At 41.1% G+C, this 144,179-nt stretch overlaps 2 protein-coding genes across 6 annotated transcripts; one reads left to right on the forward strand and one right to left on the reverse strand.

Annotated features, from left to right (window-relative positions):
- Positions 1–45,439: 45,439 nt before the first annotated feature.
- Positions 45,440–108,352, forward strand: PTER (phosphotriesterase related). Of its 5 annotated transcripts, none has more exons than XM_037060765.1 (6): positions 45,440–45,562; positions 46,219–46,409; positions 84,585–85,055; positions 87,066–87,331; positions 100,603–100,743; positions 107,032–108,352. In XM_037060765.1, the coding sequence occupies exons 2-6, from the start codon at positions 46,278–46,280 to the stop codon at positions 107,240–107,242; spliced, it is 1,221 nt and encodes a 406-aa protein (XP_036916660.1). In that variant the 5' UTR covers positions 45,440–45,562; positions 46,219–46,277; the 3' UTR covers positions 107,243–108,352. The 5 variants fall into 5 exon arrangements, with proteins under 5 accessions (XP_036916660.1, XP_036916664.1, XP_036916661.1 ...); XM_037060769.1 differs by lacking the exon at positions 46,219–46,409 and adding an exon at positions 70,139–70,292; XM_037060768.1 differs by lacking the exons at positions 45,440–45,562; positions 46,219–46,409 and adding exons at positions 68,506–68,606; positions 70,139–70,292.
- A 325-nt stretch (positions 108,353–108,677) lies between these two features.
- C1QL3 (complement C1q like 3) lies at positions 108,678–117,633 on the reverse strand. The gene is made up of 2 exons (XM_037060770.1): positions 116,352–117,633; positions 108,678–110,681 (listed from the first exon to the last, which is right to left on the reverse strand). The coding sequence occupies exons 1-2, from the start codon at positions 116,937–116,939 to the stop codon at positions 110,502–110,504; spliced, it is 768 nt and encodes a 255-aa protein (XP_036916665.1). The 5' UTR covers positions 116,940–117,633; the 3' UTR covers positions 108,678–110,501.
- Between the last annotated feature and the right edge of the window lie 26,546 nt (positions 117,634–144,179).

Below are 144,179 nucleotides of genomic sequence, written 5' to 3' on the forward strand. Positions count from 1 at the left end.
GAGTGTGAGATTTCCTAAAGTCTGCCAAGGATTTCCCCCAGATGGCTATCTTCACAGATTGTGGGTCACACATCTTGGGGTTTCACTGATTCAGCACCTTGATTGACCAGACATTGACATTTGCCACCATCCAGCTCTGACAAAGACAGAGAAATAGCTGAGTGTCATCAGTGAGCTGATGAGTCCATTGCCAATAACATCGCAGTTCTTGAGTGGTGTCATAGCACATTTAACAGGAGAGACAGCTGGAGACAAATCCCCAAAGCACTCACTGAGATAGAGGCCACTAGACCAGAATTTCCATCGCTAAATGTTATAATGTCCAATTATCTCTGGCAATTTCTCCATGGCTGCTATTGCCATGATACCTAAGCGATTAAGCAATTCTATTGGCATGAAGTCCTATCATTCTCCTTGCATTCAAAGAGATGACAGAATTGATTGTCTGAGGTCACATGTAAGGTCAACACTCAACAATCACTCCACAAATATTCAATCGTATTTGGGGTGAGGTCAGATGAGGAGTAAATTGAAAAGTACTCGTCTCTGTTAGTCAAAGGCGTTGCTCAGGCTTTGAAACACACCGCTAATGTTACCCTTCTCCCTGGAGGCACAGAATGAGAAATATACCTCCAGACAATTAAACAATAATAGCCAGTGAATCTACAGTCATCCAAAATTTAAAATTAATTTAAACCGATTATTTTGAGGCCCCATTTGTACCGGTGCTTGTTATATTGTAGTGTTGGTCATTTGAAGTAGCTAATCAAGACTCTATTTTTCTTCCTGAATTCTTCCTGCTCATTTGATACTTACTACTGTTGATATAAATAATGTTTGAACAGTAGTACATGCCTGGTCTGGTTTATGGATATTTATATTTCTAAGAATTTATAGTATGATAAGAGCAGAGAGTAGCCCTATAAAATGATAATTTAAAATATGACAATATATCATTTATAGTATCAAAATGATAATATAAAAATATGACTGGTTATGAACCAATTATTCATTCTCATTAAGTGAATTTTAGTTAAGTACCCATGAATTAGTTAATGACTGTCTGAAAGGTTTAGAATTAAGAAGAGTGCATTTAAAAGTCCCTATCTGTCCTGGTAGGTGTGGCTCCATGGATTGAGTGCCTGCCTGCAAACCAAGAGGTTGCTGGTTCGGTTCCCAGTTAGGGCACATGCCTGTGTCGTGGGCCAGGTCCTCAGTTGGGGGCACATGAGAGGCAACTGATCAAGATATCTCTCGCATGTTTCTCGCCCTCTCTTTCTCACTCCCTTTCCCTCTCTCTAAAAGTAAATAAATAAAATCTTTATTTTTATAAAAAGCCCAATCTTCCTATTACTGTAGCACTAGTCATTTCTGTTATGTCTTATTTAGAATAAAATCCCTTGCTTATTGGTCATTTAGAGGACTTCGAGGTTCCTGAAACACAACACAACTCAGAATGACATAAATAATAAAGACATTTATTACAATGATTCAGGTACAGATGTAGGCCTTTTGCAGAGCTGGTTAACTGAACAGCTTAATGATTTTGCCAAAGACCCAGCTTTTCTTTCCTGAGGTGACCAACACATCCTGGTTTGCCCAGGACTTTCCTGCTTTTAGTGCTTAAAGTTCAAAGACCTGGAAACACCCTTGGTCCCAGACAAACTGCAATGGTTAGTCACCCTAATGCTACTTCCATCCTCAGAGTGTTAGCTTTAGTCCTCAGGATGTGCTCTTGTTGTTAAATATGATTACGTTACCTCTGATTCGAATGCATTCGAAGAGACAGAAAGTGTTTTTTTTTTCTTTTTGTGCCACTATACAAGAGCCAATAAACTATTCTAGAACCTGTCCCACAGATTTCTCCAGTGTCCCATTGGTCAGAACAGAATGACATCCCCTTTACATAACCCATCATTGGCAAGGGAAAGGGGACTGACATGACAGGCTTAACCCCATGAAGAGACAGCCCCTGCGGCTGGTCAGTCATCTCCCCTAAGCACAGTAGTGAGGACAGGTAAGATACAGGGTGCTGATGGATTTGGATGGTGTCTGTGTTATAGATACATTTGGATTCCTCTGGGCTTTATTTTATAGCTGATGCTTATGTCTTCTCCCCTGTTGATTCCTTGAGGTGAAGGGATCTCTTCCCAATCTGCATTTGAGGATGTGTGGGGTGGGGAGGAATGAGAGCAGCCCAGGTGATTCTGAGACTCCTTCTCTCCTCTCTGCCTTTGATCAGAAGCGACAGCAACACAAGCCAGACTTCCATGACTTGGACAAGGGGTGCACGTATACCTAAATCTTCCACTTTCTGGGAAATTCAGACTCCAGCTTTGCAGACCTGAGATTCTTTATAAATCAAGTCTTGTTTGCTTCCTTACATTGCATCCCTCATATTTCCTTAGTCAGCAACATCATTACCTCTGTCTACATTGAAGAGTAAAAATACCACCATTTAACACAGTCTCAGAGGTGGAAAAACCAAGTGAAGTGGGTGTGTGTGGAGCAGAGGTCTTCCACATGGTCTGGTGCTTATTGATAAGTGACCTTAATATCTGTATTAGAGAGTAGTAGCAATAAAAGGCTCACAAGAAGAACCACCAATTTATGTATAAAATATCTTCCAGGTGGAGGAAAAGTTCTGCCTTGTCTTCCAGAGCCAGCAAGACTAAAAAAAAAAAGGAATTTATTTTCTATTTTTTCCCAGATTTGCAATAGCCAAAATGTTGCATTGAAGCTTCCATGCCCTTGAGCTGTAGTGTTGAAAAGACAGACTGAAGTAGCATCTCAGTTAAAGGTTAAAAAAATTTTATACCAAAGGTGTCAAACATTAAAGTGAGCCATTTTTCTACCTGAATTGGTAGATATCATTGTGAAACTTAAAAAATGGGTGAAGTAACACCTTCGATATTTTCAATGAACTGTAATCCAGTGACCCTATTAGTTGCTTTTTTCAGAATGTCTGTGTTGAAGATTTTTACAGGCATTTACCCTGCTATTCACAGAGGACCTATATACCACATCTGCCAAACCACATTGATAGCTGTGAATGTCCTTTGCAATTGCAAATATTTGCAAAATATTCTTAAAGTAGGTGGGGACAGAGTTCGCAGACAGTTTAGAATAATTAAAGAAGCTCCATGTGCAAATGTCAAAATAGAAAAATATTTAGCAGAAAATGAGGCCGAGTGACAATGCAAGTGGCCAGATCTTCCTATTATCACTTGCTGTACATCTCACAAGACAGCTGACTCCTCGCTCTGTATGGGTTCCAGCATCCAGTGATTTATTGGGTAATTCAGCATTTGCCAGTATGTCTTGTGCTAATTAAATGCATCGCACTCTATTCAGAAATGTCACAATTGATTTGTCTTCTGCAAGCACTGACTTTATTTCAATCTTCTGAAAAAGATTTTATGAGCCCCAGATAACTTATCCTGGCACATTCATCTCCCGGGTAGTGGCTGTGTGTGAGGGCAGTAAGAGAGGAAGCCCTCAGTGAACATTTGCTATAACTACCTTTACGAACATCTTATTTATCTGTCCTGTGCCATATATCTGAGAAATAGCATAGGTGTAACAAAATTACAAACTGCCCCATTAACATATAAAAGCATTTAAACGTGATAGAAGCTAATGTAAAATGATATTGACAGATCTTATTGGATGATGTTAGAGCAATCGAAAATACATGTAATTTGAGAGTGTTATTTATGATGAGGTATTTACTTATCTTCAAATTGATTTTGACTGAATTTTAGCTATTAACTAACTTGCATACAAGAAAACATTGTACAATGTCATTTCAGACACAGAGAAGAATAGAAAATGCAGCCACGTGGAGTTTTTAGGAAATGTTAGCACATCTTGAACTTGTGTGGGATAACAAAGGTCACAGATGGATTACTAGCCATTATTTAATTCCCAGTAGGTTTTCCCACCACATTTCACCCTCTAAACCCAGCTACAGCTTCCACGTTCAATGTCTTCATTAAGGATGAGCCACAAGAAAGTATCTAGCTTAGTCTAAGGAAAATCAAAATTCAGCCCAAACAGCCACCGCTTATGAATTGGTAATCAGAGCCACAGCAAGAGAAAGCAGACCATATAAGTCCTATTGAAAAGAACGATCACTGCTCCTACGTGACTGGGAAAAGATTACTTAAATGGGAGCCATTGTGCAGCTTCAGCAGGGGAATTTTAGAGGGCATTTTTTTTCTGGAAATTAGTAACTCACTAGCCTGTATTATTTTACTTTTCTCCTTGTTTATATTAACATTTGTGTTTGGGTGCAAAGACACATGACTGAATAGTAATAATAACTTGCAGAAGCCATTGGTTCTTTTGGTAAAGACACACATTTCCATTGGAACTAAATGTAAGGCTAATCATAAGGGCAGAGTTCTTTAAAAAGTTCAAGTAGGTGTTCTATTGAAATGGCTATTGCCTGTTAGCCTCTATTTCAGGGAAAGTCATGTCTATGTAAGACTAATTAATTTATTCAGAGGTCCTTAGAATCAGCCACTTCACCCTGCTTCTAAAACAGTGCAATCAAATGTTTTTTTAAAGTCATTCCATAGGATTTGGTGTGTGGATAGCTAAAGTAAATCTGAAAATGATTATAGAAATTCTTTAGTACAAAGTACATAAAGACTATGTAAGGTAACAATTTACCATCTAATTTCTTATGCCTTTAAACTTCAAGATAAATGATTTTTTTCATTGAATAGAAGAGGAAACTGAGATGCAGATTCATTAAGCGACCTCACTGACAAGTACGCAAATTGCTGGGAAATGGCAGAGTTGAAACTCCAAAACAGACCTCCATTTCCAAATCCCTTCTCCTTCTGTTAGAGCACAGTTGACACTGTGGTAGGGCACCAGATAAACAAAACCAAAACATTATCAGGAAGGATGGATTAACTCAGTTTTAAAATCATTTGGTTTAATAACATGTCTTCTTTTCTCGTTTAACACACTTTCTATATTAGAACAGTCTTATATTTATAGAATTATTATGAAGATAGTACAAGAGTTCTCATATACCTGGCACTCAAGTTTAGCTGCCTGTTATCAACATCTTCCATTAGTATGGTACATTTGTCACAACTAGTGAGCCAATATTAATACACTATTATTAACTAAACTATATACTTTATGCAGATTTTCTCATTTTTTCCCACAATGCCCTTGTTCTGTTCTAAGACCCCATTCAGGACACATCTAGTTGTCAGGCCTCTGTAGACCCCATTTGGTTGTGACCGCTTCTCAGACCCTGCTTGCTTCTGATGACCTTGCAAGTTCTGGTGAGGACTATTCAGGTATTTTACAGAATTTTCCTCAATTGGGATTTGTGTGATATTTGTTTCATGATTAGACATATTCAAATTAGATATTTGAAAAGAATTTCTTAAGGAGTTTTAAAATAAAATAATTTATTGAAAAGACATGGGCAGATTATTAAAGAAAAAGAAAAAGAAAAAGAAAACTTAAGAGAAAGTGCTGTGCCCTGAGAGCACAGGGACAAGAAGGGAGTGGTTTCCCGGCTGTAGAAGAGAATCCCAGGAACAGGTTTGCCTTAATAAGATTTTAAGAGGAAAGTCTCCAGCTAGAGACAAACTGCAGGAAGTGGTGAGGGTAAGGGGAATAAAGACCCACACTCACCCTCTTCCTTCCCTCTCGTCTTCTGCTCGGGTTCCCCTTTGCTGACACAACTGGAAGCCAGGAGGCGAGGATGTTCAGTAATATTGTTTGTATAGATCAGCCTCTTGGGTACAAAGCAGACTGGAGAAGACTGAAGCATGGATGAGGACAGGCAAGTGGAACGTCTATAGCATGACTCCCAACTCTCCCAAATACTTCTACTGCCCTCCAATTTTTATTTGGTAGATCAACAGCGGACCAAGAAATTTAAATTTTCAAAAGCTATACAGGTGATTTTGATGACCAGTAAGTGCTTGGATCACTGCACAAAACTACCTCTCTGCACTGATATCATCGACATGTAGAATGTATGCTATGGACATCCAGACACAAATTTCATTAGGTTCCATCCCTAATTATACTTATTTCTTAATACTTATTTGTAGGTTCCATTTATCTAAGGATGTGAAAAGTCAAGAATATTTACAACCCATGTTTCATAAGAGTCTGAGGGAGCCGATATACAGGCAAAAGGTGCTTCAGGGATTATTAGAAAATTAAAATATTACAGCTGGGATACCTGGAAAGGTGGAATTAGGCTCCTTCCTCTGTGAGAGTTAAGGAGTTTAGCTCTGTATCCTGGAAACTTCCCACAGAACAGCCCTAAAGTTCACAAGAAACATGAGAGATCAGCAATGTCAAGCTCCTCAACTGTTCAAGAGATAAAATGATAAGAGTCATCAGATAGTCAGGGGCAGGGACATCTTCCCAATAAAGACAGTGACCATTGGATTTAAAGGATTAGTTTTGCTCAGGATCATCCTTTATCTTTTTTCTTTGCTGGGGAATGAGGGAGGATCTAGGAATAACTAGGAGGCCTCAACTCACTCCGCAGAGTTGTTCCGAGGAGGCTCCCTTCCTTCCTAGCACTTTCGAGGCAATGAGGACCCTGGCTGGTGTAACTCAGTGGATTGAGCTAGGGCCTGGGAACCAAGGAATGAGGAAAGCAGAAGAGGAGAGAAGGGCAACTTTCTTTCAGGTACTAGGCAGAAAAGTTGAAGACATTTCCCTAAGGGCAAGTCACATGACCTGCTTTAGGACTCTCCAGATTAATTTCATTGACCACAGAGTAGTAAAATGAGAAGAATTCAGCAAACCTCAGTCAGCACAGACGCAGCCACATTCTCACAGACGTGTTTTTTTCTGTAGTACCAAAAGCCCTGTTTTCACTTTGAAAGTACTCAAAAGGGGAAAAAAATAGAACTGAAATTATAACATGAATTTTGCAAAGAATGCACTCTGAATGTATTTTTATCTTGAATTCATGTAGTAACATTATGATGCATATCTCATATGAGAAGACAGTTACTAACGCATCTGTATCCTCAATGATTCCTTTTTTCATTTAAATGCCACTGTAGGTAAGTGCCTCACGTCTTTGTGGTCTTTGTGGAGGAATAGTACATAAATACGCTCGTTCCCAAAATGACACAAAATGTAAGCACAGTTTTAGATAAAATGACATGTTTTAAATGTCTCCTACAAGATGACACCAATGCCCCTTTTTCTTGTTTAGAATAGTGGGTATTATTAATTCCACCCTCTGATTCCTTTTTGTTCTCTAGATCAGTATTGGACAGTCTGTGAGCAAGTGTTTCCAGATAAAGTGGCAGCTACAGAAATTTCTAAGATCGAGGAATCTGGAAGTGAGACCACAATTAACTGACAGAGGTGAATGGGTAAACTTCTATGAGGTCAGTATAGAGAAAGCAACGTCTGTTGTGTGGCCACGAAGGACTTTTCTCTAGTCATCTACTCAAATTCAGGAGGGAAATGAAAGCAATTGTTTCCTGTGGATGCACCACTCTGCCCTTAACCTTTGAGGTGTTAGGGCTTAAGATGACAAATGAGACATGAAGTGTTATATTTGTCTAATTATTTACACGTTAACAGTCAGGCTCTGAAATAGGTGCTTCCACCTTAACAAATATACCTTCACAATAACAAAGTGGAAAGATGTATGTAAACTTATGGCTTCTGTAACACTAAAAATCAGTAAAACAGCAACTGACCAAATTTAATTATCTTTGTATATGTTGATATTTTGATAATAAAGACACATAACTCAAAATAGAAGTAATTCCAAAAAGTTAGTTTCCTTATTTTGCTTTCTACAAAGTCCATAATTACGTTGTTATAGTGTAGATATGTATGTAATTTTTGTTCAAATATCAGTAATCACCTAAAGTTTTATTTACTGTAGAGATTTTAATTGACAACATTTAAATATATTTTATCCAAAATATAAATTAATGTAAATGTAAATAATTTAAAACCATTTCATGTGTTTTTAAAGATAGTTTCTTTTATAGTATTAACTAACATAAAGAGAAAATACCAATTACATTTAATGTATAGCCAAAGTTTTAAGATTTTTATTTATTTATCCTTAGAGAGGAAGAGAAGGAGAGAAATATCAATGTATGGTTGCCTCTCGTGAGTCCCCTGCTGGGAACTGGCCTGCAACCCAGGCATGTGTCCTGACTGGGAATTGAACCGCGATTGCGTGGTTCACAGGCCTGCACTCAATCCGCTGAGCTACACCAGCCAGGGCCCAAAGTTTTAATTTCATCAACTTAAGTTTTTAAGCAAAATTATTTAAATATTTTGACAACTCAATTAAATCTCATTAAATATATTTAAAAATAAAACTATTCATAATCCAGGGTTCAATGATCATCTAATTGCCATTGTAAGGAATTGATATTATGTTTCACATACCTAGACCTACCTGTATGTAAATTTAAGGGTGGGAGGAAATATTTAGTATTTTTCTCCTGCCAGCACCTGTAACTACTGCACATACTACAAATCTTTGTGAATAACTTCAAAACCATGGATGGCAAAAGGACAGAAAGTTGAAAACTGGACTGTAGTTACTACTGAAAATTACACTTGTCATTCAAGAATGTATTGTATTCATGGCACCTTACAGGAGAGATTTGGTAAGTTAATTAGCCTTTCCCTCAATTAAGAGCTTCCACCATTCAAAGCTCACCTCATGCCCCAACTTTTTCTCCAACCCAGCACTCCAAAGCCCACTTCAAAGTCCACTCCAAAGTGGAAAACCCACAAACCTCCAAGGCAAAATCAGGGAATGTAGATAAATTTTCCCTGGGGTGTGAGTCACCATGGCAGATGTTTAGGTGTTTTATGGATTTAGCCTTGTAGAGACTGAGCACCAGCCTTTATCTGTGGTGGGTATCTGTAATTATATAGGGCACCCTAAAGTTCAGGGATGCAATTTAGACTGAAGGACTCCACCCCTCTACCCACCCGCTGCCACCACCACCACAAAAGTTGAAACTCGTGTGTTTCACGAAATTCACAACTTCTTTTTGTATGAGTAGGTCAGAGATTGGAGAAACAGGGAAACTGGCTGAAAGGTAACACAGCAGGAATGGTGGGACCTGTGACAAACTAAAAGGATCTTGCCTTCCTGAAGGTTTTAAAACTGAAAAATGATTTGTAATCACTTTAGAATCTATCTTGATTGTTCTTACCATACAGACAAATAACTATGCTCAGTGACGGATGCGTAATGAACTTGATTGTGGTGTCCATTTATTAAATCAACATATTGCACACATTATTAAATCAACATATTGTTAAAAAATCACATTGCACAACCTAAGTATACATAATTTTATTTGTTAATCATGTCTTAGTACGGCCAGAAAAAAAATTTCTTGGCTAAATTGCACTGTTGGCAGCAGGTTTGAGACCACTGCAAGATCCATCCAATGAGACTATTACAAAATTATACAAACTAATTTGCTCCACAATAACAAATCTAAATGTTACAGATGTAATGCTCACAGGTGCTGCTCAACTCCCAGTCTCAACTGAAAAACACAATTCAATGAAACTGCAAAGCTTGCATATGAGTATAGTGTTTTCTTGTTGAATTCAACAGGTCTCTTGTAAAAAAGAAAAAAATGCTAAAAAATACACATGCACACTTCTGTATCAATTTCTGCTTATTCTGAACTGCTTATATACATGGGGAAGGGGGGCAATGTCTACCCTGATTTACTCTAAAATTTCTTCATTTGAGGCTAATCCAGGTTGAGTTTAGGTTAAATTTCACATAGAGTCAATGAAGACGATTCTTCCTGTATAACTCAGGACTGAGCTGTATCTCTGACTCTTTCTTAAGTTGTATCCTTGACTCCTAATGAGCTTTCTAAACAAATCAGAAAGCTTTTATCTAAACATAAATAAAGCATAGAGTGAATAATAACTCTTAAAAATGAAGTACTAGTAATGTTATATTCCAAGCATACTGCTAAACACTCTATTCATTTATTTCTCAGAAGCACCCTATAAAGCTATAAAGTATTATTATCACCTTCACTGCACAAGTGAGAAGGACAGGACAGAGGGTTAACGTACCTGCCCAAGGTCACACAGCTAATGCAGTTTCACCGAGACTCAAAAACACGTCTGCTAGATTTCAGAGATCATTCTCATGTTTTTCTTTTTGCCTGGAAGTCTACCTGATGCTTCCAATTTTCTATTGAAATAGCTCCCCTCCCTTCGTCTCTATTTCAACTCTGTCCATTCAAGTTATTCTTTTTGTACATTTTAATTCAAGTATAAATATTTAAGCCTATATATTAAAACCAGTATGGCCTCATCTCTGATAGATTGGTTAAAAAGAAGGGTGATAAACTCTTTTCCGCATCCTAACATTTTAAGTATATTTCAATAGAAATTATCAAGGAATTTAAACAGAGATATAAACATATTTCTCTACAGAGAAGAGCTCATAATAATAGTCTATATCTCCTAAGAAGATCAAGGAATGACTTGGAAGATTAATGGAATTAACTTTAAAAAGTGATGAAATTTTCATAAGGTGGAGATTCTCATAAGGTCTAAAACAAACTTAAATGTGATTTAATGAATTTTTAGAAGTGAAACCTGAGGACAATCTGAAACTATGCTTAGTCTGAAGAGTCTTTTGACAAAGAAAAATAAAGGTACATTCAAAAAAAAAAACTTACTGAGGAACACAAAGGTCCAGGACTACAAAAAACTATTTTTTACTACATTGCTGACCCATTTTTGCCCTGCCCCTGATTTTCTTGACTCATCCAAAGTCTTAACCCAGACCAAATGGTTGACCTTCGCTTGAAAAGTAAATAATGATCTACAGAAATTTGTGATTCAGAAATGAGTCAGTGGTGACCACAGTCCACGAGCACTGTCCCATATGGATGGACACCTGCTTCATGATTAACCTCTGCTATGGGCTCAGTTGACTTGGAAACTGAGCAATTGATTAATGAGTGTAGAATGTTTTTTTTCTTTTCTCCCTCTGCTACTTATAGTGTCTGCACCAAGAGACAATGCTATGGCAACCAGAACATAAAGAAGTGATGGAAGGATGTTGCAGGGTGATGACAAAAGAATTTTTCAGGAAGTATTGAAACTATAAAAATTAAATATGAAACATAAGTCTTAGGAAAAAATCAGAAAAGGAAAGGAAAAAATCAAGAAAGCTGAATCTTTAGAAGAAAGAATAAAACTCTACAGACATTAGTCTTGGCTGCTGTGGCTCAGTAGATTAAGCACTGACCTGAAAATGGAAGGGCCACAGAATGGATTCCCAATCAGGGCATGTGCCTGAGTTGTGAACCAGGTCCTCGGTTGGAGGGATGTGATAGACAACCAATAGATGTTTTTCTTGCCCGTTAATGTTCCTCTCCCTTTCTCCCTCCCTTCCCACTCTCTAGAAATAAACAAAATCTTCTTAAAAACTTTACAGACATTAAATAAAACTTTCTGTCATTAAATAAAATGACAGAAATGTGTAGAAAGAAAGAGTAGTAGTAGCAGTGTCCACTATTTAGAGTGTTAAGGCCATCAGATAAAAATAGATAATTTTTCTATCACATTTGAGCAGGTGTAATTTGCTTACCAAATGTCATAAATCATCACCAACATCTTCCAGAAGCATCTAGTAAATGTCAGTTGTACATGACGGGGAACGTCCTGTTCACCCTTTTTCCTTTGTTTCTTTTGCAAAAAAAATTGTATATTCTAAGTTTTACCAAGTACATCACTTTGGTACATATAAGTGCACAATAGTTTGCTAGTTGTTTTGTTAGGCTGGCAAATGTTATCATGTACAGGAATATAGTATAAGGAAAAATGATCAGATATGGTCCGGAATATGTCACTGAGGTGCAATTCAAGTGAATGCACCATGGAAAGTAGCCACTGAGTTCAACATGCTCACTAGAAAGGAAATGGTGAGTTCTATCTTCATCTCTGTGATGAGGGGAGGAGGAAATTGAAGAGCATTTCTGGTGATGGATGAGAGAGAAACAGCTCAGTGTCCTGGGGAGAAGAGGACTCTAGGCAGGGCCTCAACTGCCAATTTAAGTAGTTGTGGATGCCTGACACTCTTACATGTGTCAGAGATAAGGGGAAGCCATGGCTGAAGTACAGGAAGACATCAGGGAAGATGGAGGTAAGATGACTATAAAAGTCCACTTGCAGGGTGGGGCTTTGGCTGTATGGGTTAGAATATTCCAGAATGTGGTACTCTTCTTTCCTGACAATCTTATTGTTGGGGGGGAGGTCATGAAACGCTAAATGCGGGGAGAAAGCATGTAAACATAGGAGCCAGCAGAGTTGGAATTGTGTATTACTAGACCACTTCACATTGAAGTTGGAAATCTCAACAGAAAAAAGTAGCAACTAGGGCAAGTGCAATCCTGTGGCCACCATGTGCACCTGATTTAAAGCAAAAACTTTAATATCAGTCTTACTCTCTCCTCCAATTGGGGTCCTGCTCTGGAACAGTCTGGGAGGACCAGATTCTTGACTCGTGCAGGAAAGAATTCAAGAATGAGGTCAGGTGAAAAGTAAAGGTAAGTATTGAAGCTGAAGATAGTGAGGGAAAGGAAGGGCCCTTGAAGACAGGATTAGAGGTAAGCCTGGGATGAGCCACCACTGTCAACTGCTCCCCTGGCTGCAAGTCTTGTTGGGACCCCTACAGGTTAGGACAAAGGAAGCAAATGTACGTGTCTGAGAAAGGGGCACTGGTGTGCTCAAAGAAAAGTGCACACTGATGTTCTTTGTCCTGATAGTTTTTATCTATTTTCTATAGGTGGGATTTTTAGGGGATGTCTCAGGGGAGGATCTTAAAAGAATATTCATTAGATTTCCCAGAAAGGAGTGGAGGTTTCTCAGAAGATCTTTGTCAGCCATCTTGTGACTCTTCATGGATCTTCCATTCAATCATGGTACAAGGGTGTGTTGTTTAGTATGCATTAAAATGAGTGTATAGCAGAGCTTGGGTTCATTCTCTGGTGAGTTTCACCTCCATGTTGGATTAGTCTGATTCTAACTTGTTTTTGTTATCTACTTCCCTGACTTTGGTGACTTAAATCATCTGCTCTTAGGCAACTGTGGTTAGGGGGCATAGGATCTTGTGAATTATTAGCTAGCTGTTGGTTGCTCAGCCATTCTGGCCATTTGTGCACTCATCTGTTTCAGTATCCTCATTCCCCTTGCCAGGGAATTTTTCCCAGTTCCTTACTAACCTTCCTCTGTATGACCATTCAAGTCAAGTCACTGTTGGCTTTTCCTTCAGAGCCTACAGATAGAGCATAGAACAGCATGCACCAGTGGTAGAGAAAATAATCAATTCATCAAACCTAAGAACCCACCTAAACTCTCATTAACAGCTTAAGTATTCACCCTGAAATCAGTGTTTGAAGACAGTAGTGGGAGCTCACAGAGGGTTGTGGAGCTCAAACCCACAGTGAGCCTTCTGGTATCAGAACAGGGTTGATTTGGTAACGTCTGCAAAGATGGGGGTGAGGTTCCTAAGTTTCATAATGTTGTTCATGAATACTGAGTTCTCTATGGCAGAAGCTCAGCCAGAGCTGAGCAGGGAGGCAATGTGATCTCCAGCCGGGCTGATGTCTAGTAATTGGTCCCAAAGAAGCAACAATTACTTTTCAGGTGTCCTGTCAATGAAGACCTAAATACACACTGTACTGGAAAAATGCCCCAACTATTTGTTATCTGCAGATCCATTACTTGCAAGTAGCCTACAGCTTTTGGCCCTAAAACACTGAGATTTACCTCATTCTTGTTAAATATCTTAAAAGAGAGGAAAAGGACAATGGAGCAGAATATGACTAATCCATCAGTCAGGTCGCTTCCGTGACTATTTCCAAAGACCCTTTGTCCCCTCTCAGTCAGCATTAACTATACAATCCAATTAAACCTAGGGTTGGTCATCTACAGGGATTCCTTTCATACAAAAATGCAATTCTCTCCAAGGTTCTCGGCATTACCTAATGGCCTGCATAGAATCAGTTTGATGGTCTCTGGCTGGTTCCTGGGGGACAAATTGATCACCATGGCAATAATCAGAGCCTCTCACCCTATAGAGGGGCAAGGTAAAATTCACAGCACCGTAGAGGAAGCTTATCTGATTATCTCCAAAGGGCTGCCTCCTTGGAGCAGGCTGCTGTTGCCATTAAGCTGTACACACACACACACACACACACACACACACACACACACAGAGCCCCTGTGCCAGAGCATGGAAAGAGGCATATGGTTGGACACTGAGAGGGGAAAACATGCCAACTTCTGACTTGGGCCAGCTGCCTCTGCTCAGGTGGTCTGGGTCCGTGCTCCACAAACAAGACCTGCTCGGCCCCAGGAAATGGTACTAATGATGATCCTTGTAGAAATACAACTGGCCTGAAATCACTAAACCACTTTGTTAGCAATACAGTAGGATGGAAAGCCAAAAAATGTGATCCTCCAAAATTGTTAGAAAGTGATGTGAGCCTAACTAGAAATGCTACTATAATTATAATTGTTAGATTTTGTTAGATTTTACAATACTTGATGCAGATTATAACTACTAAAGGATGAACTATATCCATGTCAATATTTTTCTGCTATATTTCCCCAAAATAGATTTGTAACTTTTGTTTGAGACATCCTAAAAGAGAATAACTAAAATATGGATGAGGGAGAAATACAAAAGAAAATATACAACCATTTTGCATAACCTCTATGTTATAACTTACATGCCCAGTGGGCCAAACAAGACCAAAAATTCTACTTTCCTATTTTCGTGTGAAGTCGGCCTGTTTATGCTGCACAAAGTTGGGATCAAGTTTTTCCAGGAGGAAGTTAATGTTTCCATTTTCACATTACCTATTGTTTTTCTTTATTACTCCGTGCCTTCAAAGGCCTTCAAACTGCGCATTCACAGCCATTTATTCCCTTTAGTGTTGAGAATGATGTAGGGAGAGTCCTCTACAGATTCCAGGGAGAGGAATATTTCCTGAGGCCTCATGGGAAATTCCCACTGCCGTGAGGTCGGAGGCTGACATGCAGTCCCATGTGACAGCAGCCTGACTGCTTTCTGGGAGACTGCAGCATGCAGTGAGTTCTGGGTAGAGACATGATGCCTCACAGGACTTTAATGAGCTTGCTGAAAACCACGCTGACCCCAAACATGGAATGACTTCACAATTAGAAGCTGGATTGTCTGTTCTCTTACTATTCTGTCACTTTTTTTTGCACTGGGTGTTAATAGGTCCTTCCAACTCTTTTAAGCTAACCCCTTAAATAGACTGCAATTAATTTCAACAGTGCTATACCATATATGATAAATCATAGCTCATATCTGTGAAAATAAAACTCTAGTTTTTTTTTTCAGAAAGCCACTGTTTCATGTGAATTTGTGTTCAAATAAATGTGGATTCAACATGCTGTTTTGCAGAAATTCTCTTTATTTTAAACTTCTGCCACATAAAATTAATAGCGGCCTCTTCTTTGATGTGATGCTAATATAGATTTGTCCTATTTACTTAACCTCTGAGTCTCAGTTTCCTCCATCGTTGAAGAAACTGAGATGTGTGCCTCTAGCCCATGGTGTGCTGTGAGGCCTGTGTGCTGGGTATCTCTTCGGTCACAACAGTCTTTCTGTCAAGACTTCCTGTTAAATGCTCTTAAATAATACAATTCTATTTTAATTCCATTTCCTATGTCATAAAAATAAAATGCACACAAAAGTAGTTTTTAAATTCTTGGGCCCACAATTTACTGAATCTCTGGGAAACTGGTTAGAAGGACAGAGGCAGAAAGCAAACTTCTACGAACCACATCAGCAACATCTCTCTTCCCAGTCAACTAAGTGTCCTTTCCCACTTCAATTTCTTCATTCCTCCTTGTCCTCAATTCAAGGCATACAGGGCCACCAAAGCCAAGAGCAGCCGGGAGCCACAGGCACATTTTATTTGAAGAGGCCCACTGTGACTCAGGGAAGTGCAACCACCGGAGTGGGCAGATCTGGGTTCAAACCCCACTTCTAGCACACGTGGCTGTGTGACACCAAGCGAGGTGTCCGAGCTTGCTAAGTCTCAGTTTTCTCAGCTGTGCCCTGGGTCACAGGCATCTATGTCTTAGCATTATTGAAGACTCAAGTGCATTCTCAGTGGAGCTAATGAAGCTTAATTAACTCCAGCACTGCTCACTTTCCTGGGTCTCTTCAAAGCCCTGCATTTGTACTATGTATTCCCTTTCTGAAACAGAGCTTCCCAATTTGAATAAAATCCAGGCCCCACAAATTGTGGATCTACTATTGTATGACAACTAAACAAGATAATACATATAAGATAACTGGCCCATAGCAATTGTCAAATAAACGGTATTATTGTCACCAGACTTACAGGCTTTATCTTGGGCCTGGCATTAAGTAAATGCAGAGAAGTCTACCATTTAATGGCATTACATATAAATTATACAAAGTTTTTACTATTCTAAAACATGCCACACCGAACCCTACTGAGATGCCTGACCCAATCTCTAGTAACCCATCTGGTTTCAACCTTGATATCCAATGTGTAACTATATTTGGGTATATCAAGAAGTGAATTGCAAGATGGGTCAACATAAATGTTGAGGAAGAAAGGTAAAAGTCAACAGCGATGATGCCATTTGCAAGGGTCCCAGGAGGAGACCTCATCACGGAGGGAGTGGGGAGCTAATGAACAAGAGCCATGACTGATGCTCCCCATGGATTCAGTGGACACTATTTGTCCACATGTATTCTGTCATCCATCAACATTAAACCACCTAAAGCACTTCGAGGAAAACACAAACTTTTCCCACACCCTACCTAGTCTACCACAGTAGGACCTCTGGAGGTGGGGTCCAGGGTACCTGACAAGCTACCCACTCAGGTGATTCTGAATTCCAGTTTGTTGAAGAACCCTTGCTTACAGATTGAACCTGAAATAAGCAACTGATTCCATACTGGGTGGGGCAAAAGTAGTTCTGTGGTTGTTAGTATGGAAACTAGCACAATAATTAATAAATAATAATATAAGAATAAACTCTGTTTCATGCACTCAAAGCTGTAAACCTACTTTTGTCTCACCCTGTACATGCTCCTGCCTGGCTCAGAAGACAACCAATTTTCTACGGACACTATAACTCTTCTCTTCCACAGTAAGAGGCAAGTGTCTGATTTGTGCATTTTCTGTCCTGACAGGTCTACTACCACTGTAGATGAAGAGCATGCCATTCAGACATGCATCACAATTCCAGCAAGATTAAGCACTTCTTTACATACTGTGGATAAATTGGTTTAATGGTAGCTGAAATGTGTAGCTACCGCACAGAAGGATACAATTCTTCTGAAGAAAGTGGATTACCAACCATGAAAACCTGAAACAAGCTTTCTAGGGCAAGCTCAACATGTTTGCTCTCTGGTTCTGACACATTCAACCTTGTGGTCAATAATTTAGACAAAGATCTAGGAAGCATGCTACAATTATGCAGATGATGTAAACTATGGGAGAAATAAATGTCCAAAAAGGGTAAAAATCAAGCTACTAAGGAATTCCAACAGGCTGGGATGAGAAACAAAACCAAGTAAGTTCTTGGCAATGATGGAAACCCGGGCTGTTTCAGGCATGTATCATGGATGCAAGTTTGGTGTGAGGAAATGGTAAGATACTGTTAATACTGTTACTGTTACTCTAACACTAGTATTTTTTTTTTCAGTTCTTGGAAGGGAATAGTTCTACTCTATTCTGTGATGGTCAAACTATATTTTCTGGAACAGGTTTATTTCTGAGCTTGACATTTTAAGAGGAGACTCCTCAAATTACCACGTAGCCAAAAGAGGATTCCTAACAGATGAGAAGGCCAGAAACTAATATCTATTCCCTGTGATTCCCTAAGACTTGTCCTTCTTCAAAGAATGAATTGTCTGTAGGTATACTGGTGCTAAAAAAACCCATGAGTATGTAATAGTTGTAAGTTAACTGTGACATATTAAGTTAACTATAAAAAACACAAAACAATAAAAGAGCTAAATCTTAAAAAAATGCAATGGAAAAATCCACAGTGGATGTGAGCTCACCATTGTGAAGGTAATCAAGAATGTACTAAATGATGGCCCAGCCAGAACTGTTACAAAATGAATTCTCTCTATTAATGTTATCTGGAGAGGGGAGTGGATAAATCTGCTGTGCTTTGAACTCCATAGAAATGTTTCCATGATATGTTTTATTTTAGTTAGCTCTAGGTTTTGGTGGCAACTTGAAGAGGGACCATGAGCAGAAAGCAACTAGGAGGGGGGAAAAAAAACCCAAAGGGGAATATAGACATTCAGGAAGTATGTATGGAGCACTTAGTTAGTACCAGGTCCTATTCGAGGCACTGGGGTTACAGCAAGAAAACAAATCCAGTCCCCTCTTCTGTTCCAGTAAGAGACAATGTCTCAGGTGGCTTGTCAAGTTCCTCCTGCTATGACAATGCAGAATAAAGTAAAGAAAATATGGGAAGTAAAAGGGAAGCATAACTGTGCCAAGGAGGACTTCTTCAAATGAATATTTTTCAATCTAAATAAGTCTCTAATTGCATATTAATGAAATCTATCCCATAGTAAGTTCTCACTGGCTTCTCCAAAGCACTGCAGTCTATTCCTTTCAAGAGGACACATTTTCTGGCCACATCCACTTTTTGAACACTCTTAAATGACTATCTGACTCTATCAATATTGACTTACTTACAGGAGGTCAGCACCTACCAGATGTTACATCCATCACTGCAAAAAAGTTCCCTTTGACATATTGATTATTTCATTTTTCTTGTCTTTTGCCCTGAACCTCCTTTCTAACTAATGTATTCTTGGTTCTATCACTGTGGACCTGTTTGATGTTCCCAAGACCATACTGTCCACCCAAATCACATATTCAGCTGCCCATCTCTCCCAGCTGCTGTTTCCTATCTCTGACTAAATAATTTTCTTGAACCCTGGCTCTGTTTACTTTGCTTTAGGAGAACTTCAAACATCTGCAAGATCCCGATTTTAGTATTATTTCAATTTCCTTTTGTATCTTTTACGGTGGACTGTTCATTGTCCACAGGCACCTCTAGCAGGGAATGGCTCTAGCTCTAAGAGTCTGACATAATCAGATAAGCTGCCCATTTTCTCTCTGCTTTTCTTTCTTGTTTGTGTGCAGTTCTGTTCACCTCCAGAAATCAAGTCACTGGGCTCTGAAGGTCAACTGTGAGGGTGTCTGAGTTAATAACCCCAGCAAGCAAGCCACTGTACATTGATCGCTAGTCTCCTAGCACACTCATATTTCTCCCCCTGGAATTAGACGCTCAGCTATCTGCCAGGGGACCTCTTCCCAGACAGGCCCTGATTTGAGCTCTCTAACGGCTTCTCCCCAAGCTGTTACAGAAGACTAACAACCCACATAGCTCACGCTATGTGCACCACTCGGTCACACTCTTGTCGACCAATCAAACCAATATCTCAATCACAGAAGATTAATGTCCCTTTGCTTCTATCCTTGAGAGGGAAAAATAGCTAATGTGATTCTCTCTTTCATAAAGGCTTCTATGCAGTAAGTGTCTGGGATTAAATTATATAATCACGTCATCTATCTGTTTGAAAGCCTGTCACTCTTCTGCTGCGTTTGCCAACTTGTCCCTTTCGCAGAGGGGCTCAATGCTGTGGGAAGTGGAATGAGGGCATGATGGCCCAGGGTAATATAATTCGAAATACCATCAAGGCCATAAAATGGAACATAGGTGATAAATAATTTATATTTATCAGAATGACTGACTCTTATTGCAAGTTCAGCAACATGATATCCTCCCATGCAGCACAGACACGGATTGGGAAAGAGATCTGAATTTCAGTAGTTCGCTAGGTTTGGATTAAATTCTTGTTTGAAGCCCTATGAAGCTGGTGTGAACCTCGTGACACTCTTTTCACTGGTCCCGAGAAAAGAGAGTGCTAGGATTCTAATAAGGGTGTAAGCAAGCGGAAAGAGAAATCCTATATTCAACAAGGTAATTTGGAAAAGATAAAACAATGGCAACAAGAAACAGGGCGAAAATGCTATCATTGCTTCCATTCTCTTCACCATCCCAACTCCACCAGCATAAAGCAGAGAAATCCCTTCATCCTTTTATTAATTCGTGTCTTCATTCATTCATTTACTGTTTTGAATGCTGACAGTGGGTAAGATGCTGCGTTAGGAATTGTGGAAGATGCAACAATGAAGGATAGATAGGATTCTCACCCTCAAGTACTTTATCCTCAATTACAACACCCTGGACTAAACTCAGGGGAGCATAACTCCAGCTTCATAGAGGAAAAGTAAGCATATGTCTGAGCTTAACACAAATAAATTATCTTTTTATTTTTAATCCTTCTCTTTCGATAGTGTCTGCCTAAATCAGAGCTGGTCCCACTGGAATGTGTTCTCCTGGAATCAGGTTCATGATTTGAAATGCAAAAATCCAAGTCTGTTTTTCATTTAAGTAGTATAATCACAGCAAAGTCGTTTCTCCAGTGATCAATTAAACTTTAACACATCATTTATCACAGATGCAAAATAACCAAGGGTCAGACAGGCATATCTCTCCGAAAACAAACTTGTCTCCACATATATGGCCAAAACCCCAGATTGTCTTTTTTTGCCTGTCAATTCTCATATATGAGCACAGTGTAAAAAATAGTTATTTTTAGTACAGGCATACCTAAAGATATTGCTGGTTTGGTTCCAGACTGCTGCAATAAAGTGAGTTATAATTGTTTTGCTGGTGCCTCCTCCTTCAGGCCTTCAATTTGTAAAATGTACAACATTTGTGAAGTGCAATAAAGCAAAGCTAAGGAGGCATGCCTGTAAATGCCTGCTAATGTACTTTCTTGAAAACACCAACGCCTTTTTGCTTTTTCTGCCTAAAGTGTGGTGATCTGCTTTGAGCTGTGTACGCACTTTCCTGCCTCCTGGCTGTCTTTTCATTTCTGGTGGGCTCCCAAAGTTTCGGGTCCAAAAGAGTTGATTCAATAAAGTAACACTACCATCAGAATACATTTTTTTGCAGCATTTCTCCCCATACCTGCTGCTGCAAGGTGCACCTGACAGGCAACCAAGATGGGAAGGCACAGCCTCTGGCAATCGAATTTCAGTGACAGCCAGCAGACATGCTGGGTTGGTGCCCTTCTTTCAGGCAGGACACTGAGGACTTTGGGGCAGAAAGTAGCACTTTACCACCACAGTGACTTACAAATGTATCCCTTGCTCCTCTATATCCACCCTACCTCACTCTCTCTCTCTGCAGCCCGGCTGGAACAAAGTCCTGATGTTGAAGTAACAAGCACATTAGCAAATTTCTCAGTTTCCCAAACACACCAAGCTCTTCAGCATCTCCGAGTCTGTTCTTGCACTGCCTGGAGCAGTGCCTCCTCCCCCAACCTTTCCCTGACTCCAGATATTGACTCGTCCTTCAAAAAGCACTTCAGGAACCACGATCCTCTCCACACCCCACTCCACCGCAGAAGAATGAACTCGCAGAAGAATGAACTCGCCCGCAGCTCGTTTCCTGCTGCAGCTGTAACCACACAGACATTATCTTACTGTTTTGGAGGCCCAAATCCTCAGGTCCTGCTGGCAAGACTGCATTCCTTCTGCAGGTGGTAGAGGAGAATCCGATTCCTTCTGTCTCCTTTTCCATTTCCTAGGGGCTGCGGGCATTTCCTGGTGCAGGGCCTCTCCTTCCGAGCTCTTCCCTTGTTAGGACCTTTCTGATTACATCGGGCCCACCTGGGTAGCCCAAGCTACTCTCCCTACCTCAGAATTCCTTCAGGTAATCCCATCTCCAAAGTCCCTTTTGCAGGTAAAGTAACAACTCACGGGATCTGAGGATGAGGATGCGCACCTCTCCTCAGGCCATTGTTCCATCTACCACACCTCATTTTGAGGCTGCGCTCTCCTGTGTCACGCATCCCTGTTAGCCACAGAACACTGGGATATGTGTTATTTGGAACAGGCTATTTTCTCCCAGAAGGAGCTACCCTGGGGCTTTACATTTTTTCTCCAGTGCCTGGAGTTTTGCTTCTTACTTTCCAGTTGTTCAGAAAATCTAACTAAATGTTTGTGGAAAACAAAGTCAGGAAAAGAACAGTGGGGACTACTTAATGGTAACGCTATTATCTGACAATAAAATAGAATAAATAGATTTTGCATCTACATGGACATCAGAACAAAAAGTTGGAAAACTGCAATCAAATTCAGCATGTTGGCATAATGTTTCATAGCTAATTACAGAACAGCAAAACTTGGCCTAGGTCCAAGACCACCCCTAGGCTGGGGTGCGCACATCCCAGCCTGTGGCCACCCGCTATTTTTAATTTATTTTTATTTTTTTTAATCTTCACCTGAGGATGTATTTACTGATTTTAGAGAGAAAGGAAGGGAGGGAGAGAGCAAGAACATGGATGTGAGAGAGAGACACCAATCGATCAGTTGACCCTGATTAAACCCACAACATTTTGGTGTACAGGGACAATGCTCCAACCGACTGAGCCACCCAGCAAGGGCCAGGGCTATCTGTCCTTGTAAATAAAATTTTATTGGAACAATTTTGTCCACTTGTTACTTTTTTGGATGCTTTTGTGTGTCAGTGGCAAAGTTGAGTTCTTGCAATAGAGACAGTATGTCCTGCAAGCGTGAAATATTTACTATTTGGCTCTTTACACAAAACATTTAGCTGACTCCTGGACTATCAAATAAAAAAGATTCAACCAGAATTTTATTCAAGGCAGGTAGGATTAAAGCATTCTGAAAGCTGAATTCTCATATTCAACCATCATGGCAGTTGAATGCCTACCCGTGTAACCGGGCTCCCTTTGACCTATTAGATTAACAGGATGATATTCTAAACCAGCCATGAAATCATAAAACTTCTCAGTTGATTTCTTTTGAATCTGTCCATGAGAGCTAAGATAAGCTGGGGGTGTATCCCCTTTCTAAGGAAGATCAAATGTCAAATTTCTGAACTCCTGCCTTGTGAATGTGGACTGAAGCATCTGGTCACTCCAAGAGTGGCCCCTAAAAAAGGACCACAGCATTCAGGAAACAGTGTTGCCACTTCCTTCTGAAGGTGTTCACCAATGTCGGGGAGAATCCACTTGATTCTCTTCGGTGGGAGTTAACCTATTTGTAAGAGGAAATTACATGAGGATAAGAACAAAAGTCAGGAAATCAAAAAAAGTTGTTTTCCAAAATGTCACCTTTTAACAAGGATGGTTTTGTAGTTTATTTTTTAAAACCAGTATTGTTGGTATTGGCATGAAGGTAGAACTTTCAGAATGTTTGGTTGGACAGAACATAGTCATTGGTCAAATCATTTTTGCTGTATCACTTTAAGAGAATACCCCTTTAATTTTTTTTAATATAAGATTTAATTTCAGAAACCACTTATAAAACTGTTAACATTTAACCTAGTTCCAAATTCCCAGGAATTAAGAGCCTTGGGCTATAATTTCAGTTCTGTCGTTTGTGTGAACTACAAGTCCCGTGAATGTCTGTGGCCTCAGTTTCCCCAAATGTGAAATTATAACTCCATCTTACTTGCCTAATTCATAGCAGTGCTGTCATGACAAAATGAGGTTATGTTTGTGGATTTGTGCAAACACTATACAAGTAAAAGGTGCTATTATTTGATTGTTGCCTTAATGTCTACACAAATTGTCCATGGTATTAAAAACATTATGGTCATAAATGTCTATAAAAAGGCTCCATAGTTGACTCTGAAATTCTCCTTGTGAATTTCATAGCTTAGATTTTATTTTGATGTGATAAATAGGCATAATTAACTTTTACTGCATGCACTATTTGTGGGAATGTCTTAACACATTAAGCATAGCCATCTTTCTCGGCAATACACAAGGATTACCAAACCGAGAAGTGCTATCTTTAAAAATGGAATGATTGCATTCAGAGATTTGAGTTTGGCTTTATTGCTGAGATTAACAAAATGTTGCTGTTCAAAATGAAACTGTTTTCTTTTAAGCACTTCATATTTTTCTTGGTTAAGGAAACAACAGTAACATGATTAGATATCAGTAATTAAATATCTTTGTAGGACAGTATCTTGATAGCTTATATTTAGAACACAGCCATTCCAAAAACATTCAATTACATAGATGCAGCTTTAATATTTAACAGCTTGTTTCTTAACTACCAGCCTTCTGGTGAGCTGATGTTGACTATGTATAAAGGCAAGCAAGCAGCTTAGTGTCAAATTAGGAGAAGTGGAATATATTATAATGGTACTTTTTATGTTTTGCCATTCTCACATTCAGCCAAGTATAATTTTTTCTTTAATAAATTTAAATATCGATTCATCTCTCTTATTTTTAGCAAGAGGAGCCTTCAATTTTCTCTAAGCAAAATGAAGGTTTATCTAGGAAACAAAGAAGCCAAAAAAGTCATTTCACTTAAGCACCATGGAAAAACAAACATGTCTAAGAAGCAGCAGACAGTAAACCAGGTCGCACCCCCCAAAAATTCCCAGAAAATAAAGTGTTGATCCCCCCTGGAAACCCACCTCAGGTGTGGTGAAGAAAGCCACCTATTCCTCTCCACTAGAGACAAGCACAGCAAGGAAGCCAGGCAGCCAGGAGCCACTGGGTCTCCCTTTTACCCGACACTAAGTGGGAAGTTGTCATAAACAAAATCACCCTGACTTTATTTATGGTGCACTTTGCTTTTGAAGAAATAAAACATTTCTCCCAAATTTTGATTTTGATTCCAGTTCTTCAACTTCTTACTATAAGTCAGGGCTCAGTCCTTTTTAGTTTTCAATAAAAAGAGAGGAAGGAGGGGAGGGGAGGGGAGGAAAGAAAAAAGAAAAGAAAAGAAAAGAAAAGAAAAAAAAGAAAAGAAAAGAAAAGAAAAGAAAAGAAAAGAAAGGAAAGGAAAGAATTACTCATTCACTGAAGTAAGCAGGCTGATCTTCAGTAGTCATGAGTGCCGGGGCATTGCTCACACTATAGCCACCAGGGTGGCTCAGAGAGTAAATTGACCAACTAATACAACTTCATTTCTCGGGTTGGGTAGAACAAGCCTGTCTGTCATATAGTGTGGGCATAACTGCGCCTAAAGTTAAAACCACAGGGGTTCAAAGTTGAGTGCCACCATTTACTCCCTGTGCACCTCTGGGAAAGTTGCTGACTACCCAAACCACAGTCTCTTACCTCCTAAATGAGAGCTAGTAATAGTAGCTTCCTAGAAATGTCAGAATGCCTAAGCCTAGAATGCAATTAATGCCCAATAAATATTAGAAGAAAAAAGGTGAAACTAGAAAAAAGTCAAACAAAGAGAAAATGTCATATGGAAAGAGAGTGCCTGCTGGGATTAGAGCAAATCATTTGGGGGAGGCAGGTAGGAGGGAGATGAAGAGAGAAATGACTTTTACACAATAACAAATGAGACAATACCTCACCAGCAGGCCCTGCCTCTCTCATACTGTTTCAACTCAGGGGGGGTCCCTGGAAGTGAGAAGGTTTGAATTTAAGTGCTTCCTCTTGACCTTTGATCCTTAAAATAGTGTTCCTGGCCTCTGGCCTTTGTCCTTAATTATGACAACAATAGCAATGGCCGTAGGTCTGGAGCAGACCACATCCTTTGCATGGGAACAACTGGGCACCATCCTCATGGATCTGGTTATAAGTGAACGCTGCGAAAATATATGCTGAATAGCTGATCTTCCTGACCATCCCCCTCTCTTATCTGTAGAGCGTCAAGCACCTTGTCTAGGGATGGGGAATGCGGAGGAGCAGGTCATGTTACTTGTAGCAAATGAGGGCACTGTGAGGCCCCCAGTGACATAAGGCTGAGTGACTCTGCTTTGTGAAGGCATCAGCTTGTCAGAGGAAAATGAGCAACGCAGCCAACTGCTCCCCTCTGTCCCGCTCTATTCTCTACCCAAGATGATAATCAATATCCTTTAGCACTGAATGGCATATCAATGGCTGAAATGAAAAAAAAAAGTACTTTATTTCTGATTTGTCTTTCAAGATCTCCAGAGGAGGGGATTTGGATAAAGAGGACTGTAAACACTCTCCCCATGGTGGAGCCGAGAGAGGGCAAACACTGCTCCCATTCAAGCTGTTAGGAGGGAGAACGAAAGCTGTACTGGAGAAGCAGTATTTCTATGAAATCCTCCCTGATCGTTTCCACCAGGGGCTGCCCAGCTTCAAAGCCACACTATTGAAAAAAGAAAGAAGCGTGGGCATTGCTGTGAATAATGTGGGCATATCCAAGGAAGAGTGCAGGAGAATGTCAGAGAGATAGCATTAAAATGCCTTTTCATATTCGACACAGAAGAAACCTTATCTTCAATAAAAATGTCTGATGAATATATGAGCTGCTAATATGTTACTATATCTAAGATTCCATCTTGGAGGGAAAAGGGATGATTTCATTATGTTGTTTTGAAAAGAAACCTACCAAGAGTAAAGAGGAAGTGTCTCCACTTAAAGACTGGAGATGTGATACCACATTCTGAGAAGTTGCTTTCTGTCACCAGCCATAATAGCATTCCAGATGTCTGTAGGATTCGACAGCAACAGACGATGGGGTTGCAGAAGAAGTGTTTTTTTGTTGTTTTTTTTTTTACCTCTGGTTTAAAAACAATGGAAAGAGTGAGATGTTCCTTCTATCACAGACAATGCGGGGGGTTATTTTTCGGTAGTAGTAACTTCAAAGTCATTAGGGTCAAAGAACATCCAGAGAAGATAGATTATTGAAGACTTGGCATCTGTAGTGTAACAGAGAATCAGCTATCAGCCTGTCAGAAATGAACAGCTGAAGATTGCTTTATTCATTTTAAAATAATTTAAATCCAACTCATTGGAAATAATTAAGTAAAAATAGTTGGCCTCACAAAGAAAAATCAGTGGAGTGAAAAGGACCATATTGAGCAATATTCTCTCACTCTAATACCTTCAAATCACCCTAGTCCAGGGTTGCTTACTATTGACATTTTTGGGCCAGATAATTGTTTGTGGTGGGGGGCTGCCCTTGGCATTGTAGGATGTTTAGAAGCTTACCTGGCCTCTAACCACTAAATGCCAGTAGCACCAAGCCCCTCCCTTAAAGTTGTAACAACCAAAAACATCTCTAGACATTGTCAAATATTCCCAGAGACAGGAGAGGGGGAAATCCCAAATCAGCCCGAGTCGAAAACCACTGCCCTAAACCCTGTTCTACTTTTCATGGGTACATAGCCTACTGTCCACTCGGACATCCGGTAAGACTCATCTGACATCATCACCAACTTCTCAAAGTATCTCAGGCCTCACCTTCAAATGTGCTAGTCCATCTTATCCTTACAGACTTCCCTCTATTTCTTCTTAGATGAGTCTTGCACAGACCATTTTGCTTTCTTAGGTACTAGGCTGACAACTTCACCACGTTGCTTTAAGGCCTCTAACGAATATAACAAAGTTGCTGAGCCCTAGGTTCAAATCCTGCCTCTGACACTTAGACACTGCGAGACATTTAGGCAACTCATTTTTTTCTGGGTGTTTATTTTTTATATATGTATATAAAAAGGAGAACAATTATAGCTACCATATAGCAATGTTGCTCATTAAATGATATTATATGTAAAATCCCTACCAACATCTGGAGGCACTTATTTTATGATAGCTTACAAAATTGGAAACATATTGCTTAGAAATATGGAACAATTTGAAGAAATATAGAAGAATTTGAGGGTGTAACAGGAAGCCAGTGGAGCTGAAGTAGTATCTGATCATCCGCAGGATGAAGGCATGGTCAGGGGAAACAGGCAAGGCACTCAGTGGGTGCAGGTCACCTGGGAATCTGCAGGCAGCTTTGTGGCTGTGATGATCAGGGTCAGGGAATATAACATCTGGAGAACAGAGATGGAAATAAAAGTAGGCAAAGTTGAGAGAATCAAGGGATATAATGGCGATCGATCCTTTTTGTTTGTTTTCTTGTGTTTCACTAGCCAACTCCTTTCATCTCAGTGGTTTTCTAGCTAATGTGGAAATGCTCACTTGTTGGTAAAAGAACTCTCTATTTCCCTACGGTTCATTTTTACCTGATCTGTGTTTCTGTGATTGGTTCATCAGTACAACATCAAAACAAAATCTTAATGAAATGTAACATTTCCATAGCACCTATTTTTGTAACAATGCAAAAATAAGGTGAAAACGTCTTAGTCGCATATAAAGATTCTCTAGTCCCCAAGGGGCAAACACAAGGCCCATAGGCTGAATCCGGCCCTTCACCTGGTTTTATCCAGCCCAGCACCTTGTTTCTACCTGGCAGCAGCGCCAAGCTCTCACTTAAAAGTTAAGGAGTAGTTACATTTGTACAGTCCTAAAATTACACTCAACCCTTTGAAGGCAACCTTGAGGCTGATATGGCCCCCCAGTTAGAATGAGTTTGACACCCCTGCTGTAGTCTATATTTTTAAAGGGAAGGTAAGTATTAAAAACCCAACAAGTTTAGAGAATTAGGAGTTCAGAAAAATATAAGATGCATTGAATTGTTAAATTCATTTGTAAAGTAGATTTATGTCTAGAATACTACACAAACAATAATTAGGTAAGGTTTAAAAATAAATGCATTTTCAGTCTTCCCTTTAATTCTAATATTTGTATAAAATTTCACTGTTGCTTAATGAGGGGCTTGAGCTGGTAGGCCAATATTTTCATATATATAACAACAGTCAGGAGAGAAATTATTGTATAGCGTCAAAATAATAGAGCAGTAGCTGGCAATTGAATTTTCCTACCAGATGCAATTCTAATAGCTCTATGCAATCACGATTAGACCAAGTCTCAGTGAGGAGAGTCGGGAAAATTAAAACAGACAGGCACCTCTTTAAGGCACTTGGTGCAATTTAGTTGGACTTAACAGGCTCTTTCTCTGAGACTCTGAATAGGGGTACAAGCAGTTCCACCCAAATTTTCAGATCCTACTTCTACTAGAAATGTCAGCTGCTTTTGATCATATTGGTCACAGGGGCTTTTAATTTGACTTGAGCAGAAGGTGGGGCTCCTGGGAGAAATTATCTTGTTTCTCCGCACACTTAAGTGTTTCTCTGCTTTCATTTCAGTTGCAACAAATGTGCATCTGGTAACAACTCACCAAACTGGGAGGTTCCTCGAGTCAGTGCCCTGCACACCTCTTTTCAGTCCTGCATTTGGCCACTGTGCACAGCCCTCCTCGTATCCATTTTTAGGTGTCATATATGTTATTTCTGTTCTGCCCCATTTTATCACTCTGTTTCTGAACAACCAAAGGGATCTTGCCTCTATAAAAATTACAAATGGAGACAACTTGTTTTCTATCTTAATAGAACAGAAATCCTATAAATTTTATGATCAAACGCTACCTCTACTTTAAATGTTAAAACGATGAATTTCACTTTTATTACATTGTCTGTTTCATTTTTGAAAATCGTTCAGGGTGCATATCCATACTGCAAAACTTCCCATAGCAACACGATAGAAGAAGAGATATGGCTTTCTTTTGCATTTTCTAGGATGAATGGCTGTGAACTGTTTTGATTTTCACCTTTTAAATGCATTCTGGCAACATTCACAGATAGGCCCCTAAATTTATTTTGTGTACCTCAAAACCAACCGAGTCAATTATTTCTATTTTCTAGCTCTATGTTTAATTATGACCAGCATTCTATATACAATTTCAGGGAAGCAAAATTCCTGTGCTAAGTACTCATATAAGACATAAGATTATTTTCTTTTTATAGAATTTGGAATCTTGGGGATAGAGAAGTTAGATTTGTGCTTAAGAAAACTGACACCGCCCTGGCTGGTGTAGTTCAGTGAATTGAGTGTGGGCCTGGGAACCAAAGGGTTGTTGGTTTGATTCCCAGTCAGAGCACATGCCTGGGTCGCAGGCCAGGTTCCCGGGTGGGGGATGTGAGAGACAACCACATATCGATGCTTCTCTTTCTCTTTTTCTCCTTCCTTTCCCCTCTCTCTAAAATATATGTAAAATCTTTAAAAAAGCTGATACCTCTTTCATTCTCTTACACACACATGCGCGCGCGCGCGCGCACACACACACACACACACACACACAGAGCCATATCACCTCCAGGATCTCAACCATGGCTGGGATTTGGTGAAGGAAGGAGTGAGGAGGTATTTGTATACTGGGGAACATGGTGGCAATTACAGTCTTTAGACTTGAGGAAAATTTCACAAATTCTAAAATCTCAGATCTCACTGTTGTTTTCCCTACCCCACTAAACACTTCATCTCCCATGAGCTGAGAAGCCTTGCCAGCTTCAGTAAGGGGGCACGATGACTCATTTAACATTTTTCTAAAGCCTCGAAAGTCACTCATCTACTAGTGGGAGACTCCTGGGTTTATGAGTGTAGCTAGGAAGTACAGACTCAGCAGTCATACAACCTGGCGTTGTTTTGGAGAATAGTGGTGCCTGGATAATGATATTTAAAAATGTATGATTGCACTTGTGATCGAGGAGGCAGGAGAAATGTGTGTTATTCAATGGGAAGGAGCCAATAATGGCTCTAGAGGCTGATGCTTTGGGAATCTGGCATCACACTTCCCTGTTTGCAGCGATGCACAGCTCACAGTCTGTGTTTACACAGTTCTGGTTTACTTTAGCAAAGGTACCTGTTACATATTTGTTGATGTTCTCCTACCTTGTGTTGTTGATGCTATGTTGCTTTTATATGAAGAACTACCAAAGTACAAGGTTTTGTTTCATTTTCCTCATAAAACATCTATTTACTTAAACATGCAAATCTGTAAAGAAACAGAGAAAGAGTAGGGCATCACACGCAATACTGGAGAAAAATTTGCTGACTGTATATCAAGATATGTATGTTCTCAACTTATTGTTAGTTTTTATTTATTGTAAATTGAACAGATACAAAAGAATAAGTATGCCATGCATAAGGTCTGATGAACTACAATGGAACTGACAACCACGTGCCCACCACCCAGGAGAAGAAACCCTGGGTGGCATCTGTGAGGTCCCCTAGGGCGCCCTCTGCTTCCTCCTGGAGGGCACCTCTGCCCTAGATTGTGGGTTATCGTTCCCATGCTTTTCCACGTAGTTTGATGCCTATGTCGGTATCTTCAATCTGTAGTTTAGTTTTGAATGTTTTGAGTTGATATAAACAAAATCACTGTTTGAAATCTTCTGCAACTTGATGCTTTCAATATTATTTCCCGAGATGCATCCAATTTGATGCATGTAGCTGTATTTTACTCTTTTCTGCTGTCATACAATACTGTTTCATGATTTTTTTAAAAACCATAAGAAGAAGACTGGGCTATAAAAAGGCATACATCTCAATATTTGTTTTTTAAGAGAATTCCTATCTTCAGACATCCTGATTTTTTAAGAAAAATGCAAGGACTTGATTGTGTAATGCATATTCATACTCTTAACTACGGCAGCCCCCACTTACCTGTGGTTTCTCTTTTCCTGGTTTCAGTTACCCATGGTCAACCACAGTCCAAAAATATTAAATGGAAAATTCCAGAAATAAACAATTCCTAAGTTTTAACTAGCTCACCTGTCTGAGGAGCGGAATGAAATCAAGAGCCATCTCACTCTGACTCAGCCAGGGCCTGAATCATCCCTGCGTCCCAGGTCTGTGCCCAGTAGACAGTCCCTTGTCCATTAGTCACTTAGTAGCTATCTGGGTTCTGTGTGTGTGTGTGTGTGTGTGTGTGCGCGCGCGCGATGGGGGAGGGAGATGGGGGTCACACATAACTTTAACTACAGTATATTGTCATAATTATTCTATTGTTATTTATTATTAATGTCTTACTGTGACTAATTTATAAATTAAACTTATCTTTGTATGTATAGGAAAAAAGCATAGTATATATGTATAGAGTTCGGTACTATCTGTGGTTTCGGGCATCCACTGGGGGTCTTGGAGTGTATCCCCATGATAAAGGGGAATCCTGTACTTGTTTCATTCTCTGTCATCTTGAAAATAAGCTCTTTGTAGGTTGCAAAGTTTTCTTTTCCCATTTGCAACATAAGAAGCTAGAGAGAAAAGTATGTTTTAGAAAATTAAGTATTTGAAACTTCAGTATACATGAGAATTTCCTGTACACGCAGTTTTGGAAGCCACACTCTGAGAAACACTCAGGTAAGAAAGGACTTTGGAGGAGTCCAGGAATCTTCCCCTTTAACAAGCCCCCGGATGATGGACACAGTCATTCAGTAACCTCCTTGAGAAAATGTGTGAAGGAAATGAGCTTGTACATTGTATTGGGAAACATAGGACTTCTTTTTTGAAAAGAAAAGTAAAAAAAAAAAAAAAAAATTAGGAGCGATTACATTTCAGTAAATGTGTGAGGAGGTAGTGAGTAGCAACAATGTAAACACTATTATTATCTCTTTTATTGAGATCTAGTTAACATATAATCTTATATTAGTTGTACAATGTATTGATTCAATATTTGTACATATTGAAAAATAATAGTCAATGAGTCAAATAATAAAACAATAAGTCTCACTAACATCCATCACTACATAGTTGTAAAATATTTTTTCTTGTGATGAGACCTGTTAATATCTACTCTCTTAATAATCTTCAAGTATATAATACAGTATATTGTTACCTGTAGGAAATACATAGTACATTATATCCCCATGGCTTATTAATTTTATAATAAATTCATACCTTTGGACCCCGTTCACCCATTTTGCCCACCTCCTCCCCCACACCTCTGGCAACCATCAATCTGTCCTCTGTGTGAGCTTGGGTTTTGCGAGTTTCTGTTTTGTTTTTAGATTCCACATGTGTGATATTACATAGTATTTGTCATTCTTATTTTATTTAGAATAATGCCCTCAAGGTCTATCCATGTTGTTGCAAATGGCAAGATTTCCATATATATTTTATATGGAAAACTTATGTATATATAAGTTTTTAAGGCATTCATTTACCCATGAACACTTAGTTTCCATGTGTTGGCTATTTGTAAAACTAGAACTGATCATCCATTAAAGTAAACTGGATGAGAAAATCAACTGCTCATAGACTGAGAAGATAGCTAGTCACACAGTGTGTGACTTTGGAAGTATTGAAAGGCTCTCCAACTCCAACATGCTAACAGCTATTCATGCTCCTGCACTTGCCATGGAGCATTAATAGCTGTTATATTAAGAAAAAAGCATACACACAGATAATGTTCATTAATGTTCATAAATTTTAGAAAAATCTCAGGTTTAAACAAATAGTTGTCTTCACCGTAGAACTGACCATGCTTGAGAAAACTACAAAGTGTTATAAATCTCCAGTAGTGGACATCAATAGGCAGTATCTTCCCCATGTGGGTGGCCATGGACACTTTTCTTTCTTTTTTTATACCTTATTAGACGGGTTTTTCTCAAATCGGAAAATGCACCTTTCCCAGAAGACCTTTAATAGTATGCACATGTCCTAACTGGATGGACAACTCACGAGCCCGTTAGCATATGTAAATACTTGAGCATGGACTTCTTTTCTATCAAAATAATGAGCTTCAGAGAAGAGAAACTAGCAGGAAAAAGGGACTTACATTTTGGTGGGAGTGAAAGACAGTGGGGATGCGGGGGTGGGGGTGGGGGGTGCTGGTGGCAGGTGGGGAGGGGAGCTGCAGGCTATCTCAGTGCGGCACTGCCCAGGGGGCCTCCTGCAGATCTCAGAGCCCGAACAGAGGGCACACAGGGGCAGAGAACACGGGTGCCAATCCCCAGACTAAAATGGAAGCAAACATGGAAAGTGGTGGGAGGCATTACGGGCAGTTTTTGATCATGGCAATCTTTGCCGAAGACCACCCTTACTGGGGAAGAAATTCACTGCTTCTTATTTCCAGAGGCAGCCAACCGTTATAGCTCTCCCTGCCTCTAAGTCTTCTGCATGTAATGCTTTCTGCCGTCAAATGCCAATGAATGAATTACAGTGTGCAGAATAGTGGAGACTGTCGGGTACACACTGTCAATGCCTAATATTTACTATACTGTGATTCTCCAATGCTCTGAGGTTTAACATCGATCACATTTGAACTTCTCATTTCTAAGAGAAAGGGGTTCATTTCATTATTTTAAAACTGTTGCAGTAAGTCCTTACTTAACATTGTCCATAGGTTCCTGGAAACTGCTACTTAAATGAAACAACATATAATAAAACCAATTTTAACTTAGGCTAATTGATAAAAACAAGAGTTAACATATTGCTGGTCATGAAAACAAGCACCAAAGTTCTAAATAAAGAACCCAAAACACTTTAAATATTAAAACATTGAAATAAATGGGAACTATCCATACATTTACAGATTACCTTTATTTTTATTTTTTGTATGCTGCAGCGTAGTTTATTTTTTAAAATTTATTGAATTGTTGTTCAAGCACAGATTAATTTTTAAAAAGTAAGAATGATATTCTAATCCACTCATTTTGATCCAGGGTCGTGGGTGGTTAGGGCCTGTCCTGGCAGCACAGGGAAGGAGGCAGGACCCGCCGTAGACTGGCGGTCCGGCCATCGCAAGCCACGCACCCCCACCGCCACCCCCACACTCGGACTGGGGCAACACAGACCCCCGGTGACCCTCTCATGCACACCTGTGGGTGAGGAAGGAAACCGGAGTCCCTTGGGAAAACTTGTGCCAGATACAGGGAGATCATACCAACTCCACACAGACAGTGGCCCAGACAGAAATGGGTATTTTTTTCCCACGTCAACATTATGACAAAACAACTTTGAAAGAAACAACATTATTCAAGTAATCAAAATGACACAAATTTTAACTTCTGTATTTTGATTGTATTCTTATGACGAGGGTTTAAGTTTCACCAGTTAGGAAAATCACCATAATAGTTTTGGGAGGGAAATTAATTTCTACTGTAAAGTGAGGTTTTATTCAAGACTTGAAGTAATGTGCAGTCACCATTCTAATTGGAAAATCAAAGTTCTCAAATATTTTAAATAATCAGGGATTCGCTTGAATTTAAAAGTGACTTTTGTACATTGCCTGTCACTGTAAGTAAATGCAGTTCATAAGAAAGTGGTGCGGGAGGTTTTATTTTGGGAGATGAGCCCACCACGTCAGCGCCTTCACCCATTGGAGCTGGGACGCATGTATGCCCTCTGAACTATGCCCTTTTTCCACGGGAGATAAAACGTGTCCTGCTGTAGCAAGAGATTTTTTTTCTTCTTCTTCCCAACTGAAGTCAGGCCTTCCACCCTAACACACATATTCTACAAACTATTCTCACGTGGAGTTTCTACAGCCTGCCAAGAGGTGCAATCTGCCTGTTACATGATACACTGAGATAGTTGTACCCTATCAACTGTTAATTAGCATGACAGCCTGCAGCATTTTTTTTCCAGCTTTTCAATTGAGTGCAGCTCTCGGTGTCTAGGCTTAGGTTAAGAGTGCAGGCTGACATACCGCTCTCCTTTAACACTTCCTCCGTGTGCTTTGGATGCTGACAGAAATGTGTTTGATGCTGATAAGCCAGGATGTCCTGTTACTTAAAAGAGGAAAGAAGTCAAGCGCAAAGTTTTTCCTAAGTAAACATTTCTGTGACTTCACCCATGCCAGAAGGAAAGCAAGAATCCCATCTTTGAGAGGTCTAAGTGATATCTTGTTCCTATGTGGTTTATTTTAAAATACCGTATTTGCCAAGAGTTTGAAAGCTTGCATTGTTTTCTATATCAGTGATGAGGAGTAGCTTTTCTTTTAAATAGGTCCCTGATTAATCTCACATTCTGACTTCTCTACCCTTTTTTTCTCTTTGCCTTTCTGTGTGTCCCCCATTGGTTAGAAAGCCATCTTCAAATCGTGAATCAGAGCAGAACCACAGGCATCGCTCAGGGCAGGCTCATCCGCAAGGGCAGGGGTGAGCAATGAAGAACCAAGCTGGGGTTTTGTGCAATTCATCAAAGAGAAAGGACTTCCAACCAAGGCAAAGGGACTTCTATCCAATCTGTGGATCAGGCCGAGGAATTTCATGGTACATTCTCAGTGGCACATGGCTTCCTGGAAACAGAGCACAGCACAAACGTCTGTCTCCGAGCGCGCGCATGTCAACCGCCCGCCTCTCCACCTCAAAAGCTCTGCCGGTGTCGTCTGTGGAACATCATTTCCAGGGACACGACCGAAGGCACAGAGAAATGCACCAAAACTGGCTGCAAAATAAGACACAACCAGTCTTACCTTTCAGGCCACTGATGTCAAAATACTGCTCCAATCAAAATAATGAAACAAGTGATTTACCACCGTTGCCTCTTCTGGAACACAACATCCAGTGTATGATAGTGGTGGAGATGCCTGAAATATGGGGTGTGTCTAAGATTAGTAAGGAGATAATTAACAAAAAATTTAGGAGAGAGTCAGCCCTGCACGGGGTAGGGAGGGCTGGGTAAGCAGAGAGGTAAAAAGACGAGAAAAGACTGTGCAGGGGCATCTGTGATATTACTAATGCTGGCTTGTGGGTTCACAGATGCTTATTTTATTACTAGGCTTTATATCTTTCATGATGTACATCAAATAGATTCTTCTACCTCAGTTAAAACACCATGTGCCTGATGCTCAAATAAAACTATTGAAACATTACACATTTATGCTCCTTTTGTTAGAAAAGATAGTTATTAAAATGGCCCCACCATCCTACATCTTATTACCATCCAAATACCAGAACAATGATCTAAACTATTTTGAGATAACTTAAGACAAAGAACGCGCACACCTAACACAGAAGTTTGTCCACCGCACCATTTACTATTAGGGATACATTCTGTCCTTAACCTCACACGTGTTCCATGCTGATGGAGAGCTTTCTGACTCACTCTGCCTCTGTACAGTTCAAACCTTTCTCTGGGACTTCAGACGCTTTGAGTTAAAAGCTTTTTTGAGTTGGCTTATTTCTCAGCAGTGGGGGCTTTAAAAAAAAATCCCAGTGACTGTCCTTTACNAATGATCTAAACTATTTTGAGATAACTTAAGACAAAGAACGCCCACGCCTAACACAGAAGTTTGCCCATCGCACCATTTACTATCAGGGATACATTCTGTCCTTAACCTCACACGTGTTCCATGCTGATGGAGAGCTTTCTGACTCACTCTGCCTCTGTACAGTTCAAACCTTTCTCTGGGACTTCAGACGCTTTGAGTTAAAAGCTTTTTTGAGTTGGCTTATTTCTCAGCAGTGGGGGCTTTAAAAAAAAATCCCAGTGACTGTCCTTTACCTCCTTCTAAGAGGAGAGGGTTAGATACTAGACTGTTTTTCAGATCTTTTGGTTCTAAAAGCCTCTGCTTCTGTGATAATCAAGGAAAGGGGTAGCTCGTCTTTCCAACTCATCTGTTCTCAACCCATCCAGTTCCTCCTTCAAACAACTGAAGAAAAAAGAAGAATGTGTGGAATTAGGAATGATTGCTCCCTGACCCCTCACTTCTTTGCTCTCTAATGTGAGTCAGCTTTCCCTACTCACTGCCCTTACTCCTCCCCAGTGCCCCCCGCACACACACACATATGAACAGACACACACAGCACGTGGGAAGCCTGGCCTCACAGGTAGTTTAGCTCCAATCTTGCTTCTGCTGATCTGGGCCAGACAATCGTTCCCTTATCTATTTATCTAGACAATAACAGGGAACAGTTATGGATCCCTTTGCTATGTACTATGCTAAGTACTTGAATGGCTGGGTAGTCAGTTTTTAGCCTTTGGGTTTTGGAGTCAGCTCCTCCTAGATTTGAATCTCAGCTATGAGACCTTGAGCAAAGAGACTTCACATGTCTGAGTCTCAGTTTCCACATCCATAAAATGAGGATGATGTAAGTATAAAAATCTTAAAAATGTTTACAAGGGGCTATTAGAATAGGGACAGGCACATAGACCATCAGTAAATGATACTTACTTTGTTACTATTATTAGCATTATTGCCAGTGCCACTTACATAGGCTGATATTCCAAACCCTTCCTCCTACACTCCTCCCTAAAACTCTCAAAGTTGATTTTGTTGCCCCAGCCCGGGTGTCAAGTCCCCACTCCTGACCCCCTGGCTCCTGGGCTTTTCTGTCTGACGCCCTTCATATGGGTGATCTCCTAGAGGGCTGCACCCTGAGGCCCACCTGCTGTCTTGTCTAAAAGCTCACTATTCACCTCACTCTATTTGCTGTTTCTGAGTTCCCTGTACTTAAATTCTAATTACCCCTCCTGTCTAGCCAACCTCCCAGTATTGTTCTGAAGACTTTAGAGAAGACACTTTTACATAGCATAACGCTTAATCCCCACACAAACCCTATAAAGGCACGAGGTGTCTGCCATCCTCAACATGTAAACTCCAAAGAGGTCTCTTTAATTTTCACCATCTCCCAGAAGGATGGGGCCTGTATCAAACCTGCTAAGTCACACGGCCGTACCTAGCTGCAAGAGAGGCTGCCAAGTGTAATCTTTAACTGGGTGACCACAAACCCAGCTAAATTATTAGAGTGAAAGAAGAGGAGAATGGGTGTGAAGCACAGCCAGCAAGCTGCCTGAGGGTGATAATAGTATTATCATTTTCTATGAGGACACTGTGGCTCAGGGGAAACGAAGCAGTCCCACACCAATAAAGTAGAGGAGCCAGGAATTGTCACCAAAGTCTATGAGACTCAGGAGCTCTTCTTTCTCCTTCTCTTTTCCCTCTTCTTCCTCCTCTTCTTCTTTTTCAGATTTTTTCATATTTTATTTTTATTGTTGGCGCTACTTCTGGTCGGTACTGTCTGATTCTCCATGTTCACTGAGCACGCAGCTGCTCCTGTCAGGAGGTTTGTTGTAATGGAAGACCCTGGCCCTGCCCCGCCTGCCCAGCCCCTGCACCCCATTTTAGCTAGAATAAGGAAGCAAACCCCACTCTTCAGTTATTCTAGCTACCACATAACATTTATATATTTTAGTATATTGTTAACTTCTCTTAGCAATATTTACTAAGTACATGATAGAATTTTTCCAACGATTCACACAGGCAAACTATGGTTTCAAAGGATGTATTCCTTACATAGTACCAAAAGTTTTAGATGGGCTGTCATCATGAATGACACAGTGACTATCTGGACCAGGAAGTTCAAGACCAGCAGACTACTTCAGAGGAAATAAGGGGCCACTGACGTCCTTCTCTGTGGGAAGGCAGCAGTACCCAAGACAGAAATTCAGAAAAAAAAAAACTAGCCAAAATGTATAAGACCACACCAGACATCGTCCTAGTGTTTGGATTCAGAACCCATTTTGGTACCTTTCATATGATTTAGGATTCCCTGGATTAGGTAAAGAAAAATGAACCCAAACATAGACTTGCAAGACACAGCCTATGAGAAAAAGAAGACCTCAAAAACACAACAACAACCAGAAAGAAATGCAAAGACAGAATGAAGAAAGTCGGGAGACTGCAAGGGCCAATGTTAGTGCTCATGAAAAGTAGGAGTATGGGTTCTTCAGTGACTTTATCTGAAGTGATTGTGCTGATTTTTTTCATGGGAGGCTTAGTAAACTAAGTACATACTGTAACCTAAAGCAGGTCTGGCTGCCTGCAGCTATGAAATCCACTACTCAAGAGATAGGTGTCAAAGCAAAAGAAAGTATTTTCAGGTGCTGGCCACCTGGAAGATGGGGGACTCTTGTCTCAAAGCCCATGTCCACATCTCAGTGGAGGCAAGGATTTTTATAAGGAGGGAGAGGGGAACTGAACAAAGAGATCAAGGAAGAGGGTTGAAAAGTTCTCTACGTGCGGACCAGCAGTTTATTCTGACAAGGCGAGTGATGGGCTGGCATGTGTCATCCTGGTTTAGTCATCCTGGCTTCACAGCATCCCGTCTCCATAGATGAAGGCTAGCACATCTCCCAGAGCTGGGCTGCCTGAAGGTCGGAGTCTGTGTCTTTTGAAGTTAGTTCCTAGGATTCTTATACAAACATACTATTCATCTACAAGCTACGTATTAGTCAGACTCAGCACTTACAGAAACAGTGTCAAAAGAACGGTCAGGTGGGTTACAATTTCCCACTGTTTCAGTTTTCCACCATTACAAGAACTTCCAAAAACATTTTAAACAAGGTTTATGAATAGCAATTCAAACTAATTCCACAGCAAACCTCTCCCCTTTACACACACAATTTTAAAAGATACTGAAATGAAAATAAATCATCCATATTACTTAAAGAAAAAATAATTAAGTTACTTGAATTTTAAAGTCAAGGCATCCTTTTCATGCTTGCTTCGAGTCCATACTACTTTGTTTTTCAACACTGACAAGACTACCATTCGGTATTCTTCACAGACACACAGGCCTAGACTTACAGTTAAGTTATGGCTTTCCGCTGACTTTTTCAGATTTAATTTTATTCCATTTAACTTTGCTCTCAACCCTGGTTTTTATTAGAGATCAATAATCCCATTATTACGTACTAATAGTTGCCACTAACATGGCAATGGTTCTCTCAAGGATCTGGAAGCCATGGGGAAGCCATTCAAGACAGAAATTCAGAGAAAAAAAAAACTAACCAAAATGTATAAGAATGCCAGTTGTCAGGGACTGGCAGAGGAGGGCGGTTTTCAGGGCGCATGTGGAGCCACCCGGTTTTCCCACCAGGACAGGACTCTACCAGCCAGGGTAAGCTACCTGCTAGAACAGATAATCCCCACGTCTCAGTGGTTTAGGACCACAAAAGTAAGTTTTTCACTCCCATGTTCTCATAGTCAGGATGGGTAGGAGGGCCCTGCTCTACGTGGCCATTCAGGTGCAGCCCCCTTCTCTCCGGTGACTCTGTTCTCTACGTTTTAGGAATTTTCTCCATCATGCCCTTGAACGGAGAGAGAGTGAAGGTGGTGGGTGGGTGGGAGGTTTTCAATGGGCCGGTTCTGGAAGGGACGTGTCATTTCTACCACATGCCATTGGCTAGCACTTGCAGGAGCTCACCTAACTGCCCGGAGGTGAGGAATTGGGGTGCAGCTATGTGCCTGGGAGCAAGAGGAAATGGTTTAGTGAGCATCTAGCCACCAAATACCTTCGATTGTGTCACAGTACCAAAAGAAACTGCTTGGTCGTAAAAAAAAGGCAGTTTAACTNGTGGGTGGGAGGTTTTCAATGGGCCGGTTCTGGAAGGGACGTGTCATTTCTACCACATGCCATTGGCTAGCACTTGCAGGAGCTCACCTAACTGCCCGGAGGCGAGGAATTGGGGTGCAGCTACGTGCCTGGGAGCAAGAGGAAATGGTTTAGTGAGCATCTAGCCACCAAATACCTTCGATTGTGTCACAGTACCAAAAGAAACTGCTTGGTCGTAAAAAAAAGGCAGTTTAACTTAAACATCTTTAAAATTAGTACTGATACGATTTAAGTTTTAAAAAATTAATAATAACATAGTTTAAAATGATGACTCGTTATTTATACTAGCAAATCTAGTGAGAGAAATAACTTTACAAGTTATTTACAAATAGCTATCTAAAGTCAAAATATTTTTATTCTGATAAAATATACGTAACCTAAAATTTACCAATTTAATCATTTTTAAGTGTACAGTCCGGTGGCACTAAGGACACTCACGTTGTTGGGCAAGTGTCACCGCCGTCCACCTTCACAATGTTTTGGTCTTCTCAGATTAGAACTCAGTGCCCACTAAACACTAACTCCCCATCCCCTGCCTCCAGCCCCTGGCTACCACCACTCTGTTTTCTGTATCTGTGAATTGGCCTAATCTAGGCACCTCACCTAAGTGATAAAACATAATATTTGTCCTCTTGTGTCTGGTGCATTTCACTTAGCATAATGTCTTTAAGGTTTATTTAAGTTGTAGCATTATCAGAATTTCCATCCTTTTTTAAGGCTAAATGATTTTCCATTGTATGAATCTACTGTATTCATTTACCCACTCATCCATCAATGGGCACTTGGGCTGTTTCCACCTTTTGTTAATAATGTTGTTAATAATGTTTCCATGAACAGGGTGCACAAGTATCTATCTGAGTCCCTGCTTTCACTTTTTCTGGATACATATGCTCAGAAGCAGTGTTGCTGGTTCATTTGGTAATTCTGTGTTTAGTGTTTTAGGAACTGCGTATTATTTTCCACAGCAGCTGTAGATTCAGAGCAGTCTCAAAGATAAGCTTGTAACCGTCTTCTACAAAAGCTTGTAGTGACTCACCTGTAACAGTATAACCCCCACTGTAGGGTTCCCTGAATTGGGGGATTATGTGTTTCAATATTGCTTTTTGAGAACTAGAATAGTTTGATTTTATTTTCCTTTGCCTCTTAGTGAAGTAATGAAATATACTGAGTAGGTACTAGTAATCTCTGGGCAGTATAAAAAATAGAAATTTAATAGAGAAAAAAAGGTGTGTTGAAAGCTCCATGCTGGACCTCTTGTGACATTGGTATCTAATCAATTGCCTAGAAATGATAGGAATGGTTTATCGCACCCAACTGAAAATTAATGCAGGTGACTGTCTATAGCACTGGAAATTTTAACTCCCAATGAACAACTAAAACCTGATGGTGAAACGATAGCACCAACGCACTTTTTTCCTGCTGTTTATGTGACAAATTATCTGGATTACTCTATGTTTTGCGCTCTCCAGGTTTTTTGTATAGACTCTTTTTGTGTAGACATTTAAAACAACTAACTAGGTGAGGAAAACCTGATGCTTTTCCAAAGTTTAACCCAAACGGTGAGGGGTTTTGGAAGTTTGGTTTTGATTTCCTTCTCTCTGCCAATTTAGTGTGTCTGAGTACAGGTACTGTCAGGATTCAAAGACAAGATGAAAATACAAAGCAGGTGCTGTGGAAATGAGAGTGCGTTGGAACTGAACCCTTAACTGAGAGATTCATTTGGAAACCTTTGGTTCCTTAATCATGTGATTTCTAACTTGGCTATTTCATCAGACATTGATATTTTAGGGTTCAAAAATACCTCCAAGTTAAGCTTTTCCAGGGAGAAAGGCTGAAAAATGAAGTTGGGCACAAGGCTTGACACCAGATTATCATTTTTGACAGCAGAACATCATAAAGGAACACCTTTATCTGTTCCTGTCTACCCATCCTCAGGGCGAGTAGATTGGGGGGCCAGCACTACAAAATATTTATTTTTATTTTTATTGTTTTAGGTGAAAGAGAGGAAGGCAGGGAAAAAGAGAGGGGAAGAAACATTGATGTGACAGAGAAATATTGATTGGTTGCCTTTCACATGTGCCCTGATGGGGGCTCGAACCTGAAACCCAGGCATGTGCCCTGACCAGGAATCAAACCTGTGACCCTTCAGTATGCGGGATGATGCCCAACCTTCTGAGCCACTCCGGCCGTGGCAGAATATTATTTCAAATTATTTTTAAATAGGATAGCATTTGATACTTAGCTAACAGCAGTGCTTAAATCACTTATGACATGAAATGGAATTGTAGTATATACTCAAATGCTATATGCTACCAAATTTTTTCACTGCTGTACATTAGATTTGCATAAATTGCTCCCCACTTGTTTGAAAACACATGTTCACAATAGTTCCTAAAATAAAACTCCTGCATATTAATTTGATGTTTTTTTGAAGCTACTTCTGTCCAAGAGAAATGAAATCTAGACTAGTTCCTCTTTAGCACTATGCTTTTAAAGAGGTAAAGCTACAGAAATAAGAGCTTGAATGAGAAATCCATCACAAATCTTGCACAATGGGTATGATGCGAGCAGTGTAGAATTTAGTAACTTTCATTTTTTAAAAAAAACTGAAGTCATTTTTTAACACGAATCTTGTGTATAATTTCATGGCTGGCAGCAAGGACTAGTGAAATACATCGCATTATAAATAATGGACTTTCAGGCCTCTCTTAACAACCATTGTCAGGCACACATTCGTCTGGCTTCGTGGCCGCAGTGCGTGTAATCTGAGCGGTAGCCGGCACTGAAACCACTCTAGAAGGCTTCCTCAATCCATCTATTCATTACGCAATCTCAGTATGAGCCCCAGTCACTCCTAGTAATTCTTGACTCCTCAATGCTCATCCCTCTGGGGTTCTTAACCTCTACATTTTGTCTGGTCTCTCCCACCTCTGGGCCCTATTTTATCCCTTTCCCTGTCCCTGGGATTTAAGCTGCCACCATCCTTTAGGACGATTGCTCTCCCTCAATATTTTCTCCCTGCTTAGCCATTACCAGCCAACTTCTCCATAACTTCTCATATTTTTACTTTCCTTAAAAAAACAAATTAAAACTCCCCACAAAACATTTATATTCTTTTATGTCCTTTCCTGACTTAAATATATTTCTTTATTTCCCAGCCTCCTCTCAAAGTGCCCATTCTACTAGGAAAAGTGTGGTGGGGTGACAGCAACTGACCTGGGCTCTAGCCCTGGCCTTGCCCAGGCTGGTCTGTCTAAGACTGTTGTCTTGTCTGTAATGGGAGGAAACAGAGATCCTATGACACGCAGGTTGTTCTAAAGATTAAGCAAGATACCATATTCAAAGTACCTTTTATAAAGCCTGGCAGAGTTGGCCTAAGGAAACACCATCTATTTATTATTATTATTATTAGTAGTAGTAGTAGTAGTAGTAGTAGTCTACCCACCTTTCAAATGACAACATAAGGTTCTTCCCATGTTAGTACTTATCCGCTTGTTTCTCAGGATTCAGGATAAAATTCATTGAATACACTGTAACACTTAAAACTACTACCCTGTATTGTGGTAAATGCTCGTAGTACTACGTTTTGTAGACAGACTCCCCCATATTCACTAAGGCTGCTTCAGTTGCATGAAGTGCTGGGGCCACTTCCAGTGCTCTGCTACAGACTCCAGACCTGAGAAACCTAAGGCCCAGAGACAAGAGACAATGGCCGGACAAGCCCAGAGCTGTCTATATTCAGAATGGTGACCCCAGTTCCGTTCCTGACATCAAACTGCCAGGGCAGCCCCTCTGACTTGGTATCCTTGGAGAAAAACTCCAAGGGTTTTTGTAACGACTAAAACCTCCACCACGTTCCAAGCTTTTTCTACGGAGAATTGGGATCTGGGAGAATTATAGCTGCTCTTTTCCCCTTAAGGATCTATCCTGATTCGACTCAGCAGAACTGGACAGATATAAAAAAACATCTCCTTCCAGGATACTTCAGGACTTTCTGCAACAGACTCATGCATTGGAAGTGGCTTCCCAGTGCAGCTGTCTAGGGGATTACGCAGCTGCAAACTGGCAGTTCCCTTCTAGATTAGGACATACGGACAGCCTCCTGGGCGTGGCCTAGGGTCAGATTGGGGTGTGACTGGGACCGCAGGGCTTGGGCTAGGGCCGGAGGGCGTGGCCAGGTTTACAGCCCTGCACCCTGTGGGCGGGGAGACGAACGGAGAGGAGAGGAAAGTGGCAGGGAGGGGGAAGAGGATCACGGTCCGGAAGTTGGCCCTCCAGAGGGTACCCGTGGAGAAGGTCGTGCTTGTGGCGAGGAGAGAAGGCTCCAGGAGCCAGAGCCGGTGCAGGATCTGCGGGCCCGGTAGGAAGAGGGGATATCCCATGCCGGGAGTCCCAGCGGCGGCGGCGGTCGCTGCCCAGCTCTGCAGAAGGACTCTTAACTTAAAGCAGGCCGGGCCTGGGTGTGCTGCTGCCTTTGCCCCAGAGCTCTCGGGAAGCTGCAAAGCCTAAGTCCAGGGGTTGTGAATCTGAGGGAGGCTTAAGGAGGCTGGTCTTGGCTTGAAGGTGTCTGTTTGCCCCTAAATCTATGGTTTGCCTGCGAAGCCTGGCCTGAAACCCGAGGCCAAGAGGTGCAGAGTCAGGCTCAAGGACCCCCGCATGGTGTGCAATCTTAGTTGCTCCCCAGAAACGCTTCTGGTCCCTCTCGGGCAGCTGTGCTGGGACAAGGGGCTCTTCCATTCTCCTCCTTTAACAAGCTTCGAAATCATACCTCTAAACCTCGGGCCTCAGCGTCACCCTGTGTTTTACCATGGTATCCTGGTTCTTCTATCATGAAGTATTCCAAACACACTTGTGTGCACTTCGTTGAGATACTTGTGAGGACACCTCAGGTGCTGTGACACCTCTGAGCATGTTTACAGATAAAAACATCTGCCTTGTGTACAAACACTAGTCCATTTGTCCTTATGTCACCGCTACACAGGAGGAAACTGACAAGCATTTACTCCTATCCTAAAGGATAGTGGCATTCATCGTCATACAGAAGGAACATCAGTAAGAAAAGAGCCGTAAGACTTATGGTACCCACTGTCCTGTTACATTTTATGTTACATCGCCAGGAGCGGTCACAGCAGTTATCCCATAGGCCTGATGTAATTCCAGAAACAACCAGCCCCCTTCCAAAGGAAACCCCCCTGCACACTGCAAAGGTCAGACAACTTACTGACTGCCCATAGCAAGGCAGCAACTTAATTATACAAAATGTAATTTGAACACAAAGTTCACAACATGCTACTTTATAAAATTATATGTTAGTATTTGTGGAGGCTTGAGGTTGCTTTATTCTTATACAATTTACTAAGACATGTGTAATGTAGATCTTTGGAATAAAATAGCAAAATACCTCTTATCATCCTCCCTTGACCTTAGAATAGTAATAGGGATATCCAGGCCTGTGTCTTTCTTTTCTTTTTTTTTTTTTTTGACAGTTAGCAAAAGCTAATCACCAGGGTTCTCAGTGACTTCCATGTGCTCTAATTTAATCCTTCCCACAGCCCCATGAGATAATCTCACGTTAGGGGGAATGTAAGGAACAGACAAGTGCGGCCACACTGCTGGAAAGTGTAGAGAAAAAAAGTCTATGTCTCTCTAACTCTAAAACCTGTGCTCTTACCCCTTAGCCACCTGTACTTAGTTTTTTCACTAGCAGGCAGGGCAGTAAGAGAGGTTGTTTGTTAAAAGGACTCTGGACCCGTGTGTGTGTCCTCACCTTACCTAGTTCTAGTTCCAGATCCTGACTTTGTACAAATGACTTATCTTTCCTAAGTAGGAAGGTACTTAGGAAGTACCTTTGATAAGTAATTGATGTCTAGATATCACCTAGATCTAAAAAGCTACAGATTCATTAAAATAAGATTCTGTGTTTACCAATTGATGATGCTGCTGGTGACATTTGGTGTTCAAATTACAAAGTGGTCAGAACACAGGGTTCTGTTGGTCCATTCAATGATCATGCATCGTGTACCTGGTAGCATTGGGCCTCTGGTAGAGAATGGGGCAAGTGAGGGTTGATATTCTGGTTAGAGGCAGAGGGGCCCAGGAAACAACAAACAAGTTAATTAACAAATAGGTGCAAATGGCAAACAAAAGGTGTGGTAAACAAGAATGCAGTGGGGGGGAGTGGGCACACTGGTTATAGTGTTAAGAAGGAGACCTCACTGGGACCTTCTGATTTAGGAGGATGAGATGGATCTAGTGATGTTTCTTCCTGCACTGGGACCTGCAAAGGCAAAGGAGGCATAAAAGAAGGGGGCATGTTTTAGAAATGGCCAGAAGGTCTTTGTGGGTAGAGCTTGTGTGATTTGTTCCAGATGAAGTTGGAGACACAGGGTAGGACCATGTCATGCAGGACCAGTTTTGGGAAGTGGCGGGGGTAGGGGGGTGGTAAAGATCCTAGATGGTCATCTAATAGCATTGAGAAGCCACTGCAGGGTGGTAGGCAGGGCAGTGACATGTAGATGGCTGTGATGAAGCCCAAACAAAAAGTGCAGGTGGCTCGGCTAGGGTAGTGGCAGGGGAGACAGAGTGTGGAGTTTTTAAGTGTCACTTTATCAGTGGGGCCTCCCTGGCAACCCTACTTAAAATAACCTTCTAACACGCCTCACGTACCCTGGCATTCCCCATCCTGTTATTCACTGTAGCATTCCTGCCCACACTACTTATTTCCCATAGGACACAGCATGTACTTTGTTTGTAGGTTGTTATTTACTCCCTCCCATGAGAATGGCAGCTATGCAGGGGCAGGGCTTCACGCTTTGTGTTCTGCTGTTTCTGCAGCATCTGATGTGGGCTCTTCAGGCATTTTGTTGAGTGAATGGATTTAATCAATGGTTTGGGGTTGGATTCCATAGAACTGGCTGATGAATTGGATGTGCTGGAGAAAGAAAGGGAGAAAACAGGGATGATTCTGAAATTGGGTAGATGATGATACCAATAAAGAAGAGGAAGGCTAGGAACTGGGGTAGGAAAGATGGAAAGTTTACTCAGTATGTATTAAGTTGTGCACAGATTAGTTACCTATTATTTCATTAAAACAATTACTGCACAATTTAGCAGATTAAAACAACAAACGTGTATTATCTCACAGTTTCTGTAGTTCTGAAATTTGGGTGCAGTATGGTTGGATGCTTCTGGCTCAGCGTCTCTCATGAGGTGACAGTCAAGCTGTCGGCCAAAGCTGCAGTTATCTCAAGGCTTGACTGGGGTTGTAAGCTCTGCTTTTGGCCTTTTTGTGTGGCTATTGACAGACCAGCTGGCTGTTGGCCAGAGACTTCAGTTCCTTGCCATATGAACCTCTCCATAGGACTGCTTCCCCCAGGCAAGAGAAGCCAAGGGAGAAGCCACCCCTTTGTTTAGAGCCTCATCTCCAGATGAGGCATCCAGTCGGTTCTGTGGGTTTGGGTCACACAGACCACTCTGATGCGCTGTGGGAGGGTGTGAGTCCCAGGAGGGGTAGAGTTGTTTGGGGCTACTGCAGAGGCTGCCGACCACAAGGTGCATGAGATGTCCAAGGGGAAATGTCATGTACGCTGTTGGGTATAATCTACTGTAGCTCCCAGGAGAGATGTGGGCTATGGATAGTTATTTCAGAGTCATACATCTTGCTATATGAGGCTGTTGGAAATGTACATGAGGACCCAAGGAGAGAAATCGAGAAGGGAGGAGGACCCTGGACCAGTGTGGATAAGCCTGATGTTTAGTGGTCAGTACAGGAGAAGCCAGCAAAGGAAGATGGCCAGGGAGGAGGATGGGGAACAAGGACAATGTGTATTCTAAGGTAACTTAACTAGAAGACAGGTTTCACGGGACAAGTTTAAAGGACAAGAAATGCATAAAGTGTGGCTGAACAGAAAAGATTTTTCTGAAAAAAGTGCAATTTAATGTAACTTGAAGTGTGACTAGTTCAATTTTGATCCAGACAGGAGCAAAGAGCAATAGAACACATACACAGATAGAACATATAAACTCTTGGAAAGCCTATGCCCATGGATTTAGTGACCCCTCGGCCTGAGGCTTGGCCTTGTCTCCCTGGAATTGTAGTAGTAGGTAGAAAATTCCCTTATACGGCTTTTAGATGACACGTGCACTGGCCTGCAGTGCCCGCGGCATTATGGGTGGAAAATCAAGACAAATTCACACGGACAGCCAAGTCCTGTGGAGGAAAAAGGATGGCACGGCTACTCCCTCAAGGGGGGAGAGCCTCAGGACGGCCTGGCCACCCTCTCAAGGGGAGAGCGCCCCGACCCTTGCCTAGACAGGCTTTTATTGTTGGGGTTTTTTTGCACAGAAGTTCAGGTACAACCTATTAATCATTGTCAGGCAGTAAACAGTAGATAGCATACAGAGAACTATTAGGGCTTCTTCTGCGTCAGGGTCTATTAGCTAAAGGGCTACAAGATTTTGGGAAAACAAACTCATTTTCTGCTCGGGCTTTTATCACTTAACTAAAAGCATTCTTAGCAAAGCAGGTTTCACAGGATTGTTAGGGATTCTTTCTTATGCCAGATCACCCCGATCCCACTCTAGCTGTCAAGGGGCTGCACCGCCTCCTCATCACAGGTTTTCAGGCTTCAGTGGATTAGAGCCAAGAAGCACTTCTCCCAGAGGACATGGGGACTGGGCTATGTCAGAATAGTGGGGGGGTGCGAGTCTATCACTCCCTATTTGTTGCAGCCCCCTGAGTCCTTCCATGATGGCCTCCCAAATGTTCGTGTCTGGCTTAGGTTGCCCCTCCTCTGAGGAGTCTTACCTGTCATCGACTATATGACCATGCATTGGGGCAGGGGAGTAAGTCGAGGCAACATTTGCTACCAGAGACAAGCTTTGTCTCCTTGTGGCTCGCATTCCGGAGGTTTCTCGCTCAACCTTATCTATGGGGGGTTTACAGCTCCTGAAACAAGGCAGGGCAGTTCCCAACATTTAGAGGTTGCTCTTGGAAATTAAGCTTAAAGACAAAATAATGAACTGTATAGCATGGGAGGAGCAGCTGATCTTGGAAAATATCCATCCTTGTTACCATATGCTTTAAGTGTTATTATAGGAGGAACCTCTCTCCAAATGCCTTAAACACCCTAAAAACCATACAGTAACAATGCTGAGAATTCCTGATTAAGCTGTGTCCTGCTCAGTGGTCCCATGAACTTCACTGTTAATAAGAGGACCTGAGATGGTTGTTGAATATGCTTCTCATACACCAAATGTGGCTTCCTTTCTCTGTTTTCTTTAGGTGCTCCTTAGAGGGTATTTTCAATGATCCCTGTTTTTCTAAAGACTTTCATTAAAAAAAAAAACCCTTCTCATTCATAGATATCCCTCCCTCATTGAAAAAAAAGAATAAAAATAAAATACCTCTTCCTATCTGGCCACCTGGCACAAACTGGCTCTGTGGTTCTGACTACCCGTTTTATGAAAACAATATTGGTCTGAGTAGAAATGCCTCTATCCACTCAGAGTGGCAGTCATGACTGTGAACCATTTCTCTGTCCCCTCCCAATTAGGTATGGCCATGTGTCTTGCTTTGGTCAGTAAAATACAAGAAGAGTGATGTGTGTTACTTGAAGGTAGAAGCTTTAAAACCTAGTGAGAGATGTGTCACACACTCTTCCCCTCTGCTAGGATAACCACCAATTTCTGGATTGTGGCTGTTCTGACATCTTGGGTCATGGGATGAAGACAGTGAGCAGAGTTCCCTTGTCATTCTGTGTTAGACATACAGTGTGAGCTAGAAATAAGCTTTTATTGTCTTTAGTTCCTACAATTTGAAGATTTGCTTGTTACTGCAGCATACCCTATCCTATCCTGACTAATATATTCAGGTAAGGTCTGAGCCAGATGCCTGCAAGGATTTTTGGTCTGTCCAGTTTGCCAGACACCTCAGGGACCTAAGAAGGAAGATGTTGTATGAGGATTGCTCTTATGACTAATATTTCTCTTACCGTTGGTAAGCTGGCAGGTGCACTTGTTTCCGTAATGCTCAAGTCAGCTTCATGATTGTAATCAAAGGTGGCAAATATGACATTTAGTTGTTTAATACATTCTCTAGGGGCAGCTAATGTTAAAGTGAAAATATATAAAGGTTCAGTGCCCAGAAGGGATAGGATAGTAACTAAGGCTCTAATTTTTATTTTGAGAAACAATATCTATATATCTATATATCTATTTCTAGATATATAGAAATCTAGATAGATAGATAGATAGGTATAGATATATAGAAATCTAGATATTTATATATATCTAGAAATAGATATATAGATATATGAGTGTGTGTTTGTATATATAGTGGAGCTTTGGTTCTCAGACTTAATTTGTTCCAGAAAACTGTTTGAAAAGTGATTTGTTTAAAAACTGAATCATTTTTGTTTGTTGCCTGAGAGATTCATGACTGATCATATAGGTATCAGTTTGAAAGGGTTGTTGGGTATGGAATCAAGACCTGAAGTTTTGTTAGACAATTGAGACATTTTTTGCATAACAACTTGGTCAAGAGCCAAATTGTTTGAGAACCAAACTTTATACATATGTACTGCATGTATATATACATACAAATTTAATCTTCAGCATCCTTCCAAGTTTTCCAATATGGAGGGGAATATTCACAGGCTCATTGCTAAGAGACAAGTCTTTCAGATGTAGTTATCAATGGATGCATTTCAGAAATTGTTTTGTCATTAAAGGGTATTTGAAATGTATCATCCCTAGTTACCATCTACTAATTTTTTTAAAGCAGCTGCAAAGAGTATTTTTAAATGCAATTTCCTGGCTATCTAATTTCTGACCTAAGAGTATTAGACTTGGGTTTTTGCTCTCAATGTCCTGGTGGCAATACATTCACTCTTTTAGTCTGACTTAAACAGAAGTGAAGCAGGGATCATTTCGCTGTGGGCAGAGATGTGCTGCCTTAAGGATGTTAGCTATAAATCTACTCTCCCTAGAGGTTCACAATCAAAGTTCTCCCCCTCTCTCACTCACATGAGTGATATGATGATGATAGATTGCTTGGACATGACTGCTCCAAGCACTAGTGTGATGAATTATGTTGTTCAGGGCATGGCCAAAGATTCTCCATTGTCAGTCTGCAACCCTGAGTACTGGCAGTATTCATAAATAGCCTTCTGCCAATTGTGGTCTCCGCCATGCATATTAAATTCTCTGTTTTCACCCATCATGGTTCTTAGTTCTTAATCATCCGCTGTCTTTCCTTGAATTCACTTAGTTAAACAACCTTTTGTTTTTTTCTGTTCCCTACTCACCAAAAAGGTGGCATGTTCTCACAGTTGTGATCAGTAAACAAACACTGAATCATTTTTCATGGAAATTGCTAAAGTAGTAATTATTAGTCCTTTTCATTAAACCCAGAGTAATAATAGCTTATCTTAATTGGATATTTATATAGTGTTTCAAAGGCATTTTGAAGAGAATATTGGTAAATACTGTTGTTAATTTAAGGCTCCTTTGTATAAATGAATGTCCACTACAAGCACAAAATCCTCAGTATTATTGTGTACCAACAATGATTTCTTTTTTAATATAGCTTATTATTTTCAAAGTTATATATGTATTGATTTCTGTAATATTTAAAATGTTTTCATAAACCCTGAAGCTCATCATGTTCATAAACCCTCAGGGGTCACATCTGTGTGTCCCATTACTACTACCTACCTTATATACCTGAAAAGTTAAATGTTATGCCTTGGTCTCTGAAAGTTTGGAGGAAATATAAAGTGGGAGCCCCAATTCAGGAGTACCTCACATTATTCGTCTTCCACATATGTCCTTTGTGGAATATGCTCAACTGTTCAGCAAGCTTTCCTATGAGGCCCCGACAAACAACAGCAATAGTGATTTATTTATACTCTGAGTCCATACACTGAGTTACCACCTCATTGTCATCAAAATTTGTCAAAAAGGGTTACACTGTATTGCATATGCCTCGCCAGCCCATTTGACAAATTTCGTACTCACTTTATGAACCCAGATCTTCCACATGTAATTAAAGGCCACTCTGTAGCTTAAGTTAGACAACCTCTATTATTGACTGTATTAGTTTGTTAGGGCTAGCATAACAAAATGTCATAGGTTGGGTGACTTAGACAATAGAAACAAACCTTTTCATAATTCTGGAGGCTAGAAGTCCAAGATCAAGTTGTTGGCAGATTGGGTTTCTAATGCAGTCCCTCTTTTTGGCTTGCAGATAGCTCCTCCTCCCTGTGTCCTCACATGGTCTGTCTGCCTGTTTGTCTGCATCCTGATCCCTTTCCATAACTGCACAAGATAGCCCTACTGCATCAGGGTCTACCCTAACAGCCCTATTGTAATGTAATAACCTCTTTAAAGACCGAATCTCCAAATACAGTCACATTCGGAGGTATTGGGTGTTAGAGCTTCAACATAGGAATTTGTGGGGGTGTCACATTTCAGTCCTTAATAATGGCCTCAGGAAAGTACCATTCTTAAGAATTATTTTCTTTAATTATCAAATTTGAGAAAGCAAGTGATAACCACAGATCTTTGAAGGGTCTAAGCAGGTTAGGAACGTAACATTACTTAGATGAGAGCTGTATGTTTGTGACTTAAAACACCAACATAATTAGATAAAAATTGAAGAAACTCTATTAAATGAATTCCATATAGTTTATTAAGCTGTTAATCATAAAACATTCATAATCAAGTATACCTTGCCATCTGAACAACTATTCAAATATTTGTTGTAACAATTCACAAATATCTTTACCCAACATTTCTGCTCTGAATCAAAAACTTGCTATGACTCATTCATATACTGCGTCATCAAAAAAAGGCAATAGGATAGAGTACACTGTGGTCCTATCTCCGATGCCCCTAGAGGGTGACATTTGTTTCATGGTGTTTAAATGTGTGGTGCACTATTGCCTCCTCATTATCAAAAGGTCCCCCCCAAAAAAAGCACAGAAGAATCTCTGAAGAGAGATGAGAAACCTAAGAAGCTGGAAAAGCTCTTACATTTAAAGACATATTGGGAATGAACACATCAAAGACTTCAGTTTGACCATCACCTGTCTACATTTATCATGCACATTATAGTTGATTCTGTACAGCATTCAGTGTTCCTTCAGACTAGAAGCATAGTGTTTTTTTAATAATCAGGAATGTCTTTCATACAGCCATGGCTGGTGTGCCTCATTGGATTGACTACCAGCCTGTAAACCACAGAGTCATCAGTTCAATTTCCCAGGGCACATGCCTGGGTTGTGGGCCAGGTTCCCAGTCAGGGGGCATGCAAGAGGCAACCACTCATTGATAATTCTCTCTTTCTCCCTCTCTTTTTTCTCTCTAAAAATAGATAAAATCTTTAAAAAATGTCTTTCATAGTAAATTAATATGCGGAAATCCTTACAGGATTGTCATATGGATGTATAGGAGTAGGTTAGTAATATTTTGGATAATTGGTTGACAGTTTGGAATGAGCTACAAAACATTATTTTCCCCTTGTAAAACTTTTTAAAAAGATGTTATTTGTTTATTTTTTGGAGAGATGGCAAGGGAAGGTGAAAGACAGGGAGAGAAACATCAATGTGTGGTTGCCTTTCATGTGCCCCCAATTCGGGGCATGGCCCACAACGAAGGCATGTGCCCTGACTGGGAATCAAACTGGCCACCCTTTGGTTTACAGGCCCACACTTAATCCACTGAGCTATACCAGCCAAGGCCCCTTGCAAAACTCTTTAATTGGAATTTGTTGTTGAAGCTGGGTGATGGAGACCGGGGTTCACTACACTATTCTCTCTACATTTGTGAACTTTTGAAAATACCCATATTAAAAAGTTGAATAAAATAAAATTAAAAAAAATAGAAATGAGTGAAATACTTAGCCTCCTTCCATGCATATATTAGAGAAGACATGTGTATGCAGAATAATGAGTTTTTTACTGTCAGTCACTCTATAGAAAAGTTTTGAGGAAGCCCTCATTCAGGAAAGGCTGTAAGAGCATCTTTGCTAGTGTTGACCTAGATTATTTGGCATGCTTTTATCTCTCCCTGGTGTATGACACTTCATGAGTCAGTGCCTTTGTACCAGTTCCTGAGCTTCCCAGGCTGCATTTTCTCCATGTTCAGCATCGAACCTCAGAGATTTTTCCATTTGCCACTGCAGAAATCCATTTAACACAGGAATTCATGAAGAGGCCACTTGCTTCCAAGGCACCATGCCTGGCTCATGCCTCCTGCCCAATACTTTCTACATAAGTATTCTCCACTGTTTCAAATGGATCTTTACAGGCGAACACTTGTCAAGAAAAGATCGCTGAGTGTACCTTAGAGGAAGGTTACTGAAAGCCCTGTGCCTGCCTGTTACTGCCAGCACCTATCCAAGTTCTCCCAGTTTCCACATGTAGGATTAGGAACTGCCCTAGGCCTCACCTATGAGCCTCACATTTCTGCATCTATTCCCTTAAGCTTGTGATGCTTTGAACTTGCCATATTATTGTTCAGAAAAGTATATCTTGAAGGTGGTCCTCTTGCTCCCATGTAACTACATATTTTGGAGCAACTCTGTGACTAAGGGGTCAATAATCTGCACTTTTCAGTACTGACATAACTGAGACTTTGACTGTACAGCCATATTTCACCTGGAGAGGGAGAAGGTTCTTGAAAATCGAGTCGCAGGGCCCCATTCTGACCTTCTTCATTCCTCCCAGACCCTGTCGTTTCACTTTTTGTCTATGAGTTTACAAAGATCAAAATATTTTAAGCCAAGAGATCCAAGTTAAAAATGATCTCCATGAAGATTCGCTATAGTACTATATATTCTTGTCTACTGAATTTCATTTAATTGTTAGATGTAAAATACTTACAAGAACAGATAGTTTCTAGTATTCAGGCTACTTCATGGACCTGTGCTGCTACTTATTTTTGCTACAGTGAGGTCAAAAGGATTAATTTCTAAATTGCTTTGCTTTTTGATAGACAAATCAATATAGTAAAGGATTTTTTATGTGGAATTTTCACTGTGTTGTATAAAGATACATGGTTTTTAAAAAAAATTTTTATTCACTTATCTTTAGAGGGGAGGAGAAGGAGAGAGGGTGAGAAATATCAATGTATGGTTGCCTCTCATGTGTCCCCCACTGGGAACTGGCCTGCAACCCAGGCATGTGCCCTGACTGGGAATCGAACAGTGATCCATTAGTTGGCAGGCCCACGCTCAATCCACTGAGCTACACCAGCCAGGGCAAGATACGTAGTTTTTTTGTGAACCTGTTTCCACTCCTTCATTTTTATTTTTGTGTAAGTAATTACATAACTGAAATATGCCTTCAGTAATTATTGTGTATAATGTAGTAATTTTACAACATTAATATTAAAGGAGAGTTTCTTTATATGTTTTTTCTATACACAGAATGATGTATTAAATTTTAGAGTTTTATTCCAGAAAAACTAGAAAGTTTACTAAGTGGCTGTTCTATGTCTGAACATTTTCTTTGCAGCTTATATTTATTTAAATCTACATCATTTAAAATTTACATCAATTATAAGGTCAATAAAAAAGTCTGAGAGTTAAAATTGGATAATAGCTTTCTCTGACTAATTAGAAGTCAAGATTATATTTCTGATATACTAGGGGGTGTTATCCCTAGAACAGGAGTTAGTTCTTTAACTGACCATAAATAAATAAATGTGTTTCAGGACATTATAGAGACATGAAATGCCATTTAATTTTCAATAACTCAGTATATTCAGAATGAATGAATAACTTCATTATTATTAATAGCCATCAAATATCAAATTTGATTCACTCTCATTTCATCTTTAAGAGTATTTGCTATGCCTGTGTACTACCTTTATTACTACTAATCACATAATATTTTTCTTCAAACCTACCCATTGTTTTACCTCAGCCTCATCCTAGGCCATAATATTCATGAAATCACATTCTTATAATATTTTTTACTTTTTTCATAAAATACATTAAAATAAACAAACACTTGTTTAAAGCATTTTTGAATGTCCACATATCACTTAAAATCAGTGTGAACCACCTGTGGGCTGTATAGCACACCATCTGAAAACACTGACAAAAAACAAGCAGATGACTGACTTCTTTACGTGTCTCACCTTCCACAAAAAGACAAAATAATTCTTTGTTGTAAAATTGGAACAAAACAATTTTTAGAATGGGTTCTGTACTTGCACTGTGATGACTAGGAGCTGTTAAAACTTCCTATGTGTCTGTAAATGCACACACACATACACACAGGTAGACGATAGATTGTTTTAGCTGTTACTGGGGACATAGCCAAGACTTTTCAGCTCCTCACATGGTTTGAGGAACTCGTCATTTATTTGAGGGTTAATCGAGTCACCCTTATTTTATGCTATTTTACTCTTACTCATAAGTAGTATAAAGAGTGATAATAAATAAGTAAAAGTCTGGAACTTCTGGTAATTTTTATTATATTCATCTGTTATTAATAATCAGAAGTTGAGCGTAAATACTGTGATATGGTTTGTTGGAGTTTGGTTTGTCCTAATGGGAAATCAGAAGAAGAATTAGTGTAGAGAAAGATTTCGATAGGTTTTACAATCCTTATAGAGAAATGTTCTGCCTGGTTTTCTATGACATAACGAGGTCTGTCCAGAAAAGATCCAGCCACTATTGACATAAAGAGAACTGCACGTCATTGATGTAACCCGGCAGCCAAGGAGCATGGACTGAAATGCACATGTGTGAACAATGACCACTTCACTGTACTAGTCAGTGGGGGAGGTAGACGTTGTTGAGTGAGCAGGTGTGCTGTGTGGCATAGCATTCAAAATGACTGACTGAGCAGAGCAATGAATCTGCATCAAATTTTGAATTGCCTACACAAAGCAATCTAGAGATTCAATGCAATTCCTATCAAGATTCTGATAATGTGCTTCATAGAACTAGAACAAATATTTCAAACATTTATATGGAAACACAAAAGGCCCTGTCTAGTAACAGCAATTCTGAGAAAGAAGAACAAAGTTGGAGGAATCACATTGCCTAATATCAAACTTTACTATAAGTCCACTGTAATCAAAACAGCATGATACTAGCATAAAAACAGAAATATAAATCAGCAGGACAGAACAGAAAGCCCAGAAACCCACACTTATAGTCAATTAATATTTGACAGAAGAGACTGCCGGCCAAGATGGAGGTGTAGGTAGACACACTGCATCTCCTTGCACAACCAAAATAAGGACAACAACAATTTTAAAACAAACAAACAAAAAACCAACCAGAACTGACAGGCAATTGAACTCTATGGAAGTCCAACAAACAGAGTTAAAGAAGACACAGACCCATATGAGGGGGGGAGTTGGGCAGCTTGTCAGAAAGGACTCACAGCAAAGCGGCAGCTGGCAGACCGGGCAGTCCCACATTCACACGCAGATAGACCAGGCGAAACTGTGGAGTGAGACAGACCTCACAACCCAGGGTCCCAGCTCGGGGAAATAAAGCCTCAAAACACCAACTGAAAACACCTGTGGGGGTTGAGGTGCCGGGGGAGACTCCCAGCCTCACAGGAGAGTTCATTGGAGAGACCTGCAGGGTCATAGAATGTACACAAACCCACCCACATGGGAATCAGTAGCAGAAGGGCCCAGTTTGCTTGTGGGAAGTGGGGGAAGTGGCTGAGATCTGGCAAAGAGCTGAGCAAGCGTCATCGTTCCCTCTCAGACCCCTATCCCACATTTAGCGTCAACCCAAAGACTGGGTTGCCCTGCCCTGGTGAACACCTAAGGCTCCGCCCCTCACTATGTAACAGGCACATCAAGACAAAAAAAAAATGGCCCAAATGAAAGAACAGATCAAACCTCCAGAACAAATACAACTAAGCAATGAAGAGGTAGCCAGCCCTATCAGATGCACAGTTCAAAGCACTGGTGAACAGGATGCTCACAGAAGGGGTGATTTTGGTTGCAAATTAGATGAAAAAATGAAGGCTATGCTAAGTGAAAAAGGAAAAATGTACAGGGAACCAATGGTGGTGGGAAGGAAAATGGGATTCAAATCAATGGGGTAGACCAGAAGGAAGAAAGAAACATTCAACCAGAAAAGAATGAAGAAACAAGAATTCAAAAAAAAAAAAAATGAAGAGGCTTAGGAACCTCCAGGACATCTTTAAATGTTCCAACATCTGATATATAGGGGTACCAGAAGGAGAAAAGGAAGAGAAACAAGGGGAAAACTATTTGAACAAATAGTAAAGGAGAACTTACCCAGTCTGGGAAAGGAAATAGACTTCCAGGAAGTCCAGGAAGCTCAGAGAGTCCCAAAGAAGTTGGACTCAAGGAGGAACATGCCAAGGCACATCATAATCACATTACCCAAGATTAAAGATAAGGAGAGAATTTTAAAAGCAGCAAGTCAAAAGGAGAGAGTTACCTACAAAGGAGTGCCCTTAAGACTGTCAGCTGATTTCTCAAAAGAGACCTTACAGGCAAGAAGGGATTGGAAAGAATATTCCAAGCCATGAAAGGCAAGGACCTACATCCAAGATTGCTCTATCCAGCAAAGCTTTCATTTAGAATGGAAGGACAGATAAAGTGCTTCTCAGATAAGGTCAGGTTCAAGGAGTTCATCATCTCCAAGCCCTTATTATAGGAAATGCTAAAGGGACTTATCTAAGAAAAAGAAGATAAAAAACATGTACAGTAAAATAACAGCAAACTCACAATTATTATCAACCACACCTAAAACAAAAACAAACCAAGCAAACAGCTAGAACAGGAACAGAACAACAGAAATGGAGATCACATGGAGGGTTATCAACAGGGGAGTGGGAGGGGGAAAAAGGGGGAAAATGTACAGAGAATAAGTAGCATAGATGGTAGGTAGAAAATAGACAGGGGGAGGGTAAGAATAGTATGGGAAATATAGAAGCCAAAGAACTTATATGTATGACACATGGTCATTAACTAAAGCCGGGGAATGTGGGTGGAAGCATGTGGGTGGAAGCGGGTGTGCAGGGTGGAGGGGAGTGGGGGTGGGGCGCAGAAATGGGACAACTGTAATAGCATAATGAATAAAATATTTAAAAACATTTAATGGGTAGGAATGAAATATTAAAATAAAAGTATATGCATGCTTCATTATTTACATTTAATTAGCAGAGTGAAATTTTTTAAATAAAAGCTTTAAAATTAAAAAAATATTTGACAGAGGAAACAAGCACACACAATGGGCTAAAGGTAATTTATTGAATAAATGGTGTTGGGAAAATTGGACAGATAGGTGCAGAAAGATGAAACTAGATCACCTTTTTATACCACATATGAGAATAAATTAAAAATGGATCAAAGGCTTATATGTTAGAACTGAAACCACAGAAATCCTAGATGAAAATATAGACAGCAAAATCTCAGATATTGCTCAGAGAATTTTTTATCAGATATATCACCCTGGGCATGGATAACAAAAGAAAAACATAAACAAATGGGACTTCATCAAACAAGTTTTTGCACACCAAAGGAAATCATCAACAAAATAAAAAGATAACCCACAGAATGGAAGAACATATTTGCTGATACATCTGATAAGGGGTTAATATCCAAAATTTACAAAGTACTTACAAAACTCAACACCAAAAAACCAAACGAGCCAATTAAAAAAATATGCAAAGGACCTGAATAGATACTTCTCCAAAGAAGAAAACAGATGGCCAATAGACACATGAAAAGATGCTCAACATAACTAATCATCAGAGATTTGCAAATAAAAATGACAATGAGATATTGTCTCATACCTGTTAGAATGGCTATCATCAATAAATCAATAACAACAAGTGCTGGTGAGGATGTGGAGAAAGGGGAACCCTTTTGCACCATTGCTGGGAATGCAGACTGGTGCAGTCACTATGGAAAGTCGTATGGAGATGCCTCAAAAAATCGACAGTGGATCTACCTTTTGACCCAGTGACCCCACTTCTGGGAATACATCCAAAGAAACCCAAAACACTAATTCAAAAGAACATAAGCACCTCTATGTTCATTGCAGCATTATTTACAATTGCCAAGATATAGAAGCAGCCCAAGTGTCTGTCAATAGATGAGTGGATAAAACAACTATGGGACATTTACACAATGGAATTCTACTCAGCTGTAAAAAAGAACGAAATTTTACCCTTTGCAACAGTATGGATGGACCTGGAGAACATTATGCTAAGTGAAATAAGCCAGTGAGAGAAAGACAACTACCCTATGTATTCAATCATATGTGGAATCTAAGGAACAAGGTGAACTAACAAGGAAAACAGAGGCAGACTCATAGTTGGAGAGTAGATGACAGCTAAGGGGTGAATGGAGGCTAAGGGTTAGAGGGGTTTAACAAAAAAGAAAAAGAACTCATGGACATGGACAACAGTGTGGTGATTGCTGGGCCAGGGGGTATAAGTGGGTTAAATGGTAATGGGAAAAATGTAATAAAGATTATATATTAAAAACAATTTTTGCATTACACTTGAACATTCCTCTGGGGAAACTATTTGGATGACTCAGAGGTGTTTGGGGACAATGCAGTGAGTCCAGTGCAAGTAAAGTGTGGCACAAATGGTGGTTGAGCATCTGCTGAAAGTGATCCACATTCTGGAAGGCCTGCAGAGTTTTTTGGTGAAACATCAAATCACCCAGGTGACTCAGCCTCCCTATAGCCCAGATTTGGCACCCTGGGACTTCTGGCTTTTTCTAAAAGTAAAATCACCTTTGAAAGGGAAGAGATTTCAGACTGTTACTGAGGTTCAGGAAAATATAACAGGGCAGCTGATGGCAGTTGGGAAAACTGGGTGAGGTCCCACGGTGGCTGCCTTGAAGGGGACTGAGACATCATGGTCCTATGTACAGTGTTTCTTGTATCTTCTTCAATAAATGTCTATTTTTCATAATACATGGCTGGATACATCTTGGACAGACCTTGTATATGTCCCCATTCATTTAATATCTAAACATGGTGAACTAATTAGTGGTGGAGCTGCCACTGAGGTGGATTTAGTGGTCATTTAATGCCTCTTCAGGTGGAAGCATAGAATTTGCATTCAGAAGGAACTTAAAAGATATCACTTTGTTTAAATCCTTTGTTTTATTAGTGAGAAGACAGGCCCACAGAATAGGTGATATGCCCAAAGACATGCTTTTAGCAAATTAACTTTTTGGAGATATATTTAAAGTTCTAGCTTTTCCTCCTCTTGGGAAAATAATGATATGTTGTTCATAAGAGCTTTCTTTAGGTTGTTCCATCTGTGTGCAGTCTTTAATTTTTGAAATTTAGTAAGTTAACATTAATTTTTGCTGGCACTCAGATATTTTATAGCTACTAACTATTGTTTATAGCAAATAAAAGATTAACCTATTGAATATTGTTAGGAATGCTGTCTGTTGCCTTTAATATATTTGAATAAAAGAGGAAAACTAGTATTTTTGAAGCAGTGTCAAGATATATTTTATATAATAAGTAAAATTTCTGTTCATATGGTTAGTACACTTGGATTCAAACATCCCGACTTTTTTATTTTTAACCTGTATGTTTAATAAAAGAGAAAATAATAATAAAACTAATAATCACATGTAATAAAAATGAGTTTCAGTATGAATTCGTAATGGAAAATGTATGAAATGAGTTACTCTGAAGACTAGGCTAAGAAGTGAGAGTTTAGTTTCATGAGATCTCTAAACAAGAGTTCAAGGAAGAAGAGGGTGGCGAGTGCTGCAGACTTTACCTATAAAATTAAAAACAACTTCCAAAGGAAGGATGGCTCGTTTTATGTAATAAGTCTGTATTGCTCCACAGCTTGCTGGTAAGAGTAGCTCTGAGCACTTAGAGAGCATATGTTTCTCCTTGTTGTATTCCAGTTTAAAAAGTGTTGCCACTTCTTTTAGGAAACTGCGCCACGGAGCAGTTCTGAGATCTCCAGACGCCCACAAGACGAGAAAGGGAAGTTTAGCGGCCATTACCCTTCAAAGCCAGTGATTTGCCATAACCAAGAAGACAAGTGAGTCTTTAAGAATTCCAGAGACATTGCCAGTTGTTAATTCCTCCGTTGTTAGTGCCTTGAGAGTCAGGATAATCCCTTTGCAATTCTCCAGTGGTGTCTCCAGAGAGAACCAGAGGATTAGAGGCCCTTCAATGAACACAATACCCTGTCAGCCTCTGCAGTGTGTGTCATTCGTCATGGGCACAACACAGTCATTTGACACTGTGGCGACAAACCAGAGAGGGTTTTAAGGTCCAGGCAGCGCTTTTCTGAGCTGGAGTTTCCTTGTTCCTAGCCCTCAATCGGATGCTTCCAGAGAACACCCCAGCTCATTCTTCTCTGAGCAATGAGGTGCGGCTCCCACTGTGCACTGAAGCAGTGGAGGCCGTGCAGAGAGGTGTCCTGCCATAGCCTGTTGTCTCGCTTTCTCCTCAGGGTGGGCTGGGGCAGTGTCCACTGCCAGTGTGTTTGGTGGCCTTCCTTCTTCCCAGAGTCAGTGAATGGACCCTGATTACACACACTCCATTTCTGCTGTTCAGTCTTTATGTTTAATATGTTTAACGCTTTAGTTGTTCATCAAACATTCTATCTTCAGGAAAAGCTTATTTGGTTACTCATACATCTATGAAATATTCCTTCATAGCACTTTGTTTTTCCTGAGTCTGTTTTTAAATTGATTGTTAGAGAGAGAGAGGAATGGGGAGAGGGAGAGAGACAAAGAGAGAAACATCAATTTGCTGTTCACCCATTTATGCATTCGCTGACCGGGGATCACAGGCACAACCTTGGTCGATCAGGATGACACTCTGGCCAACTGAGCTACTGGACCAGGGCACACCCTAAGAGCCTTAACTGTGTTTATGTATATGATGTATATCATTTACTGTAATCTTGATGAAACTGTAAACTCCCTGCAGACAGGGGCCAAGTCTGCTTTTTGTTTCAGCACCACATGGGGCCTGACCTAGTTTATCCACGTTGCAAGTCCTAAACCAACAAAGGAAGAAAACCAACCAAAACAAAAAATCTTAACATCATGTGGAAGGCCATCTATTCAGCTAGGGGTTGCATGGTGAATCTGCTTTTTAGAAGTGAAATGCTTTATTGCTGAGTACCACTTTTTTTAAAGCTTTCATATCAGAACAACACGGCTCCATCACAATTAATCTTATATGGTAATGCAGTGACAATGAGATGATTTCTCTGGAGAATCTATGCTAATACTATTAAAATGCTCTTACAATGTCAAAATGATTGCAGTGGAAGCATGTGGGGACTGTACTATGTGATTATGATATTATAGTGATGGGCGATTACCATAGGAAACTACTAATTCAACCCTGCAGGGACTTGCATTATGAAACCATTATAACACGAGATTATAATGACACAATAACTTGGATGCACTTTCGTGATGTGAAAACTAAAAGCTAATTGGAATGCAAGTAGTGTTACCATTAAATTGTAATTAAACACTGAAAGCAATACTTGGTTAAATTTAAGATGGAGACACGCAATGCAGAAACAAAAACTGTGGGGAAAGAATTCGTGTCAAATGTAAGCTCAGGAATGGATAGAAACCATTTCCCGCTGTGCCCATGAGTACTGGGTGTGAAAGCTCAGTCATGGTGGCCTCCCCAGGCTCTGCCCCTCTCTGCTAGCCCTCTGTGTAACCAAAGCCGAGAGCAGGACACAGACCCTTGGACCCAACTGCCATCTCTAGCACTACCGCCACTTAACATTTCAAGTCTCCTTGTTTCATTTTCAAAGCGGACATAATTGTATCTTACCTCCCACAACTGCAACGCAAATAGGTAAGAGTAACCTTTTCAAAAATATAGCAAAATTAGTTCATGTCCAAATCACATAAAACATAAGCACAAAGTAGGAAAAAAAACAAAAAAAAATTGTTATCACCTACCAATGACCTGAATGAGCGAGCATCTATGCATATTTTTTTCAGACACTTCACTATGTGTAGTATGTATTATTTTTTTCTTCTAAGATTTGTATTATACAGTATTTAAAAAGCTTACTTATTAATTTCTCCCATCTCTCCCCATTGCAATGTTTATCTCTTATTCAAGAGAATTCAGTTGATATGTTTTTGTTTGTTTTCTAAAGGTCAGCTCAAACTGGGAGATTTTTTCATATCACTCAGGACACTATATTTTCCTACTAGCAAATAGTGTTTGGCAGGGTTTATGCCCTGCATATATCAGTTTTAAGATGGCTCCATATTATATTTTTCCGATTCCATTGGCAACACCACAGGTAGTTCATTAACACTTCTCTCTATTTAGGAATGAATAGCAGACCTGTGAAGTCATAGAGTTCCCGATTGTCCTCAGCTGATGGCTTAGGTGGACATAAACACAGGTTATGAAAAACTAGGAAAATTTAAGTGGCTAAGCTTGTAAGATACACCCCTGTGTTAGCTTGTTCCAATGATATAAGGACACACAATAGCTAACATATACTCCCTCCTAATTATGAGTCGGAGTGGTTATTACTCCTTGTTTTAAATATGGTGAAGATTGGCTTTTTGTTGTTAAGTATTGAGTTCTCACTTAGATATGCTATGTGCTTCAGAGTTATTTTTATCCTCTTCTTGCAACAGCCAATTTAAGTAGAGAAGTCTCAATTACTCGAGTCCTTATTTTTGTAATTAGGAAAAGGAAAGCACAGCGCAATTAAGTGGCTTGCTTCATTTGCCCAGTCAACAGTGGAGCTGGCATAAGCTGTTTTGGTCCTACAGCTTCTTTCTCGGGCCAATGGGTGGCGCCACCTCTGACTACTAGCTCCACATTCATCGACAGCAGGATAGCTTATGTGATGTTCACAGTAAATATCTCCATTATTTTACATTAACTATCTCAACTTGCCTGACAAGTTGGGAGGCTGGGTTGTAGTCTGGGCCATCTGGCCCTCACAGGATCAGGGGCTCAGCATTTACATCTAAAAATGAAGTTATGGAATTATATGATCTATCTCCATAGTCCCTTTCAGCTCAAAAATTCTGAGATCAAATAGCACTTAACATATATTGAAGCTTACATACTTTAATGATACAGTATTGATCGTTTTAGTACTTAATAATACATTTATTTCACCTACTTTAAAACCATTCATTTACATTCAAAATCTTATTTAGATGCATCTAGTATTTTGATGTGTTATAGCAGATGTGTAATTTGATTTAAAAATACCCTTTTTATTTAGGGAATTTATTGAAATTATTAAAGTTGCAGATATAAATCTAATCCAAAGAAGAGATTAAAATTATAGTCCTCCCCTCACCCTGGCTGGATGGCTCAGCTGGTTGGAACACTGAGGACAATGTACACCAAAATGTTGTGGGTTCAATCCCCCCAGTCGGGGCACATACAAGAGGCAACCGATTGATGTTTCTCTCTCACATTGATTTTTCTGTCTCTCTGCCTCACTTCCTGTTTCCCTAATATAACCTTCAGTAGTGATTAAAAACATAACCTTGGGTAATGATTAAAATATACATATTATAGTCCTTTTGTTTACCTGCAATATTGTTAAAATAGAACTACAATGAAAAGAAACTTTTGCATAATTATACAAGTATATGGATCACTAGTTATGTTGAATAATATTTAAAATATGTACTTTCTGTGAATTCTTAAAAAGCAGGGAATCGCAATGATTAAGATAGCAAATTAAAGTATAGTGCCAGACAGATCTTTCGAAATCTAGGGCACCTTATTTTTCATGGGGAAACATATAAGCAATCAAACCCCCTTTAAATTTAAATGCATATATGTGACAAAGTATTAGTTAAAAATGTATTTGGTCGTAGGGAATTTTCCCAATTTTGTAAGGCTTTTTAATCTAGAGAATTTAGAATTCCATTAGAGCATGGTTATTTATTTATTTTGGGGGCCACCTCAGACAGGAAAAGAGTGATGATTACTCTATGCCACAAGCAGTTATTACAAATTTGCCCTTGATCCCATCGTAGTAAATCAGTTTAAGAGTAGCTGTTTGCTACTTTTATTAGTATATCACTTCGTGGCTTTCCTAAGAAGAGGTTCTTTCAGGTGTCCCAGTCTTTCTCTAAGGACTAGGCAAAACTTGTTATCTTCCCGTATTTTCTAGACCCAGTAATAAAGGTGACCTTAAAACAAATTTTCTTAATCCTAAGGATCCACAAAATATCAGTACAATTTTTATTTTGTGTTTTCATTTCTGATTATCTAAACAATTTTAAACATATTTCGCATTTCTGGGACCACCTGACAATCAAATATTGTCATAGGATTTCATTATTTGTATATTAATTTGTTTTTTAGACTTCAGTGATACAAAATTATTACTTAAAAAACAGCATTTCTTTTTTTGTAATTTTTTTCATACTGGGCTCTCTGTTTCCCTGGGAGCTATGAATGTATTTTTCAAGCTGTGAGAAGGCGTTTGGATTGAGAGAGTGGCGTCATAGTCCTGTAAAGTGGTTTGGGCCCTTTCACTTCCTCTATCAGAGGTGGAATTGGTTTATCAACTAGATCATGTATGATAACTGCAAGTATGTTTGTTTTTCAGAGGTTGACTTCAGAGTCTATACCACTAGCCTCAGGGTAAAACCAAGGGTCAAGACAGGTCCAGTTTCCTACTTTTTTGGATTTTGTCTCACCCTGCAATTTGCATTGTGCCTTCAACATAACCAACTTCACCCCCAAGATGACCTCCTCAGGCCAGTGCCCATTCACGCCCTTGAGCAGAGGGAAGCATGGGTATGGAGGGAAGGAAGCCATGGAGAGAGGTCAGCCGTGACCTGAGGAACCAATCAAAATAAGAGATTATGCATCCCACTGACTGGGATTCTCGTTCTGTGTTCTTTCCCAAGAAAAGGGTGATGTCTATTTTCTCTGTTGTATATTTTGAGTGCTAATTAATAAGCATTGGTAGAGCCCTGGCCAGGTGGTTCAGTTGGTTAAAGCATTGTCCCACGTACACCAAAAGGTTGTGGGTTTGATCCCTGATCAGGGCACACACCTAGATTGTGGGTTCAATCCTTGGTCGGGGGCCCATATGGGATTGCTTCTCTCTCACATCGATGTTTCTCTCTCCCTTCCTTTCTCTCTAAAAATCAATAAAAATATCCTTGGGTGAGGATTAAAGAAAATAAGTGTTGGTTGACTCTCAATCCATGGAGAAACCTATGGATTTTATACCATTTTTTAATAGTCTCCAAAGGGATGCTTACATAGCTTATAGCAGTGTATTCTGCCTTCCGTGGAAGTGCCTGAATAATAACACCATGTCCTCATTGGTGAAACAAGAACAATAATACTGAAAGTGGATTTCATCCTGTGTCCTGTGGCCCATCTTTTACTTGGATACTTTTTGGTGACTCACCTTCTGCTGATCCCTTGCTTACTTCACAGGGACATTAGGAGATTTAATTAAAGTATGTAGAATGCCTTAAGCCCATCAGAGAAACACACAGCATTCTTAGTGTAGATAATACTTTTAAATTCCATAATCTCTTGAAGGTAATGAAACCAGCAATATAGGAACCTAGGGCCTCAGCGGAGCGAGCATTTTATGAAGACACATTCACACGATGTTGTAATAGCAGTCATCCCTGTGGGCTTGAGAATTCAGAGTTCAATTACTGGGAACTTTCTTCATTGTAAATATTTCAATTTAATTTTCCCATCAATAAATAACACATTTAAGAGATCAATAAGTATTACAGTCAAGCAGATTTTAGTCAACTTTTAAGGCCTTTCATTTTATTTTCAAACTATAATGATTATGAAAAGTACTTTCCAGAGCTATCATTGTAATACTTTTGTTAAGTTCAGGGAGACAAAAAGAGAGAGCGTATCTCAGTCTTCCATTGCCCTGAAATGTGGTCTTTAAGTCCCTGAATAACAATGAACACGCTTTAGTTTCCTACCTCATCTCATGGCCTCCTGTCTCCAGCATTCAGCCTGGGCTTATGCTATGCATTTAACTACTATCATCCTAATTCTGGGCTCATCCTCTGGGATCCGCCCGTGCGTCCACATTTTCCGCTATAGATGTACAGTGCAATCTGTGATTGAGCCTCCACAGACTACAAATTCTGAAGCATGCCCTTCATTGTTCATGCCACCAGAATGCCTCCTTACAAAAATCCTCTGAATATTTGGTGACCTCACCTGAACACCATCTTTTCCAGGAAGCCTTCCCAGTTCCTCCACTATTGGTGAATCTTGTCCTGATGCATTTCTTCCAAGCACTTGCTTTACCTCTTTTCTAACATTTCCTGCACTGTTTTATATCATAGGTGTCCCACTAACATATAAAAAGCATCAATGTTGCATCGAACACTCACCACATGCCAAGCAGTGTGTGGGGGCTTTTCTACTTCCTGTGGCAAGACTTTCTTTTCCATCTTTGTTTCCCATAGCGTTGTCCTGCGAACACAGTGGATCCCCAGCAAACATCTGCCACATTGAATTGAAATGTATTCAGGTGAAACCTGTGGGTGCCTGGAAAGCAGAGTTCTTCACATTGTCCTACTATGTCCTGAGAATGTAAGGCTCACACTATCCCCTCAAACCTATAAATCAAAGCAGCTTTTCAAGTAGAATAATCATAGCTGGTCACAAGCCTATAAAGAGGCCGTGAGGCTCGTGGAAACACCGGATGGCTCTTGGCAGAAAGTACATTTCATCAGTGTGGAACTGAAGGGTGGGTAGAACAAAAATTGTTCCTTGGTTGAACAGGTCGCTGTGGAAGATGTGCTTCCTCACTGACGGCTCACATAGCTCAGAGTTGGTACCCATTTCTCCGTGAGTGGAATGAAATTAAAGTGATTATCAGAGCAAAAGCTAGTTATGCACTGAGGCTCTCCTTTTCATCAAGCATGGGTGGCATTTCTCCTTCAGGTGTCCGAGTCGCAGCTGTCATACTTGGAAGTCACCAGAAGGCAACAAGGAGAGCTAGAATCATGCTGGAAGAGATCTCACCACAGTGACTGTCAGCCTTTTTTCTGTGTGATTACCATTTTCACACTGCAAAGGGTGGCCTGAGAATTCAGAAGTGTGCATGTGGCACTGAATATTTTTACTGAATATTTTTACATGAATTAGTTAAGCAGGGTAGTAAAAGTCAGGACATTTCCAAGAGAGTCATGTGGTCTTCAAAATAAGGAACCTGAGGTGATTTTGTGGGAAATACCTTCAGATGTGTAGTTATCCATGCAACTGAAAGTTCTTTGTAATTTCAAGGAAGATGGCTTAAAAGTGAAACTGCCTTAAAAAGAAATTAGTATGAATGTTCCCTACATTTAAACAAATAATCTAAGAGCTATTAATCAGTGTTACTCCTGTAAAGGCATGACTCCGGACACAAATCACCTGTGGTAATTTTCCTAAGTATTTTTAGTTTTCTGATTTATAATTGGCCTCTACCAGTTCAGATAGAAAATGTCCTTGAAGATAGTCTCATACCATTGTTTTCATATGCACAGGAGCCTTGCTTTTATTTAAAAAGTAAAGTAAAAATTGTGGGTATTCCTATTTGGTATGGTGTTGGGTACAGAATAATAATCTAAAATGGCATGTCTACCATCACTGGAAAGCTTGGAGTGGGAAAATACGATAAAGTCATAAAAACAAATGTGGCTTCAAAATTCATAGCCCAGAAACTTTTGAGAAAACAATGTCCATGGATTTTAATAATTTTCAGCTATTTTGACTTTGGTAAATACTATGATAAGCCATAAAAGGATTGTGCCATGATTTCAGCATTATGCATTATCAAAAATATATTTAATAGCCCTGGCTGGTGTGGCTCAGTGGATTGAGTGCTGGCCTTCAAATCAAAGTGTTGCCGGTTCAATTCCCAGTCAGGGCGCATGCCTGGGTTGCAGGCCAGGTCCCCAGTAGGGGGCATGTGAGATGCAACCACACATTGATGTTTCTCTCCCTCTCTTTCTCCCTCCCTCACCCTCTCTCTAAAAATGAATAAAATCTTAAAAAAAGAAATATATTGAATAAATATTCCAAGACAATTTTTTAGCTGCTTGCTAGCAACTGCTAATCTATTTTTCCTTTCTGGGCTTCATTCTACTTCCATTTATTTCACTAGTTTTCTTGCTCTTGCTTTAATATTTGTTTTCTTCACTGTTACATATCTTTCCTATGAGATACCTCAAATCCTTCGTGGAATAGGCTAGATGAAAACAAGCAAACACAGAAATGTTAATTAAGTATTGACTGCATGCCAGGCACTGCGGGGGCTGAGGACTGAGGGAGGAGACAGGGACTGCCCTCAAGGACCTCAGTATCTGGTGGAGAGAGACATTAGCATAATAGGTGAGTTTCAAGGTTAAACTTGGAGTGCTGAGAGACAACCTAGACCTAGCATCTTACCCAGATTGCTGGAACAATAAGGAAGAACATCAGGAAAATAATCTAATCATAAATGGAGCCAAATCCCCACCCTGAAGGTCCAGTAGAAGTCAACAGGGAGAAGAACAGAGTTGGGAGGCAGAATGGGAGTGGGTTGGGTTTGTAAAGCTCAGGAAAAAAAGATTCAGAAACACATTCAAAGACATGAGACCAGTGCAGACATGTTGAGTCCAGAGAAGAACAGGCACTTCAACACGGCCAGAGCCCAGAGTGGGTCCAGAGTGGGTACCACCAAGCTCCAGGTTCAGATTTATTTCTTAATGTTGGCAGGAGGACCATGGAAGAGACACATCTGGATCTGTGTTTTAGAAGGACCCGACCCTAGGCATGGTGAAGGCAGACAAGAAAGGCAGGGGACGAGTTTAGAAGCTCCTACTGCAATCCACGTAGGAGATGATGGTGGTTCCAACTAAGGTAGTGGCTGTGAGGACAAAGAGGGAAAGATGAACTAAAGAGTTTCATGCCCTGGCTGGTGTAGCTCAGTGGATTGAGCGCGGGCCTGCGAACCACACTATTGAGGTTCGATTCCCAGTCAGGGCACATGCCTGGGTTGCAGGCCAGTTCCCAGCAGGGGACTCACTAGAGGCAACCATACATTGATATTTCTCTCCTTCCCTTCCCCTCTAAAGATAAATAAATAAAATCTTTTTTTTAAAAGAGTTACGAATGTGGTGGGATTTAGGCCATTTAGAAATCAAGTACTTGTGAGTGAGGCAGGAGTCTTCAATGAAATTTGGGTTTGTTTGTTTATAACATGGGCCATTGGGTAGAGGTAGTATCAGAGAAAAAGAGAATGAAGACATCTAAATTCTGAGGACTAAATATGGTGACTCATGTAAATTGCCACAGGCTGTGCTTGGCACGAAGTAATTATCCAATAAGGTTTCTATTGATGTCGTAGTCATAGGCTAAACTGGTCTGATAAATCCTAACAGAACTCTCTATGAAGTGCTGATCATAATCAATATTCGGCATTCTCTGAGCAGACCCAGGTTCAGATTTCAGTCTTCTAGCTCTCTGATGCTAGACAAGTTTCTCCATTTTTTTTAGCCTCAATTTCTTTATATAATATCAACCCAGCAGCATTTTAGTGAGAAATCGAGATAAGAAATATAAAGTGCGTTTGTAGCAGCTGATACAGAGTAGGAGCTCAGTAAGTGGTAGCTTAGTAAATGAATAAAAGACATTATTGTTGGTTTCAACCCTTGAAAGGAGGGTGGGGTTTCTCTCTTAGTTATCTTTGCATCTCCCATAGGCTCTACCTGCCTAGTATTGGGTTTTACATCTAAGGGATCCCCCCAAAATATTTGTGGAATCTATGATAACTGGTTTTATTTAGTTTTCTTATTGTTTTTCTGCTAACCTGCCAAAGACTGTTAACCCTCCTTAAAAAGAGGATTTTTTAAATATTTTGTCCTTATATGGTTTATCTTTACTTAAAGTTTATTGTATTTGATTCCTCTTTTGCTTATGAATAATGACCCATACTTTATAATTTCTGGTACTTTTCTGTGAAACATCTCCTTGACAACCCCCATCTGCACACCTACCCCACACAGGACTGTACCCAACAGCAGAATCTTGATCCTTGTGTGGTTTGACTGTGATCAAAATTACTCAGGCTGCTGAACCTTTGCCAGAACTCTTAGTGGGCACCAGGATTTCCATAGAGTCTGGATCAGTCCACGAAGGACTCCGCCAAGCAGCTTGAATTTAATCAAAGTGAACCACAGCCACCACAAAGGCATGTAATTTGAAAAGAAATATTTGCACACGAACAATATAAAATCGCAGGCATGACTGGCAAATTAGCAATTTTGTGATAATAGAAAAGAATATGAAGTAGCTCTTGAGTTCATACCTCTTTGCCTGCCTGTGTGTCTTACAGAATTCAAAATCTATATTCTGTTATTTTTACATGTGGCATTAGCATAAGCATCAGATAGGTTTACAGTGGTAAAACTGATCCTTTCCCAATTTATTCTCTTTTATTAATTATAGATGAAATAGAAAAACATAAAAAATAGTAAATATATTAAATTGTAATGAAGGAAAAAAGTATTTATCTTTGCTCCTCTACCACCAAAAGATACAAGTAACATTTTAGTATTTCTACTTAAGCTCTACATAAGTTTATAATGTTTTAAATAGTTTTGTATTTTGATTTTGACATGTTATAATAAAGGCATTTCCCTCCATCACTAAAGTCTCTGAAAATATAACTTCAATGTTTGCATAATACTCCATCATATATGTAAACAGTCCCATATTGTAGAGTATTTTGGTCTCTATTCTAAATAATGCCATAATGAAATCTTTGGGCATAAATAATTTTTACATGCATCTAAATGTTTCCTTAAGATGGGTTCCCAGTGGCAAAATACCATTTCAGGATTTCAGATGCATGTTGCTAAACTGCTTTTCAGAAAAGTTGGGCAGATTTACATTTTGCCAGTACTGTGTGTAGGAAGGGCATCATATCAATACCCTCTCTGGTCTTGCTTATCTTTCCCAAACCAATCGGTGGACCAGGTTTTTTAGGTACAATTAACAACAGCCTATCAGTTTGAAGTGTCTCCCACGTGATGCTTTCTGTTGGATCCCTACAGCATAACCATGGCTGCTAACTTTGAGGACTAAGTTGCTGTTTAAATGGACAGCCTTCTTCTTGAAGTGCGAAGGTGGATTTGTGGTCATGAAAAATTCCAAGTGGTTAGTTGATGTTTCCTGTGTTTCAAGTGTAACCTGAAATATGTTATACATTTTAAATGCTTTTACTGCTTAGCCCTGTTATACAAAACTCAAATCAGCGTCCCTCTCCCCCATGTTCGGGGTTCATGGGGCAGTAATAATTCCAAAAAAATATCTTAGCTATTTGATCTGGAGGCACTTGGACAGAATTCCATTATGTCATATCCTCTGGAAATTATTTTTAAAAATACGTCACGATTCAGGTTTTATTTGTAGGCTTGAGAATTTCATGTATGTGGCCACTGTCCCGGTCATTTATCATGGAGAACATGTAATCTCAACTAGACAGTGACATTTGTTTGTATATAAAAGAGAAAGTAATTATTTGTGGATATTTTAATCCAATGGGATTTGGAGTCTTGTTCTACATATTACGACCCTGTTTTACTTGCAAGCTTCACCAAAAAAAGAAAAATTTAAATATTATTGTGATTTCTTGTGTACAGTACATTTTACTTTATTCATTTTAGAACAAAACTTTTGGCACTCTTACTCATTCTTTAACGAAGGCATAAACTAAATACGGTTGACCGTTGCACAGCACCAGCCCTGAAACGTGTGGGTCCACTTACACGAGGATCTGTTTTCCATAAATGTACAGTCGGCCCTGTTCATCCAGTTTTGCATCCTCACGTCCCCAACTCTGGGTCCAAGACGCTGTTTTATTTCCCAGTTGGTTGAATCTGAGGGTGCGGAGGGCCGACTGTACACATTGTTCTACCCCCTTTCATGTGAGGGACTGGCATCTGCGGGGGTCATGGAAGCAACCCCCTGTGGTACCCAGGGACAACTTAGTTAAGGTTTGGGGGGAGTCAAAAGTTTATGTGGATTTTCAACTGTGTGGGAGTCTGCACCCCTAACCCTCACATTGTTCAAGGGTAAACTACTTTCTCTCTACTCGGTTTAGTTCAGTTTCACAGATGAAAACCAAATACTAGATACTATATAAGTATAGAGGATAAAAGAGAGACCCCATTCCCCTCCTACACACACACACCCACACCCACACAGCACATAACACAAATTCCTTAATAGGTCATCAGTTATGTACAAAGTGACATGTGCTGTGACATACTGTTCAGTCTCGGTACATGATATCTTCAATAGGAGTGCCCCCAGCCCCAGGTAACGGGTTCCTTAGATAAACCAAATCCATGCACTAATACACTGACCACTCAGAAGTGAGTTCCCATTCAAGCATTCCTGTTTCCTCAGTACTAATTTCCATCTCAGTATCTCTTTGTTCACCTCTGGCCAGCTGCTGCAGATATTCAAAAATATCAAGTAATAGGATGCAAATAGATTAAGTGAAATTGAAACTTTTTAAAGCACAAAAAAGTTGGTGAAGTATAAAAGTTGCCATGAAGTTGGTGAAAGTGGTATTGGAGAAGTCTAAACCACAGAGAAAGCACAAAGAGAACATGATGGAATTAAACCCCCATGACCCAGGAGGAGACATTGAAATGGAAAGTATCAGAAAATGTGCGTGCAAAGAGAGTAAGTTGTGTAACAACTGGTTAATAGAGGACCTTGGTAAAAATACATATATGTGTGTATATTTTTTCAATAGCCTTTTTCATCAGTAAGGTACCAAAGTCAAGTAAAGGGTGCCATATCATAATTTTGTCCCGCCCGCACCAAAATCTAACATTCAGTTAATCCTTTGTTCTAACAATCAGGATGTATTTATAATTATGTCTTACTTTTATCATGTTCATCTTATTTTTCTAATTTGAAATTTTAATCAAGTCCTTTAAATGTGACTGATTATTCAATGTTGTTCTCCGTATCTTTTAGTTGTCTCTTGCTGTGTAACAAACCATCCCCAAAACACTAGTTTCAGACAACTATTGATAGTTTATTACCGTATTTTTAGGACTGTAAGACTCTCCAAACCATAAGACATACCTAGGCTTTAGAGGAAGAAAACAGGGAAAAAATTTGAAGCAAAAATATGGTAAAATATTTAGTAACCTGTGAGCCCACTCCACCACTACCGCCCCCCACAGTGAGCCAGGCAAGTTACATTCAGACTATAGGATGTACCCTCCAACCCCCCTAGAATTTTGGGGGGTGTAGTTATAGTCCAAAAACACAGTATCCCCATAATTCTGCAGGCTGGCCAGAATCTGCTGGGTTGACAGCAGCTGAGCCTGCAGTCATGTGAAATTTCACCTGGGTTAGAATGTTCGGGATAGCTCACTCAGTTTTCTGATAGCATCACACAGCCACAGGCTGAGCTCAGTGAGGACCCTGGAGTGACTGGGGGCTCTCTCTCTCCATGAGGTCTCAGAGTCCCTCCTTTTCCACACGAGAGGGTAGCCAGACTTCCTACATTACAGCTCAAGTTTCCCCAAAGCACAGAAGCAAAAAATTTGGATTCTACACTGACATATAGCTTCACTTCTGCTACATATTATATTGGATAAAGCGAGTCACAGGCCAGCCCAGGTTCAGCGTGGAAGGGGACTGTGTAAGGATTTGAACACTGGAAGGCAGAGTTCGCCAAAAAACGTCAATGGAGATCAGCTAGCACACTGTATTAAGCATATTCATTTAAAAAGGCATTTCCGGTATCATTTATCCACAGATAACAAGGACTTCCTACAGTTTTAATCACTTGGGGTAGGTCACATCCAAAGGCCTAATGGGTTCTGATGTCAATCACAACAGTCAGTCTGCTTTTAATAATCACAGGCCTCAAGTGAAGGAATTCCTTTATAAGCAAAGTTAGAGCCTCAGTTCCATTCATAAACTTCAGTCACTTATTGACAGTTTTTTAAAAGAACCAGTTTAGGTTCATTTGCCTATAGATATTCAGCAAATATTTGGAAAATAATTCAAAGTTTGGAGTATAGTGATTTTGAACATATATAATTTAGGTAGTGCTTTTACATGTTATATTAACTTATTTTTCATTCCAAATCTTATGCAGTAGATATTATTCCAGTTAGGTAAGGAAACTAATTCGTCACAAGCTTTTAAGTTTTCTACAGACACACAGCTAGAAAACTTTGGAGTCAGGACTCCAAGTTCAAGGTTACCTATCCCTCCTAGAGTTTTCTTTTAAACTTAGAAGAATCTGCAACTTAAGTTCTTTCTTATAATCTCTCTCTCTGTCCATGTACACATATATATGTATCCGCAGGCATGTAAATATGTATATTTATATACATATAAATATGTATATTTAAGAATGGTTTAAAAAACTATTCTTAAAGTACAGCCTTCATTGATAGTCAGTGATTTATATAGAAAGTCAATACCACCCTTTCAAGTAAAAGGATATCACAGAAGCAATGGGTGCATGGATGTCATCGGGTCCAACCCCTTCATTTCTCAAAACGAGAAAACAGACCCAGAGTGATTAAATAACTTGCCCCAAATCACACAGCTGAGTGGAAGAGCCAAGAGCTCCTGACTCTGAATCTACCATTCTTCCAACTAAACAAAGACACATTAAGAATAGCCTTTCAAATGAAATTGTGTGAGAAATACGGGTATTTTATATGTTTAAAACATTAACTTGTGATTTGCCAAGAATGAAAAGTAACAGCTCTTTAACGACTAAATACATTAAGGACCAGCTGTGCAGTTTGCTCAAAATAGGAGACAATTAACCCCTTGCAAAGAATCAATGGAAGAAAAAATTCCTTCTATAAAAAGCTAAAAATTAACTTTAATGTGAAGAGTTCTTTATGGAGGAAAAGAAATCGTAACTGTTGTATTGAGTAACTTGGTATAATGTTTCACTCCCAGGGTTATTATATGTGAACAGCAAAATTAATTTACATCAGGCCCTGGCTGGTGTAGCTCAGTGGATTGAGCGCGGGCCTGCGAACTAGAGGATCGTGGTTCGATTCCCAGTCAGGGCACATGCCTGGGTTGCAGGCCGGTTCCCTGCAGGCCAACTCCCAGCAGGGGCTGCATGAAAGGCAACCATACATCGATGTTTCTTTCCCTCTCCTTCCCCTCTAAAGATAAATAAATAAAATCTTAAAAAGAAAAGAATTTTACATCAAATGTCCTAGCAGCCCTGAGTGTGGAACCTTCTTCTGAGAATGAGAAAGGCTTAGCTGTGCTAGACCTCAGTTTTCCAAAGGAAGAACACATGACGGTCAGTCCTGCAGACAGCGACCTGGCAATGTGGCACTCCTCCAACTCGTGGAGCTATGATGGGGAAGTAGTGAGGAATGCTGCATTTGACCGAGTCGAAATAGTGGGTTTTTCCTCCCTTCCCATCCCTCCCACACTCTCCCTCCTCCTTTTCTTCCTCCACTTCTCTCTCACCATTTCTTTTATTAAGGGGAAAATAGTTTCGACTTGTTGACCAAACAGATAACAAATTCGAGAAGCCAGTACAGTTATGTACCACTAAGTGACAAGGACACATTCTGAGAAATTTATTGTTAGGTGACTGTGTCATGGGAACGTTGCTGGACACACTTAAAGAAAACTAGACGGTGTGGCTGAGACACACCCAGGTTGTGTGGTTGAGCCTACTGCTCCTGAGCTATAAGCCCATGCAGTGTGTTCCTGCACAAATATTCGGGACATTAAATCAAGCACACAAGAAAATGATGCAATCGAAAAACTCGGTAACCACAAAATGCATGAGACTGCGACCAACACAATGACATATTGGGTTACAGCAACCTTTTTTCAATATAAGTAGAAATAGTAGACTCTAAATTATTAAAACTACAGAACTATAGTACAGCAAATACATAAACCAGTAACACTGTCATCGGTTATCATTATAAAGTATTATTTACTGCGTATAATTGTGTGTGCTGTACTTTTCCATGACTGGCAGTGCAGTAAGTTTGCTTACACTCGGGTCACATGTTGCACGACCACATTAGAACAGGGCAAGAGGGATAGCTCAGCTCCATTCTGGGACCACCGTGGAGCGCGAGCTCCCTCACTGATGACGCACCATCATGCGGCACACGATGGCCGTGCTAGTTTCCAAAGGCAAAGTGCCTGTGAGGCAGAGGGCTGCCAGTTGGCATGCTGTTACCAGAGAGGCCATTGAACCACAAGCCCAATGCCTTCAGCTGAGCATCCTGATGTGACTTCTGACTTCAATAATCACAACTGATTGTTTATACCAGGGGGTGCAGGACAGGGGTCCTGTGAATGTCTTTCTCCAGGTGTGTCATTTCCTGCGTACATCTCTGCCACCATCTTTCTATCTGTTATCTGGAATTTGGAATTATGCCTAGGTTTTATCTCCTACTTCTTCCATCAAATAGAAAAAAGAAACTTAGGGATAAAACCTACCACTTCCCTCTGAATACAAGATACAAGCTGCTCCTTTGTATTTCTCCGTGGTTTTGCTTTATTTCTGTCTAAGTTTGAAGAACTTGCTGGGTCCCATTATTGCTCTGTGTCCAGAAGTGGTTGGATTTCTTTCTCTTTATTCAGGCATGGTTATTGATTTTTTGACAATGTTTAATATGAAAAGTTACAGATCTCCATGCATCTACCATAAATACCTCAGAAGTGGGCACGTGGTGATGGACGTGAGGAGGAAGTCCTTGTGTCACTGTGGCTCGGCCACCAGACCGTTGCTGTTTGAGAGAAGACATGCCGCAGGTTTGAACCTGTACACCATGCATTCAAACAAGCCTTAAAAATACTTTGTGGTTTTGAAAACATCTTGGTCAACAATCAGATGTCTCCTTTAAGTGCAGTGTTCGCAGAGTACCGCCACTCCTGCTGATGTAACCCGCACAAATAGAAGTGCCTACACATTTGTACCAGCCGGCACTTATTTTTGTAGGAGTCCACTTGTTTGGGGGAACTGTTATAGCACTGACGAGTCCAGTTGGAAATTTCCATCTGCTTACCTCTCACTGCTTCTGCATCCTTACCATCTGCACTGGTGTCAGCTCAGACCAGCCTCCCCTGTTCCTTCCACATTCTAGCAACGCCCACTGGAACCCCTTCCTCCTGTGCTCCCCACAGCTGCCAGATTAATCAGTTCATACTTTCTGCACAAAACTCTGAAATGCTTTTTTTTAAAAAAAATCAGTTAGGGTTTGATCAGGGAAGGAAAATAACTAAGTGAAACAGACTGAGGGATTTGTTATGGGATTAGAGCTTGCACAGTTGTTGTGGAAGAGAGCTGAAAACTGTCACTGCGTAGAAACTTCCTTTCTTTTATGACCATTTCTCCTTTCTTTCCTTTTGATTCTAACTGACCTCAGCACCCTGGCTCACCTATCTCCTTCTCCCTTCCGTGTCCACTCCTTTATCATCATTAAGCCCTCAGGACAATGAGGTTCTGATCAACTATTCATGTCTTAGGGACAAAGCCTCAGGTCTGCTGACTCCAGAGACAGAGTTCTGGTTTAACTACAGATGACATCCAGGCCTCAGCTGTGTTTCAGCTCCAGGCCCAGAGAAGCTGTGAAAGCAGACAAACAATGCCATGGCTAACATTAGGACTATCAAATACCTCTACCCTAGTGCTGACCAATCAGTACAGACCGTGACCCTAACTCCCTAGTTGCCATGATTAATGATTTTCCCCTATAGAATCCATCCACTGGAAGCCATCGGGGACCCAGGCTTTTGAGCAGTAGCTCACCTGTGTTTCTGGGGTGGGCCACTTCATAAAAATAAACCCTTACTTTCTTTGCTGTGAACTCCTGTTCCTGTCTCGTTGAGTTAATGCTCTCAGGCAACCAGAGTCCTTTAGTCCAGTAACAAAACCAATTCACCAAACATCACCTTGCCCATTTGACCACTGCATCTGAAGTGGGGTGGTCACTGCAACTGTGAAGTAGGGTCCTCTAACCCCTCTCGGGCTGGGTGCAGCAGAGGTGGGGGCAGGAAAAGAGCACACGGCAGGGACACAGGGAGGGCAGCAGACTGCACTGAGGAGGAATCCCACTCACTCCAATGTAAAACATTCGGGAAGTCCTTCCTGCACCCCCTCCCAAAATGTAAGATGTAATTGAAATGGGTATTCAACCCAAATAGACATAAAAAATCTTCAGCATAATGGCCAGGATGAAATCTCTGTAAAACTACAGTTGCCCCAAGCTACCATACCCACCAGCAAATCTCCAAAATTTGGCAAATCGGATATGTATTTTATAAAAGTGAATTTATGCACGTAGTCTGGAAAATAACAGATCCTACATATTGTCTCTGGTTTTCAGCTCCATGCTGTTGTACTGTTTCCTGATCTCTTCTCTTCTTTTTTTTTTTTTTTTTGTTAAAGTTCTGTGTTCTTTTTCAATTGTATGCCCACTTGAACTAGAAGGGCCATTTCATTTGACCAGGCTGTACTAGTAATTGCAGCCTATGTTCGGTCTCTCCATCTGCTCAGATTTCATCTTTGAAGCACAACCGTGGCAAACGTGTTTATAGCTCCAGTTACCCATTTTCCACCACCCTCTGTGTGTGCTAATGCTGAACAAAGCTTCCCACGGATTTCCCACAGAATGCCCGAAGCCCGCCTTTGTGGCTGGGGGGCAGACCTGTCTGCACGGCTGTGCACTGCAGCTCTTATCGCCCATTACTGTTCCTGTTCTGTGAGTTGTTCTCTGCGACCAGAGGCCGTCAGCAGCCCCTGGCCTGTGCCCTGAGGAGAGAACCACTTCTGGGCTGCATGTGGTGCAGAGGGTGCTTCCTAGCAGCACAGTAGCTGGGAGTTCTACAAACATATCCCATTAAAAGACACATTCCAGCTGTGGTGCCTACAGTTTGTTTTCTAATCTCTTCCTGTCCTTTAAGTGTAGGTTACATTGTGTCTTATCACAGAGCTCCAACTAGTCCTGTCTGAGAGTGTTTGGAGGAACTTCCCAGAAGAGATGACATTTCTTAAGTGATTTTTTTTTCTCACAAAGACTCACAGCTTGTGAGCGTGAACCTTACCAAAATTACTCTTTCAAATTTGTATCAATTAAATATGCAGTACTCTTCTAATGAAAGTGATGGTGTTTTATCAATTTGTCCAAGTTTCTAGCCTCCTGTTACTCTCTAGGAACACATGTGTAAGACCATCACCCAGATGAAAGGGAAGAGCAGATGAACCTCCACGGAAGACTAAATTGATTATTAATGGTACCATGTAGCTAACTGAATGAACTGGCTACAGTCTTTGCTCTCAGGCACAAGGAGTAGGACATTATTGAACAGCGAGTTCCTAGACACCGTCAATGGAATGCAGGTCCAGTGTGGTGACTGGCAGCTACCCAGTGACTCTCTGAACAGAATGCCATCATCTCTCATCATGGCCCCATGAGAATTATTTAGATATTGGAAGCTCAGCTTGCTGAAGACCAGTGTCAACCAAAAACGAATGGCCATGCTGCCCACAAGTTCTAAAGTTCTCCGTCAAATGGTCTAAATCAATCATTTACAGATTGTAGGCCGATAGGTACAAGCTCCTGGGTTCCAGATAGTTGCGGAGGCTGGATGTAAATCGGCCTCTAGCTCAGGCCTCCCTTCTCTCCAACCCTGACTTATCTCCACCTTGCCTTCTGTGTGCACTGTGCCTATTACAAATTTATCCTGTACTTACTGCACCCCCAAATGATCCCCTCTCTAGTCAGTCATTCTCAGAGAAGACACAACCTAGGAGACCTGTGATTGTTCCCAGAACCAGCACAGCAAAGCTGCTCTTTGTCAAATGTGTGCAATGTACCAAACACAGGCCTTTCTGTCTGTGGTATCAAATTTAATCCTTTTTTACAAGACTTTGTTTATTTAAAAGGAAGGGAGGAAGAAATAAAGGAAGAGAAACATTGATCAGTTGCCTCTTGAACATGCTCTGACCCCAACGGGGACCAAACCCACAACCCAGGCATGTGCTCTAACTGGCTACCTTTCGCTTTGTGGGACGATGCCCAACCACCTGAGCTACACTGCTCAGGGCTCTAATTTAGTTCTTAGGAAAGCCTCTGAGATGTGTATTGTTCTTCTAATTTACAAATGAGAAAACTGATGCTCAGAAAGTCAGAGAAGGCCTTAAGAAGGATGTGGCTAAAGTGATTTCAGAATATCTTGTAAATACAGTTTGAGAGCTTCCAAAGGCTGTCTTTGGAAGCTCTCATTGCCCCAGTTCCTGGTCGGTGTTTTCACTGTTCTCTGACTGTGTCTGGTTGGTGTCCATGTGCAAAGAGCACCGTGTCTGGCACCGTCCATTGGCTTTGCTCTTGGCCTCCACCTTTGGAACTGCCTTTTTCTTTCCTGGTGAAATCCCTCCTTTTAGGAAAGGTACGTTCAAATGGAAGTGCTGGGATAGAGGTCCCTGCTGTTGCTGGCAGAAACTTGGTGAAAACTTCATTTATGCTACAAATAAGTAAATAGAGGATAAATGAAGAGACATTTACTCTGTCGAGAGAGAGCACAATTCTGTTTCAGTAAATCATAGTGACTTTCATTATGACTACGGGTTTTTAATTTTATTTTAGAAGTGTGTTTCTGAATGTATGTATGCCTTAGACAAAACAAACCATCAAGAGTGAAGAGGTTTGTTTGCTTTTCCTTTTTTTTCCCCATTATTGAATCTAGATGTGCTCCCCACAGTTGTCTTTTGGAGAATAATCTGGGAAATGGTTACTACCAGAGATTTTGTCTTATTCCTTTCTAGCTTCAGTTTCTGGCACGTGGTGGACCTTCAATGTGAGTTTGTTCTGTTGGACAGTGAATAAATAATGGAATGATCAGTAGCCCCAGGATATTTAATTTAGCTGAAAATGACAAATTAAACAGTTCTGATACATGATGGCTAGTTTTGATATAACTTATTGATTATGAAGATTTTTTAAATGGAGATTATCATTAAATTATCCAAGCAAGCAGAACTATGACTAATGAGATAAAATTAAACAAAAGAAAAATGTGAATTGAATATCATGAAATATTTCCAGTAGATGAGGTCAGGATTTAATCAAGCAGAAGGGTCCCAGTGGAAGTGGTCAGGGGACATTTAACACCACGCATGTCACTTAGAGCTGCAGTCAATTTACACAATTTACAAGGGACTGACCCTGACTTTGGCAAGATGATGAGTGAGATCATATTTCTAGTTTCACTGATTCTTACACAGGTAAATATTCACAGCCTCCCATCCCCTATGGAAAGAATTTGCCTATGTTTTAAATTAAACTTTCTAATTATAACTTTCTTTCTTTCTTTTTTCCAGAAAACACTCTTTTTAGAGCATCTCCTGGTGCCCTCAGAAATGTCTTCCTTAAGTGGCAAAGTCCAAACTGTTTTGGGCCTAGTGGAGCCAAGCAAACTGGGCCGCACCCTGACCCATGAACATTTGACATTGACCTTTGATTGCTGTTATTATCCACCTCCTCCATCTCACGAAGCTACCTCTAAGGAAACTATTATGCTGAAAAATTTGTTTTGGATTCAGAAAAACCCTTATTCCCATAAAGAGAATCTTCAGTTGAATCAGGAGACGGAAGCAATCAAAGAAGAATTGTTGTATTTTAAAGCTAAAGGTGGGGGGGCTTTGGTGGAAAACACGACCACTGGGATCAGCCGCGATGTGCAGACTTTGAAGTGGCTGGCAGAAGAGACTGGCGTCCATATCATATCAGGAGCTGGGTTTTATGTGGATGCAACTCACTCTTCAGAGACCAAAGCCATGTCAGTGGAGCAGGTAAAAAGCCCTAGGTTTTCTGACAATATTTGTAGGTACATCTGAATAGCCAGATTTCACGCGTTGGATTATTCCCATGTGTCTTCTACATTTGGAAATGTCATTGGCTCACAGGTAGCTGGGAATTCTATAGAAATTTGCCAGCTAGCAAAGATATCTTCCAATTGAGACCCAAACTGGGAACATTTCATTTCATAAAGAAAAAGCATCACTAGTCACTGCAGAATCCAACGTGTTAACACTTAGATTCATACATACTGTTTCCATACTCTGAAGTGGTGTCCCAGTCTGTTTGTAAACCTCAGTTTTTCAAGATAAGCTTCAGTTATGTGGCCTGTTGCTGCATTTTATAATAACCAAATAACCAGCCATAGCAATTCACTGCAGGGTGAAATTTGGCAGGAGGGATAGGCACATTCAGAAATATGTTTCCTTCGCCTTTTACCAAATAGGAGCGGGGAGAAAATCCATTCTCTTGTTGTTATCATAAGATCTTAAGTAAGAATGAGCAGAAGGAAGTAAATCTTTCAGTGACAAAAAGAACAAATAAGCAGCAAAACTTTTGGGCATGTGTATGTGCTGTCTTTCTAGACAAACATGTATGTTTATACATGTTTACATGTACATGTATACACTCATTTGTATCTTCCATTGCCTGCTTGATAGGCCTAGCGTGTCAGCTAGAGTTTTTGCAAAGAATCAATCTTTAAAATACTTTGTATTTCTAAATTTTATCTTCATTATTTTTTTTAATTTTTATTTTTATTTAATTCTTGTTCAAGTACAGTTTTCTGTCTTATATTCCCAGCCCTGCCCCGCCCAGTGCTCCCCACCTCCCTCCCATTTCCGCCCCCCACCTTAGTTATTGTCCACGTGTCCTTTATACTTGTTCATGTGAGTCCTTCCCCTTTTACCCTGTGATTCTCTCCCCTCTCCCCTCTGGACCCTGTCAGCCTGTTTCCTATTTCAGTGTCTTTGGTCATATTTTGCTTGCTTGTTTGTTTTGTTGTTTAGATTCCTGTTAACGGTGATATCATATGGTATTTGTCTTTCACTGCCTGGCTTATTTTGCTCAGCATAATGCTTTCTAGTTCCATCCATGATGTTGCAAAGGGTAGGAGCTCCTTCTTCCTTTCTGCAGCATAGAATTCCATTGTGTAAATGTACCATAGCTTTTTGATCTAGTCATTTACCGATGGGCATCTAGGTTGCTTCCAACTCTTGGCTATCATAAATTGTGCTGCTATAAACATCAGGGTGCATAGGTTCTTTTGGATTGGTGTTTCAGGGTTCTTAGGATATACTCTTAATAGTGGAATAGCTGGGTCAAAAGGCATGTTCATTTTTAGTTTTCTTAGAAAATTCCATACTGTTTTCCATAGTGGTTGTACCAGTCTGCAATCCCACCAACAGTGAACTAGGGTCCCCTTTTCCCCACAACTTTCATTATTTTTCAATAAGGCCTTTCCTTTTTTATATATTTACATTATTTGAGGACTGTCAACTACTACACAGTTTTCTAACCACTCTTAGCAGTAACTATACATCTGACCAGAAAGTGTAATATTCATATTATGTGCTGTGAATTTGCTGTGCTGTATAGGATAAAAGAATACATAAAAAGGGTGATATTAAAGAATTACTTGGTATAGTTGATGTAGATTTGAGGGTAATCTTTTTATGTCTAAATGCTCCTCAAATTAAATTATAGATATTTTCCTCATCTGAATGTACTTTCATTAATTCATTTTTTTCTCTGTAGCTTCCTAAAGCCATAAATTTCTTGTTAAATAGTACAGTAAGATATTACCAAATCTTTGATTTAGAAAAACTTGTTGAATTTGAGACTTAGCTCGCAAATGCCTTTTTCCTTGACCAATATCGAATGAATGATGAATACATTCTTAAAGAACGATTGACTGAATGGATAAGTTCATTAACACATTGTGATGATACTACGTTGAGGAATTCCACGTTCTATGACATATTTTCATTTCCACTCTTCCTCAGCTCACCGATGTCCTTGTTAACGAAATTCTCCACGGGGCTGATGGAACCAGCATCAAGTGTGGCGTTATTGGGGAAATCGGTTGCTCCTGGCCTCTGACTGAGAGTGAAAGAAAGGTTCTCCAGGCAACAGCCCACGCCCAGGCTCAGCTTGGCTGTCCTGTTATCATTCACCCTGGAAGGAATCCAAGTGCACCCTTTCAGATTATCCGAATATTGCAAGAAGCAGGTATTGACATCTCCAAAACGGTTATGTCGCACCTTGATAGGTAAGCAGATTATGTACAAATGAGAGCGAAGCACAAGATAATTATGGATGATTAGATGTGTAGGGGACAGCAAAAAACATCTGTTGCCGACTCTACAAACAGATGTTGTCTGGAGTTAATGTTATGAAAAGCCTAACAACGCTGCCAAGGCTACACATGAGCCTTTACCTGGATTGAATCCGTTAGGGAATTAGCACAGTCACAGTGTGGCTAACAATACACTGCAGTTACTTCCAAATTGGGATTCCTGGGTGTGAGGATGTGTCTTTTGTTGTTTCTGGAAAACCTCAGTCCCTGTCTCTTCAAACATTGCTTCATCCATGTTTTCCTGTATATTTGTATCATAAACACCCACTGCTATATGGAGGGTCTCATTAGCTGTCCTCCCCGACTCGTAACATCTTCTTCCTATTTCTATCCATTTACACCTTTAAACTGTAGGTTTCTATCTTCCTATTTAATACTTCTCTTTCCAGTGAAAGCACTCTGTTGCTTAGACTATCAATTCGGTTTATAATACTAAGAACTGTGATTTCTTTCTTTATTTCTCTAAGTTCTCTTTCTTACTTTTCAAGTGTGCTTTCTTAATTTTGAGATTGTTTTCCTTTAATATGTTTTCAACTTGTGTTATAAATATTATGCATAGAATGTTTACCTTATAATTAATAAACTAAATTTCTATTTTCTTGTTTAACTCTAATTTTATAGGTTGTTGATTCTTCTGGCTCTTATTCATGTGAGGTTATTTTCTTGTATTTAAAAAAATTTATAGTAATTTTTAGGTTCCTTGGAAATTATTTTAAGTCCTGAGTTGATTATAGGTAGTTAGGGGGCTCTACTAACCTGGTATCACTTTAATGTTTTTAAAATTGTGGTAAAATACACATAACAAAATCTACCCCCTGAGCCACTTAGAAGTCGGAAGCTCGGTAGTGCTATGTACATTCACGCTACGGTGCAAGCCAATCTTCCGGACGCTTCGCCTCGCAAAACCGGAACCCTACGCCCAGTACACAGCAGCTCCCTAGTCCCTCTGCCCCGGACTCAGGGCAACCGCTATTCTCTGTCTGTCTTTATGAATTCAACTACTGCAGGCACCCATCCAGTGGAATGCGATGGTATTTGTCTCCTCTGTGGCTTTTAAAACTAAACTTTTGGCTTGGAGAGTTTAGAGCCACATAGATGCTATGAATTCTGGCCCCTAAACTCAGCGAGTGCAGGCTTGTGGCTATAGATTCTCAGAGGAGACTTTGTTCTCAACCTGCTTCCCTTTCACCTGAAGACTAAGAAAGATAGAACCTCAAAAGACTCCCTCTGTGGGCCAGTTTTTAACTAGTCCTTCCGCGTGGGTGGTTTAGATGAGAGGAACACTTCCTGTATGTGCTGGCCTCCAGGCTGTGTCTCCAATTTGCCTTCTGCCCCACTCTGGCCCTGGCTCCCTATGGCTGGGCCCATTAAACTCCCCAGACAATGGTAGCTCTGGGCTCCCCTCACTTCTGATTTCGTCTGCTCTCTTGTTTCTGCCCCTGAGCAAGTCCTTCACTTTCTCCCCAGCTGAACCAAGCATTTAAAAGTATCATTCCCCCCTTTCATTGTTGAGTATTTTCTTTATACTATCATGGAAGGTTTTCTGTGAACGTTTAGTCTGCCATGCTGCCTGAAACTGGTTCACAGTGATTCTTAAGGAAGAGTCTTGCTAGCCTATGTGTTCATAGTTAGACAGGTAGGTAAGGTAGAAAATCATGGTTAGCACTAAGAGAAAATGAGTTTCCACTGGAAATTTTGAAACAACCTTAACTCCTAGCAAAGTAGAGCTTCCTTCCTCATAGAATCAAACAATAAATGTTTATTCCTTGCCCATAAAATCATTACAAAATCAGTATATATGTATATTCCTTGCTCATAAAATCAAACAGCACATATATGTATACATATATGCATATATACATGCACATACATTTTCTTTTAAATAATGCTCAGGAGAAATTGAGATGGGGAAATTGACCTGACATCAGACAAGCTCTGAGCATCCTAGAAAACCCCGAGCACATTTCTAGAATGGCCACTCATTCTGTGTCTATACTAGGGATTATTCAGGGTTCCAGTGCCTGGCAAAGAAATATATAGAAGGATGAACATTTCAGAGGAGAGGCAACTGCTGAAAATGGCTTTAGAAAAAGTGACACACTTGGAAAAACAAATTAAATAACGTAACAGAAAAAATTAATCAGGGAGGCAGATGCTGGCAACTTTAGCCTTTTGATGTGACTGTTCACAGCAAGACGGTTGCCGGGCCGAAGCTGGACTAGGTCAGCCTTTCACGAACGCGCCGAGGTCTGTGGGCTGCACACACAATCTGATCTTTACTGAAAGGGCAAGGGCTTCGCTTTACAATGGCGGCGAATCACAAAAGGGCATGTATTTCATGCAGCAAACGCACAGATGACACACAAAAAGAAAAGCATCTTGAAAACAAGGCCCCCAGAAAAAAAATCATTTTGTTCCTCCCACCATGTTTTCTCAGGCACAAAGAAGAAGGTTCTGAAGCCACAGCGGCGGTTGTTACTGTGACGTAGAAGTCCAGGCCCTGGCTCTGCCCTGCAGCCCCTGTCTAACGCTGGGCTTTCCAGCAGGGCTGACGTGAGGCCTTGACTGCCTGGAAAATTGTTCGATTTCTGTCCTTTGAGAATACGAAATAAAATATTCTGGAATGTCCACATCACATCAAAGCAATTAAATGTTTTTGAAAATACATAACTCTTCCCCAGCATTCATGCATAAGACATTTTGCCTTAAAATACATGCACAGACAGGCCCCACCCCGGAACACACACACACAAGAGCAACAACAACAAACCACTCATTGCCTGTCAGAAAGGAGCACTTGGGGCCGAGAGAGGGAAGCGTTAACTTCCCTTAGGACACCTCGGAACCACACTGTTGTCATGTGACTGCGTGTGACCTGCTTAAGGTCATTTACCTGGAGATAACAGCCTGACAAGATAAATCGGCTTCTGCGTCGGGGCCCTCCCCTTGCCATCTGTTCTCCCTGAGAAATACGGGCCTGTGGCAGTGCCCGGGGACTGCTGCTGATTTAACCCTAGGGAACCTCAGAGGGGGCTGCCCTTGACAGGTATAGCCACCCAAAGTCAACATTTATCAGAAAATAACACCAGTATTTCTATTCCTGTTTGGGCTTTTAATCTACGGAGGCTTTATGCCTTTTAATCCTTTACTATACTTTTCCTACCTGTTAAAACCCTACCCACATTTCCAGGTGGCATGTGATCACAGCGTGGCCTCCGCCCTGGCCTAATATGGGCTCTCTGTGATCTAAGGATACCCCCCAGAGAGAGCCTTTTTGTGATTCATCTCTAAGGAAGTTTTATCCTTAATATTCTGTCGAGTAGCTGTAGGTAATGTATCACAATACAGTCCTTTCATATCTGGGGAAAGTTGGGGAAAGCAACAGGGCTGGATGGTATTTGGTTACTATTTACCGATTACACATTGAGCCCTGGAGAAGGCACCAGACAGGTGGTATGCCTCAATCTGTTTTCTACTTGGTTATGTATTTAATAAACTAAAGGGCTTTGATGGAAGTCTAAGGAAGGACACAATGATAATGAACTTTAGGAATATACCACATCTTTTGTCTTTGAAAATTGCTCCCTGTGGAATTTGACCCAAGGGTTTCTTGACAAAGGAGAAGGGAAGACACATATGATGGCCTAATAACACATTTTATTCTCTTTACACTTGATTATCTGTGTCAAACCCACTCAGATCCTAAAGGATACAATTTTGATACATTCCTCATGCTCTCAATTAGATGAAGTGAGTGGCATATCCCTCCCTCCCTCCCTCCCTCCCTCCCTTCCTTCTTTCCTTCCTTCCTTCCTTGCACAAGTATTTATTGAATGCCTAATCCCCATAAGCCAGGCAATGGGAGTTAGCAGGGAGTGAGACCCATTCTCTGCCTTCAAAATGATCATTTAATTATAATTATGGTGACTCTTAACCTTAAGCTTTTCTTTGAAAAGTCACAAAAAATGATTATCTGGTATCCTTGGAACCATACACTTTTAATTCCTATGAGTACTAGTAAAATAACATGAAATACTTAAAAAACAGTTCTAGGTAAATATTTGACAAACTTAAATTGAGCAAAACATCTTTATATATCTAAATAGTATGGTAGAACTAAAAAACAACTGGAATATTATGCATGTGACATGGTTTAAACGTTTAGAATTCTGTGCATATGGGGCTGTATTTCTCGGCAGTTTATTATCGAGACTGGGTATTTGCATGCATTGTGTGCATAGTGTAGAGTGTGCAGTGAAGGAGGTGATGTGCACTGTACAGTCTGTACATTGTGCACAATAAGTAAAGGCAGCTTGTCTAGTCATATCTGCTCAGATTCAATCACAGAATGAGAAATTAAAGAAATTAACTCAGGCAACAAAGCAGGGGGGGACCTGAAAGGAAAGTGAATTTTTTTCAAAGAAAATATTTACTAATAACCCTTCCCTTTTCCCATGTACTAATGTCCATGGGCATTTATTCTTTTATCATGATGGTGGATGTTAGGAACATATGAAAATGGGTTATTTTACACATGTAATTGTGGCTACCTGTATATGTAGTTGGGTATGGCTATGGCCACATTTTACACAAAAACCCACACTGGTTTGCACAGCACTCACTGACACAGAGAGGCAAACCCCTAATGCATTGCAGGTTGACGCATGTGATGGCGTGGGCAACAGCTCTGCTTTCATTAATGCAGTGGCCAGTCCGTGTCGGACGGGGACAGTGAGACACGGGATGTTGGGGCCACGATGCCTAATTCTAGTTCTTACTTGCTGTGTGACCTTGAGCAGGTCACTTAGTCCTCCCAGTCTTTTGCTCATCTGTCAACACAGGTGAAGAAAAATTAATTTTAACTGTTTAAGTGTTATGCATATTTCCCCCCATGATTACTAATCTTGGACATCCTTTCAAGACAGGACCTATTTTAAAAATAAAATCCAGACAAATGTTTAATAAACTTAAATGCAGCAAAGCTCTGCAATGTCTATGAAAGTGCTGATTGAAGGCAATTAAGTCATGCTTGTGATTGACATTTGTTGACCGTCCCTAACTGTGCTCTCTAACAGAGACAGTTGGACAGGCCAGCCCCGTGCCAGCCCTATGCCAGCGCCGGCACAGGCACTGGCCGTGTGCTCTCCCCGGCACATTATACCCATCATACCCTTCCCTAGCAATTTTTTCCCTCCAAGGCAATATTTCATGACTCTGACACCATTCCCATGAAATGTGACATTTTAACAAATAGGATTGCCATGTCTATGAGATTTATCTTCACTCTCCTCAGTACCGTCATCCCTTGAACTGTGTGTCGCCTTACATGAAAAACGCAGCCTCTTTGTGCAGTGTGGCAATTGGGCCGTTCGTGTGGTAAAGAGGTCTTCCTGGGGTGTTCAAACCACAGAATGCATTTTAATACAGTGTTTTAATTACACTTCACAACTCAGAGCCGACTTTTAGTCTAATCCAAACAAAGGTTTTTCTCTCTCTTCCAGCCATCTGTTCCTTTAACGTAAGCCTGCACTGACGTTGTAATATTTAGTGTGACATCATTCCTTCCTATGATGTCATTAAACATCTCTATATGGTACGGACCCGAGCTATCAGAGAACTGAATAATGGGGAGGGGCAGGGGGCAAGTATGCTTGTTCAAATGGAGATAAAGGAAAATAAATGCATGGCAATCTAAATTATTTTTCTGTAGTTTTTCATTCCCAGTTATTCTATAATATTGAAAAGACTGCTCTATAGAAATAATGCCTTCACACAGAAAGATAAATAAATCTCTAAAGTACCTACAGAAATGGGGATAAATTAGTGTAGAATATGAATGTGCCACTTTAACTAAGCGTTTTGAGTGTGTGTGAAACCAAAGTTTCTGGTAAACATTTCATTGAAGTGGCAAATTATACTTTTAACCATAGTCAATATTTAGGTCATCATTAAACATGTATATGATTCTATATAGTAGTACTTATTTTGACATTAAAATATGTTAATTAAAATTTATCAATTAAGAATTTTTCAGATTTTATACTGAAGATGGAACTGCCATTTGCAGTATAAGAATATACATGAGGCTGTTTTAGAATTATATTAAAATTTAATTTCTTAGATTATAATAGGCTATATATTCATTTCTTTTAGACATTGCATTATAAATATTTTAAAATTTATTTTAGATTATTACATGAATAGTATTAGGTGAGTTTAGTAATGCTTTTGAGTAGAAAGCATTGAGTTGAAAAACTCTTAAAATAACAAAGAATCCCTTATAACACTATGTGTACGAATATCCATCGGTTTTAAATGGAGGATCTCAGCCCCAGTGGGTGGCTCATTGGCTAGAGTGGTGTCTGGTACACCAACGTGTTCCAGGTTCCACCCCAGTTGCAGCACGGACAGGATTGCTTCTCTCTCACATCCATGTTTCTCTCTCTCTAAAAAACAGTGAACACACCCTTGGGCGAGGATTGAAAAAACATTGAAGAATTCAGTGGGGACAGGTGGCAAATGATTTTTGTATTAACAAGTCACTATAATTCAATGTTGTGTTTAATAAATCAGTTGTATATAAGCATTCATTTATTATTGTATTTGTATGCCAATTAAAAAATTATTTGGTCAAGTTCATAACTTTTAGCATTACATGTATTCTGTGCTTCTACCTGTGTCAGGCCCTGAGCCAGTCTAGTCTCAATAGAGCTGCCTTCCTGGGACTCGCCCTCTGGGCTCAGGAATTCACAGATCGGTAAGGCTGATGAATGACAAAGCGACAACACAGTCACAGCGCAGTAGGGAGTGTACACAAGACTAGGAGCTGGAATACCTGAGTTCTTGATCACTTAAAAGACTCAAGCTTCACTTTCTTTCTTTATACAATAAGGTTAATATGTGACATAATTATCTCACCAGTTCATTATGGGTTTCAGAATATGGTCCTCCCATATTCCTGGGGCCATTTAAGAATGCCAGTATCTCGTCTACTACCCAAGACACTACCCTTCTTTGCCTTGATTCTCCTCCATCTCTGTCACAATGGGGACAGTGCCTCATCACTTACTCTTCATCTTGCCTGCCCTATTCTGTTTAATGACAGCATTATTCACCCAGATGTCAGCTTAGATTCCTCCCTGCCCTGTACCTCCATGTGATAAGACCTGTCTATCTCACTAAGACCTGAAAATATAGCCCCTCCTGTCCATCCTCTGTTGTTAATTTAATTCAGACCCTTGTTTGTCACCTGAATGGGAATCACTTCCAAAGGGAACCACATCCTTAGCCTTGTGGCCTAGCCTGCCACCATTCTGCCACATTCAAACACAAATCTGATTACTATCCTCTGCCCTGACTTAAAGCTCTTTAATGGTTCCCCTTCACCCTCAGCATAATATCCAAATATCTTGGTCATCTGGTCCCCACTCATCTCTCCAGCTCATATCCCATTATGTCTAATGGAGGTATGGAATTTGGGCTACAGCCACACTCACCATGACCTTGAGTGTGCTGCACTGACTGTTCTTACATGCTTCTCACACAAAGCTAGTTAGTCTCTTGGTTGTGAATACATCATTCTCCTTATCCACTCAGCAAAATGTCTGTCTTCAAAATGAAGCTCATCAGAGGTTTCCTTCTCTACAAAGCTTCTTTCCCTGAACAAACCAAGCAGTGTTTGCTATGTCCTCCCACTTCCTAGAATGCCTTTTGTTCTTAAATTCAGTATGGTTTGTAAAGCAATTATTTGTTTCTATGTCTCTTCCCTACAGACACTGAACTTTTTTAAAAGTTTTTTAAAAGATTTTATGTATTTATCTGTAGAGGGGAAGGGAAGGAGAGAGGGAGAGAACTGCCAATGTATGGTTGCCTCTCGTGCGTCCCCTGCTGGGAACTGGCCTGCAACCCAGGCATGTACCCTGACTGGGAATCGAACCACGATCCTTTGGTTCACAGGCTCATGCTCAATCCACAGAGCTACACCAGCCAGGGTGACACTGAACTTCTTAAAGAGATGGGACTGTGTGTTGTCAATGTTTTACTAGCTCGTATCTCATAGTAAGTAGATGACCAACAATTTCTTATTGGGTGGAGGAATGGATGGATGCTTCTTCTCTCATGTACTCTAGCTCCAATAATTACATCCTTATCTTCAGGAACATCAAGCTTCCCCCACCCCCAACAGTTTTCTTCTGTATCATCCACCCCTCACCCAACACCTGAATCCCATCCACTTTCATTTGAATAATCTTCTTCAAGATGCAACTCAAGTGAGTCACTCCTTTAGTTATTCTCTCATAACACTTTGTATTTATTTGCACTATACAAAACTTTCAACACACTTAATTGTAATTATTAGTTTAAATATCTCTTTCTTTAGACTTCCAGTTCCTTAAGACAGCAGCTTAAATTTCTCATTCATACTTCTATTCCCAGTACAGAGGCTAGCACAGGGTAGGTGATGGTGCAAGCCAGCAGATGTTTGGTGGATTAATTCAGGAAGGTGCGTGTGAATGTATGAGAGACCACAAAGCCCAAGACAAATGTTAGGCATTAGTGTCACTTTGATCACACCCATGCATCACATCCTTTCTTCTGCTCCTTAGTTCTTTCAACCTCCATGGCCTGCAAACCCTGGCCTAAAGTATCACTTCACACAGACTTTCTTGCTCCCACTCAGAGAACCTGTTGACATTAAACTAAACCCCTCAGCACCTGGATACAATCTAGAATATAGATCTTAAGAATAAGAGAATCAACTGTCCTGCATTTTAGTACCAATTATAAGCCACTAATAAATGATGACCAGATTCTGCAAACAAAGATAGCCAAATCACTTTAGTTACCATTTTCTTAGTTAACAGCAATGTAATTGTTGTAAATTTATGCCGGGTTCCTTATATAGATATAATGTATTTATTAGTTGAAGAGCAAACGTGTAACACATGCAGCAGAAGAAATAATATAATATGAATGACAAGAATAAACATTTGATACAAAAATCTCATTTGCTACCTGGGAAATCCCATGATGTGGAATGCAATCACCGCAGGCACCTTGAAGAAGGGAGAAATGCAGTAGTTCTGCCTCTCACAAACCACCTCACTGACTGGTTAGGGCCAGAGGTGGCAAGTACTTACCTTAGAGACTGGGGAGGATTGGAATAAGAAACAACATAATTATTCACAGGTAGAGAATACGGATGAGCAGGACTGGCTGAGGTTGACACCTACACTTACAGGAGAAGAGATTTGAGAACATTGATGCCTGAGAGGGGCAGGACCTCTGTTTAATCCTTATCTAAAAGACGTCCAGCAGAATGCATTTTCCAATTATATCATTCAGACACCTGGGGTCGATCCTTTCTCCAAGTTAAAAAAAAAGACACTTGTATAAATGCAACTTCAATAGCACCTCCACAGTCCCTGAAAGTCATCCAGCTGAGTGTCCATTTAAGTTACCTTGTTAGAAATTCCTGGGATACTCTGAGTCATCTTTGTGATGGGGTGGATTTCTCCACAGGTGAGTGCTGGTGAGACGGAAGGGAACTGCTGTGGATGGGCAATGCGCTCATCACAGAAGGGGCAATGTGGTCTAAGAACATGGCTTTGGAAGACAAACACAATCTGGATTTATTCACTCTCCTGAGTTACTTAACTTTTCTGAGACTTAGTTTCCTGATCAATAAAATGGGACCATCGTACCTTCCTCACATGGTGTTTGTACAGATTAAATGAGACACAGCTGCTTTGAATACCTGATGATGATAAAGTGTGTATTCATCTTGTTTTACCCACGTCTCCCTTTCTACCCCTCATTATCATATAATTCCAAATTCTGTTTTTTTCTCAGAACTTTTCCTATGAAAAATATGCATGATCACTGACACAATCTGCCCCCCACCCCAACACTGTGGGTTTTGAACCTCATGAAGGAGAATTTAAATAAATTAATTTCTTAATTTCTACACCTTATGTTCAGTTATCTAGAGGGTGTCTTACCATTAAATGTCAGTAAAAATAATTTATATATTTACATATATGAGCTTGTATAACCAGATTTTTAATGACAGCAAATTTGTCTGCCTCCCTTTTTAATGTCCAAAACATCAGCATAATTGCTTCTTTTCTGAAGAAATCTTCCCTCCACGGGGCTGTAAAATTTAAGTAGTGTACTATGGGACCATTTCCTTCAAAGTCCCTCTCTTTTCTATATGCTGCTCCACAGGATAATAATTCCCAGGGGTTATTCTTGCAGCTCACATGTTTATATGAATCTAATTGAACATGTTAGTCTTCCTCTAGAAATGTATCTCTACCTATGGTGATATTCTTCAGACAACACTGATAATATAAGTAGCATTTACATATAATTGACATCTGGAGATCTGGATATTTCCATTGCCCATTCTTCTCTTCCATGAGGCTATTGTAAGACCACATCTAAAGAGATCACACAGGGCCTCACAACCACTGAAAGGCCCTGGCTCTCTCTCCAAGGGAAATGGCAAGCCACCGGTGGCTTCTGAGGGGAGGAGAGACCTGATCTGGCTTAGGTGTGGATGTAGACTTTGGTTGCTGTATTTGAAGAGACTGTAATAGAACAAAGGTAGAACTGAAGAGAGCAGTTGAGAATCTATTGCAAAGATCCTGCAAGAGATGATGGGATTGGACTAGGAGGGTAGCGGGGAGCGGGGGGACCTGTCTGGATTCCCGTCATATTTTGAAAGTTGAGCCATAAGTCTACCCTCATGGGCTAGATGTGGACAAAGCAGTCAAGGATAATCACAAGATTTTTGGCCTGAACAACTGGATGGATGGAGTTGCCATCAACTGAAACAGGGAAGGGTGTTAGAGCAGCTAGTTTAGAGTGGTAGATCAGGGGTTTAGTTCAAGACATGTGAATTTATACTTTAGCATATCACCTTGAATATTTAATATCTCAAGTCCCAGTCTCCTCATCTTTAAAACTGGGACCTGATAGGATTGTAGGGAATATTGAATGAAATAATACATATAAAGCACTTTGCACAATGCTAGACACAGTAAGTTCTAACTCTTAGCTATGATGATGATGATAACTTTATTTCAGTTTTCAACTGGATCTAAGACTAAATATTTTTCTATGGCTTGTTATTTACTATGGACTTTTCATTGAATATATTTCTCAATATACCACTTAAATTTTAGAAAACTTACTCTCAAGGCATTAGGCCAATAGAAGGAAAAAGATTTCAAGAGTAGAATCAGAGTCCGATCCAACCTGTTATTGGTACTTCCATTCTCCTTCTTGACTCCAGATGACCTCTCCCCTGACCCCTCCCCACCCCAGTAACTTGTCCATGTTGGTAATTAATGAACTGAATGAATTGACTAAAAAGGAAAAACACTAAACTTACCTCTTCCCTTTATGTTATTTTAACTGTGTATACTTTGTTTTTAGGCATGGTTCTTTGAGGAGGAAAACAAAATATGTTTACTCCACCAAAACACATATTCTTTCAGCCCAGTAATTTTGAAACCAAAAGATGGTCTCCATGGTAAGAAGTAGGAAAGGGAGCGGTATTCATAGAAAATAGCACAGAACTCATGCACATTTTAAAGTGTGAAAGGAGGGTATTTTAGCCTCCTGCCTAAAACAACACCGTGGACTCTAAGTCACGCTAAACAGGTGAATAAGATAAAGAGGAGACAGCTCCAATGTGATTGCTTAGAGTGAAAGTCAATAGTGAATTCCCGGAAAGCAGCTCAGCATCTCCTCGCAGCAGAAACCTCCTGCTCTCGTGACACACTGAGGCTTAATTGGTCCTCCTATACTTTAGAAGGAAGAAAGGCTTTGAAAATACTTCTGACCTCTTAGAAGGAGATTTATAGATACGTAATAGTGCTTTAATCCTTGCATACTGGAGTTGCCAAAGTAATAGTATATATTAGAGTAGATCAAAGCCTAATGATACAATGATGGTCTGACATTCCAACTCTTCTCCAAGCCCGTCTTGGATTCCAAGCAATCATCCTTTTTGTAGGTCCATAATTACCTTTACACAATGTCTAATGCGTATTTTCCCTGTAATTTCTTCCCGTATTCATTGTCTTTTGGTCAAAAGTATTTTCTCCCTTTCTCTCTCTCTGTCTTCTTTCTCTCTCTCTCGCTCTCTTTCTTTTCCCTGTGTTTGAATTTCTACCACAGTATTTTTGGGTCTAACTTAATGCATCCCTTTTTACTTGTTATAATGTGGATTTCTTGAGATCATCTATTCTTGCTCCAGACTCCACTCCTCTGCACTGTTTACATTTTTCTCCTTTCCACTCATTTGCATAGTCTTGCAACATAAAGCAGTAATATTCTTACTAAGATATGTATTGAATGAGAAGATATTCACAAAAATCTGCATAAAATTATAAGTCGTATTTAAAAAATAAGCACACCAAAACATAAGTGTATATAGCATTGCCTCCTTTTTTAAAAGTTGCAGTGATATTCACATAATTATCTTTAATCTGTACCTGAGGATATGTTTTTATTGATTTTAGAGAGAGAGAAGTGTGGAGGAGAGAGAGAGAAACATCATTGTGAGAGGGAAACATCAATCAGTTGCCTCCTTCATGTGCCCTGACCAGGGATCAAACCCACAACTTCTCGGTGTACAGAACAATGCTCCAACCAACTGAGACACCCAGCCAGGGCCACATACGCTTTGAAATTAATTTTAGAACCATGTCATGATCTTCATAAGAAACTGATCCTATCATTTTTACCTTAGCTTCAAGTTTGACCACGGTTTGATTTACTCACCTAGCTCATGGCGCCTGAGGCCAAGTCTCCTCTGATGGTTTCCACAGCCCTCAGCTCTCCCACTGAGGACTTTCAAACATACATGGACCTTATTCTGAAGGCAATTCTGTAGGAGAATTACAAAATTGTTTTTTGAGTATTGGCAACGGAATTAAAATGTCCATAGTTTCAAAGCACTTTAAAAGGGAAAAGTCCCGTTTAGATGGGTAAATTCTCTTATTTCTGGTAACAAAGTGAACTTACTGTTTTACAGTCACATCATAAGTGCCAATTCAAAAGCTCTGTTACTTTACTTAAACTATGTTCCAGTACATAATATGCTTGAAACTTTTACTCTATGTAGAAAATAGGCTCTTGATAATAAAATGCATCTGTCTTATTTTCTCTAGGACTATACTTGATAAGAAGGAACTTCTGGAGTTTGCTCAACTTGGCTGTTACTTGGAATATGACCTCTTTGGTACTGAAGTCCTTAATTACCAATTCAACCCGGATATTGACATGCCTGATGATAATAAAAGAATTAGAAGGTAAATACGATCAAATCTCTTAGAGTGTTCCCTTTTACCAGCCCTTCTGATTTTCATACCTGGGTAGGTATTAGCAAAGATTCAGAAAACCGGAAGCAGGAGGGACCAGAGAATTGCAAAGAGAAATATATCAGTGCTGTTTCAGGGAGAAAATCTCTATGTATTATTGCAAGAAGAGAATGAGTCATCCTAAGTAGGCAGAAGCCTAGCAGAGCCTTAGAAGTTCGGCGCAGATGGGCAGCTGACAAGAAACATAAATAACACTCTGCCCATCATAACAATAAGAGAACAAACCATATTTTCCTCTTTTTATCTCTCGTGAAGTGAGATGTTTCTTTCCCAAGTTGAACACACTCAAGTAATAATTTCATACAATATATTTTTGAAATGCTTTATGAAAAGTATTCACTAAAACGTTGACTGCAACTTAATGGTGCAAGTATAATGTCTAAAGACCAAACATCACATAAACTCTACCTTTTCAAAAGCGTCTAATATGTGGTGATAGCAAATAACTGCGAGTCATTCCGTGCCACCAAGTGGAAAGTTCTGGAGTCAGGGATGAGTGGTTACCTGGTCTATCTTGGTTACACGGTGATATGGGTGCCGAATGCAGCAAGTAGGGAGCCTGGGAGAAGAAACAGATTGGGGATCGAAAAGGATGGCTTTGCTTGGGAATGTCTAAGTATTGCTGTCCAGGGGGGTCCTTGGATAAGTGTGAAGTTCAGGCTAGAAGTGTGAACTGAGACATAAATAGAGACACTACTGGTTTTTATGTGATAGTTGGAGGCAAGTAAGACACTCAGAGAAGAGAATGAGGACAGAGCCTCAGGCAACACGCTCGTTGAAGGGACAGACTCAGGAACTGTCACTTAGAACAAGTTGAGAAGCTTTCAATGTGATAAGAATAACAGGAAAACACGTTATTTTGGAAGCTGGTGGAGAAGAGTGCTGAAAGCAGAAGGGCTTGCACATGAGTAATGGGCAGCAGATATCAATTAAAGACTGAAAAGTATCCATTGGATTTTAATAAGAAGGTTCTCATTTCACGATTAGTAAGTACAGTCTTGGTAGAAAGGCTTGAGGAATGAGAAGGAGGTGAGGAAGAGAGAGGATATGGAGGTTATTCTTTCAAGAAGTTCAGTAGTAAATGGGATTATTTCTGGACTTCCACCAAGATGGAGGCATAGGTGGAAACACTGTGCCTTCTCCCACAACCAAGTTTGAATACAACAGAGGTTTGGAGAACAAAGACACAGCCAAAAAAAAAAAAACCAGAAAATTGAATTATACGGAAGTCCTACAACAACTAACCGTTCAACGGGGACGGTAAGAGGGGCTGGTAAGAGGGGCGGAGCCAGCAGCGGAGCAGGGTTGGGCACGAAAGATCCTCAGACCAAGGCGCGCAAGTGGACCGGACCCAGTCGGGGTGCGGGGCAGACTGACCGCGGTCGCACATTCGCGCACAGAGAGACGGACCATGCAGGCCCCAGGGGGCGAGGGCTGACGGCGGTGGCACATTCGCGTGCAGTGGGACGAAATGCGTGGGCCCGGTGACAGTGGCAGCTGCTGCACCTGTGGGGGCCGCAGCAGGAGACGGCAGACAGGACGCCATTGCTCCTCTTTGACCCCTCCCCCACATACAGCGTCACAACCCAGCGACTGAGTGGTCCTGCTCTGGTGAACACCTAGGGCTCCGATCCTGCTACATAACAGGCATGAACAACCCAAAAGATGGCTCAAGAAGAACTCAAAGTCCCAGAGCTGGTAACTCTAAGCAACCGAGAAATTGCCAGCCTCTCAGAAGCACAATTCAAGACACTGTTTATCAGGATGCTAACAGAACTGGTTGATTATAGTCACAAATTAGAGGAACATATGAAGGCTAAACTAATTGAAATGAAGGGAGATGTCCAGGAAACCTGGAATAGCGATGGAAAGAAAACTGGGACTCAAATAATGGAGTGGACCAGAAGGAAGAACAAAACATCCAACCAGAAAGGAATGAAGAAATGAGAATTCAAAAAAAAGAGGAAAGGCTTAGGAACCTCCAGGACATCTTTAAACGTTCCAACATCCGGATTATAGGGGTACCAGAAGGGGGGAAGAAACAGCCACGAGTGGAAAACTTATTTGAACAAATAATAAAGGAGAACTTCCCCAGTCTGGCAAAGGAAATAGACTTCCAGGAAATCCAGGAAGCTCAGAGAGTCCCAAAGAACTTGGACACAGTTCTTTGGTGTGTTCCAAGAAGGAACACACCAAGGCATATCATAATTACATTAGCCAAGACCAAAATGAAGGAGAGAATCCTAGAAGCAGCAAGAGATAAGGGGACAGTCACCTACAAAGGAGTACCCATCAGACTGTCAGTGGATTTCTCAAAAGAGACCTTACAGGCAAGAAGGGGCTGGAAAGAAGTATTCCAAGTCATGAAATCCAAAGACCTACAGCCAAGATTGCTTTATCCAGCAAAACTTTCATTTAGAATGGAAGGACAGATAAAGTGCTTCTCAGATAAGGTCAAGTTCAAGGAGTTCATCATCACCAAGCCCTTATTATATGAAATGCTAAAGGGACTTATATAAGAAAAAGAAGATGAAAAATATGAACAGTGAAAGGACAGCAAACTCACAGTTATTAACAACCACACCTAAAACAAAAGCAAACCAAGAGGACAGCTAGATCAGGTGTGGAACCATAGAAATGAAGAACACATGGAGGGTTAGCAACAGGGGAGTGGGAGGAGGAGAAGGGGGGAGAAGGTACAGAAAATAGCATAGACAGTAGGTAGAAAATAGATAAGGGGGAGGGCAAGAATAGTTGGGGAAATATAGAATCCAAAGAACTTGAGACGCGGTTATAAACTAAGGGGGGAGAATGGTGGGGGAGGGAGTGTGTGGGTGGAGGGGAATGAAGGGGGGGAATAGAACAACTGTAATGGTATAATCAATAAAATATATTTTAAAAAAAGTTCAGTAGTAAATGGAAGCAGGGCTGTAGGGCTAAAGCTAGAAGACAAGGCAGAATTGAGGGAAGGTTTATTTCATTTTACGCCTTTAATTTACTGGCCAAGGAGCGTCATTCAGGACTTGAGAACGGATGTCTCTAGGGCCCTACTAGCTTGTGCCATAGTCAGAGGTGACTATTGTCTGGAATTTAAAGTGTAGTGGTATGGTAGGTCTTTACTATCTTTCATGATCTCAAAACCATGATTCCTGATGAATATTGTCAACCCATATTTTACAATTAATCTTGGAAATAGGAAGTTAGCTCCTGGGACCTGCCTCCCTCGTGGCAGTAAGGTGTATCTTTTGCACCCCTGTGCCTTCCATGAGTTTCCTAGACCTTCAGGACTAAAAGACAGGAGATCTGCAGAGGGAATCTCTGAAGGAGACAGGGGAAGGATGATGGCCAACTCTCCCAGTACGGCTTCTTAGCTCCCAAATTTTATCTATTCAATCAAGAACAAGAACTTAGTTTGGTCAGCTTTCTTTGTGCTAATGTAAACATTCTAGATGTATGAACACACACACAAAGTTATGTGTGTGTGTTTATGCATCTCTATGTATATGTGTATGTATGTATACTTAATCTTCCTTAAATTAAAACCACCCACCAGATTACTGACTCGAGCACAGCCCACAGTCATTACTGAATGAAATTTGGATTGTGTGAGCCCCAGTACCCTTGCCCCCACCTTCTGGGCTCTGGATTTTCATCATTCATTTGCAGGCCTTTTCTGAGCCTTAGTAGTCAAAAGCTGTGAAATGCAAGACAGAGAAGCACGCTTCTGCCTACCTCTGGCTTTCAGCACCAGAAATTCTGTGCCTAACACCTGTTTCCAATCTTGTGCTCCATTTCTCAAATCTTATTATATCTCTGCCTTTTCACACTTTGTAGTCTCTCTCTAATATTTGTTTGCAAAACACTAACTCATTTGTATTTCCATAATTACTGTGATTTTTTGTCTTCTCATCTCTAGTGGTTCATTCCTTCTGGCAGCATCTCTACAACTACCATTCTTCCGTACCATGCACAGCGTGAGAGATGATCTCATCCCATGCAGTGGCCGGGCAGTTTTCTTGGTGGGATGTGATTATGTTTCTAGTGTCATAACATTATCTTTCTCATGAGATAAACAGGCTCCAGAATCTTGACTTAATGAGTTCTAAGGGTTCCCATTTTCAGACGTGTATCTTATCCATTATGTTCTTACCTTACTACTTCACAATTCAGTAAGTCTGCATTTCAAGTTATCACATAAGGCCTCTTATAGGAGTTTGTTTATCTGTACAATATGCCTCTGTAATAATGAGATACCACTTTTTTCTTAAAGAAAAGGAACAAAAATGTGGGGAAATGCTCAGAAAATATAAGGGAGGAAGTGTACCCTAAGAAAATGTCTTGTGATGTGATACTTACTCCCTTTTAGTTGTAGATCAAAGGTTGTCACACCACGTTTCAGTATTGTGTATTATTTCTGTCAAATCTTTCTCTTTTTTCATAAATAATCAATACTCTCTTAGATAATTCCTTTAAAGAGAGTTTTTACCAAAAGTAACTGGAGAACTTTTGAACATTACACAGATTTTAAAGAGGCAAAGAACTGTGGTGGCACGAGGGGTGTTCCGTGTACTCGTGGGACATTCGTGATGGGGACGGGTGACATGGACACAGGGCTTGAAACAAAATGTCCAAGTGGGCTCCCTGCCACCTGCAAACACAAGATCTAATCTTCAATTGTAATTTATTGATTTATTTTATTTTTATTTTTATTGATTTTTAGAGAGAGTAAGAAAGAGTGAGAGAGGGATTTGTTGTTTCATTTATTCATGTAGTCATTGTTTGATTCTTACATGTGCCCTGACTGGGGATTGAACCTGCAACCTTGGCATATTGGGGCAGTACTTTAACCAACTGAGCTACTTGGCCATGGATAATTTATTTTAAAATGTATGTTCTCAGAGGGCAGGGCTTTGAACTTGAGTTTTCCATGTAGTGCCCCACATTTTGCTTACCATAGTAGTAATTATTTAATATGACTCATGCATTAAAACAGTAATTTTCGACCTCTTTCACCTCATGGCACACATAAAATAATGACTAAAATTCTGCAGCACACCAAATAATGTATTGTATTTTTTGCTGATCTGACAAAAAAATAGATATAATTTTCATTCATTCACACCAGGTGGCTACTGTTGTGTTGGCCATTGTCATTTTTTCACTTGACAATCTAAGGCAGGGGTCCCCGACCCCTGGGCCACAGACCTGTATCGGTCAGTGAGCAACAGATGAGCGAGTGAAGCTTTATCCTGCTCCCCATCACTCACATTATCTGCTGAGCTCCATCCCCATAAAACCGGCTGGGGACCACTGATCTGGGGAAAAAGAGGTCAGTGACTGAGTGAATAATCAGGTTTTTAAAATTCTTGCTTTGGTGTGCCGTGGCACAACAGTTGAAAATCGCTGCGCTAGAATGCCAAGAAATGTTATTGAAACAAAAAGAAAACCTATATCCATCTGGGAATCTAGAGACTGATGAGACCATATAGTAAATGCCAGAAAAGAGTCACTATCTCCAAGTGGCATCTCCTGTCATCTGAGACCTATGAAAGTCACTGCAGACACTGCCCAGAGTCCAAACACACACAGATGGTGGCTGTCAGGAGGTGACTCACACTGCAGATGACAGCATTTAACAAAGCAAAGAGGATTAGATATTTAGACAATAGCCAGGAAGCCCTTCTTTAGCTTACTGACTACAAATTTAAAGGAACAGCTGATTATCTATAGAAATCTTGAGGAATGGGAAGAAAAATAGAGTAAATCTTTATTGGTCAACTTCACCCAGTGCTCCAAGACTAAGTCAAAACTCCCATGGACTTCGAAAGGACAAATGCTCATAAGACAGACATACCATTGGCTGACCTTCTCAAAATGACTCTCTAGCTATATCATACGCCCTTTACTGCCAAACCAACCAAACTGCCATCTCTTGTCAGGAGCTATCTCTAATGCATTATTGCCAGGCATTGTCATAAATACCACAGGCTAGAAATTTCAGTGTTCATAGAAGAAGGACCCTGCTCCTACTAAAATGCAGCAGTATGTTTATCATCACCACACAGTATTTATTAAGGGTCTTCCAGTATACATGCCATGGTGGAAGGTGGGATCTCTACCACAAACGTAATAGATTTTAAATAAAAAGTTTAAATCACCCTGAAAATGTGCTTTAAATGTGAGACAGATGCCATATAATGAGCTACCGTTTTTTCACAGGGTGCGTCTTCTGGTGGATGAAGGCTATGGAGATCGAATTCTGATGGCACATGACATACACACAAAGCATCGGCTGATGAAATATGGAGGTCACGGCTACTCTCACATACTCACCAACATTGTTCCTAAAATGTTGCTTAGAGGTATAGCTGAGAATGCACTTGATAAGATACTGATAGACAACCCTCAGCGATGGCTAACTTTCAAATAGGATGCTTATAAATTCACACCTTGACAATAAAGCTTACAGAGAACATTCAGTGATTTCAAACGTGCTGCGAGATATTAATTAATCAGAGATACATAAGAGTAGTGATGGATCTTTTCCCTTTTTGGAGAATTAGAAGCATTCTGCCTTCTCCGAGACTGGCTCTCACATCTGCACCTCCAGCGAGCCACTGTGCCTCCTGGAGCCCTACTGCTTGGCTTTAGCAAAATAACACAGAACTACCAACTTCCAAACAATGGCTGATAGCTTGAGTCCCTTCAGTGAAGTTAAGTTTTGTTTCCTTAATTTATCAGCCACCCTACTTGAGAATTTAAAATGTTTTTAGTTCAATCAGCCCCTTCTGGAGCAGTCCAATGTTTCCCATAATATGGATGAGCCAACTAATTATCCTGCTGTTCTTTAATTAATGCTTAATGAATGCTATGGCACTTTAAAATAGCTTCTTCGGCAAGGGAAGTTGAATTTTGAGATTTTTTTCAATAGATACTGTAAGACAATTACCAATTTACAATGGTAAAAATAGTGTGGAAGGTTAATTATGTGATGTCCACCTATCTATATATACACATAATAAATCAATTGGTGTTGCATGTGGCTTTCTGAAATAGTTTTGGTATATATTTTGTTACATTTTGAAAAATTTCTATAAGGGGGCATGAACTCGTAACATACTACTGAATTATAAAAATTCAACCATAAAAGTCAGAATATATTACATAATATAGTTTAATGGATCATTACATTTATAATAACAAAGGCCACAATTTAAGTAATTAATAATGTAAAATGCAAAAAAATGTTTGCCATATATATATATATATATGTATTCCCTTTATTTCCTTTACCTTTTCTTAGTGTTCCTTGGGCTTAAATAGAGAAAATAATGTTTATTTATCTGAAGAAAAGGTCAGGTCTACTAGAAATGACAGTCTGATTCTACAGCCTACTCTCTAAAAGGTTCCCAGCCCTGATGAATTAAGTAAATAAAGCCTTTTTTAAAACTCTTAGCTAAAACTCTTAGTTGATGTGCAGTGTTTATAAATTAATCTTTTGGTTGAATCCTCAGTATGCTATTTGTTACCTAAAAAAAAAAAATTAGAAGAAAAAGAATTCTCCAAACCCTGTTGCCAATTCCTCTTTAACAGTATATATGGTTAAATTGAAATAAAATCCATTGCAACTCTTTTCTAAGGTATCTTATATATTAGGAAGGCCAGATAGAATTAGTCATTGTTCTTGAAGAATGGGCTAAGTGCTTTAAATCATGTAACCATGAGAGTTATTCAGACTAAGGCATTTAAACTGAGCACACAGCACCTGCAGATGGGAACACTATGCATAACTCTTTGGGAAAGGTGAGGTTTGCTAAATAAAAGGTATTTCTGTGGATCAAAGATGATCAAGTTTTCTGTGTTAGAACATAAAGTACCCAAGAGGAAAGAGCCAGAAGAACAAATTAATTCCTTTAAATGAAAAAAATGCAAATGTCCTTTACCAGAAAAACAAGTAGGTTTTTAAATCTGTTTTTGAGTCGACTTGTTAAAGAGTCTTCAAAGGCAGCTGAGAGGGGAACAGATTTTTCATTGTAACAGTGGAAGTTGTCTGATAGTCAGGATCTATCAACATGCATTGTTGATCTTTTTCTTAGTTTAAAGGAGATGGCTTTTGGCAGTGTGTTTTAAATAGAGAGAAAGGATTTGCACCACTTTCAAAATCTACTTTACTGTCAGCTTCAATCCACCTGAGAAAAAAAAGAAAAATTGGTAATTCGAATGTGTATAATTCATAAGCACTACAAAGGAGAGCCACTCTGTTTCAGCAATCCTAATGGTAACAGTCTGCCACAGAACGCAGTGAAAAGTATTGATTGGCAGGGGATAACAGAGCAGCCATAGGCTTAGTTTACAGACATGTGATGCATAGGGCCTCATACGATTCAATTTTCTGGATAACTCTTAAAAGAGAAGTCATTTAAATTATTTTGCTATTCCATATATTTTTGTCATCCAAAATATATTTCCATCCAAAATAAGTCAGATAATTTGTATGTTTGTGTGTGTATGCATACACACATATATTTTTTAATTAAAAATTTGAGGCTATACCAGCCACTGTGCCTATGATCTGAAGCCATATATATATATATCTATTCATCTATATATGTGTGTACACATATATGTGTACACACATATATGTATACACACGTGGCAAGTATTTCTATAAAATATATACACTCTGTTGTCATACTGGTTATATGTGAAATTGCTCATTTTGAAATAACCTCAGGCCATGACTTACAGTAACTCTTTGAAGGCCTTCCTTAGCGTCCCCTCGGTGATGCATGCGGTAGCTCAAATTAAAGTTTCGTGTATTGGGTTATGAATAATCTTTTGTTCCAAAGAAGGCAAAAAACCTCAGTCTGATTTAACACCAAAGAATACATTTCTCTGACTTTCCTAGTAAATCTAAACACAATTCTATTGACAAAATGGACACTTAGGGGATTTCTAATACCATACATATTACACATTTTCACACTTACAGGGTCAACCTATGATACAATTTCAATCTCTATTTTTAAAGACTATCACCAGAAAAGAGAAAAGAAAATTCATAGGAAAAAAGAAAATGGGAAAATGACCATAGGCTTGGGAATTTGCTCAAATCCAGAAAATTCCAGGTTAAGGCTTGAAGTTGAATCATTCCCAGGTCTATCTCTAAAGTCCACAAGAGTACAAGGCAAACAATTTCTTTGGGGACAAGCAGCATTGTTTCAACCAGACCTTCTCCTGCAGGGTAAAATCATTCCTCCCCACACTAAGAATGGGCTCCGAGAATCATAATAAGCAGGTACACTCACAAGGACCAAAGCTGACATGGATAAGAGCAGCAGGATCACAGTACACCAAAGTATCATATATACTGAAGAAATAATTCGTGTCTTAGATTTCTCTATAAAAATTTGTTATCTATATAGGACTTCATTCACATGGACACTAACAATAAGGAGTATTTGCTTTGGCGGTAGTGGATCACACATCTGCTTATCTTGCTTTTAATATGTTTTTTTTACATAGTGTTTCTGAGAATACAGATGTGAGTCAGGTAGCATTTGAATCCCCCACTTAAATACATCTGAGGGGCCCCACAACTGGCATTCCCCTGGGATCCTTGATTCACTGATGTAAGCCGTACGAATCCAGTGTCCAAACTCAGAACAGTAAGCTCAGTTTCTACACGATCAGTCAGCGTAAATGATAAATCCAGAAAATGTGCTGTATTTGTTGTTGTTTCCTCCGTGGGCTTTCCCACCATCTAATTTGATGTAGACTTCATCTCCTGGCTCCAAATGAAGAACCACACTGTTACTGGCATAGTCGTAATTCTGATCAGCATCCTGGGCGATCGCACTAGCACGCACCTATGAGAAACAGGCAAGAGTTAGGGTTCGTCACAGAGGATCTTTGAGTTCGCTTTGAGGTCATGTACAAGCGATATGCTGCCACAGCACCGAACTGACACAGAAATGTCCACCTTGGCCTTTGGAGCTTTATGAGGGTATTTTAGGCATCGTTTCAGCCATGTTACCAGAAAAGAGGAATGAAAAGGAGAAAACTCTTTTTGTGAGTCATACCAGCAGTCTTTCCTTACTACACTTGGTAAAAAGTACAAGCCAATTTATTCTCTTGCTAAATCACTACTCTTTCTAAAGCTTGGAACCTCTGTGTCCAATCACTTCTTGAAGTGGGAATAATACAGTAACATCTTGCATTTTAATTTATCCAAATAACAATATTGTAAACAGCTGTTGAGGAGCACAGAAATTCAGTCCAAACTTCAGCTGGTCCTCACAATTATTCAAACATTGAGGTCCCCAGTAGGTGATAGCTCAGAGAAATACCACTGCTCTACCTCTACTATATAGGAAGAAAAAAGGAAGAAAGCCATTTGATTTGGGGCCTTTCAAAATTTAATTCAAGTAAAGCTCCCTTTCCTGGAAGTTTAACTCACTTAAACACCTGTGACTATATCACCCAACTTTTCAGGTTTTTTTTCTATTTGCACCTTTTTTTCACTTAATTGTGATGTCTGCAAATAAATAAATTTCAACATTTAAAATTATAGGAGGAACTACATTTCCATGATTTGAAGTCAAATTGCTAGGATTTTTGAATGATCTCATTAAATGTGTGGTTTGCTCTGAAGAAGGAGCTTGCTTATAAATCTACTCTGTGATCTCATTAGTGAGCTGACAGACGTTTGCAAACAGTCCAATTGCCTATCCTGTCAAGTAACATGGACATTCTGTCACATCCTAAACTCCAATTGGGCTTCATGTCCACTTAGCTGGATTTTGATACTGCCTTGGAAAAAAAATTTCAATAGACAGGCTCGTATTTTATTTATTTCAGTGAAACATCTACTTTGTGGCTTGTCTCTATTCCAATATAATGATATTTCCCTGAAAAACACAGCAAGTGATTTAGTGGTTTTGTAAACCCGCACTATGTGATAACGCATGACTCTGGGTACAATATACAAGATTTTATCACTTGGTAAAATGAGGGAAATGAGACATAAGTCAAGAATTTCCATGCATGTCTTTCAAAATGTAAATGATAGGTTTTCAAATTAAATTTTTATGTGATATGTTCTCACATTAATGCTGAAATGTTAAAAAAAGAAGGCTCTTTGACACTGCTGAACTTGTAAAGTGATTTAAGTAGTATTTTAAAATTTTCTTTCGGAATATCATATAGCAAAAGGAGAAGAGGGCTTACAGGATTTCGAATTCTTTAACACCTTGCTGACTGCCACTGGTGCCGCACAGCAACACGCCGCGCGGTTGTGCTCTGAAGCCCTGGCTGAAATGTACAGCCCAATTCAGTGAGTGGTCTGTTTTGACCAGTAAGTGATAATACAACGGAATGTCATGATATTTCCTAGGAATGAATCCTAAGTTTGTAGGAGTTGAGTGCTTTGATTTATTGATTTCATCGAGTCATTAATTCCCAGGGAAAACAATCTCCTGGGGAGGATAGGACTGTTTGATCTCTCTCACGTGTGGATTTTAATGTGGGAGGAAAAGTAAAATACAAAATAGTAATTAGCCATATCAGTAATATATTCATAAATATCAATCCACAGCATACTTCTCAGCTGCTGATAACCTGACACATTTTGCCTACTGCTTAGGCATTCCCCGAGTGTTCTGTGGGCACCGTGCCTTAACACTTTTCTGTATCAAAGGCATTTGCGAACCAGGACTCAGTAAAATCACTTGATTCAGAGGCACTAATCCTAAAAATACTGTAATGTGTTTTTTATTTATAGGGTAGAATCACAAACCCATGTAATCATCACCAGTTTTAATCAGTAGGGATAACCACAAAAAAGGGTGATCTCCCAGACTGAAGTTACCCTACGGTTTCACTTCCTTTGTGAAAAAAAGCCAGTGTGATTGTTTGTTAATGACAGTGATCCTCTAAAATGCTCACCTGTACTGTACCGTGAGACTTTCCCAATTCAATAACTGCCATGTTCAAGGGTGCTCCGCATGATCTCAGCATTCCTGCTCACCTGATCATACTCTAAAGGTATAATGGCACTCAAAACTTCAAGCTCTCGTCTCTAGCTCAGTGACTTCCAACAATTCCTCCTTTAAGCCATCAAACTAGTGAGGAAGGTAAATGCATCCACCCTGGAGGCTATTTTCTGCTTCCGAAATGTACACTGATTTCAGCATTTTCCCTGGGAATGTGATGCGTCCTTTCTTTGGCTCTCCATGCCCATTTCCATCTAAATGTGCTCTAACATCTTTTCATGTTATACGTTAAGTATTTAGCTTCAGCTTGATCTCTAGTGCAGGTTTCATGGCCCCTAAAAAGATAATTAATTTGACATTATATTAATCTTGATAACAAATGAACATCAACCCACAAACTATTCACTGTTCCAAATATACCTCTTGTTCACTGGTGTCATAACTAATAAATTGTTAAAGCAAAAATTGGTCTTCAATTATCTTATAGTTCTAATCTTGAGCCTGCTTAAATTTTTATCATAGTGCCTTATAGTTGTATCATAATGATTGCATTCAGAAAGCAGTATTTTTATTCCGGTTTTCTGCTAATGGTATAGAAACATATTAAAAATATTTTCTGTTTCTGTGTAAGGCTATTTGCGTCTAATTTTTACCTTTAATATGCACTATCATGGGCTCAGCAGATGGTAAGGTCGATGGTTTTACTGGGAATGTGAGAAGTGGGCATGTCTGTGAGAATATAATAGGTTGGTAGCTTTAGTATTATCATATTAGTGAGGGTTCATCATTAGAGACAATATTTATGGTAACATTTGCTAATTTAATTAATTGCTACTGATGTTCTCATAATTTCATTTTCATTGTACTTCTGTGGAATCATAAACAAAAGGTTAAGTGGTGCATCAGGTTAATTTACTGGCCTTTGATGTTTCCATCTGTGATCCTGCATTAACACAAAGCATAAATAAAATGTTTCTCTTCTGGTAAAGGTCCAGAGGCATTTCCCTATTGTAGAGTGAACTGCATTTTTAGTGCAATTTTTGTATTTCTCTAACCCACTTAATCCACAGAATGTGACACTGACATGGGTCTCTGAGCTGCTATTTTATGAAAACAAATTAGGTCAGTTCAGAGAGGGAAACTGCCATTCTGCGAAGTAATCAGACAAGAGCATAACTGAAAAGCAAGGTAAACTATTTATTCCACATTAATAAAGATATATAAGATTTTTCATCTATAACTATGTGCAGACCAGACTGCAAAATAGTTTTATTCTAGAGATAAAGGCCCTTAAAAGTAATATCGTCATAACCATTTTCCAAAATAGCCCATGCTGAACCCAAAAATGTATTATTTGCTACTATATTTATTTTTCTGAATTACTTGTTGCACACTTTTAGAGTAGCAGACTAATGATGCCAATAAAAAGCCTTATACACTTAAGGTGTTTTGCTTTGTTTATACACTTATACCCTTAAGCTGTTTTGCTTTGTTCTTTTTTCCTCACCCTTAAGAATTTACAACTAGGGTGATACAAAGAAGCGGTCCACACCCCAAACAATGAAATAATTTAAAAACAAAATGCACATAGAATACCTATGTGGAACGGTTTCCTTGGAATCAGGGTAACATCCTGGGCTCAGCAGTCTAGATATCAACATTTAAAGTAATTTAAATATCTTGTTCCCTGGTTTTTCATGTAATTGCCATGTCCACATTTTTTAAGAGGTGAGCACTTTTATACATTGGCTATTTAAACTTGAGTTTTATTCCATTTTAATGAATACTTCTAAAAACAATCTCTTCAGTACGATGGTAATGTCCAGACTCAACCTGTGGGTCAGAAGACAGCCAATTGGTAAACAGTGGTGCCTGGACAACCCTCCAGGCAGCTGCCCCAAGGCCTTGTGGAAGGGTGACACCTGGCTCCTTATTGGCACGGTGAGTCATGCCCTTTCACAGCCATTTACCTATTGCTCTGCAAACAATTTTTATTTATCTATTATTTTTGTGCAAAACGATAATAAACAACCCTCTCAGTGCCTCCTGGTGGACATTATTTCTCCTTTTGTTCTACAGAGTCCTGATGAATCCTGATGGTCCCTTAAGCAACTTACTTCTAAATTCCTTTAGAGGTGAGGGGTGGTAGGAAAGGGGAGGGATAGGATTTTTTTTGTCCTTTCTATATCATACATTTAGGATATTTCTCTTTTGTTTTTGGAATAATTCTGACACTGAATTAGGTTTTTTAAAGAAATCCAGCTTCAACGCTGCTTAATAGAAACCTGGGTTACAGCTTAAAAGGTCTGAATTCGGGGGCGGGGTGGGGGGAGTCAGCAAGTCTCAAAGACTTTGTGGGACCAAAGTTGGTCATGGCCGGAGCTCAGACCATTCACTGCGCCACCTCATAAACCAAGTTCCAACCCAAGAACTCCGGACGGCAGGCTGCAAGTCCTTGCCTCCAGCGGCCACTGATTAGGCATGTGCAGAGGGTCTAATTACACTTTCAGGCAGTTACAATTATTATTTTCCTCTTGTGACTAAGAGATAAGCCACACTTTGTTTTTGCAATGACTGCGAATTTCTCCAGCAAACTGGAAAGTTGGCCCAGTATAAAATTGCAGCCATGTGGCCCTTGTGGCAGCGCCAATCAGTTCAGGAGACCGAGTCTTCCTAGCCCAGGGCTAATCTGAGGGTACTTCACAATCAAGGCCAAAGTAGCTTCCTATGTGAACTAGAAAGCTGGGGTTGGAAGGACCATCACACAGGTGCTCTGGGGCTTTCTGACAGTGGGCGCCCCAGGCTGAATGAACTAGGCTCCCGCCCTCCTTTCCACCTGCCTGTGCGTCCTAGCACCAACTCGAGGAAGTGGAGTTTGAATTCTGTGTTTGGGAGTCTTTTTTACAGTATAAACTCATGAATCTCAACCTTCCCTTCCGTTATCGGCACTCATTACCTCTCCCCCTTCTTCTCCTCGGCTAATAACTAAACCGGAGTTTGTGTCTAGAACTAGACTATGCGACTTTCCCGGTCTGGGACGCGCTGGAACTTGCTCCTTCAGGACACTTTTTCTCCCTTGGGCCCTCGCCTTTCTCCCCCAGGTTTGGGCTTGTCGCCCTGGCCCGCTCATTCTGGACTCCCCCAACCCTCCCATTCCCGCCAAAGCCTGCGAGCAATTACCCTACGGTGCTGAGAATCTCACAGCCGGAGTCAATTACTGCTGCTCCCGGACTCCCCAGCACCCAACCCGTCCTGGGAACCGAGCTCTCGGCTTTCCGCCCATCGAGGGTCACAGTCAAACGCGTAAGCACCGAGCACAGGTCCTGGGGGCTCGGAACCGCCCTCTCGGGGCCGCGAAACACCTCTTTGGATTTCGACCCCTGAAACCCCGGAGTGGAATAGCGAACTCCCTCGCACTGCTCCATCGAGCCCCGGCTGAAGCGACCTTTCTCTCCGCGGACTCCCACCCCATTTCCGGGGTCTCCTCCCTCTCGCCCGCGCTCGCAGCGCTCCTTCCCCGCCCTCCCGCTGCCTGTCCGCACTCACCTGGTTGTTTTTGCAGAGATCAGCCCACATGCTGGTGCCGTCCCCACCGCGCATCAGGACGTGGTAGGTGAAGAAGTAGATGCCCGGGATAGAGCAGGTGAACTTGCCGGTGGTGGGATCGTAGTGGTTACCGAGGTTGGTGACTACGTCGTCGAACTTGAGCACCTCGTAGCCTTCGTGCTGCCGTTTCAGGCCTGCGTAGAAGGCGATCTTGGGCACCGTGCTGTAGGTGGCCGCGCTGATGGCCCCAGCCGCGTTCAGACCGGGCGCCCCGGGCGGACCCGGCAGGCCTTGGCGGCCGGGCTCGCCCTTCTCGCCCGGCGGGCCCACGGGACCCGGTGGCCCAGGTTCACCGGGGGGCCCACGCGGGCCTGCCTTCCCGGGCCTGCCGGCCTCGCCTTTGGGGCCCTGGATGAAGGTGGGCAGGGACTGCATGAGGCCGCGGTCGGGCGTGGCGGCCGTGCTGGGTGCCTTGGTGCCCCCGTAGGGGTCGCAGACCATGCGGCAGGTGCCTAGCATCTCGTAGTGCGCCGACGTGCCGGCCGAGCTCACCAGCACCGGGATGAGGATGACCAGCAGCAGCACCATCACCACCCCCAGCGCCCCGGCGGCGATCAGGCGCCTCCTGCTGCCCACCAGCCGGCTCAGCGCGGGGCGATCCTCCTGTCTGCTTTTGGACAAAATTTTGAAGGTTGGGCGGGGACCTCTTCAGAGCCGAAAACAAGCCCCTGCGATCCCCAACTCCCCGGAGCGGGCGGGCGCCGGCCGCTCCTAGGCTGCTCCCGCTCCCCCCGCTGAGGCTGCGGCTGGGGAGGGAGCTCGGACGCCTAGTGACTTGAGCTGAGGTCCCGAGATGGGGGTGGGGGCAGGGGGAGGGGTGCGCAGTGCGCCCTCTCGCCTCCTCCGAGCCCCTTCGCACCTGTGGCTGCCGACGCTCCGGGAGGACACCCGCCACTAGGAGGGCACCAGCTGCTGCCTCTCTCTCTCTCGCCGGGGCCCGCTCACACTTTTATGCCACTGCCTGCGATCGACTTTTCCGTTTTTGCAGACTGCGCCAGTTCGCACCAACTTTCCCTCTGAAGTTGCCTTTTTCTGCCTCCTTCTTCTCTTCTTTCGCTGGCTCTGTTCACCCTTCCCCTGCCTTTTTTCCTTCCTCCTTTGCAACAACCACAACTCTAATGGGCACCCCCAAAGACCCGCGCTGGGCGCGAGAGCCGGGGCCAGCCGCTCCTCGGCGTGCAGAGGGGCGGGCACGGTCGCTCGGTGAGGCTTCGGACTCGAGCAGAGGAGCAAAAGAGAAGCTAGAGAGCAGCAGCGGTGAGCGCCTCACCGCCGGGAGCCGAGCGAGAGAGAGACTGAACGTAGAATTCAGCCTGGGTACCACCTGCCAGCAGAAGAGGAGGCTGAAAACGCGCGCCGGAGCAATTTATAGGCACCCAAGGCACAGAGGAAGGGGAGCCGCTTTGGCATCTCCTTGCAGCATCTGCTCTGCTCATCCCACTCAGGGAGAGTTTGGCATTACTCTGACAATGTGGGATTTTTTTTTTCGCTCCCCCCACCCCTTCTGCACATGGATGAACAGTGAGATCCTGAATATTCCCTTGCTAACCCAGATGATGGCAGGGCTCTCGCTGGACATGGTGGGGGGCGGGGGCTAGAGACAGATGTGCAACAGCCTTCAGAACTCAAGGGTCACACCTAAGCCCCCTGTGTCACCACTGCCAGCAGCCCCAGTTGGGGGGTGGAAGAGAAGGTTGAAAGGAGTGTGGCTTGGCTGACAATATTTGTCTATAGGCTCACCCACAATCAGTGCTTCAGGTGTGTTTTGTTTTTTTTTCAAAATGCCACTTTTAACATAACGAGGGCCCTTTAGAATTTTCCAGATGGTAGATGTGTGGGTTTTTTTTAACCTTACGGTTTTCCTCACCACCCTTCTAAAATGAAATAAGTTGTTACCCAGGGAACAGTAAGATGTGTCGAAAAGCCAAAGGACATTTCTCAATGATTTTAAATGAACATGCCCATCACATAAAGGGGGCAGGGTTGGCTCTTACAAATGTTGCAATTGGTGAGTGTCTACACATATACTCCACTTATGGGTTTACAATTATAGCAGCCTTTCAGGAGACACAGCCATTGGACCTGACATTGAATTTACTTAAGGGTGGTAAATGTGTAAGATATTATCATTTGTCAAAATGACTTCAAAAGTCTTAAGATAGAGCAAGCAGCATTTACCAAGTACTGGGCAAGATCTTTTCCTAAGCTATGGAGAGGGTCCTATAAGCTCCTAGCACATTTCCTGCCTATACCCTGGGGGATGGGGAAAATAGAAAAATATGAGAAAGAAGAGCCCCATTTACTTTGGGAGAGCAGGAGAAGGAACAGCCCAGATTTACAATATTAATGGAAAGCCCTCAGAGTAGATATTAGGCAAGTTATCCCACCAACACATACATAAGACACACAAGAATGGCTTGAAATAAACAAGCAGAATTGATTCGTAAATCATAATTTTGCATTCAGGAGGAATGGGTGTCAATCAAACATGGGTGACATTTGCTTGTCAATACAGGGATGATGGCTGGAAAGACAGAGACTTATTATATCAGGGCAGGAATGTGAAATGAGAAGCAAGAACAAATAAGACTACAGCAGGCAAACAAAACGGTAACATCTGGATGACAGCTTGCCTGTGGGCCCCCGCACGAGGACATCTCCTTCTCTGCTCCTCTGTCTACCCGACCCCACCTTATTAGTTTCATCTTTTCTTTCCCTCTTTCAGAACTAAATAAGGTCAAATGAGCAGGCAGAAGGAAACAGAGATTCATCGATCTTTATAAGAGAAATATCAGCGGCTCCTTCAGGTCTTTCCTGGGAGAATCAACACTGTGCGTTGGGCAGTGGGGCTCAGCCTGGCCCAGGCCTCCGCAGTGTCTCTCAGCTGGGCTGCTGAGATGCTCCTGCTACTGGGGAACACGCTTCCTACTTCTCAAACCTTTCACTCTTATTATTTATAAATGTGTGTCTATGCCTTGGGCATAATTATACATATATTTCAGAATATTCATATGGGCTACCTTATTTTCATATGTTTAAGCAGCAGACACATGGTTGAGTTCTGTCCTGGACATAATGCCTATTTTCCTAATGTATCTTCTGGGTTGCTATGCAGAAGTCACCTTTCTTTTGAAGGGCAAAATGGTAAAAGCTGTGGTGTCGGCAATACAGAGTAGTGAGTTAATGAAATAAACTCTTCTCTGATAACAGCAAATCATCAAACTTCATAAGGCCTCTTTATTGCTAAAGAGAGTTCAGTGGGGGATAAAAATTTGGAGTTTTCTAAATGTAGAATGATATAAACAAATCCTCATCGAAAATCTCAAGGTATATGGAGTTCCTCTTTGAAGAATGCTCATCTCATAAAGAAACCCAACAAAGGTAACATAAAACAGTAGAGTTGGAATGGACTCTAGAAAGCCAGTCTCCACTTGTTCACTTTGAAAATGGTGAGATGAGATACCGAACTTGGAGCAGAATGGGGCCCTCCGATGTGAGTGCACCGTGCCTCATTTCACTGCACTTCACAGAGACCGCATTTTAGGCAAACTGAAGGTTTTAGGCAACCACTAGTGAAAAGATGATGACTCACTGAAGGTTTAGATAATGGTTAGCATGCTTTAGCAATAAAGCAGTTTTAATTAAGGTATGTACATTGTTTTTGAGACCTAATGCTAAGGCAGCCTTAATAGACTACAGCATAGTATAACCATAACTTTTATATGCACTGGGAAACCAAGAAATTGTTGTGACTCACTTTATTACCCTACTCACTTTATTGAGGGGCAAAAACCCAAACCCACAGTATTTCCAAGGTGCGTCTTCCTCCACATTGAAACCTCAACACATGCCAGTCCAGCCCCAGACCTGCAGGGGACTGGCCCATCTTTCCATTTTCTCTAATGCCAAAGCAAAGCTTGATTTTGCAATCGAGGGTTCTAACATCTCAAAGTTCTGCTGAGATTTGGAAAGGTGCCCAGTAGCCATCACTCATAGCGAAGACATCACCTCCCAGGTCACAAGGCTGAGCCCAGTCTTTCAATTGCACACACCCGGGCAGCACACAGACATTTGGTTTTGTTTGATGAGGTTTAAATTACTAGTATCTTTCCTTTACTCTAGAAATGTCCTACCATGTATGTACTTTGGGAGGAAAATTCTCCCTCCCCCTAAGATTTTCAGGGATGACGGGGCAGTAGATAAATTTATGGCTGGGTGCTGCCACTTTCCACTGCTTGAATTTCCCAGGAGGTTCTCTGGAAAGTTACTCATGCTTCAGCCCTGATTCTGACAGTTTGAATAAACCATCTGATATGGCATATTACTCATCATCTTTACATGTATATAATAATAGAAAATGTGTCGATAAAAAATATTTGATTTTCTTCAGTCCTTATTGGAGAACCAAGTTCTCTCTCGTATTCAATATTAATTTTGGATGTAGGCCTTAGAACCTACTTTTCCTCACAGCTCTGCCCAGTCATTTCTCAAGGAAACACTGGCCCCATATTCTTATTGCTTCTGTACCTGGGCCTTTGGGACCCTTAAATGATAAAGTCGAATATAAAGACTGAGGATTTGGGTTGGGCAACAAGGCTGTGATTTCCACCTTCCCTTCATCATTTCTGTCCCCTTCGGAGATGGATGAGCAGATCCTGAGGACATGACTCCCACGCAGATGTGCATGGCCAACCATCAATCTTGGCTGAGCACACACTGGCAGCAGAGGTCTACACAGGGCTCTTCCAGGGACACAGTTATTTAGTCATGAGAATTATTTCCAAATCCAGCAGCACCTACATAGACATAGCATTTCTTATACCAGGAAAAGAGTAATTAACAAACTCAAGAGATCTCTAGGGACAACTAATATAAACGGATAAATAGTATAAAAATGGGACTGGTGCAGTTATTGCTCTTTAATTTCTGGGTCTCCAAATTATATTTCAGAACCAACACTGCCTTTGACTACAGGATTGTAGATCTCCAGCCAGAAATGGTCTACCCAAAGGTATGGAATCATGACACCCAGCTTTGGAATCTGATGGGTCTGAAGTCGAATCCTTTAGTAGCGATGAAAATTACTTAATATCCCTGATACTTGACTTCCTTTTTTATAAAGTGGGAATGACACTAATGCCTAAACTGTAGGGTTGCTGCGGTGACTGAGTTGAGGCGCATTATTACAATGACAACACACAATGAGAGCCCAGGAGATGTCAACGTTCGCCTTGGCACACTGTTGGACAGCGGAGTAATGTGTTTCTGATTTGGATGGTATGACTAAGGCTTATTAAAGGAAGCTAAGCCTAAATAGTCAGGTTTAAGACAAAGGGCATCAAGTGGACGATAAGTATCATAAGCTTAGACAAAACTAGAAAGAACACAAAAGTTCTCCGGGAGAGTTGCCTATACACACTCATCTATAGCATAAAGCCAGGGCATAGAAAACTCAAAACAAGGATCCCTTTACCATCCTCTAAAGTAAGAAAACAGTTCCATAGCAAGGCTATGTCAATTTGCTGCAGGTTGATAGACACAGTTTTTGGATTCACAGACCTAATAGGAAGCATTAAAACTTGCTTTTTGTCCTCTGGAAAGTCCCCCGAGTTGACAAGTTTCAAGCCTATTTAAAAATCACTGAAGTAGGTATTCAGAACTGTTTCTGTGGGTGATGACTTTCAACAAAAGAACATCCCAGAGATCTTTGTGCAGTCGGCTAGCCAGAAGAGTAGTCATTCTGAAGGAGACCTAAGTCACAAGCATGCTCACTGAGGAATTTTCAACACAACATTCTCCAGAGAAGATAGTGGGTTGGAAAAGCTAACTTGGCAGGTCTGTTGTCAAAAATGTATCAAATAGCCAGATGGAGATGGTAACTAGTACATTACATAAGACTTGGTTACAATACACGGCTTCAAGTTGGTCTCACATTCTTACTATACCAATCAATGGAAAAATGAAATCTCCAGTGTGGATATGATAGTAGATACTTGCTTTGACATGGGTTGAATGTTTGGTCCTTCGACCCTACTTAGTGTGGAACCGAGGGGAACGTTACAAAGAGTGAGATCTAAGAGACCTGCAAGTCCCCTAAGCTGCAGTAGCCCTCCCTCATCCAAGGTTCACTTATCTGAGGTCAATAGCAGTTTGAGAGTACTAAATGGAAAATTCCAGAAATAAACAACTCAACTTTTATATTGCACACCATTCTGGGTAGCAGGATGAAATCTCCCACCAACCTGCTGTCCTACCCTGGACATGAGTCATCCCCTTGTCCAGAATATCCATGCTGTGTACGCTCCCTGATCGTTAGTCACTTAGTAGCCATCTCAGTCACCAGACTGACTGTCATGGAATCACAGAGCTCACGTTCAAGGCACTCTGAAAGTAGCCTAATGCTACTATAGGTCATAATGCCTACGTCACTCAAATCCTGCATCTTATCACGTAGACAACATATCATCTCACATCATCACAAGAAGAAGGGTGAGTTCACTACAATAAGATATTTCTCACGAAGAGTGAGACCACATTCACATAACTGTTATTATGGCATTTTGTTATCACTATTGTTTTTTTATTAGTTATTGGGGTTAATATCTTCCTGTGCCTAATAACGCAGTAATTGTAGAGTTTGGTACTATCTGTGGTTTGAGATGTCCACTGGAGGTCTGGGAATTCCCTGCAGATAACTGTATGCTCATGATGATTCAGTCACATAAGGTGGATGGGTGAATCCAAAAAACTAAAAGCAACTGCTGTGAGACTATAGGGAACTTTCAGGCAGAAAATGCTTCGGGGAAAATCGGTGCAACAGACACAGAGTCTGTGCCAGCAGTGATAAAGACTGTGTTAGCCTTATTGTTTTGTCTCAAAAATTTAAATCATCGTGCATCGGAGAGGAGATGTTACAGAAAGCCACCGACAGAGCCAGACCCTGACAAAGAGCAGATGATATTTCAGAATCTGACTCTAAGAATAGTCAGGCTGGAGAAGGCCTGAACGGACACCACGTTAGGGCATGTTCTGCCCCGCTCCCGTGAGAGCATGACCATGGAGCAACCCACCTTCAGTTACGAACTATACACCCTGTGAATAAATGCTGTGTCCCTCGGGTTTTTGTGGGTGAACTGACATATCAGCTTTTACCTAATACCTAATCTCTCAGAAATAGTCTTAAACTATGTAATTAAATATAATTTAAAATTGTAATCCTAAAAATAAATTATGAGGGTATTTTATATTTGTAATAAGGTATGGAGACAAGGGTAGGTAGTTGTATGTTCAATCTAAGTAATTGTATATGTTAATGTTTCCCATTGAAAGTGATAACAATTTATAATTTAATTAATTACTTTATTTTGGGCCCTGGAAATTGAAAAAAAGACAGGGGTTTTGGGTTTTCTTTTTCCTGTATAGCTTGAGATACAAGTGGTCACCCTTCTACTTGTCAATATCCACCAGTAGCTCTATTTTCATTCAGGCCAGCCTAACACTCTCCGGTGGACAGGAGGATTCTGGGTGTGCGCTTCTCCACAGATGAGAATCATTCTGGCATTTCAGCCTTTCATTGCCTGCTGCTACCTTGTTGGGACCATTCCAGCAAGCCTGCAACTTCACAGGGCAGGAATAGAAGCCAAACTATTCATTATATCACCAGTGGCTGCGTTTGTGAATTTTCAGTAAGTTTTCATTAAAAAAAATCATTTTAACTATTTGCTTAGTTAGAGGATTACCTTTCTATTATCCAATAGCTGCTATCAAGTATTATATTTGTGTGCATATTCCCAAATAACAATCTAAAGTGTCTTTCTTTCTTCCTTCCTTTTCTTTTCCTTTTCTCTTTTATTTTCTTTTCCTTCCTTCCTTCTCCTTCCTTCCTTCCTTCCTTTCCTCCCTCCCTCCCTCCCTTCCTTCCTCCCTTCCTTCTCTCTCTCTCTCTCTGATTTCCTTTACATTGTCACTTAAGGATGTGTTTGTTTTTGTGGGAGAGCAGAAGGCCTTAACAGCCAGATGATGAGACCCAGACAGGGACTACCCATGGTGATTTCTCTTTGTCGAAAGTCCCAGAACACGCTTCTGGCATCCCAGGGCATAGGAACATTTGTTCTAGAATCACACAGACCGCTGCTTGGCCTTTGCCCATTTCACCCAGGACTGAGGGTGGCATCCATATGGTCTTTTTTAAAGGCTTTGAACGGAAGAAAGAAAAAAATGGAGCTAATTAAAAGGAATTTTAGAAGAAGTGTGGTTCTCAGAGAAAAACCATGCATTAGGTCTAAACCACATAATTAACTTTTCTTTCAGAAATTCAGAATAAGCTGAGAAGGCCCTAATCTATTGTTTTATCTGCTGTTTGACTGAACTAGTTAGAATGAATTCTCTGGATAAGTCGCTTCTATTATCTTCTCATTAATGTGTTCAATTTAATTCAATTTCATTTAATTTAAAACATTCAAGAAGAGAACTGGATTTGCTGTCCATTTCCTCTTCCTCCAGTCCCTCCCAGTTCCAAAAGATCTCATTCATTGGCGTTTAAATCGTCTTCCATCAGTCCCTGCTCCCAGCATGTCCCCACTCTGTCCAGAAACAAACTTCCTCGCTGTCCACATGACCAGAAAGTACAATTACTTCCATGTGGAATGCCAGGCTCTACATAAATTGCCACAAGGCCTCTTTAACTCCCCAGCCTTAGTTTTCATAAATGAGCACCTATTTATTCCATTATCCTATTATCAGTGAATCATGCCTGAAATTGTGTTGTCTTGTCCCATTTTGCTCTTGCCTTTTCTTTGCTATTTCACCCTACTTCCTTCCTCTTCTATTCTCCATACATATCCCTCTTTCAGGGCTGCCTTTTTTATCCTGCCTCCCCACAGCTTCCTGCCACCTGTGTCCCCTCCCTGACCCCTTCACCAATGCCCCCCGCACATCTTCTCTGTGCTTCCCCAACACGAACACAGTCTGTCCCACTATGTTTACAGCGCTCGGTTTCCCTTGCTTGGTCAGTGCCCCCTTCCCTTTCTCCCGTAACTGGGAGGAACACCTGGTCTTTTCATCTTTGCCTTTCACCCACCCTCACTCCCACCCACAGGCACTAAAGATATGTTTACTAGAGCTAAACACATGTTTCTTGATTTGAATTGCTGAACTGAGAATAAGCAGCATCGTTTTCAAAAGAACTTCTTAAGACGTAAGGCATCTAGATGTAGAGTGTACAAGCCTGGAAGTTAGACATTTCCAAGGACTGAAAACTTCTTAAACTGTACAAAATGTTAGATAAAGACCAGATTAGTATCAATTCTTCAGAAAAGAAGTAAAGACAAGGATGGAGAAATAACCTGTACAAGAGATGGAGTTCGAAATGTATTAGGGACTTAGACGTTGCACCCGGTATGTGTTTACTATGTGAGAACGGATGCTTAGAGACTATATTTAGGACCCGTTCCAGAAGTTTAAAAATACTATCAGATTTGTTTAACCATTGCCTTTTCAAAATGCCTTGCCCTGTGTGTACAGTGGGGAGCAGAGGGTCGCCTGTGATTGCTGCAAAGGGGAATGTGAGTTCTTCAGGGGCTTGGGCCCCAGAGGACGGCGTGCACCCCACTCACACCGTCTGCCCAGTGGATCTCCGCTGTGGTTCTCCCCCATTTCTTTAAGGCTCAAGGGAAGGGGTTCTGTCTATACCCTATTTGCTCTCAAGAAACAGAGACAATATATTTTTCCTAAAATACAGAATGATCACCTTAATTCTTTTAAACTTCCCCTATTCCCAAAGAAGTAGTTGCAGTTTCTGATAAGAAAAAAAAAAGGACATGCAAAATAGTTCCTTTAAAATAAAAATAAGGGAACCAGAGATATGGAGCTGAAAGAAAGGCTGGGGACAAGGGAGAAAGAACTGCCCCAGAAGCCTCACCTCAAGGACGGGAGCTGCCTGTAGGAAATAAAAGGCTCCAGGTTCCCCAACAGCCAAGGCCAAAGGGAACCACCACGAAGTACCTCTATCTCCTGACTTCATAAGAGAACCATATCCGCAGGACTCCAAGAAGGGCTTATCATGTGCAGGGTGGTGAACGATCTCATAGCCAACAGTCAAAGGCAGCTCCCCGCAACGAAGAGAGTCTCCCCAGTGATGACCTGCAGCAGCCCCAACTGATTCAGCTCAGCAACCTACTACTCCTCGAAATTCACTCCAAGGAAGCATACGAATAAGAGGCAGATACCACTCCTGTACAACTAGCAAGTGCAAATTGAATGAGATGAAACAAAAACCAAAAAACCAGAGGGCGGAGTTGAAACCAGGTGACAACTCAATCACTTCCAAATAAAAATCAGAATGTCAGGAAGGGGTGGCAGGGGAGGAACAAAGCTCAGCAAGAGCAAATGCAACTAAACCCCACATTTCTGTTGCTCTTGAGTATGTCATTTTCAGTCAAATGTGATTAGCTACAGACAAACAAGTAAAACCATTTGGCAGATTTGTTCCCAACTCATGCCTATAATATTTTGACCAGTGAATTACTTCAGATAGAAAAGCATTACTGCTAGCATAATAAAAACACAACCTTGAACAACTAGGAAGTTAACGAAGTCGCACATAAATTTCCAATTTTGAAAATAGAAAATGATGACAGATGCTACTTAATAACAATATTCATAAATATCAGGAACCACTCATAAAAATTAAGTATCCATACCTCTGTGAATTGCAAGCACTGATCTACTTACTGTAAATATAAAAATCACTTTTCCCCCTTTCCATTTGACTACTTATAATTAAAAGTATTTATTTCAACTCCAGTAACTCCTTATAGCCTATAACAGGTCATTGGATATTTACTCAATCTCCAAAATAGAGGCAAATAGATGCATGGTGAAAGCATCCAGTACTACCGAGAAAGGCAACGAGTTTTCTGAAGATGTTTGAGCATGAATTTTATGGTTTTCAGCTCCTTTTACATCTGCACACTGATGCAGCAATAAATACTGTGCAATGTAAATGAACATGAAGTGGGCTCAGTGGGTGGTAATGCCATCCCTGTGATGGGTACACTAATTAATACCCAGGACCAAAAACCATTGAAAAGGTAATACTCTCCCACCAGCAAAAAATAAAAGGCAAACTGCTCTTACAAAGTGATCAACAGGACTGAATACAAAAGGGGAAAAATAAATATTCCTTCAGGACACAAAAGGGAGTACAGCCAGGGAGATAAAAATGCAAGAACAGGTGGTTTAGACTAGTAAAGGAGAGTCTAAATGAGAGGGGAAAATGACTTGCTCATTTTCTTTCTCTGAGCGCTTTCCCAGTTTTCTTAAATAACTCAAGTCTCAAGTGTCGAGTATGGCAGCATGTTGAAGCTTAGAGGTTAAATTTCGTCATAGTCACGAAAAGACTTTGAAGAAAAATGAGCATATTGAAAGAACTGGAATCCCTTTGAAATGACAATCGCAATGTTTACCAGTGCCATTGGAAATAAGCAATGAGAGAAGATTCGCCACACGGGTGATGGTCACTTCTTTGACCAACTCAGAAGGTACTGATGCCCTCGGTCAGTGCTCCGGTGGCATGATAAACCACAGTCCTCAGAGTCATCAGACCTTGATGGATGTGTGTGAATGGATAGCTGGGAGTGGGGCAATTCCAAATTAAAATCTCCACAGTTGTGCTGGCCAGGAGATTCATTTTTGCTGTCATGCACTCGGTACCCTCCTCCTTGTATTATTTCCTGATTATTAATTTTGGAATCATTAGCGACTTAATTTTTTAAATCTCCAACACAATTATTTTAATGGTCCATTTGTGTATCATTTTTCAATTTAAGGTAGAAGAGAGGTCCATCAGAACTGAGTTCTCTGCAATGAAGTGGCCTCTTTCTGGCAGAGAGCATATCTTAAAGGGCTCTGAAGTCTCTGTGTGGAACTTGGCTGCAATCACAGAGCTCAATGTTATGGGATGATTGGGGCATCTGTGCACTGACTTCAATAAACTGTACAAAATTGAAGTTGGAAAACTCTTTGGGGGGAACTAGTCATGAAAGGGGAAAATCATAGGATTTTTCTCACTGACATAAAACTGGAGTTTAGCAAGATGTCATTACAGCTAATCGTGGCAATAACAACTAGTTAAAACAAATGAGATTGTTGCTTTGGAAAGAAGGACCTTAGACTTGAGGGCCATTTATTCAGTTTGTTTTGTATAATAGTCCATAGTGATCAAGCAGCAAAAGAATCAAAATATTTGTTAACATTGTAAAATTAAGGAGCAAAGAATCCAGTGAAACCAACCTCCTGTCAGTCTCAAATAATTGAGTTTCATACAGAACAAGTTTCTATTGAGGTTGAGGCACTAGATATATTTTTAACAAAACATACCTTATTTCTTTTTTTTAATATCTCCTGTAAAATCTATACCAGCACCTGGGCACCAAATAAGTCCTCAGTTAATGTTTATCAAAATAGACAAAGAGAATGATCAGTGTGCTGCTTCTGCACCACTGAAAGTAAAGCTCAAAGCATATGCAAGGAGTAAGGTACAGTGGAAGGTTCTGGATCAACCACTAAAGAGGTACTGTTACCCAGAGTAATGGATCCTGATTGAGGTGGCAACAGTGACTCCTGTTCTCAGGGATCATTGGGAAGCACAGGGAGACATCTTGTGGCCATTCTGTTCCCTAGGACCCCACTGCCATCTCTGTGCCAGTCACATTTGAACCTTTGTCTCAAAACAGGCCATGCAGATTCTTTTTCATGACTTTGGATATGTAGAATAGAAAGATGTGGAAATTCACAACTCCACGGGAAGAAGGCCCAGAAAAGCCAAAGTCCTTCACGCTGCCCATGGTTCTTTCATGCATCATTCTGATCTTTGGGGGATATTTTATATCCTCCGATAAGGCCCACCTCCATTTTGCTATTTACTCCCCAAATTTTTTTCAACTTATTCTAACTAGGGTGGGTTAATGTTGCTTACCATGGAGAGAACCTTAACAAATACCACCGGGTTGGGGCATTAAGGAAGGCGTAAGCTCTCTTCCAAAGCAGGCCTGTCCAAGGACCTTTCTGTGATGACGGGAACATCCTATCCACGTGCTGTCCAAGAAGGCGGTCACCAGTCTCATGTAGTACTAAGCACTTGAAATGTGGCAAGTGCAACAGAGAGGTTGAATTTCTGATGTTATTTAATTTTAAGTTAAATTTAAACACCTACGAGTGACTGGTAGCTATGCATTGGACAGAGCAGGATGAGGAGGATGAGAATGACCAGAATTCTCTTTCTCTACTAAAGGACAGAGCAAAAGAAATGGACTTAAATTGGAGCCACAAGGTAAACATTGGCTGTGAGCAAAACCTGAGAGAAAGATGACCAAGAATGCTCCCGGAACTCCCTGACATGCTCCGAAGTGGCCATCAGAATGGAAAGGTGTAGTCCTTTCCCAGCTGCCATAACAAAGTACCACAGACCAGGGGCTGAAACAACTGTCCTCTATGTTCTCACTGTTCTAGAGGCTGGAATTCCAAGATCCAGGTGCTGGCACTGCTGGTCTGTGCACCGAGGTCCGAGGCCTCTCTCCTCGGCTTAGGCATGGCCGTCCTCTCCCTGTATCTCACGTGGTCTCCCCTCTGCATGTGTCTGTGCCCTAATCTCTTCTAGTAAGGACACCGGTCACTTTGGATTAGGGCCCTCCCACATGGCTTCAGTTTACCTTAATTACCTATTTAAAGGTCCACATCTCCAAATCCAGTCACATTCTGAGGTACTTACTGGGGGACTAGGACTTCAATATATGAATGTAGGGAGGGGACATCATCCAGCCCATATCCAATGGCTTTGATATAGACGTGTCCGAGAGACAGAAGAACAATGGGAATTCCAATCGTTAGCACAGCCAGGAACTTGCCGTCTCCTGAGGATGGAGACCTGCTCAGCACCTGCAACTCAAGTTTCGCTGCATTTTATGCATTTTATGCATTTTATGCATTTTAAATGAAGCAACAGATAAACCACAGACATGGGCATAGCTCTACCCTAGGTTACCATTTTCAGAGAGTTTAATGGATCTGACTTATTTCATGTAATTAAGAGATTTGAATGCAATTTTTAGTTGATTCTTCCCTTAAAAAATCTTGAATTATGAATTTCTCTCCCTGAAACTGCCCTCTGCGGCAGGTCTTTATGACGGCACACCAGGACCCTCGTAATAGCTTCCTGCATGATCTCCTGGGCCCCAGCTTGTCCCAGTTCTCATTCATTCCACATTCATTCCCACTCATTTTTCTTCCCAAGAGACCATGTTCACGGTTCCTTCCATTTTCTGGAATCTTCAAAGGGTTCTCAGCCCAGATGTCTCAGGGTAAATCCCAACTTCCTGACTTCACACTGAGTGCGCTTTATCACCTCCCTACACCCTGCTTACGACTTTAATTTCTATTACCACCAAAAAAAGGCCCTCTGAGTGCCCCTCACCCCAAAGGTCTGTCCTCAGCGTCTACTCACATTTCTCACACATTTCCAGGACCAAGTCCTTGCTTATGTTACTGGAAAATCTTCAAAGACTCCAGCTCCTAAGGGACTTATTATTCATTCAAAGAAAACTTTTATTCAAATTTTACCTCCTCAGAAGTGTCTTCCATGACCATCCTGTCTAAAATAGTGTACCATTCTCTGCTGAAATCCTGTAGCTCTGCTTTGGTTCTCTTTGTGGTGCTGTTATGGGTTAAATGTTCTCCTGTCTGAAGATTGGCTCTTCAGAGATATGATTACATTAAAATGAGGTCAAGAAGGTGAGTTCTAATGCACTGTGACTGGTGACCTCATAGGAGGAGACCAGGACACACAGAGCGGAGACCCACTGAAGACACAGAGAGGAGACGGTCACCTACAAGCCGAGGAGAGAGGCCTGGAGCAGGTTCTCCCCTTGGGGCACCCAGAAGAAAACAACCCTCCTGGGTACCTTAGTCTCAGAATTCCAGACTCTAGAACTGTGAAAAAACTCATTTCTTTTTGAGGACAGAAGCCATTTGTTTAGGAGGGGATAATGGAGGGAAAAGGGCAAAGGGTTTTCGGGAACAACTCTAAAGGAGAAATGGACAAAACCAAGGAGGGATGGAATCTGGGGTGGTAGGCAGGAAAGGCTGGTGGTGGGGAGTAGGGGAGGGAATGGAGACAACTGTACTTGAACAACAAAATAAATTTTAAGATGCAAAAAAAAAAACCAATTAAAAAAAGGAAAGTCATTTCTGTTATTAAAGCCACCCAGCCTGTCATATTGCAATGGTAGCCCTAGCAAACTAATATCAGTGTATATATCGTTACCTAACTTTTTTTTGTTTATTTCTTTCCCCTGCTAGAAAGTTAAGTTAAAAGGGGCAGAAATCTGATCTTGCTCGCCTCTATATTTGCATATCTAGAGTAGTGCTTGGCATGTAGGTGTTCAATAAATGGAGTTTGGAATAACATTCTGGCCCCAGCCACCTCTACCTAATTCTGGGATTTAGAAAGGAAGCCCATTTGCCTGGAGGTAAAAACTCTATCCCCCAACCTAGTCTTTATTGGTCATAAAGGCTGTACTTTGGTCTCTGTTTGCTTTCTATTCTTTCTCAGTTGGTTAAGAGCTTGGGCAAGGAAGAGTGCTAGGTATTAGTGCCCTCACTCCATAACATTCTTCAGGGAATATTTCCCAAAACGTCCGATTTACCTGTTTCCTGACAATTTCCACACATGTACATTTTGATTTCCAGTTTCTAGAGGGCACAGACTGTCCTCGGTGCCTGCCATTCTGCCCTCTTATCGTAGCAGCTAATTAAATCTTTAACGACCAAGTGACCAGGATACCCACTCAGTGGAGCCTGAGGGGAACACTTGCCCAGCTCCCAACGAGTCCCCTTCTCTGACAACCTTCTCACTCCTCTATCCTCATCTCTCCTCCAGAGTGTGCAGAGCACAGAGGTGGGGTGGGTGAGTTTGTACTGTGAGTCTCTGTTTGCTTCCCCTTGGCCACTGACACTGGACCAGAGGTGGATACTCTGCCAGTAAGGCGACTTTTCCAGGAACTTGGATTGAGACCAAGAGATTCACGATGGCCTCTTCTGGCAGCAAGACTTAATTTTTATATTCTCAGACAATGTAAGGAGGGCAATGGATGCCCACCTAAGAGCACAGAGAAGGAAAAGCAACTCACGAACCAAGTGGAGGAGTCTACAGTCAGGCAGAGAGCACAGTAACAGGAACCTTGAGAGCTTGCCAGGAGCTTCCTGGCACAAATCTACTTCTGCCCACCATTTTCATGAGACACCCCTGTGTCCCTGTCATCAGGTCCTTCTGACCCCCACCATCATTGCTTCACCTGTTTGAATTTGTGTGTGTTGTTTGCAAACACACACACACACACACACACAAATCTCAAACAAAAAGACAAAAAATAAAAACCATTAACTCACTCACCCCATGATAGTTTTTTGAGAAACAGGGGTCATTTTCTTTTGAAAAGGAAGCATAAAATTCCCTGGCCCCCTCCCTGCTCTCTCAACCTGCACATCAAAGCCCATTTCCTTCGAGGTAACTGAGGAGCCATTGGCATGCATCAGCTAATGCTAGGGTTGGACAGCCTCTCTTTGCAGTTCTTTCCAAATAGAAGAAAGTACACCTGTGCTCCCAAATCGACCAGGAACACTCAATGCTTTTAAATCCATCTTCTTCTAAATTGCCTCATAAATTCTTGCTGCTTTCAGGCTCACCTTTCTCAGCCATGCCAGCTGAAATCAACTCAGGTGGTTACCCTAACAGTTCCAAGGTGTTCAACCTGAAATGCTAAACAAAGATCTTTATGAGAGAAGGGTGCTCATTTTTTCTCTTTGTGTTTACAGCTACACCATTCAAAGGAAAAAGGAAAGGGGGTGGGTGGGGAAAACCCTTGTGTGTAAAATAAAATCCAAATTGGACCAAAAGAACCAAATTGTTGGAATCATCTTCAAGGACTCCCACCCATCTTCATTTGTATCTTATTGATAGCCAGTTAGAAGGCCGATGTAATAGATCGGGGCGGAAGGCAGTGAGGAACAGGAGGTCTCAGAGGAAGCGGTGATAAGTGGTTGGTGAGGGCTCAGTGAGCACAAGAACCGGGAGGCATAAAAGGAAGTCAATCATAGGCACAAAAACAAAACATAGCAAGCAATGAGGAATTTTGAGAAGAAAATAAAAGCTGGGTGATGGGACAGTGCCCGGTGGGCCTCACTTGGGTTAAGTGAGGAAGTGATATGTAAGCTGAGACCTGGAAGCTCTGGGTAGAAAAAAGAATCCAGGCTGAGGAAATGCCTGGCAAAAGACCCCACGCAATGAACAAGACGGAGGTGCTGGAGAACCAGGGGAAGGGCAGTGTGGCTGGAACAGAGTGAAGGAGGGGAGAGGAGGTCAGGGAGGCGGGACAGCTTCTCAAGATCTCTGGTAATGTAACATCTCTGGTAATTCAAGGGGTCTTTTTTTTCCTGTTGATATAGGGTTTGTCTTTTAAAAAACTAATAGACTTTATTTTTTAAAGCACCTTTGGGTGTGAAACAGAGCAGAAAGTACGGAGTTCACACACAGCCTCTTTGCCCCCCACACAGTGTTCCCTATTATCAATGCCTCTGCATTGCTCTGGTGCATTTGTTACAAAAGATCAACCAGTACCAGTAGATTATTACTAAAGTCCACAGTTCACACTAGGGCTCACTCTTTCATTAAAGAGGCCTTAGCACAGGCAGGGAAATGGAATGGATTTACAATTATGCAAGACTCAGGTTCACAAAGCTGTTGTTATCAAATTGTTTCTCCCCACCAAAATTTACATGTCCAAGTCCTAACTCCCCGTACCTCAGAATGTGACCGAGTTTGGAGATAGGATCTTTACAGAGGTAATTAGGATAAAAAAGTCATTGGGCGTGGGCTCCAACCCTCTCTAGCTAGTGTTCTTATAAGAAGACATTAGGACACAGACATACACAGAGGGAAGACCATGTAAGGACATGGGAGAAGAAGGTCATCTATAAGCCAAGGAGAGAGACCTCAGAAGAACCAACCCTGCCAACACCTTGATCTTGGACTTCTAACCTCTGGACAATGCGTGTCTGGTGTTCAAGCCTCCCAGTCTGTGGTACTTTGCTTTGGCAGACCTAGCGAACTTACATGGCTGTGAGTATCTGCTATTTGAAAACCTATTGAATTTCATTCAATCAGAGATTTTCCAATATTTAAAATTAGAGGGCTCCTTTTTTTTTGCTACTACTGACCCTCCACAGGCTTGTACTCTGTAGGTAACACTTTGGGACACCCTGAACTAGAATGTAAGCTCCAGGAGGGAGGGGACTTTGTCCTCATGACTGCTATACTTTCAGCCCCTGAAGTCGTGCATGGAATTCAATATTTGCTGAATAAACGAAGTAAACTTGGGGCTATATGTTGTTCCATCTACATATATCTGCCCATATTCACTCCCCAGGGACCCTTCACAGATCTTGGTACCACCTGACCTTACTTGAAGGTGAGCATTACCTCAGAGCTTTCCCTCATCTGCTATAGAGAAGTCACAGGGAATGAGGGTCAGCGCCATCCACTACCTGTCCTATGTTCATGGCTGTATCTTCCACACGATTGAAAAATGCCACATGCTCCTTGATGTTTCCTTTTCCTCTAACCTTTACAGTCTCTCCGTTTACATTGTCCGCAATGTTATGTATTTCAAAGCACCTAAACAAAAGGAAGAGCTGTGAGAAAACAGACATCCGCGTTCTCTCATCACCCTGACCAGGGAGGTCTCCAGGGCACCTGGTGAGCCCTGGGGGTGAGCACGGGCACTGCGTTCTCCGCAGTCGCCTGCGGAGTGCTGCGCTGGCAGAGACACCCTGTTCCTGGACCTCCAGTCTACGTGGCACCCAGTGAAAAGAGAAAGTGGTCATCTTTGTTTCACATCAGTTTAACAGCACACGCATGAGATTTTAAAGACAACAAGAATACATCGTTAAGTATAATGATATCTTCCCATGGATTAAGTGAGGCTATTGATAGTAGTCCGTAGTACTAGTGTCTATAGGTCCCAGGAGTGTTCTGAAGAAGGAACAGAGGCTCACTTCACAAATGAAGAAAAAGGGGTACACCATGAAAACACACACAGGCTGGAGAAAAGCTATCAGGGAATAAGATGTCTTCAAGGACTGGCTTGATTTTCACGTCTATATTCTCTCTTATGTATTCCTTCTTGTTTTCCTTTCTCTGTATGTAGGCTCAGCTCTCCTCTAGGTCTTAACTGGTCATCCCTTCAGGTGTTCTCAGATTCCGGAGAGATTTTGTCTTTTTTGCTTTGTTCATTAACATAGTGACTCAGGGAAGAGTCCTTTGTAGGACATCTCAGGTCACTGGACAGACTCACAGCCTGGCTGCCCGGGGCCATCTCATGGGGCTGAGAGTGTGGCTGTGTGTGGTGACTCCAGGCCTGCCCATGGGTCCTATGCACGCCGCTGGTCTGGTTAGAGCCCAGTGTGTCAGAAGGAATAGAGTGCCTGTGACATGACAGGCATGTCCGGGATACCCTGCTTTGGCTTCCCACTCACCTGAATCTCAGTGGCACCTAACATCTGCTATAAGGCTCACAGTGTGAAATGGTTTATAAAAGGGTTGGAAATAAGCTTAAGACAACAATGATGATCTCTGTTGGTTATTTCCATACCTATTTACTTGATTTAATTTATTTTGAAACTTATACTTCATTTGTACATAAGCTACTATATACAAAACCCAGTCTTGTGTAAAACCTTTAAATATATCTTAAGATGAATGCAACATCTTGATAGTAATATATATCATTTTAAAAATATATATCTTCACTGGTAAACAAAAACCTCATAGCAAATATTAAATGTGATAGTACATAAACATGGTTAAAACAGTGTCAGACAAACAATGTTTTAAGAAGCTGACAAAGAAAAACGAGGTCTGCCCTGGCTGGTGTAGCTCAGTGGATTGAGCGCGGGCCTGCGAACCACACGATCGCGGTTCGATTACCAGTCGGGGCACATGCCTGGGTTGCAGGCCAGTCCCCAGTTCCCGGTTCCTGGCAGCGGATGCATGAGAGGCAACCATACATTGATATTTCTCTCCCTCTCTCCTTCCCTTCCCCTCTAAAGATAAATAAATAAAATCTTTAAAAAAATAAATTAAAAAAAAAAAAAGAAAAATGAGGTCTGTACCCCCCTCACCACATATGTGAGAACACGGCATTGGCTCGTGTGATGTGAAGAAAATGGAAAGTTCCCAGCAACCATAAGTGCGACTCTGCCCCTTCACAGCCTTTTGGACTGAAGAAGGACACGCTGTCATTACGTCTCAGACAAATGCCCTGGTCCCAGTCCCTAGCTTCATCTGAAGGCAGGCAAGGAGGAAAGAGTCCGTCTCCTGAAACACACATTCTGACAGTTCCAAAGATCATCTCAAAAAACTGTATTTTCAGCAAACACTCATGAACCCAAGGGCTCCAAAAAAAAAAAGACAGTAAAAAAAGACAGCCGTATGGAAAATAATATGGTGGTTCATTTAGAAACTAAAAAAAGAATTACTATATGATGCAGCAATACTGATTCTGGGTATCTACCCGAATAACTCAAAAACATTTATTTGCAAAATTTACGCACCCCTATGTTCATTGCAGCTTTACTCACAGTGGCCAAGACATGGAGACAACCCAAATGTCCTTCAGTGGATGACTGGATAATGACACGGTATACATATACAATGGAATACAACCCAGTCATAAGAAAAGATGAAATACTGCCATTTGCAACAACATGGATGGACCTTGAGAGTGTTATGCTAAATGAAATAATTCAGACAGAAAAAGCTAGGAGCCATATGATTTCTCTCACGTGTGGGACATAAAGCTGAAACTCATAGACACAGACAACAGCATGGCGGTTACCAGAGGGAGGGGGTGGGGGTTAGTAAAGGGTAAAGAGGGTTAAATACATGGTGGTAGAAGATATATCTACTTGGAGTGGTAGGCACACGATGCAACATATAAACTGTATATCATAGAAATGTACACTTAAAACTTATATGACCCTATTAAGCGATGTCACCCAGTAAATTTAACAAAATTAAAAAAGATAGGTATAAGCCAGAGAATTGGGATTAAAAACTAACTTGAGGAACATTTAGTCATTAGAGACACAGGTAGATGGTACTCGGAAGATGTCTAAACATCTTACACAGAGTCTGCTTGATGACTGGGAAGAGGGAGGTGCCAAATCTGAGAGGTGGCAGCTTCCACCAAGGGCATAAACAGGGAGAAACGCCGACGCGTCCCCCGTCTTTATAGCCCCTGTTTTCACTGGGATAAGGCTGTGCTGTCTCTCTTTTCACTGTACACTTGGCAGCTTTGCAGCCAGATTTCTTTCAGTGCAATGAGGGGGACTGGTGAGGAGCAAAGTCTGAATTTTCCAGCAACTTGGTTGGCACCGCGCTTTCAAAAATGGATTGTATCACTTCGAAGTTGCTGAGACCTCAAATCATCTATTTAAAAAGAGAGGAAGATAAAGGCAGAAGTCAAGTGTTATAATTTTTCAAAAAGGATAACGATAGCAAGCACTTGTTTTACATTTCAATTTAATCTTTGGGAACTCAACTTTGATCTTAGATGTCAATTTTTAATTTTTTGAAACAGAAAAACCACCTGACATAAACTAGCAGTCACGTGTCTGCCACCTCCGTTCCCCCCTGCGCAGCCTGGATCTCTCTGGCAAGCGTTTTTCTATTTCCCTTGGCTTGGGCGGCAACATATGCCAAGTAGGGTGTTTTTCCCACATTTCCCGGTTGTCAAGAGCGATGTTGGTAGACTGCATCTTCAAGCATCACAGTTAAAGAAAAGGGTTGTTGACGGCAAAAAGGAGCTCCCTCTGCCGGCCGTGGGCTCCCTCTGCAGAAATAAGCGCACAGATGTCCATTTAGAGGCTGGATTCTTCCACGCCCCTGCCCAGCCAGGAAGGCCTTTTTCACAAGCCAGGTGAAGAGAGTCCGTGAATCTGAGACCTGGGACAGCCCGACCTGCACATGCCGGGGTGGGTCCCTCTGCAGATGCTGAGGTTTTACATACAAAACCTGGGATTGGGGACAGAGTTAAATGACGAGGTTTATAACTCTGAAAGGGACAGATGGCAGACCTACCCTGAAATAGCTTTTCCGAAAGAGTGACACATGGTAGACTGCGCTAATTGTAATAATCGGTTTTTACACTTTGGCAGAATCTGGCAGAGACCTTCTCGGATCTTCTACTCGTGGCAACTTAGCGCAGGTCCCCTTAGCAGCAGCAGTAGAGCTGGGGCGCTGCGGCCTCGGCTTCTGCTAAGAGGCGGCGGGATTAAAGGGCCTATGCAGCACTGGCCCAGGGCCAGACAGCTAACTGAAGCCCTGGACACACACACGCCAGAGCAGGACTGGGGGCCATCTGGGCCCAGGCTGAAGGTATTTCTTGTAGGTACACATTGGATTCATGCAATAGTCACGATAATAAAGATTTGCAGGAGTTCCTCCCTCAGCGTGTCCTGCAGATGAAGGTTATGTTGGTGCATAGCTTCCTACCTTTCAAATTCAAAGGAATAGAGGAGGGCGATGGAAAGCAAGCTCTCCTATAACATGGCTCTACTTTTCTCCTTTTTTAAATCATGTAACTGGAGAAGGATTTCTATTATTTCACAAAAGTTTTCCAATTTCTTCTTTTCTAAAATATGTGTATTCTTTGATTTCTCTTTTGAGAGAGGGAAGGAGGGAGGGATGAAGGGAGGGAGGGAGATAGACCGAGAGAGAGGGAGAGATGTCAATTTGTTGTTCCACTTATTTATGCATTCACTGGTTGATTCTGGTATGTGCCCTGACTGGGGATCAAACCTGCAACCTTGATGGGTTGGGGATGATGTTCTAACTAACTGAGACACCTGGCCAGGGCCCCTTTCCTCTTTCTTCTATGAAGACTTTCATGTCCTTGCTTTATTGCCCCACTTTTTAAAAAATATATTTTATTGATTATGCTATTACAGTTGTCCCATTTTTTTCTCCCCTTTATTCCCCTCTACCCTGCACTGGCCCTCCCCTTAGCATTCTCCCACCTTAGTTCATGTCCATGGGCTGTACATATAAGTTATTTGGTTTCTCCATGTCCCACATTAAGAGTAATATAGGAAATGGAGAAGCCAAGAGGCTTAGCAACCTCTGGGACAACTTTAAATGTTCCAACATCTGAATCATAGGGTTGCCAGAAGGAGAAGAAGAAGAGCAAGAAATTGAAAACTTATTTGAAAAGATAATGAAGGATAACTTTTCTAAGTAACAAAGCAAACAGACTTCCAGGAAGTCCAGGAAGGTCAGAGTCCCAAAGAAGTTGGATCCAAGGAAGCACACACCAAGGCACATCATAATGACATTAGCCAAGATTAAAGATAAGGAGAGAATCTTAAAAGCAGCAAGAGAAAAACAGAGTTACCTACAAAGGAGTTCCCATACGGCTATCAGCTGATTTCTTAAAAGAAACCTTGCAGGCAAGAAGGGGCTGGGGAGAAGTATCTTGAGTCATGAAAGGCAAGGACCTACATCCAAGATTGCTCTATCCAGCAAAGCTTTCATTTAGAATGGAAGGGCAGATAAAGTGCTTCCCAGATAAGGTCAAGTTCAAGGAGTTCATCATCACTAAGCCCTCATAGCCCCACGTTTAAGTATGTTGAGTCAAACTGCTTTGTGCATGGAATTAGTCTACGACTTTGGGTGTTTTCCATTATTTTAACATTTCCATTATTTTAACATATTTTTCTTTTCATTCACTCTTTTAACAAATGCAGGAGACTATCATGGACAGTGCACTAGATTTTAGGCACTCTCACAGTGTGGGGGTACATTCATGGCATGTGGGTTACTGAAATCTTTACGGCTAACATTTTTTGTTCCAGACATTCGAAGCACTTTCGTAATCTCTCGTTTAGTCCTCAAAGCAACCTTGTGAGGTTATTATCACCCTGTTTTCTGAGTTAGAAACCTGAGGTCCAGATGAATAAGGTGATTTTCTCAAGGTCACAGAGCTCGTGCGTGGCAGAGCTACAAGTTGAAAGCAGGCGGTCCGCCCCCAGAGCCCCTGCTCTTCATGGTCTGTGCCTTGAAGGACTAAGACTGCGGTGATGCAGTGGGCAAAATGGTACCTAAGTAAACACTTTCAGCCCAAGATGTTAAGGCCCCTACTGTACATATACAAATCTGGGGGCAGAGATCAGCAAAGTTTCTCTGTCAAGGGCCAGGTAATGAATATTTAGGTTTTGAGGGTCATAGGGTCCCTGTGGCAACTACTCAGCTTCAGCATAGTAGCAAGGAAGAGCCATAGACAATATGTAGACAAATGAGGCGGCTATAATCCAATAAAATTTTACTGATTGAAACAGGCCAACAGGACTGTCGTTTGCTAACTTCTGTGCCCCATGTAGGGCATTATAAGGAGTGGAGCACCCAGCTCTGCCCACAGGTAAGAGGTAGACGTTTGAATTAAGCCTTAACTACCAGGCAACAAAGAAGGAGAAAGACATTCTGAGCAGACAGAAACATGGTTGAGAACTAAGGACATCTGATTAAAATTGGGTATTTGGAAAAATGTGAAATTTAGAGTGACAAGATGATGTATCAGACCATGGCAGGAAACAAGTTTGGACAGGAGGGTTTGTGCCTGTGTTAACAAATACTTGACTCTGACCTGTCTCCTTTTGAGGTGCAGCTCATTTTATACTTTCAGGTGGGCTTTTTGTCCTCCTCTGTGAAAAACTTTTCTTCCTCTGATACAACTTGGATATTTTCCTCTTAATTTGTAGCATGGAAAATGTCGCCATATGCCATTTTATCACCAAAACAGGAAGAAAAAATCATAGAGGGCCTACCATCTACACACGGATAAACACGGTAAAAAATAAAACAAAACAAAACATGGTAATCCAGAGATGCTGGGCAGTAACATTCTAAGAGATACTCAGATAAAGATGAGGACGAATTTTTGTCTTTTGTGAAACCCCGTGGGTGTAATATTCCCATTAGTCAAGATGGATGTTTCAGTGCCGCGACATGAGAAATCTTTGAAACGCCAGCGGCATCACAAGAATGCTGCAGGGAGACAACGTTGATTCCATTCTTTTTCTTGGGCTGTGCGTCAACTCAAGTTGCTTATGACAGCTTGCTGATGAAATGTGATTTATAGCGTTCACAGACACATGTCCAAGCTATTAAGTTTATTAGAATGACTGCATAGGTCTGAAAGCGGTTGCATACTGTGTTGGATTCTAGTCTATAAAATCAAATGATCTTCCCAGGGGTATGTGTGGGACAGCTTCTCACACTGGTGTGCATATCTGGGAGAAAAGAGTGGGGCTGAAAGATAAATCAGTTTCCCTCAAAGCAAGGGTCCTCTCTATGTAATCAGGATTCCCTTGATCTTAAGATTGTCCATCTGGAAAAAATAGTTTCAAACTGAAACATCAGGTTAATTAGATGATATTCCTAAGTCAGGTGCCAGGCCACGGTGCAAGTTTTCTCAAAAGAGAAAATCAAAAGCTATTGTATGATTCTTAAACTACTACCCGCATCTAAAGAATAAACAGGTGTAACAATGAGCTGTTCGGGTATGCTGAGCCCCACTTCCCCACTCATCCAGAGGAACACGGGAGGGTGGAGAGACGGCACCCTGCACTTCCATCCTGTGGGGACCATCAGGAACCCCATAGTTAGAATGACTCCGTGAACTGGACCTAACTCCTATCCCAAAGGGTGGAGAGCAGGTTGGCTAGCTCGAGGAAGGATGGCTGAGCTGGGCATCACCCTGCCTATGGGAGTTCGTTAGAGCAAAAGGATCCACCAGTGCCTCTTGTAGACTGGAACTGGGTCATGTGGGAGAGAGCTGAAGAGTGATCGTTTTAATTAAGTCTGAGAAGGCCACCCAGCGCATGAAGGGACTTTGGTGGAAAGAGGATGTGGGTGAGTCTAGACTCACAGAGGCTGAGTAAATAGCCATTAGAGACCACAGGGAAAAGAGGTTTATTCTCCTGCCTCCAGGGACTGTAGGTGGGACAGCCCTGAAGATGCTGCCAAAGAGCCCACAGAAGCATCCATAAAATACAATGCTCCACATCTGCCAGGCTAGAAAGCATGAAACCAACCTTTGACACTCCCGGTCAAATAAGAACTGTCCTGCCCACCTCCTACCATCACTGTGAAGCCCCTCCCTCCTCTTTGCTCTAAGGGTGGGGGTGTCAGAACCTCCACTTAGTAACACAAGAAGAGGAAAAGAAAAGTCAGGAAACAGAGCAAAAACTAATCACAACACCTTCTCAAACAACAGCACCTGGACTACTGATGGAAAAAAGAAAAGCCTCAACTTTGAACAACTTTGAATAACTGGACATACTTGTCACTAAACTGGCTCAGTGTATTATGACTTAACAATGATCAGAGACATCATGAGGTCTGCTGACATGGTCATCAAAGGTCAGCAATTAGGAGGATTCACCTGGGCTGCTACAGCAAACGGGAAATAAGTTTGCTTTGGTTTGGCATTTGTACTGGTCCTGAATCTACTTGCCCCAAACCCATTTTTGCCCTCCTCCACTGTCTTCAGTATCTCAGGGCTGTGGTAGCAGAATTCTGAAATGACCCTCAAGTCCCCCACTGCTGGTATATACATTCGTTCATGAGGGAAAAACTTGTGAAAGTAAAGGGCTGTTGCCCCTCGATTAGGTCACGTTGTGTGAGACTCTGCCTTAGCAGGCTGGAGAGGGAGACTCTCCTGCTGGCTTAAGAGAGGGAAGCTACCGTGTTGTGAAAGAGCCAGGGGGCTGGGACATGAGTGTGACCTCTAGAAGCCTCTCTAGACTTCATAGCCAGCAACAAGACTCAGGCCTACAACCACAAGCAGTTTAATCAATGGCCCGAATGAGTGAGGAAGAGGACTAGAGCCTCATATAAGACCACATGCCTGGCCAAAAGCAGTGTGACCCTGAGTAAAAGATCCTCCTAATCCATGCCTGGACTCAGACCCCAGGAAAGTGTGAAACAATAAATATGAGTTGTTTGAAGCCCCTGAGTTTGTGATACCCAGTTTCACGGGTATAGAAAACTAATACAGGAAAGTCAATTCTGGAGGCTGCTTTCTCAGGCTCCTATGTTAGCTGAGCTTGAGCTGGGTCCAGTCAGTAAGAAGTAGTGCAGAGAGCCCTGGCTGGTGTAGTTCAGTGGATTGAGTGTGGGCCTGTGAAGCAAAGTGTCACCAGTTCGATTCCCAGTCAGGGCACGTGCCTGGGTTGCAGGCTAGGTCCCCAGGGGGGGGTGTCACACGAGAGGCAACCATACATTGATGGTTTTCTCCCTCTCTTTCTCCTTCCTGTCCCCTTTTTAAAAATAAATAAACTATTTTTTAAAAAAGAAGTAGTGCAGAGAGATGGAGGTGTCGGGGGGAGAAAACCAGGGCATTTTTCCTGCCTCTCTGCTGCAGACAGCCTCTGGGACAGTCACTGTGTTTCCAGGGTGGTTCCAGCTGCCATGAGGTAAGAACTGTCCTCCTACCGCCTCCCACCCTTCTTCCCCCTTCTAATGCTTAGAGACGTTGAAAACGGCTGTAGCCTGATGGACACTTGAGCTGCTTCTACATCTTGGTGATTGTTAGTAATGCTGCAGTGAACATAGAGGTGCTTATGTTCTTCCGAATTAGTGTTTTGAGTTTCTTTGGA

The sequence above is a fragment of the Sturnira hondurensis genome, unplaced genomic scaffold (genome assembly GCF_014824575.4).
Source record: "Sturnira hondurensis isolate 20B ecotype Veracruz unplaced genomic scaffold, ASM1482457v3 Scaffold0012488, whole genome shotgun sequence".
NCBI lineage: Eukaryota > Metazoa > Chordata > Mammalia > Chiroptera > Phyllostomidae > Sturnira > Sturnira hondurensis.

Excerpts from the sequence above, each read along its gene's own strand:
- C1QL3 (XM_037060770.1), bottom strand. The coding sequence starts at position 116,939 with ATGGTGCTGCTGCTGGTCATCCTCATCCCGGTGCTGGTGAGCTCGGCC. Across the intron at positions 110,682-116,351 it reads ATCTCTGCAAAAACAACCAG|GTGCGTGCTAGTGCGATCGC; the intron begins GTGAGTGCGGAC and ends TGTTTCTCATAG.
- PTER (XM_037060765.1), top strand. The coding sequence starts at position 46,278 with ATGGTACCCACTGTCCTGTTACATTTTATGTTACATCGCCAGGAGCGG. Across the intron at positions 46,410-84,584 it reads CCCCCCTGCACACTGCAAAG|AAAACACTCTTTTTAGAGCA; the intron begins GTCAGACAACTT and ends TCTTTTTTCCAG. Across the intron at positions 85,056-87,065 it reads AAGCCATGTCAGTGGAGCAG|CTCACCGATGTCCTTGTTAA; the intron begins GTAAAAAGCCCT and ends ACTCTTCCTCAG.